Consider the following 144,179-nt stretch of genomic DNA (forward strand, 5'->3'; position numbering starts at 1 on the left):
TAGTTCAATAGATGATAAAAAAAAGTTAGTGTTTAGTTTCTTATAGTCCACTGTATAATTTTACATTAAATGTAATGTTTCCTTTCCTTTTTTTTTTTTTTTTTTTTGAGACGGGGTCTCACTTTGTCACTCAGGCTGGAGATCAGTGGTTTGCCCTTGGCTCACTGCAGGCTCAACCTCCCAAAGTTCAAGTGGTCTTCCTGTCTCAGCTCCCCCAAGTAACTGGGGCTACAGGCGCAGACCACCACACCAGCGAACTTTTGTATTTTTTGTAAAAATGGGGTTTCACTATGTTGCCCAGGCTGATCTTGAACTCTTGAGCTCAAGCAATCCACCCGCCTTGGCCTCCCAAAGTGATAGGATTACAGGCATGAGCCACCACACCCGGCCCAAATGTAATATTTTCATATGACAATTCATTTTACTATATCTTATAGTGATGATTAACTAATGATTAAAATAATTATAATTAATACTATTGATGCTTGGGAAAAAGTGATATCAGGCTGACCAATGAAAACATGTCCAAATTACCATGGCCTGGTCTGCAAGAAGCTTGAGCCCACTAAGTTGCATTCTAATGTAAACATATTTTTGCTGAGAGGCTTGAAAAATTCATTTTACCTAGCCCAAACCCTCTAAAAGGCCTAGAGAAAGATAGCTTATATCTCTTTATATGCCTCTTAGGCTCTTGGTGTGTGATAGGTACTATCTTTACCATAAATCTTGAAAAACTGATTATTTAAAACAAAATGAATGCACTTTATCTTGTTAAATAACATGTTATTTGATTGCATATTTAGGAATATGTTATGCTTCATTATAAATTATACCATAGTGTTGCTAGAATACTACAAGTAAATTTTTTTTTTTTTTTTTTTTTTTTTTTGAGACCGAGTCTTGCTCTGTCGTCCAGGCTGGAGTGCGGTAGTGCAATCTCAGCTCACTGCAATCTCTGCCTCCTGGGTTCAAGTGATTCTCCTGCCTCAGCCTCCTGAGTAGCTGGAACTACAGGCATGCACCACCACACCCAGCTAAATTTTGTATTTGTAGTAGAGATGGGGTTTTGTCATGTTGGCCACGCTGGTCTTGAACTCCTGACCTCAGGTGATCCGCCCACCCCGGTCTCCCAAAGTGCTAGGATTACAGGCATGAGCCACCATGCCCAGCCAGAAGTAAATTTTAAATAACAGAATACTACAGGTGTTACAATAATACTTGCATTTACTTTGAGCTACTTGGAGATCTATTTTGGTGGAGGGATTTTGCTTCTACAGAATGGAGTTACAGGTATCAAGTTAAGCAAGTGTGGGATAAATGTTGGCCCATTTTAAGAAAATCTTTAAAAGATACTACTTGTATTATAGAGCAGTGGAGTAGACATTGCTAGTGTTTGCCACACAAACATATCTGCCATTGGAAAAGGCTCTTTCTTTCCTACTCCAGTGTGATTTTTCAGTCCATTAATCACAGTTCTCTCATCCTCAAGAATCAAAGGATAGCATTTAGTCCTAGCTGAGCCATCCAAAGGCAGGAATCTAAAAGAGACAATCTGTGAATTTCTGCCACTTCATTTTCTCTGGCCCTGTTTCCTGTGGCCTGGTGTTTCACCTCTTCTGTGATTCCATGGATTGGATTAGTCTGTGTTCTTAAACGAATCTTCTTTCAGTACTTCCAGGTTTTCAAATGTTCCTACCCCTGGAAAATTAATGAGAGCCAGGACACCCAGAGGAGGCTGCTGCTCATAAAGCAGGAAGCCAGAACCAAGGAAAGGGTGAGAAGTTGCCTATGGCACAGAGGCTCACATATAACTTTGCTGAAGCCTCTTCCAAGCTACTTTGGGACTTGCTGTCTGGGTTGCTGGTGCCCAATTTATAGAGCCATTATGACATCTTGGCTTACATGATTCTGAGAAGGGTACACAGGAATATTTTTTTCTTTACAAAGAATTAGGCTTTCTATATTAAAGCAGGTGGTCTGTTATGCTGAGGTGACATTTTAACCTAAATATGTACAATTGCTATCATGAGTTTTATATAAATGTCGAATAAACCAACCTATTCTGAGATATAAACTTTACAATTGCCAGATACCATAAAAATCCTTGCTGGCTTACCTCCAATATGTTGTAAGTGAAGATTTAGAAACCAAACATCTTGATGAAGAAGAGTAGGTTTAACATCTCACAAGTCCACCATGGACATTGTTTCTTCTTACATAAAAGTCAGTAAAGTATAACCTCTGTTTCTGTGACTTTTCATTAGCTTTTCATCTCAAAGGCAAGAATTGTTTATGGGCCAGGCTCTATTATCTCAATATTGATTGCCACCTTTTAAGGCTTCTTCAGAGATTTATCAAAACACTTGCACAAGAATCAGAGTGGTCAGAAATTGCTTTCTGAGAGCAAATGTCTATTTTGAGTGCAAAGTTAAAAAAAAAAGGGGAGCTGTGACCTAACCACCTTGCTTTTTCACTTTTACTGGCACCATTAATTAATTACAGCTCTTAGATGTTTTCCTGCCTTAGTAAATAATAAAGTAAACATCTTTTTCTGTGTTTACCCTGTGGTCATCAGGAGCGAGTTAGAGGGCAAAGGGAAGCTAGATAAAACCTGCTGCTGAGGACTGTAATCTCAGGCTTGACTTCTGTAGCCATAACTTGCTTTCTATCAGTTGGCGTATTGACTCAGGAAACTGCAATAAAGCAGCTACAGGCCATGATTCTTAAATTTGACATACCTTGGCTAAGATAAGTAAGCTTATATGGGGTCTACAGCTTCTTCTTATCTTTAACATCTGTTTGTCCAAGAGAATTATGAACTCATCCATTGCATTTGCTTAAACTTCCCTTCTAAAGAAATTGGGTTCCAGACCCTGGACTCAGCAAGGCAGACATCCGCAAGCCACATAAGTCATGAGGGCTGTGAGACTGGTGGGTGAGATACAGGACAGGAAGTGTAGGGAAATTAAAAAGGCACCATCAAAGGCTGAACTAAGATTGAATGCTCAGTGAATAGTGCAGTATCAGGGCCTTTCTGAAGAGGAATGTCAGGGACACTGAAATACATCTCAGGATAGGGGACTGGAATCTGGAGATGCAATAATAGAGCAAACTGGTCTTCAGTCACTCAGACCTAGACTCTAATGCATCAGGGGATCTTTCCAGTGCCTGTAGATCTGGCTATCCTCTGCAGGGAGGCTGGTCAGATCCCCTGAAGCATTGGATCCTAGATCTGGGTAATTTTCACAAGGAACTGTGCAGCTTTTGGTTGGAGATACAGCTGATTAGGGCTGATTTACACAAAATCCTCCAGACCTTGCCTATGGGTGAATTAAGTGTGGGACTTCACCAGTCTAACCATTAGATTGTAATGTATTCAGGAGCATTGTAGAACTGGCAGTTAGACTTCTATGAACATTAGCTTCTCCAAGACAAATCCTTAGTGAACCAGATACTGAATCTGACCCTGACAATTTTATGAATTCTGAACATTCCTCAGCTCCGTTTCCAATATAAAACAGTAGGGCAGGTCCCTGAGGTCCAGGTAGAAGATGGATTTTCAGTGGCCTAAACATACTAGAGAGGAATAAAGTATAAAAGCCCAGGTGGATTCACATGAATGGTAGTAATTACCAACAAAAAGTCACCACACCAGCCAGGCATGGTGGCTCACACCTTTAATCCTAGCATTTTGGGAAGCTGAGGCAGGTGGATTGCTTGAGCTCAGTTCGAGATCAGCCTGGGAAACATGGTGAAACTCTATCTCTACTAAAATACAAAAAGTTAGCCAGGTGTGGTGGCACGTGCCTATAATCACCGCTACATGGGAACCTGAGGCAGGAGAACTGCTTGAACCCAGGAGGTGGAAGTTGCAGTGAGCCGAGATCATGCCACTGTGCTCCAGCCTAGGCGACAGAGCGAGACTCTGTCTCAAGAAAAACAAAACAAAACAAAACAAAAGACAAAAACAAAAAACAAACACCAAAAACCAAAAAACAAATAAAGTCACCAGACTGATGTCTTCTATGACTTTTATGAGCTTTAAGTACTTGTCTTCAAGCTCTTAGCATGAGTTGATGATGCTTACATATTATAAGGTGCATCACTTTTTTTGTGTGGTCTGTGTTTGATTTTTAAAAATGCATAAGGCAAAGAAGTAGTGAGAATGGGGACCATAGTTTCTCTAAAAAGTGAGTGAAGACATGCAATGCTGATTCTGTCATGACATTGAAGCTAAAATAGTCATACTGTCAATCAAACACAGATATAGCCCATCTAAAAAGAATTATTGGCCAGGCACAGTGTCTCATGCCTGTAATCCCAGCACTTTGGGAGGCCGAGGCGGGTGGATCACCTGAGGCAAGGCCAGCCTGGTGAACATAGCAAAACTCCATCTCTACTAAAAATACAAAAAATTAGGCATGATGGTAGGTGCCAGTAATCCCAGCAACTTGGGAGGCTGAGGCAGGAGAATTGCTTGAACCCGGGATGCGAAGGTTGCAGTGAGCTGAGATTGCGCCACTACACTCCATCCTGGGCAACAAGGGCAAAACTTGGTCTCCAAAAAAAAAAAAAAAAAAAAAAAGAATTATTTGAGCAAGTAATATTTTGCAAAGTGTGCTATTAATCTCATTTTTATTTTTCTCTCTTTGGGAAAGAGAAACTTGACTATAATATTTAGTATAGGATACAAGATTTACCAATTTTAGGCATTTTTATGGAAGTACTTGTGTAAATTCTTTAACTGCATGCTTTATAGCAACCAAAATACCTTTTAGACCAAAAGAATCTTGATTACAAAATGACAATTTAAATATGGATATTGACATTCATATATCTTAATAAATGTAGTTATAAATATATTTAGTTATCAACTCCAAAGATTATACCACGGATTTATGATACGTACTTTCATTTTTATAATTTAAAATTTTTAATTATTATGGGCAAATAATTGTGTATAACTATGGGCTACAGGTGATGTTTTGATACAGGTATACAATGTGTAATGATCAAATTAGGGTAATTGGAGTATTCATCATATTGAGCATTTATACTTTGGGTTAGAAATTTTCCATTTCTATTCTTTTCTATAGCTTTTATTTAAATCTATATAGTAAGTTATCTGGGAAGCTTTAGCCCTTATGACTAAGGTTTTGAATCATTTTTTCCTCACGTTTTAATGACTTTCTGTGTGTCTCATGGTTGCATTCCACTGGATTTGGTAGGAAAGGATCACTTTCAATAGATGGCACACATTGGTTTTGTGTCTAGTAGGTGTCAGCATTGTGATAAACATTGGGAGCATAAGTGAAGAAAAATGAGTCAGGTCTTGCACCCCTGGAGATTAAAATTTAATTTGAAAAGAACACATTATTTGGATAGTCTTTTAAACATCTCTGAAATTGACACTGTAAATAATGCTGTGGAAGGGAGTAATGAGATACTGTCAAGGGGTGACTTGACCTAGGTAAGGAGATTAGGGGCAGGCCTCCCTGAGAGACGAGGGGTCATTAAGGGAAGTGAATATTTCAGGCAGTAAGAAGAGAGCATGCAAAGCCTCATGGTTAAATTGTTTTAAAGGTGTTCCTGCTTCAGTCCTCTCTGCAAAGCGTAATTCTAACTATTCATTAGAGAGCAATGCTCTGTTTTGTGTGATGCTGTGGCTTTCCAATGTTAGCATTCCTGACTATATCTTTGTTGTCTATTGTAGTCAGCATTTTGTCCTCTCTACATAAATTATGTCAAATATTAAAGTCAAAACAAAATACAACAGAAATATCTCCTGCTTCTCCTTGAGGGGTTATAAAATAAACCATAAAATAAGTGTTGTTAAGGAAAGCGTCCTAGAACCAGTCCCCTGACACTTGGACAAATCTCTGACCCAGTTGTTTAAACCAGATACTGGCAATTCTGCTTTATAACCATGTTGTGTTTTGAAAGATAATTTGTAAAACTGTTCCGTAAAACCTGGAACTGATTTTTCCATAGAAATAAGCTTTTCAAACTTTAATGCAGTTTTCATACCAATTTGTCCACAACATTTAAGGCAAAGAGAGAAAAGGAGGAACAAAGTGTTTGCGAATGTTGTATCATTGTTACCATGTATTTGACAGAAAGCTATTTTATCATTTAACCCTCATAATCAAGTGAGGAGGTATTAGAATCCTTATGCTATAGGTTTTTATAGACTAATACTTTTCCAATTTACAACTTAAAATGTAGGAGTGCATCTTCCTTTCTTTAGCTGTATCAGTGACGTTAGGCAGGAAAATTTTTTCTTTTGAAGAGAGGGACTGGGGTGTTTGCTTACTCCTAGTTAAAATTGGTGGCATAACTAGGAAGAAGTGGTGAGAGAGGTGTAAACTGACAGGGGGAGTTTTTCAGGGCATCAGATCAATCACCATTATGCTCACAACCACCATCTCCCAAGAACACCTCCCAAGCCAACCCTATAAATACCTTCACCATTGCAATTACAACCACTTACTATTGCTAACCACACCACAGCTATCAGGAAAATACCAATACTGCTTCCTCTACCTTACTATTATCTCAACCATCCTCCAGATATTACTACGGCTTCCTCTACTGTTTACAGTCACCATCATCTTCCTGATGACCCCTATATAGCTAGGCAGCTCCTCACTCCTCTTTGTAAATATGCCTGGATTTAAACACAAAGAATTCTGATCATAGTTTTAAAGTTCTCTGCAGTCCACCCATAGCCCCTTGAATTAGAGAAGAAAACCATGAATGAGTAGGTGAAAAACTATACATGTGTTCCCTAGAGAAAAACACTTGACCATGGGAATAAAGAGGTAGATGAAGGTAATATTAACTGAATGAGAAAAAGCTACCACAGAAGAGATTAAAGATCAAATCAGTCAACAGTGTCAAAGGAGGCTGGTTATAACTAGAGAAATTGAAGGAGAAATAAATGAGAGAGCTTGGAGATACTTTAAAAGGGAGAAGAGATGAAAAATATCACTCTAATAAAAGCTCTTTCTTACCACTAGTGGTAAATTATTATTAATCAAAATTGAGGGGGGGAGGAAATTAGCAAAATTTGCCATTTTGTTTTAATGTGACTAGTAGAAATACATGGGATAATGTAGATAATAATCATTCAGAACAAAATATAAAATTAAAACTAAACAGTGATAGAAATAAGAAAACTACAGTGGTTCTGGGTAATCCCCTATCATGTTCTCCTCCTTCACTGTTAATGTATAGCAATATTGGTCAAACCCCATAATTTCTGCCTATTTATTGTTTCTCCTCTGGCTGGTAGGGAGAAGGGAAAAGCTCCTGGGTAGTCCTCTGATATTACTTGTCCCTGCCCGTATCTCATGCTGAATTGTAATCCCCAGTGTTGGAGGTAGGGACTAGTCGGGGGTGATGGGATCGTGGGGGTGGATTTCTCATGAATGGCTTAGCGCCACCCTCTTGATGCTGCCCTCACCATAGTGAGTGACTTTTCATGAGATCTGGCTGTTTAAAACTGTGTGGCCGGCCTCTCTCTCTCCATCTCCTGCTTTTGCCCATGTGAAGTGCAAGGTCCTGCTTTGCTTTTCACCATGACTGTGTTTCCAGAGGAGTCCCCAGAAGCAGATGCCGGCACTATGTTTCCTGTACAGCCTGCACACCTGTGATCCATCTAAATGCCGCCCCGTCCCCCTTTTTAAAAATAATTACCCAGTCTCAGGTATTTCTTTATATAAATGCAAGAACGGCCAAATGCACTCTCAAATAAGTTTCCTGGATCGATCATTTCTATTTGAAATGAAGCCTCAGAAACTCGCCCTTTTGAGAAACAAGGTAAAAAACATTTACCAGAAGAACAAATTGAACTACTGTTAGGCAGAGTGCATTCTGGCCCAGTTTCTTTAACAAATTCTAGGGAAAACACAAACAAACTTCAGGTCAAATGTATAATTGTGACTGCTTAAACGTAAGCCTCTGTTGACTAAGGAAAACAAACAAATACAGAGTCTCACTCTATTGCACCAGCAGGAGTGCAGTGGTGTAATCATGGCTCATTGTAACCTTCTCTCCCTCCTTTGCTCAAGTGATCCTCCCACCTCAGCCTCCTGAATAGCTGGAACTATAGGTAAGAGCCACCATGCTTAGCTCATTTTTATTTTTGTTTTTTGTAGAGAGAAAGTTTCACTATATTGCCCCAGCTTGTCTCAAACTCCTGGGATCAAGTGATCCTCCCGCCTCGGCCTCCCAAACTTCTAGGATTACAGGCATGAGCCTCTGCTACCAGCCAAAATCAACCTTTTTAAAGAATTAAAGTTGATTTTATTCAGAAATCTTACCAAGGACTATGGCCTGAGGTCTATTGCCCAGAAGCAGCCCTCTGGAAAGAGCCTACCAGACTGCTCTGGCACAGTATTTCAGTGTGTTGTTAGTGTATTGATTCTTCGAGCATTAGAAATACTTCTTAATATTAATATGTGTATATTGAATGTATATGCATGAATATTTATAGAAACATAGTTACAGTGCTCATAAAATTCAGCCTAATTAAGGGTAAAGGGAGCTTGGATACTTTTACAGATTGTAACCAATTTAATTCCCTTACATTTCTTATCTCTTTGCCATTCCTGTCTTTTGAAAATGTGTGTGCCCAATACGAACCAGTGAGCCAAATAAGCAGTGTAAGTATGTGCAAAACCTGCTTTCCGTTAAAGAAAGTCTACTTGAATTTTGATTGAAAAAGGTATTTTCTTCCCGTGGAGATGGTTGATCAAATATGTATGTAAGGGACACAGAAAAAACAATGTTTAAAATGAACCATCACAAGGAAAGAAAAATACAGTTAAAAAAAAGGAGTTAAAATAGAAAGAGCAAGAAAGAAGTAAGAAAACTTTATATTCAGAAAAATTGTCTTGCCATTTCAGATAATATTCTTTTTTTTTTTTGAAGTCATATTGAATTATTTATTAGTACAAGTAATTTAAAAAGAGTAAATTTAATATTATAACATAATGACACTTAAAAAGGGAAATTCTGACAAACTGGAAAATACTTTTCTTCACATTAATACCAGATCTGACACTATCACTTCTATAGGTAAACAATTCCTACTACACTACCTACTCCAAATTAAAATCCTAGCTAGGCAGTCTAGCCCTGGTATAATTACTGACCTTTATCTCATTTTTCCTATATAATCTCTATATTCAGAGCTTCCATTAGTCCCCCCCATGCTTTTTTTTTTAAGTTTTTGTTTTTATTATTATTATTATTATTATTATAATACTTTAAGTTCTAGGGTACATGTGCATAACGTGCAGGTTTGTTACATATGTATACTTGTGCCATGTTGATGTGCTGCACCCATCAACTCGTCAGCACCCATCAACTCGTCATTTACCTCAGGTATAACTCCCAGTGCAATCCCTCCCCAATTCCCCCTCCCCATGATAGGCCCCAGTGTGTGATGTTCCCCTTCCCGAGTCCAAGTGATCTCATTGTTCAGTTCCCACCTATGAGTGAGAACATGCGGTGTTTGGTTTTCTGTTCTTGCGATAGTTTGCTGAGAATGATGGTTTCCAGCTGCATCCATGTCCCTACAAAGGACACAAACTCATCCTTTTTTATGGCTGCATAGTATTCCATGGTGTATATGTGCCACATTTTCTTAATCCAGTCTGTCACTGATGGACATTTGGGTTGATTCAAATTTGCTGATGAATATGTTAAGGTAGGAAGGATTTTTTTAGTCTTACCAGAATATTATGAATGTGTATACTATTTTAAATAAACAGTACTTTGTTCTACATATTCTTTTATAACCTGTCTACTTTCGCAGCTTCCATTCATACTTCTCTTTCCCTTTGACTCTCTGATCTAGCCACAGTGAATTTCTAATAGTACCTTATTTGTACATATTATCTTACAAAGATCTTTCTACCTGGGATGTTTTCCCTCCATTCTTTCCCAGCTTAATATATATGACAACTTCATATGTCAGGTACATTGCCATTTTCTCAAAGAAACCTTTCTATCCCTTCGTTATAGACAAATTCCTCATAGTATATAGTCTTACAGCACTATCTCTCCTTCTTAGTAGCGAAATATGTAATGTTTCATTTTTCTTAGATTAAATAATGTTTTTCTCCAGGAAAAACAAGGTTTCCATGTGGGAAAGGTCACAACCTTTGCTTGCCATTTCCCAAATATTTATTAGTACTCATCTCTATTCTAATTCTGTGTTGTCTGCACAACAAAGATGCTGAAGCCTGAAAATTACATTTTCTAAACTCCCTTGCAGCTGGGTGTTGCAAGGATTGAATAGGTTCTGCCAATAGCATAAGCCTTGGTGGTAACCACAGGTGATTATGTGCCTGAGGCAGTAGCATCAGTAGTTTCAGTAATGAAAGCAGGAAAACTCCTGCCTGATCTCATCTTTGCCCTAATTCCATCACATGTGTAACAGATTTCCTGCATTGAATCCCTCACTGCCTTGCTTAGCTTGGTTTCTGATTTCCTAACTGGATCCTGACGAGTAAACCTAGTTCATAGTGTGTATTATGGATGAATAAATATACCTATTTTCCCACTCAATATGCCATACATATGTTTTATGCAATTAAATACAGGTCTAAATCAATATTGATTTTCCAAATCCATTTAAATTACTCCCTTCTAGCTAAGCTATAAAATAGAAATAGGATTCTTTTAAACCCTTTCTATCTTAGTGGAAGGTACACTTAATGTTTAATTTTCTGTTTATTTTATCAGGCCTTAGCCACAAATGATAAGGAGTTGTAATTAGGACTTTTGAATTAAATGGATTTACTGAGAATGCATATGGTTGTTTTTAAGTTTAATTTTTATTAATAATTTAGATTTATGAATACTAGTTAATTTGATCACAATGATAAAGTATCTTTCAAAATGTATTTTAATACATTCTATGTAAATAAAAAGATTGTTAAAAATAAACTGGTCATAAATAATAGCTGTATTTGTATTTGGTATCCTATTTGACTGATATTTTCCTTCTTTGTGATATTAGAAAAAAATTATCCCAGAGTTCTATATAGTCCTAATGACACTTCTAAAGCTTCAAGAGAGTAACAGAAATGTTTCAAACTTGAAGATTAGTGTATAATTGAACAGATTCTGGTTCACCCTAACTTTGAGTGGTTTTGGAGGCAGAATAATATATCCATTGGGAGAAGAATGTAACACATTAAAAATGCCACTCTCTTTAAATGATAAAATGAAAGCCATGAAACATTATCTTTGTATTAAAAATCATTTGTTATATTTTAAAAGGTGTCTCAGCATGTACAGAAATGAAAACAAAAATGACAGGCATTTGAACTAAACAAAGAACTGATTAATTTCCAATTGATTAATCAAAATGAAGTTAAAGTTTCTTGGAAGATATATTTTGACTTTCATTTTTTCTCTAGTGAAAAATGACAGATTTTTTTATTATGTATTCTTGCCAAACAATATAAGCAGTTAAGGCCTTTAGTTAAATATTTTAATGAAAGAACCTGTTTCTGTACATCCAAAGTTTTATATTTGAGTAGAAGTCCATGTAGTCTGTTTGAAATAATCGTGAAAAGTTGAAAAATGACTTTGGAAGGATATAAACTTATTTTTAAAGTAATTATTATATGAACTTTCTGAATTTTTAAACATTATTTTTTCACTCTAGATCTTTACTTTCCAAGAATTATTTAAAAAACTGGATAAGCTTATAGTTTGTGGGATAGATATTAAAATTGTTGTCTCTAATCCAAATAAATTTACAACAAACTTGCATTAACAAGTTATCAGACAATATCTAAACCTAAACGCATCAAGGATCTTATTTTATGCATCATTTTAATATCTGGTCCATGACTTACGAGAAGAAGCAGGTCTTTCCTTTGTAGTTGTGAAATCTTAAGTTTTTTAAGCTGTTGAAATTAAAAAAGAAATAACATGAGGACTCATACTTATTTCTCTTCTCCCAGATTATGTGCCAGATAAAAGGAAAGGGGAAAAAATTAAAATATGTTGTCTACAAAGATCCTTTGTAGATCCTTTTGGTGGGCAACTAAAAGAAAAACAAAGGGAGAATAGGGAGAAGAAAATATACAACAAAATTCTACTTAAAAATTTCTAATGTTTTCCTAAAATTTTACTAATCACTGAGCAGGAACAAGATAGACAGCCACACATACAGACACACATACACAATCACACCTTGGTAATTTTTAACTTTTTTATTTTGAAATGCTTATAGATTCATAGAAGGTTGGAAAGATAGGGATGGAGAGGTTCTGTGTATCAATTTCTTATTTATCTCCCAATGGATACATATTAAATAATTATAATGTCTAAACAAGGAAACCGACATTGATATCAATGTTATTTTACTGATGTATCATTGTTCTATGTCATTTAATCACAAGTGTAGATTTTTGTAATTATCCCTGCAATCAGGATACAGACCTACTTCATAAATACAAAAATCTGCCTCCTGTTAACTTTTAGTAATACACTCACCAGTCCCTCACACATCCCTGAACACTGGCAATTATTACTTTGAACTTTAAAGTGTAAATGCAAACTTCAAATCCTTCTAAAAATCAATAAAAAACAAACAAAACAGGCCACTTACAATGAGGTCACAGTCAGGCTGATAAAAAGCTTCTTATTAGTAACCTGGACCTCATCTCTGAAAAAAAGAGAAATTTTTCTTGAACAAAATACAGTTGAAATATTTATTTGAAGTAAAATAAGTGAGAAGACTATGTGTTTAGTGCTTCTTCTCTGAAGAGAAGCGCTGAACACTTTTGGTTAACTTATATCTTCTGAAAAATTTAGTTTTCAACCAAACAATAAATAGAAGAGGTAGGGTTTTTTACAAGAATATAAATAAAGTTTATGAAAGAGGTCCATCTAACATGTGACTTTTCTCTTTCCATTAAACTATTATGGAATTTTCACTGATAAAAATTTTCTTCAGACCAGGCATAGTGGCTCACACCTGGAATCCTAGCACTTTGCGAGGCCGAGGCGGGCAGATCACCTGAGGTCAGGAGTTTGAGACCAGCCTGACCAACATGGAGAAATCCCATCTGTACTAAAAAATACAAAATTTGCTGAGCGTGGTGGCACATGCCTGCAATCCCAGTTACTCCGGAGGCTAAGGCAGAACCGCTTGAACCCCGGAGGTGGAGGTTGCGGTGAGCCGAGATTGAGCCATTGCGCTCCAGCCTGGGCCACAAGAGTGAAACTCCATCTCAAAATAAATAAATAAATAAAATAAAATAAAGTTTCTTCAAAGTCTTTTAGAGTTTAGATTAATATGTAAATAAGTAGCTATATAATTATTTATTTGTATTTCCATAGGTTTATGGGGAACAGGTGGTGGTTGGTTACATGAGTAAATTCTTTAGTGGTGATTTGTGAGATTTTGGTGCACCTATCACCCGAGCAGCATACACTGTACTCAATTTGTAGTCTTTTAGCCCTCACCATCCTCCCATCCATTCTTGCAAGTCCCCAAAGTCCATTGTATAATTAAATATCTATACAATTCATTGAATCAGAGTAAGAATCATTTATATATATATAAAATATATATAGTGTATACATATACATGTAATGTGTTTTATATATATAATAGATAATGTATTCTCTTATTGAGAATTGAATACATACTATACTTAAGTATACATACACAGTTGATATATATACATATGGCCAGGCATGGTGGCTCATGCCTGTAATCCCAGCACTTTGGGAGGCTGAGATGGGTGGATCACACGAGGGTAGGAGTTCAAGACCAGTCTGACAAACTGAAACTCCATCTCTGCTAAAAATACAAAAATTAGCTGGATGTGATGGCACATGCTTGTAATCCCAGCTACTCAAGAGGCTGAGGCAGGAGAATTGCTGGTACCTGGGAGGCAGAGTTTGCAGTGAGCTGAGATCATGTCAGTGCACTCCAGTCTGGGTGACAGAGTGAGAGTCCATCTCAAAAAAAAAAAAAAAAAAAAAAAGTGTGTGTGTGTGTGTGTGTGTGTGTGTGTGTGTGTATGTTAATTGTATAGTATGTCTGCATTGTCTTAATTGAATACACATCTTACGATATTTTTCTCTCTCTTATTGGGGTAAAATTCATCTAACACAAAATTAACTACTTTAAGGTATACAATTGCTGGTATTTAGTACATTCATTCAGCTCCAAAACTTTTAGGACGTTTGCTTGAGCTGCAGAAAGCCCCACTGCAGAGCTTTCTGCTGGCCCCATATGATACCCACACGTTGGTATAATCTCCTTCCACATCAACTCTGGGCTTGTCGTTGTGACGTGCTTTGGCCGAAAGGACAGCAAAAACAATTCAAACAAAAGCTTGGTAAATGCTGGCACGTTGAGTCTTGCCCTCTTGAAATTCAGCCTCCATGTTAAGAAGTCTTGGTTATTCTCCTGGAAAAGTTATGCAGAAAACAGAAGCACCCTGGTCAAGAGTCCTCATGGAGGTCATAAGAAGGGAAGCCATCTGTGACGTGCCAACCACAAAATAACTTGCCAACTGACTGTGAATGCATGAGTAGCACTCACTTATTCCCACGTGGAACTGTGATTAGTTCCCCAGCTAAACCCTGGCTAAATACCAACACACAGTATTGTGGGCAAAGAAATAGTAGTTATTTTAAGCAAATAAATTTTGAATCACTTAGTTTTGCAACAAATAGAAAATTAAAACACTGCCTTTCAACTATTTTCTGCAGCTCTGCTGTCTACCCATCTAAATGCTACCTCTAATCACAGACTTCTAATATCGAAAAAATCCTGTGCTTGTTTTATGACAGAGTACAACACAAAAGGAGAGAGTAGAAAACGAAGGAGTGCTTGAACCATAATAGCTCTCAAAACATGAACTCAAAGAGCCCCTTGTATAAAACTACCTTTGAAATCCTATGGATCCAACTTTGTGGTAAGTTTCTTTTAAACAGGGACCAGAACAGTCTGGATTCTTTCTGGGTAAATTCTGACTTACTTTTTTCCTCCTAAGTCTCTCCTCCGTCATTTGGGGAAGATAGGAAGGGATTCTAATTATTAAGTTATGCATACGTATCTACCTGTGTTTCTTGTTTTCTCACATGCTATTAGTGGGGATAATAGCAAGTCATTAGGCATATATGTCATGGCACATACTGGCCCTCTCACCTGCTCCATCAATCTCTGCAAATACTAATGATGTTCTCTCTTCACAAATAGACTTAAAGAACAACAAAAAATTAACCTGGAGCTTCTTTCACAAGATAGTTTGTCATTTTTATAAAGTAACTGGTTTTTAAGGAATTCAATTTATCTTTTGTTGTCATTAGTTCATTTTCTGTGCCTCTCGCTTCAGTTTCACCCTACTATTGAGAAATTCAATTTTTATGATGGAGGAGTATTGGACTCATGTTTCAAGTACTTTTTTGGGGGACATAATGATATTAAAATAATGGGCTAGACACTGTGAGAGATGAAGAATAACATTATCCGTAACTGATATAAAATTAGAGTCAAGTTAATAGAATGCTTTGTGTATTCCATTTCATCTGAGATGTGGGTGAGAAGACACGTTGTTGTTGGTATTTTAAGCTTCTTAACAAATAAGCAATCATATTTTCCTTAAACATAAAAAAAGCTTATATATTTTCATTATTTTAAAAGTAATGTGTGTTATTTCAAAAAATGTGGAAAACAATGAAAAACAAATAAAAATGTTTAAAAGTTACCTGTATTTTAGACTACCTACTTATATCTTTTATATGTATAAATAAATCAATAGGTAGAATGCACAGAAGAGAGACACAGAGCCCAAGAGAGTCATCAGAATGATCAGAGTGAGAGTGAAAGCAAAGACAAGGAGATTATCCAGACTAGAGTATAAAGCTAGTTTTATTTCTTACTATGTACTTAAATTTATACTGTAGGCATTTACCTATGAATTTAATAGACTTTAAAAATTTAATTCTTGAAACTGCATAGCATTTTATTTTGTGGATATAACATAAAATACTTACCATTCCTCTACTGTTACATTTCCTTCTCTCATTTTATCATATAGGCAATATTTTAGTATATTAAAAATATTTCTGTTTCTTAAATGGAAAAAGTTCTTTAATAAATTTAGCCTATTATTTATGCTATTTTTAATGTCTTATATACTTCCCTGCCTCCTTGTGCTACCCATCTCTACTGAGTTTATCAATTTAATTCCTGCCCAGATATCTAATAACTGTGTAAGCAAAGCATTGTTACAATTGGAAGTCCACCTATGTCTAAATATTTAAAAGATGTATATCAAACTAACAGACTTTACATAAAATATGTTCTGTTGACTTACTCATACTAATATACTTTCATAAATACAAACTCAAAAAAGTATGATTTTTGTATTACTAAACACTGGCAAAAAAATTACGATAAAAAAAAGACTCGATATAATTAATATTGCCCATATCTGGCCGCCTTTGATGTGCTGAAGATACGTGGATTAAACACATCATTTACAAATTATTGATTTATAAAATTTATTTCCTTCATTTTGGCGAAATCACTAGTCATGTTGTTATAATAAATATTCTCACATAATTTGTATTCCAAACTAAGCAACTTCTCTTTAATCTTTATAGTCTTATATAGCATTTTGTGAATTTAAATTTGAGGGTATTTATCTTTGCCTACATAATAGCAGATGGAATTGTCAATAAATTTCTCAAAACAATATCTAAATTGGAAAAAGAAATACACATTTCAATATATAATTTCCAAATATCATGTGGTTGCATGTTATGAATTATCATTATAAAACTAGTGCAACATATTTAACATTATCATATAAATCATTATCATTTATAATCATAATATTCATAATGTAGTAAAATGTAGACCTATACATTTTTCCTCAAGTCCTTCTTTGAAATATTTTAATGCTGGAATGTTAGGAAATACAGTACCATATTTTAAAAAGCAGTATTATGTTTCTCAATATGTCATCTCTGTTTAATTAAGACTGTCTTGGTCTATAGTGACTAAGAAATAGACCATATGAAGTAGTTCCTTACGTTTTGTAAGTGAATCTTTTCCTTTAGGCAAACATTTTTGCTTCTGAGTTGTATTTTACTGGATTGCCACCATTTTTTTTTTTTTTTTTGCTAATTTCACATGAAGTTTATTTTAATAGAAAAATATGAAACTTCTTCATCCTTTTTTTTTTTTTAAAAGTCAAACAGATTTATCTAGTATTTTAAAGGATGTGTTAACATTAGTATTAGCAGAATAATTTCTTGTAGTATGTAGCTATTGACATACTCAAATGTAATTTTTTTTTTTGTTAGACCATGCTTTGCTCATTATGTGGGATTTTTTTTTTTTTTCATAACTCTTCTGATGATACATTGTATCTTGGCTAAATGAAACCTAATTTGTTAAGCAACATGTAGTTATATTTTCATTATGTGTTTGAGAGAGGTTGTTGAGTCAAAATTTGATATGTGTCTTATCAAGATATTTCTGGTGATCTACTGCACAGCATGTTGACTGTAGTTACAATAATATATATTTCAAAAAGCGTGGATTTTAAATGTTCTTACCACAAATAAATGATAAATATATGGGGTGATGGATGTATTCATTAGCCTGATTTGATCATTCTACAATAGATACACATATCAAGACATCACATTCTACCTTATAAATATATAAAATTATTATATATCAATTAAAAATAAAATAAAATTTTAAAAATTTCATCTTGGCAAGAGCTGGAAAATGTGAAATATTATGCCTAATTGTTCTGTATAATGTCATCAATCTCAGTATATTTGAGGCCATTTCTGCCGGTTACATGTATCATCACTGGCTAAGGAACGCTGATAGATTTTTCAGCCAGACTTTTGTCTTATATACTTCTACTTCACCATCAGTGTTAGCAGTGTAATCATAGACTTGTTCTCAGTATCATAAATCAGTTTACAATTGAAAGATTTTGTTTCTTCGTTTGTTACTTCTTAAGTAAAAACTTAAGTGTAACTTTTACAGTTGGTCTAAAACCAATAATTTTTTTTCTAATTGTCCAACAATACTCGTAACAAATATTAGTATTCAGCATGGTTTTTGTCTTTTATTATTATCACTACAAATTTTTAAACATATTATGGGTACTTAAACACATTATGGATGTTTTATTCTCTTTTTTTTTTTATTCCATTAATCTCATTTTGAAGTTACTAGTTTAGTTGTCATTTGTTGAATTATTTTTAAAATCTATTTTCATGTTTCATTATTCTACGGTTAGATTTTGAAATCATTTCTCTTACATCTAGAAAATGACCATTATCTTGTATAAAAATTATGAAGTTAGTGTCACAGAAAACATCTTATCTAAAATATACTTTTAACAATAAGAACCCTTTAAGAATATTATAAAATATTTAATTTCAGAGATCAGTTTTTTGTTAAAAACTATTGATTTGCTTTCTATTCACCTTTTTTAAAAAAATCAGTTCTAATAAATGCAAGCTTCCTTTTGGGTGCAAATTATTTTTTGAAGTGAACAATTAAATTTTCATTAATATGAAATTAATCTGTTCAAGTTGTGAAATTGTAATGTTCTATTCATAAATGTCATGTAGGTTATGCTTGACAGAATACTTTCATTATTTTTAGATTAAAAAATTTAAGCAGATTGAAAATTTTCAGTTTATTACATTTTTATTTTTCTGGTTTTAAGCTCTTATTTTTTGTTACAATCTCTACTTCCACTCACTTTTTAAAAAGACTAAAAAGTAAAATGTAGTTATATTCAAAGTGTACATATTCAAATATATTCTTACAAAAAGTGAAAGTTAATGTAAGTGGAAAATGTTAACATCTACAATTATTGTTAATGTTTTGAAAAATACATTTGAAGATTTCTTATAAAATTTTCCAAATCCATCTCCTAAAATTAAATAAGATAAAATTATAAATAATAAATATATAAATTGAAATAAAACTTATTTTAAAATATTATTTTAAAAGTTATTTAATTTTCGGCCATTTAATTAATTCTTACAGAAAAATTTTGACATAATAAAACTATCTTGCAATTCTAGCTTTCCATTTGCATCTAGTTGCCAATGTAATAAATTGGTATCACCTTTCAGGCATGTGAAATCCAGGTCCATATATATATATGTAAATGTAATAGTACTATGAATAGTTTTTATTTCAAAGTATTCTTCAGTTGTCAAGTACAACTCTTGCAAATACAGTGTTTATTGCTGAGTACCCCTGGGACCAGAAATTAGGACCCAAAAGAAGTAAGAAAGCAAGTGCTCGGGTGGCTAAGTAATGCTACTTTGTTATGCAAAAATCGATTGTGTAACATTCATGCTCTCTGATATAACTTTTTAAGTAAAGTGTTTCTCAAGTATATTAGTCTTTTCTCATACTTATGCACTGCTGTCACTCAAATTCTCTTTACACTGCAAAGGTGCCCACCTCCGACAATGACAAGCATACAACCCACATATATTCAAAGCATTTGGAAGCACATAAACTTGGCTTCAGAGACACAGAGCAACACACGTGTCCCCGAGGCTTGAATGCTGTTGTTTATGAGAGTGAGTGTTTAGGGTTGCAAGTCTCTTTGTGTCAAATCCCAAGTGACAGAGGAGTTCATGTGTTTTGTAACAGAAACATATGTTGATCTAAGGAACAGTGATCTAAGGAGCAGAGCCTAGTCAGGAACACCTTATGCCTGAGTCTGAGGCTAGTGGTATTTTATCAAACATCAAGTTTTGTTTTAAACATCATTTCCTCAGGAGCTTTCATTAGCCCTCAAATAGCTCAAATCCTTTATATGCTTTCATAGCACACTAATATTTCCTGTTTATTGCAACAGTTGTGCTCATAATTATTGGTTTAATGTTTATATTGGCTGCTAATGCAAAAACTTTATATCTATTCACTGCTGTACCACATTGCCTAACATGGTAGGTCCTCAAAAAGTATTTGTTGAGTTGTACTAAAATGGAATGATGTGTATTTCTTGTACACAACTATTAATGTGCATTTCTGATTACTGTTTTATTCTTTCTAGTTGAAATTACTGATTCAGAAAGCACAGTTAAAAGTTCTTGCTCAAGAAAACTTGTACCTATTTCCATTTAATCAGTATATATAATAGTGTCTATTTCATTGTACTTCTTACTCCTCTACTTTTTTTTTTTTTTTAGTTTTTGTCAATTTGATAGAAAAAGTGATTTTTTTTTTTGTTTTATTTATTTATTCTTTAGAGATGGGGTCTCCTTATGTTGCTTAGGCTGGTCTTCAAGTCCTGGACTCAAGGGATCCTCCCTCCTTAGCCTCCAGAAGTGCTGGGATTACAGGAGTGAACCACTGCACCTGGCTCCATGAAAAGTGTTTTTAAATTGCAGCTCTTGTTTGCATCTATTTGCCTAATGAGTCCATGAACTAAGAAGTTGGATATTTTTCATATAGCTTATTTTAATTATTTTTTATATCAATTATTTTTTAAATTGTATCCTTTCTGTATTTATCCTATTATGATTTTTTTTTCTGTAAAAAGTTAAATAATACAGGTTTATAAGAATTCTTTTTTTTTTTTTTTTTTTTTTGAGATGGAGTCTCCCTCTGTGGCCCAGGCTGGAGTGCAGTGGCGCGATCTCAGCTCACTGCAAGCTCCACCTGCCAGGTTCACACCATTCTCCTGCCTCAGCCTCCCAAGTAGCTGGGACTACAGGCCCCTGCCACAGCACCCGGCTAATTTTTTGTATTTTTTTTTAGTAGAGACGGGGTTTCACAGTGGTCTCGATCTCCTGACCTCGTGATCCACCCACCTCAGCCTCCCAAAGTGAGCCACCGCGCCCGGCCAAGAATTCTTTATACTATAAATAAGTAATATTTTCCTGTTAAATACTGTGAAAATATCTTTCCTACTTTATTTTTTGCTTTTCAACTTCTGATTTTGAGTTTTCGATGAGAATAAATTTTAAAATATGAATACTTCCTTTTCTTCATAGTTTTAAAGAGTTGTAAACATAGAATACTCAACTAAATCAGAAAAATCACCTTATTTTTTGTGCCTTTACTATATTTAACATTTTTCTCACTTTGAATTATTTTTACGTATACTGTGAGGATTATCAATATTTCCTTTTTTTCTCCAAAAAATGGTGCTTTTTTTTTTTTTTTTTTTTTTTTTTTTGAGACAGAGTTTCGCTCTTGTCACCCAGGCTGGTGTGCAATGGCATGATCTCAGCTCACTGCAACCTCCACCTCCCGGGTTCAAGCGATTCTCCTGCCTCAGCCTCCTGAGTAGCTGGTATTACAGATGCCCACCACCATGCCCTGCTAATTTTTGTAAAATGGTGCAATTTTCTTATCTCCAATTTGTAACTAATTCTTTCTTGACATCCTGTGTTTTGGAAGAAAGTCATAGTCTTTTTAATCATGACTTACAGGAAAGTTAGAATCAATTCAATATGACAAATTATATATTGCTTAGATTGTTAGAACCTTTTAATAAAAATATTTTTTATCTCATCCTATAATTATTTTAAAATTGAAATGTAGTTTCCAGATAATAACATCTTAATTATACAGTGAGTATTTGTGAATGCATATGACAGTTTAACCAATACCCAGATCAATGAATCTTTCCAGCCTTCTAGTCCCGTTGACCCTCTCAGTCATTACTGCTATCTCAAAAGAAATTTCTTTTCTCACCACAATCATCAGAGTTCAGCTTTTCCTGGTTTTGAACATTATGGAACCATGCAGTGTACTATTTTGTATCAAAGGTCTTTACTCAATTTTATGTCTAAAAATACATAGTTACCCTTTTTCTGTTGCTGGATAGCATTTTGTGGTATGATTCTACCAAAATCTATTATCCATTTTAATCTTTTCGTTGATGCATAATGGATGTACATAGTTTCAGGGCACATGTGGTAATTTAACACATTCATGTAGTTTGTGAAGATAAAATCAGTGTACTTGGGATATCCATCACTGTAAATATTTGTCTTTTCTTTTTTTTCTTTTTCTTTTTTTTTTTTTTGAGATGGAGTCTCGCTGTGTCGCCCAGGCTGGAGTGCAGTGGCCGGATCTCAGCTCACTGCAAGCTCTGCCTCCCGGGTTTTTACGCCATTCTCCTGCCTCAGCCTCCCGAGTAGCCGGGACTACAGGCGCCCGCCACCTCGCCCGGCTAGTTTTTTGTATTTTTTAGTAGAGACGGGGTTTCACCGTGTTAGCCAGGATGGTCTCGAACTCCTGACCTCGTGATCCGCCCGTCTCGGCCTCCCAAAGTGCTGGGATTACAGGCTTGAGCCACCGCGCCCGGCTGTCTTTTCTTTATTGTAGAGCATTTGAATTCTTCTCTTATAGTTATTTTGAAGTATATAAAGGATTATTGTAAACTATAGGTATCCTGCTAATCTATCTAACACTAGGTCTTATTTCTATCAACCATATATTTATACCCATTAATCAACTATCCTTTTTTATCCCAATCAATTTTATACTTTATGAACTTTTGGTCTGCTTTGAGCTTTAGGCTATTGTAAATAAAGCTGGTATTAATGTGCATATGTATGCTTTTTAGTGGGCATGTAGACATTTCTCTTGTGTATATATGCAGCACAAGAATTGGTGGTAACAGAGTACAAACATGTTTAGCTTTAGCAAAACTACCAAACTGCTTCCCAAACTGTTTGTACCAATTTACACCCACAAGCAGTTAATGAAAACAACTGCTTTTTCTTTACTTAGGCATTGTATTAGTCAGGGTTTTCCAGAGAAACACAGTCATTAGGATATACGGTAGATCCTCAAATAACATTGTTTCAGTCAACATTGATTTTTATCATGTTGATGAGAAAAAAATTAATTTCTGGCAGGGGCCTCTGTCTTCTATATGGAATTTGCATGTCTTTCCATGTCTGTGTAGGTTTTCTCTGGGTACTTTCATTTCCTTGCACATCCCAAAGATGTGCCCGTTATGTGAATTGGTGTGTCTAGATGGTCCCAGTGTGAAGCTGGTTATGTAGGTGAGGATGCGCTGCAATGGGATGGTGTCCTGTCCAGGACTGGTTTCTGCCCAGAGATTTAAGTTGCCAGGAAAGGCATGGGCCACCTACGACCCTGAACTGGAATAAGCATGTTAGAAAATGAATGAATGAATACAAATTATTGTAAAATAAAAATTTTTGAAGTACATGATCATCATACAAATGAACACAGTGCTTAGCATCCCCACTCTATTTGTGATTCTTGGTTTTTGAACAGTGTGGTGGTAAGAAGTGCTCCTGATAATTTTCACTTTGCAAATATTTATCCCTTGATTTAACCCACCAATACTATAACAAAAATCAATCACAGATTCACCAAACATTGGGTAAATAATTATCTTATTTTTAAGAATTAATCTCTCTTAAATGTCTGTATAGCTCACATTTATTTCATTATTTCCTATTAGAAGTGTTTTAGGTCTTTATTTAGAAATTTGGTGCTGTTTTTGTGACTAGAAATATGCCATAGGAACTTTACTCTTCTTTATCAATTAGCTTATGTTAAAATTGGTTTCATTATACATTGTTTTGCTTAAAGTTGTGAATGAAAACACATCTAAGTCTCAACTAATTTAGTTATTTTTCCAAGGTTAAGGATGCACCTGTCACACAGCCTCAGCAAGTCCTGATGACATGTGCCCAGGGTAATTGGGGCACAACTTGGTTTTGTACATTTTAAGGTACAAATGTACCTTAAAGACATCAATCAATACCAGTAAGATGTACATTGGTTCAGTTTGGAAAGGCAGTACAACTTGAAGTAGTGGGTCAGGGGCTTCCAGGTAGTAGGTAGATTTAAAGATTTTCTGATTGGCAATTGGTTGAAAGAGTAATTATCTAAAGATCTGGAATCAGTAGAAAGGAATGTCTAGGTTACAATAAGAGGTTGTGGAGACCAAGGTTTTATCATGCAGATGAAGCCTCCAGGTAGCAGGCTTCAGAGAGAATATAGTATAAATGTTTCTTATCAGACTTAGAGAGTCTGAGTCTGTTCTATCAGTCTTAAGTTCTGTGTTGATGTTAATGTTAATGAGGCATGTCCGACCCCCACTTTCCACCACGGTCTGGACTAGTTTTTCAGGTTAACTTTGGAATGTCCTTAGCCAAGAGGAGGGTCCATTTAGATGTTTTGGGGGCTTAGAATTCTATTTTTTGTTTATGAAGTCACAGTTTCTAAGAACTCATGGATGATGATAAGCAAGGACATACTGTATATACAGTTGAATAATTGGCTCATGTGATTTTGGTGGTTGAGAAGTCCCACAAACTGATCTGCTGTCTGCAAGCTGGAGACCCAGAAAAGCAGGTGGCATAATTCTGTCCAAGTCTGATGGCCTGAGAATCAGGAGAGCCAAGGATAAAAATCCCAGTCTGAGGAGGAAAGGAGATGAGATACTTCAGCTCAAGCAGTGAGGCAGGACCAAAAAAGGTCAAATTTCTCTTTACTTTGTCTTTTTATTCAGGTGTTTTATTCCACGCCACCTTGGGGTGGAAAATCTATATTGGAGTTGGCCAATAAAAATGTTAGTCTTATCCAGAAACTGTCATGAATACACCCAGAAATCCTCATAAACATATGCAGAAACAATGTTTAACCTGAGTACTCATTGATCCACTAAAGCAGTCACATAAAATTAAGCATCTCAGGTATACTCCTTTTAAAGGTAAAATGAAGACTATTTATTTAAAGTTCTTACTAGAAGTCATCCACAAAATTTATTTTCTTTTTAATAGTTTTAGGAGAGTGAAGTTCGTGCTTCTTAGGACAAACAGCATAATTGCTAAATGTATCAGCCTTGAAGTCATCAAATAATCAATTTCTAATTTGAGCTCTTTCACTTACTTCATATGTGACCTGGAGTAAGCTACTTAAATTATGTTTAGTTTCCTCATTTGTAAATCAATTTGCAAATACTCTGGAAAGTTTCATTGAAAAAATAATTTTTAAGCCCCAATGAGAAGTGAGATATCATATTAAATTAATGCAGTACTCAAAAGATAAGTAGCACTCAAAACATTGACTAGGAAGAATTTGTCCTGTTTTGCATAGCAACCCACAAGATCTTGAAAACATAGATGTTATATTAATCTGTTCTCATGCTGTTAATAAAGACATATTTAAGACTGGGTAATTTATAAAAGAAAGAGGCTTAATTGACTCACAGTTCTACATGACCAGGGAGGCCTCGCAATCATGCTGGAAGACATACTAGGAGCAAAGTCATGTCTTACATGGTGGCAGGCAAGAAAACTCGTGCAGGGGAACTCCCGTGTATAAAACCATCATATCTCATAAGACTTACTCACTGCCATAAGAACAGTATGTGGAAAAATGCCAGCATTATTCAATTATCTTCATATGGCCCTGCTCTTGACATGTGGAGATTATTACAATTCAAGATGAGATTTGGGTGGGGACGCAGAGCCAAAACATATCATTCCACTCATGGCCCCTCCCAAATCTCATGTCTTCACATTTCAAAACCAGTCATGCCTTCCCAACAGCCCCTGAAAATCTTAACTCACTTGAGCATTAACTCAAAAGTTCATAGTCTAAAGTCTCATCTGAGACAAGGCAAGTCCCTTCCATCTATGAGCCTGTAAAATCAAAAGCAAGTTAGTTACTTCCTGGGTACAATGGGGTGCAGGCATTGAGTAAATACACCCATCCTGAATAGGAGAAATTTGACAAAACAAAGATGCTGCAGGCCCCAAGCAAGTCTGAAATCTAGAGAGGCAGTTAAATGTTAAAGCTACAGAATGATCACTTTTGACTCCATGTCTCACATCCAGGTTGTGCTGATGCAAGATGTTGGCTCCCATGGCCTTGGACAACTCTGCCTCTGTGGCTTTGCAGGGTACACCCCTCTTCCAAGCTGCTTTCATGGACTGGCATTGAGTGTCTGCAGCTTTTCCAGGAGCAATGTGCAAGCTGTTAGTGGATCTACCATTTTGGGGTCTGGAGGATGATGGCCCTCTTCTCACAGCTCCACTAGGCAGCACCACAGTGGGGACTCTCTGTGGGGGCTCTGACCCCACATTTTCTTTCTGCACTGCCTTAGCAGAGGTTCTCTGGCTTTGCAGCAAATTTCTGCCTAAATATCCAGACATTTCCATACATCCTCTGAAATCTAGGCAGAAGTTCCCCAACCTCAATTCTTGACTTCTGTGCATCCACAAGCCCAACATCATGTGGAAGCCACCAAGGCTTGGGGCTTGCACCCTCTGAAGCAATGGCCTGAGCTTTAGTTTGGCCCCTTTTAGCCATGGTTGGGATGCAAAACACAAAGTCCTGAGACCGCACAAAGCAGCAAGACTTTGGGCTCAGCTCATGAAACCATTTTTTCTTCCTAGGCCTCCAGGCCGGTGATGGGAGGGGCTGCCTTGAAGACCTTTGACATGCCTTGGAGACATTTTCCTCATTGTCTTGGATATTAACATTTGGGTCTTTGTTATTTATGGAAATTTCTGTAGCCCTCTTGAATTTCTCTCCAGAAAATGGGTTTTTCATTTCTATTGCATCATTAGGCTGAAAATTTTCCAAACACCTATGCTCTACTTCCTCTTGAGTGCTTCGTCACCTAGAAATTTCTCACCTCAGATACCAAAATCATCTCTCTAAAGTTCAAAGTTTCACAAATCTCTAGGGTAGGGGCAAAATGCCACCAGTCCAGTTCCCAACAAGTTCTTCATCTCCATCTGAGATCACCTCAGCCTTGACCTTATTGTCCACATAGCTATCAGAATTTTGGTCAAAGCCATTCAATAAGTCTTTAGGAAGTTCCAAACTTTCACACATTTTCTTATCTTCTAAGCCCTCCAAACTGTTCCAACGTTTGTCTGTTACCCAGTTCCAAGATACTTCCACATTTACGGGTATCTTTACAGCAGCACCCCACTCCTGGTATCAGTTTACTGTAAAGATATACCCAAGACTGGGTAATTTATAAAGAAAAGAGGTTTAATTGACTAACAGTTCCACATGACTGGGGAGGCATCACAATCATGGTGGAAGACAAATTAGGAGCAAAGTCATGTCTTACATGGCGGCAGGCAGGATAATTTGTGGAAGTGAACTCACATTTGTAAAACCATTAGATCTTGTGAAACTTATTCACTACCACGAGTACAGTATGAGGGAAACTGCCCCCATGATTCAGTTATCGCCACCTGGCCCCACTCTAGACATACGGATAATATTACAATTCAAGGTGAGATTTGGGTGGGGACACAGCCAAACCATATCATCTGTCACCCAGGCGGAGTGCACTGGCACAATTTCAGCTCACTGTAACCTCTGCCTTGTGGGTTCAAGAAATTCTCCTGCTTCAACCTCCCAAGTAGCTGGGATTACAGGCTCATGTCACCACACCTGGTTAATTTTTTGTATTTTAGTACAGATAGGGTTTCACCATGTTGCCCAGGCTGGTCTTGAACTCCTGAGCTCAGGCAATCTGCCCACCTCAGCCTCCCAAAGTACTGGGATTACAGGGGTCAGCCACTGTGCCTGGCCTCTCTTTCTTTTTTTACCCTACAATTAACACTAAACAATAGTATGGTCTCCAAAACTTTTGACATTTAAGATAAGTTTGATTGGCTCCAAATTACTCAAACTGTTCACATGAGCATTGAAATATTATTTGATTTGGATTAACTATGAATAATTCATTACATTTAAAATAGCAATCCACAAGATCTTGAAAATGTACATGTTGAGTATTTTATCTAAAAAAGAACTGTGACCAAACGTTTAAATTTTGTTTGATTATTATGTTAAATTCTTATGTCAAGAGAACTTCTGCATACACAGGCCCTGTGAGTAGAGATAGATCTCAGAGGCAGAAGAAGAATACAAAACCAGGATAAATAAAGCCAACTAAAATATTGGGTTGGAGCCAGATACAGTGGTGTGCACCTGTAGTCCCACCTCCTCAAGAGGCTTAGACAGAAGGATTCTTTAAGCCCAGGAGCTCAAGGTTATAATATGCTATCATTGCATCTGTGAATAGCCAGTGCACTCCGGCTTGGGCAACATAATAAGACCCTATCTCTCTCTATATATACACACATACATATGTAAATACACATGTATATACACACACATGTATATATCTACACACATATGTATGTTTTAGGAATCAGTATTTTAGTAAACCATGCAAATCTAAGAAGGACACAGAATTCAGAGAGCACTACAAATCAAAGTGCAATAGTCAGGAACTAGATAATATATAGAATTCAACGAACTTGGCATCATTTCAAAAGCCAAGCAAAAAGTTAATAGTCTGGGAATAGCTAAACCTTTTCTTAGGCTATGGATAGACTGAGACAGAGCTGCTTCTCTTTGTTATTGCAAGTATAAGAACCAGAGGTTCTTGCCTAGGGTCAGAGATAAAATTATGAGAAGTTTATAGTAGAAAGGTGCCTGGAAATAACAGTACACATACTTCATGAGAAAAATTATAAATGAGTTCTATTTTTTCCTTCATTCATTTTTGATGTCATAGCTCAGCCAAACCAAGTTTTTCTTTTTGAAAATGGCCTCTATGAAATTTGCTGTTTTGATAAATATTGTTAACAATTTTATTAAGCCAATTAAAGTGAAGCCCCTTTACTTTGTCAAACATTTCAAGTTCAATAAGTGTAGCAGAAGCTGAAGAAATTTCTTACTCAGTGCTAAAAGACAGTTTTATAAATCAATGATTTGGGAATACTTTTCCTTTCATTTCATCTGTCTATAATCTACCTCTTCACAGGTCTATTTGACTTATAGAAAAATAAAATGAATCCATCCTCACAAGGTGCAAGAAGATAATTTTAGAACTTCTAGAACTCACTACCCCTGTTTCTATCCCCCCACTGCCCCATGAGTTGTATTGTTTAATTTCTCTTAATGGATAGATTTAGTAAATGAATACGAAACTGTGTCCGTTTACAGGACAATTAGGTTATACCAATATGTTTACTGACTTTTGTAATAGACAACTAGCCAAGACCTGCCAAACCCATATCCCCGCATATTTACTGACAGCCTTGGATATAAAATGTAGCAAAATTGATTCATTTACTTTTAACACCAAGGTTATCCATTTGAAGGAGTACATAAAGATTAAATGAAAGCAGAGTTAAGATTCTTTACATTTACATCTTGGTCTATTGATTTGCTGGCTTTATTTTTGAAGAATCACATTATTTCATAACTTTAATTGATTCTTTTAAAGTTGATGACTTATAAACAAGGATCTTGGATGAATTTTATTTCAAATATTATTGCAGTTTGGACAGCCATATGCTGCCACTTATTTATTATATGGGAAAAGAATAACATGGCAAAGTCAAATTATGGGCAGTGTGTATTGGGAAGAGCTGGAAACCAGAAAACCAGAAATCAATCAACTGCTATAACTAGTTAGAGAACCTTGAATAAATCATTTAACCTCCCTGAGTCTCAGTTTTCTTATTTATAAGAGGAGGGAATTTGTACTAGATAACCTTTGGACCCTTTCGGCTAGAAATTATTTTTTCTATTTACCATTATTCATTTCCAAGTCTCTTTAATCAATAGTTTCCTTGAGAATGGAGACCAAAACAAGACATTTATTTCAGGTAGGATTTTTGGTTTGTTTGCTTATTTTCCTCTCTTATTCTTATATAATGGCATATATAAACAATTTAATTCTCAACAGGTGAACAGCAAGGGTAAAAGAGAGGTAAAAACATGAATATTATTAAATTGTACAATACAAATTTATTAGAAGATAATTGTTCTTTCTAGACTCAACCGTTTATTCAAAAAAAAAAGTGTAAAATTCACTTTTAATACCTGTATTGAATAAAAATGTTTTATTTTCATAGTTGGAAGATCATCTCTAAAATTTTGAAGAAAATTCACATAGAAATACATTTATTTTGTCTCAGTACTATGCAATACATTCCTTGTCTCCTTCTTCCAAATTACATCACATGCTTAATATTAGAATGTTATTTATTCAAACTGCAGTTGATTGCATATGCTAGATTTTATTTTTAACCTTTTGACATTGTTTCAGAAGAATATATTGTTTTTGCATTTATTTGCAAGTAACTTACTATGCTGTAAAATTAGGAATATAATAGAAAGGCTATTGATGTTCATTTATTGTATTCAAGTTCATTGTATCTCACTTTCTTTTTTTTTTTTTTTTTTTAAATTTATTTATTATTATTATACTTTAAGTTGTAGGGTACATGTGCATAACGTGCAGGTTTGTTACATATAGTAGTTCAAAACTCTTTACATGAGATTTGAAAAACACACATACACCACCACCTGTGATTTGGATGATTAATAAACATGACGGAAACAAAAAAGGAATCAAGAAATTATAACTGCACATATTTTATTCAAATATTATTATAGCAAAAACTTTGGAAGAGCTATACTTGTTGAACTTTAGATGGAAGGATATGATTGTGCTGCTATTCCTGCTCTAGTCTCTGCTTAATCCCGAGGTCATTAAACAGGACTGTCCCTTTGTCCCCCATTTATGCAACCCAGGAACATGAACCATTTTAAGTCTCATAAATGCACATGATCCTTCATATTTCAGGATCTCTCTCCACGTTTTATCCTCTTCTTGTAAGCATCTTCTGCCTACTTTTCCCTGACCAATTCCTTCTTAGGCTTATAAGTTCCTCTCAGTGATCATTTCTACAAAAGACTCTTGCAACCTTCTTTCTTCGGTCTCAAGATATTTCCCTTGATAACAATCTCAATATTATCTTGGATAAATTTGTTCATGATGAAGTGAAAAGTTAAGTAATTAAATGTTTAATAGCTGTTTTTTTTTTTCTTCTGCAGAACATAAGCTTTAAAGGGGCAGGGACTCTTCTTTTCTTTCAATTTTCAATAACTAATACAGTATCAATATCTTATACTGAATAGGAATGAAACAAATATTTACTAAATGAATAAATGCAATGCAATTTTAACTTCCTACCATATTCAAAAATCATGATCCCATGTATTTAAACCTACAGATTTAAGTAGGTGACTCTCATTTTAGAGGGAAAAGCGCACTATTATTTTAAAGTTTCTATGTATATGTTTTATTTAAATGAGTTTTCTTTTTTGGCAGGGCCTTATCAGTTCATTTCTAATGTATAGGTATCTTTAAACATTTTCTTTTTTAATCTCAAATCAGATATATTGTAATTCTTTTAACTGAATTTTTCATTTTCTGAATATCATACTAATATAGGTATAGGCAATAAATAATTCCAGTTATCTAATTCATACTTTTCATTGAATTAAATAATGTATATGTCATTTTAATTATTAAACTTAGTGGCCTGTTAGCTAAGTTAGGGGCTCTATTAAAGTTAGGGGCCCAGCCAGGCATGGTGGTGGTGGCGCACGTCTGTAATCACAGCACTCTGGGAGGCACAGACAGGAGGGCTGAGTCCAGGAGTTCAAGACAAGTTAGGGCATCATATCTACAAAAATAAAAATAAGAAGGTTAGCCAGTCATGGAAGTTCTTGCCTCTAATCCTAGCTATTCAGGAGGCTAAGGTGGAGGATCACTCGCGCCCAGGAGTTTGAGGTTACAGTGAGCTAGAGCTGCATTGTCTCCATACAGCAAGACCCTATCTATAAAACAATAATAGTAATGATGATGATAATAAAAAATACAGTTAGAGGCCATTTGCCCCCATTTTTAGTATTCTTGTTTCATTATACCTTTACTTCTAAGAACTTATTAACACCAACACATGCTTTAAATTCTAAATAAAAACATCACTAAGAGAGAATTTTTCTAGAAAGAATGCTCAACTTCAAACATGATGAATTAGCACCTACTCTGAGCCACTTATGTTTTCTAAAGATATATACAGAATTTTTCAAATTTATTATTTAAAGAGCTATAGCCATAAGAGTTAAAATAAAAGCTATAGAAGAGGAACATAACAGCTTATTAGCCTATTAGCGGTAGAATTAAACATGATTTTGTAATATCCAGGCCTTGTTTAGAAGGGAAGATAGTATCTCAAAGCCAGAGGTCTGCTTAGAGACCATCTAATCCCAACCAGATGAAGGGTGCTTTCTCCACAATTATCTCTCATCTCATAAGTAGTGGAACAATTATAAGGATAAGTTTTTCACTATCTTATCAGCATCTCTTTACATTTTTGAACATCCAATATGATTAGAAAGTTTTCTTTTACATTGACATAGAATATGTGATGTTATAACTTCCACACATCCTTACCTGTTTGTTTTGGATTCAAACAAAAAACAACACATTCAGTCAACATTTATATTAAACATCTTGAAAGCACATTTTTATTATTGCACCAATATTGATGTTGGTAGTTCTGAGATCTCTGAAGTTTGACTTACTACTCCAGAGTGTAGTTAATTTAGACTAAGAGATCTAATCTCATTGGTAAAACTTAGGTTTACACTTTAGTTTCTCTTTACCATCTTGTCCTTTAATTTGTTCTTAACCAAGTTTAGCATATTCTTTCATATCTGAAAAGTATTCTCTCTCTCTCTCTCTCTCTCTCTCTCTCTCTCTCTCTCTCTCTCTCTTTTTGAGACAGGCTGGAGTGCAGTGGCGCAATATTGGCTCACTGTAACCTCCGCCTTCCGAGTTCAAGCGATTCTCCTGCCTCAGCTTCCCAAGCAGCTAGGATTACAGGCACCCGCCACAGTGCCTGGCCTATTTTTGTATTTTTATTAGAGATGGGATTTCATCATGTTGGCCAGGCTGGTCTCAAATTGCTGACCTCATGTGATCCACCCGCCTTGGACTCCCAAAGGACTGGGATTAGAGAAGTGAGCCGCCAGCCCCAGCTCATCTGAAGAGTATTCTCTTCGATAAAGACAGAAGCAAAATAGGAGAGGAGAGATATTACAATGTCATTCATTCTTATTGTGATAGCCATTGCTGGTCAATGCTCTGGAATGAAGAAATATATGGACAAGTCCAGTCTTCTTCCATGCTCAAAGTAAACTAAAAAAAATCCTTCATGTGACCTTATTATTAAATATAAATCTAAGTTTATTCAGAAATCATCTTTGATACTAGTGATATATTTGCAAACCCAGGCTGAATTTTATATTTCTTCTTGATTGTATGTTATACTAAAAACTGACAATTTGGACATGCACAACTGTTAGACTCTTCTTGGGTAAATATGACGAGTTTCCAATAATACAGTTGGGGAAGGTGACTGTTGTCACCTTGATGAAACTCTGACACATGTTCTGCTACTAACTGGCAAGTAAACATGAACGATTATATAACTTTTGTGATCTGGATGACTTCTGATACTCTGTCCTTTTGGTGCTTCAATAGCATATGTCACCCAGATCTAAAGGAAATGTAACATTGTTTTAGCAATAGGATTTCGCTGTGCATACTCAGATAGCAAACAATCCTCTGTATCAGTGTTCAGATATTAGTGCACTTAAAAATCAAGGATAAAATAAATGTAAATAAGGGAAACTATGTTTCTCACTGTCGGAGTAGGAAATTTCAAATTAGCAATAGGGAAGGGCAGAATGATCCATGCGGTATTGAGTTAGCATTAGTGGTATCAGTATGAACTAATGTTTTAAGTTAATATAGATAATGGTGATAGATACATAGATAATTATAGACATGTCTGTTTACAGAAATTATGTACATTTATTTCCTGGTTCTGTCTGCTCATAAGAGCTGGAAGCAATGACACTTTAATAGCAATGAAAACAGTTAATAATCACATCTTGGCTTTTAATGTATTCTCCAATTAAAGGAACCAGTGTTCTTTGGAGAAATGAGTAATTCTAGCACTGGGGCAGGAAATACACAAGATGAGCCTGGAGCATTTTTTAGAGTCATAAAAAAAGGAAGTGCTCATAAAACAAAACAATGGGTTATGTCAAGGAGACGCAGGTGACAAATGAAAGAGCTTCCAATGGTCAAAGTCCGAACAATTTGGGCAACAAAATAATGTTATAGTAATGTATTATAACCCAGATTATAAAATAACTATATATGAGTCCATGACAATATGTAACTGATTAAATTAAACAGCTAAATAGGAAAGCAAATACACATATATATGTGTATACACTTACTAGATTTTATACATTATTTATTCAAGAGAAGAAACATACCAGCCACTTCCTTTTTTAGAACCATTTATCTTTTTTTCTAGTCAATCAACAAATTTTGAAAGACAAGTTTTATTGGTAATTGGAAAGACAAATTGTATTGGTAAATACAATTTTTATTAATTATCATAATGCTAGTTACATAACTTGTTAAAGCTATCTCTAGAGGCATACATACCCTTGGAGTATGTATTTCCAATTATGTTTACTAAATGTCCCTTAAGTATGAATTAGGGCTGTGGACACACACACACACACACACACACACACACACACACACATACACACACAGATTGAGAGAGAGAGTCTATGTTGAAGTATTTTAGAGCAAATTATTGATATCATAATACTCTTTTTCCCACTTTTTTTTTTTTAACTTGTCTTTTTCATATATGAATTTTCCATAGGGCTTTCTATTCAGCCCTATCTATTTCTTTAGGCACAGTCCTCTTGTTATATTAGATGCAGTTACTCATGATTTTCAGTCAGGGCTTCATTGTGGGGACTTTCCTAACTGGTTTTCCATCTTTCTACTTCTGAATGCTGACTTTTGCTCACATTAGTCAGTTTGCTGTCATTAACTATAAGAAAACAAGGTGTTGCAGACTGAAGTTTCCTGTAATTACTTCTTTTCCAACTGGAACTTGCTGTCACATTCATGTTATGCCCAGAGAAGCAGCTGTGTCTGTTACTTTTCAATTTTTTTTCAGATATAATTTTCAGCCTGTCAAGTTTTTCAGATGTTTAATATTTATCCAAATACAATATTCTTCTAGGAATTATTTCATCAGAATTTTTGAGATACCTATATATGGCAAGCACAAACAAGATACATTCTCTGCTACCTAAATTTTGCGGTTTAGTTAATGTGTGGGATGCAACAGATAAACAGATAGTAATTATACTCTGTAAAAGCCTTTAGGAAAAAGGTGTGCACAGGTGTTTATTAAAACCCATTGAAGGAGTTTCTAAACCAGCCTTTTTGGGAGTATTTGGTTAGAGAAGGCTTCCTAGAGGAAGTGTCTTCTGAAATGAATCCTAAAACACAAAGGATGATGTATAGGGATGCAGAAATGAAGAAGACAGGGTGAGCTGAAGCTCAGTGTGGAGAAAGAGAAGTTCATATTTTTGGGATGCAAGTAGCTCAGGAGATGAAGGTGGAGATAATTGAGGAGTAGCAAAAGATGAGACTGCAGCAGTAAGCGGAGAATATATCACGATGGGTCTTCTGTGTCATGCTACAGAGTTTGAATATGTTAGGGACTTGACATAATCAGGTTTGCGTATTACAAAGATCACTCTAGGAATAATAAAGAGACAAGATTGAAAAGGCTATAATTAGAATCAGGCAGAACACAGCTGCTACTGCTAAGATTTAGCTGAAAAATTATGAGGTAATGAATTAAAACAGTGGAAATATGAATGATGAGGACATAAATCTCCAGCACCACTCACAGTACCTATCAAAATCAACATTTCATAAATATATTTGAATAAATGAATCAACAGATAAAATTAAGAAATTTAGGGTAGGATTTGAAGGGGTGTTCAGCTTGAGCAGCAAAATTGAAAACTCTAATAATGAGAGTTAGCATGAGGAAAACTTTGACTCAAAGACAGACAGAAATTGGAAATCCAGATGACAAGGGACTTAAAAGAGGCAAATTTCAAGTGAATAAGTATCTTTTTAATACATAAATCTTATATTTTTGACATCTGATTGGACCATTCACAATATACTGCCAAAACAACATGAATTTTATGTTTTCTGTGTTATCTGCACCAAAATGGGTATATCTTCTGATTTATACATTTTAATATAAACATTGTATTACTGCTTAACTACAGTGCCCCTCTGCTCTCTATCTAGTCTTTCTCTAGCTCTTTTCTTTTCTTACTTAAACCCATTCACATTTACCATGTGTTCTATGGTCTGTCTTGAACAAAACTTGCAGTATTTTAATCTGTGCCTATATCTTCTAACGTGTCGGGATTGTTGGGAAAGAAGAACCAGATCATTTTTTCAACTCTGTTCCCATTTTCTGAGCTGCCAAGCCAGTTATAGCATTTTACAATATTTGATGGTGTGGGTCAACACAGCCTGGAAACACCTGTACTCAGTAAGTACTACCCACGCCTGTGTTCGTAAGCATGCCTCACAAAAAGCAAATTCACCCAGAAAAATCCTCAAAGAACCTTGGTCTCACCCCTGGTTGGAAAGAGGATCCAATTGTGGATTTGTAAGCAATCAATCATGTTAAACCGCTGCAAGCTCAGCAGACATATTCAAAAGGAACATTAGGAAGATGAGTTCTTAGACTTCCCATAGTGTTCGTGTACTTCCTATTTTTACAAAATGTGCTTCTGGCTCTCTGGATTTATATCTGCTTTTTTTTTTTTTTTTTTTTTACCTTACTGATTTGGCTCACTCCAAAATTTTGTTTTCTGGTTTAAGGCTGATCTTCTCCATCATTTTTAGTTATGACCTGAACAGTCAGTTCCATTTCAAGTAACCCTGGCTTGATGTCATATCCTCCACAGATTAACTTCATCTCTCTTAGGCCAGCTTATATTTCTGCAGCTGCCCACTGGAGGACAATGTAGGACAGAGGCACCATGGAGTGATGAAGGGAGAGGTCCTTCACTTACAGGGACTGTTAACATATTCCATGCAGATGCCAATGATTGTCTGAAGAAGAATGAAAGCTGATGAAATAAAAATACCTATTCTTATAGGCATCAGACCACCCATATTTCATTTGAATTATCCAAATTTGAATCATATATTTGATGTTAATATAAGGCTCTAGAACTAGAAATACCATTTGATGCAGCAACCCCATCACTAGGTATATACCCAAAGGATTATAAATCATTCTATCATAAAGGCACATGCACATGTATGTTTATTGCGGCATTGTTCACAATAGCAAAGACTTGGAACCAACCCAAATGCCCATTCATGATAGACTGGATAAAGAAAATGTGGCACATATACACCATGGAATACTATGCACCCACAAAAAAGGATGAGTTCATGTCCTTTGCAGGGACATGGAAGAAGTTGGAAACCATCATTCTCAGCAAACTAACACAAGAACAGAAAACCAAACACCGCATGTTCTCATTCATCATAAGTGGGAGTTGAACAATGAGAACATATGGACACAAGGAGGGGAACATCACACACCAGGGCCTGTTGGGGAGCTGGGGGCCTAGGGGAGGGTTAGCATCAGGAGAAATACCTAATGTAGATGACGGGTCGATGGGTGCAGCAAACCACCATGGCACGTGTATACCTAGGTAACAAACCTGCACGTTCTGCACATGTACACCAAAATTTAAAGTATAATAAAAAACATATTAGCCGATTCATGGATTAATTTGAAAAAATATTTTCAATCATATAATTATTGTCGCATTGACATAGTCTGATCTGTATAGATTATATTTTTTAACATTCCCATTTATAAATTGGAAAATGATTCTTATGGTGATACCTATTTGATTAAATTTGTTCAATATATATGTGGTTTAGACTTCCCTAAATTGGGAATATATTGATATGAATCCAAGTTTCCAAATCACATACAATATTTTATCATGCTACTTAGGACTGCTTGGAAATACAATGTTAACTCTCAAATAGATTTTAATATTTAATAAATAATTTCTTAATTTGAAACTGATATATTTTAAACAAGTGAGTTATCTTATGGAAATATGTTTGATTAAATTTATTTCAAAACTCTAAAATCGTAAGTGGATTATAAATTTACTCTTAGCATTGCAAAGCCCAAAGCATAATGATTAAAAACAGCCGGGGAGAAGGCTGTTTTTAATAGGTGGGAACTGAACAATGAGATCACTTGGACACAGGAAGGGGAACATCACACACCAGGTCCTATTGTGGGGAGGGAGGAGGGGGGAGGTATAACATTAGGAGATATACCTAATGTAAATGATGAGTTAATGGGTGCAGCACACCAACATGGCACATGTAAACATATGTAACAAACCTGCACGTTGTGCACATGTACCCTAGAACTTAAAGTATAATTAAAAAAAAAAAAAAAAAAAGGCTGGAACCGAATTGCTTGGATCAGTTCTCAAGATTGCTACCTGCTAGCTGTTTGTCTGTGGGAAAGTTATGTAAACTCTGTGTGTCTAATTTTCTTCATCTATAAATTGGGAGTAATTGTAGTATCTTTCTTACAGGGTTGTGATAAATATGAAATGAGTTACAACCATCAAAAATCAAAGAACTGGTACAGATAATTATAACTACAATGTGTTTGTTAAATAACATTTTAAATGTTCTGTCAGTATAGTGTTGTATAAAATTAAGAAGTTCTAAATGTTGTATCATAGAATTTACTTAAACTTGGAATAATACCTTAGGTTTCTAGGATTCTCAGAGGCACAAAAACAAGGCATTTCAATAGAATAAGAATTTTAATGTTATTTTCTTTCTAAAGATATCAAATTTATATCTCGATTAAAATGAGTCTTTCTAATATTTTATTGTCTGTCTAAAAATGTATTGTGAATTTTTCAAAAACAAATAAAATGTTGATTATATGGTCAGCAAAATCAATAAGTTTGGCATTTCATATTCATAAAGTTTGATTTATAGTGATTATTACTGGTATTGTTCAATTTCCTATGTGCTGTCTTATCAACAAATAGTATGACTTCTGAAGGTCAAAAATGAAATAAAAAATATTTTGTGCATCTGTTACTTCAGTCTATTTTGAATGGCAAACTGGTTGGCAATTGCCTCATTGAAAATTTAATTTTCCTTTCATATCTTTCATCCTCTGTGGTTATATAAATGACTATATTTGCAATCATGCTTTCCACAGATAAAAGCCCTGTGGGTTCAGTCATTGGTTGAACTTTAAAAATAAATACAGATAAAAGAATTCTTTATATCGTATTTTCCTCATCTATTTATTCTACTTAAGACCAAATTCTTTATGCTATTTTAAACTTTATTTTCTCTATTAAGTTCTCTTATATTGCTGCTATTCAAAATTGTTTTCCCAACTTCATTGCTACACTAATTTTCTTTTCTTTTCTTTTTTTTTAACCATGGCATAAGAACTATAGACAAAATAAACATAAATGAGCTGTTTTTAATGGTGAAACAATGCTTATAACTTTAAAGTCTCTATTCCATGAACTTTCTTGATCAAAATATATTTTGTATGCTACATGGTAATTCAACCAGACATACTTCTACTTTTCTGGAATTATCACACAAAAGAGATAAAGTATTGAAAAGTAGTATGGAGATTTCTTAAAGAACTAAAAGTAGTTCTACCATTTGATCCAGTAATCCCAGTTCTGGGTATCTACACAAAGAAAAATAACTAATTATATCAAAAATACACCCACATATGGATATTTATGACTGCACAATTCACAATTGCAAAATATGGAATCAACATAAGTGCCCATCAATTGAAGTGAATAAAGAAATTTTGACACATATATGTATATGTGTATATGTATATAACATATATATGTGTGTGTGTATTATATATGTATATATGTGTGTGTATACATATATATACCATAAACACTACTTAACCATATAAAAGAGTGAAATAATGTTTTTTTGCTACAACTTGGGTGGAACTGGAGGCCACTATCTTGGGTGAAGTAACCAGGAGTGAAAAAAACAGATACCACATGCTCTCACTTATAAGTAGGAGCTAAGCTGTGGGTACGCAGAGGCATACAGAGTGGTAAAATGGGCATTGAAAACTCCGAAAGGAGGAGGATGCAATGGAAGTGAGGGATGAAATATTAGCTATTGGGTACAATGTACACTATTGGTTGATAGGTACAATAGAAGCCCAGACTTCACCGTTGTACAATTCATCCATGTAATCAGAAACCACTTTTTTTTTTTTTTTTCTTGAGACAGGGTCTTACTCTGTCGCACAGGCTGACATGCCATGGTGTGACCATGGCTCCACTGCAGCCTCAACCTCCCAGGCTCAAGCAATCCTCCCACTATAGCCTCCCAAGTAACTGGGGACACAGGCACACGTCACCAGGCCCACCTAATTTTTAAATTTTTTGTACAGATGGGGTCTCGCTATGTTGCCAGGGATGGTCTCAAACTCCTGGGCTAAATTGATCCTCCCATCTATGCCTCCCAAAGTGTTGGGATACAGTGCCCAGTCTCAAAGAACACTTGGTCCCCTAAAACTATTGAAATAAAAAAAATTAAATGAAAAAATAAATATATTCAAATACAAACCTATTAAGCATTTATTTTGTGTTAAAATAACATAAAATGAAATTTTCAGGTTTCACCATTTTTTTTGTTGTTAGCAATAATATTTATATATGTTTAAAAACATGTTCTCTATTGTTAAAAAGTGAATTTTTTTACCTGACATCCTGTTTTTTTTCACTATGATTACTCAAAATTCACTTGGATGATTTTTATTTTCATTTAAATCATACTGTGCCATGTAATTCACTCAAACAGAAAAGGATTCGTCCAGGAATCCTTTCATAGTTGGTGCTGTTACCTGGTTTGTACACTCCTAGACAAAAAATGTCATGGTCATTTTAATATTAGTTGATATGCCCATTTGTGGCCAAGTCACTTAGGCAAAAACCAGAGGGTGTAACTCAATATTTTAAAAAAGATCACTGAACACATACTATAGAAACATCCACTTCCTGTTTATTAAATTGAAAAATACATATACAAACACACAGATCAATCTGCGTTTCATATGTAGATCTTTGTACAGTAAGTTTCTAGCCTTATTTTAATTTCTTTTTCTTAAAGACCTTTGGAAGAGAAGTGGCTTGGTCCTCATTCTGTATGGGTAGTGTGGAGACTCTCCTTTTATTATCTCATTCTGAAGCATTCTCTTTTAAATATTCATTTATCCCAATATGGTTCATTTTGAAATACAAAATTTATTTTACTTTAAGGTTCACATGGTAATTATATAGACTTCTGAATCATTGCAGTTCCCCAAACTTTCATCTTCAAAGTACAGAGAAACATTTCCCAAACTTTGTTCAATAAAACATCAGAATCCTTCTGTTAAATTTGGAAACAATGAGATAGCTTGTCTTACTTTAGGAGACCAATAATGAATTAAACCGTCTTAAGGACTATAAAAATATCCTACCGTAAATAAACCAGCATAATTTTATGTAAAACAGTGCTTACACATTTTAAAGACTATAATCTCTTTATTTTTTTTTCTTAAAATTATTAGGTATGGTTATAAGTAGGTGCTGTAAAAAGTATAATTGGAAAATGTTGTGATTTCTTTGGTTCTACTAATGCTGTTATTAATACTCCCAATATACTTGCAACACCACAACCAAATGAGTTAAAGTTCTCTCCATGCCCACTTTTCAAAAAATGCCTGTTGCAGCTGCCTGAAAATGACTATCATTCCTTTCTTTTCAGCAATGGTGGGGAGTTATGTAAACCACCTTGACTTCAGAACAGAACGAATTTTAGAGTAAGTAATACTTCACAGACTCTTCTTTGGAGAAGTTGAATCCCTGAATAGACCAATAATAGGCTCACAAATTGAGGCAATAATTAATAGCCTACCAACCAAGAAAAGTCCAGGACCAAATGGATTCATAGCTGAATTCTACCAGAGGTACAAGGAGGAGCTGATACCATTCCTTCTGAAACTATTCCAATCAACACAAAAAGAGGGAATCCTCCTTAACTCATCTTATGAGGCCAGCATCAGCCTGATACCAAAGCCTTGCAGGGAGACAACAAAAGAGGATTTTAGATCAGTATCTCTGATGAACATCGATGCAAAAATCCTCAATAAAATACTGGCAAACCGAACCCAGAAGCACATCAAAAAGCTTATGCAACATGATCAAGTGGGATTCATCCCTAGGATCCATGGCTGGTTGAACATACGCAAATCAGTAAATGTAAGCCAGCATATAAACAGAACCAAAGACAAAAACCACATGATTATCTCAATAGAGGCAGAAAAGGCCTTTGACAAAATTCAACAGCCCTTCATGCTAAAAACTCTCAATAAATTTGGTATTGATGGCACGTGTCTCAAAATAATAAGAGCTATTCATGACAAACTCACAGCCAATATCATACTGAATGGGAAAAAATAACCTGGAAGAATTCACTTTGAAAACTGGCACAAGACAGGGATGTCCTCTCTCACCACTCCTATTCAACATAGTGTTGAAAGTTCTGGCTAGGGCAATCAGGCAGGAGAAAGAAATAAAGGGTATTCAGTCAGGAAAAGAAGAAGTCAAATCGTCCCGGTTTGCAGATGACGTGATTGTATATTTAGAAAACCCCATTGTCTTAGCCCAAAATCTCCTTAAGCTGATAAGCAACTTCAGAGAAGTCTCAGGATACAAAATCAATGTGCAAAAAATCACAAGCATTCTTATACACCAATAACAGACAAACAGAGAGCCAAATCATGAGGGAACTCCCATTCACAATTGCTTCACAGAGAATAAAATACCTAGGAATCCAATTTACAAGGGATGTGAAGGAACTCTTCAAGGAGAACTACAAACCACTGCTCAATGAAATAAAAGAGGACACAAACAAATGGAAGAACATTCCATTCTCATGGATAGGAAGAATCAAGATTGTGAAAACGGCCATACTGCTCAAGGTAATTTATAGATTCAATGCCATCCCCATCAAGCTACAAATGACTTTCTTCACCGAATTGGAAAAAACTACTTTAAAGTTCATATGGAACCAAAAAAGAGCCCGCATTGCCAAGACAATCCTAAGCCAAAAGAACAAAGCTGGAGGCATCATGCTACCTGACTTCAAACTATTCTACGAGGCTACAGTAACCAAAAACCACATGGTACTGTACCAAAACAGAGATATAGACCAATGGAACAGAACAGAGTCCTCAGAAATAATACCACACATCTACAGCCATCTGATCTTTGACAAACCTGACAAACACAAGAAATGGGGAAAGATTCCCTGTTTAATAAATAGTGCTGCAAAAACTGGCTAGCCATATGTAGAAAGCTGAAACTGGATCCCTTCTTTACACCTTATACCAAAATTAATTCAAGATGGATTAAAGACTTAAATGTTAGACCTAAAACCATAAAAACCCCAGACGAAAACCTAGGCAACACCATTCAGGACATAGGCGTGGGCAAGGACTTCATGTCCAAAACACCAAAAGCAATGGCAACAAAAGCCAAAATTGACAAATGGGATCTAATTAAACTAAAGAGCTTCTGCACAGCAAAAGAAACTACCATCAGAGTGAACAGGCAACCTACAGAATGGGAGAAAATTTTTGCAATCTACTCATCTGACAAAAGGCTAATATCCAGAATCTGCAAGGAACTCAAACAAATTTACAAGAAAAAAACAAGCAACCCCATCAAAAAGTGGGTGAAGGATACGAACAGACACTTCTCAAAAGAAGACATTTACACAGCCAACAGACACATGAAAAAATGCTCATCATCACTGCCCATCGGAGAAATGCAAATAAAAACCACGATGAGATACCATCTCACACCAGTTAGAATGGCAATGATTAAAAAGTCAGGAAACAACAGGTGCTGGAGAGGATGTGGAGAAATAGGAACCCTTCTACACTGTTGGTGGGACTGTAAACTAGTTCAACCATTGTGGAAGACAGTGTGACGATTCCTCAAGGATCTGGAACTAGAAATACCATTTGACCCAGCCATCCCATTACTGGGTATATACCCAAAGGATTATAAATCATGCTGCTATAAAGACACATGCACACGTATGTTTACTGCGGCACTATTCATAATAGCAAAGACTTGGAACCAACCCAAGTGTCCATCAATGATAGACTGGATTAAGAAAATGTGGCACATATACACCATGGAATACTGTGCAGACATAAAAAAGGATGAGTTCATGTCCTTTGTAGGGACATGGATGAAGCTGGAATCCATCATTCTCAGCAAACTATCACAAAGACCAAAAAACCAAACCCCCCATGTTTTCACTCATAGATGGGAATTGAACAATGAGAACACTTGGACACAGGAAGGGGAACATCACACACCAGGGCCTGTCATGGGTTGAGACGAGTGGGGAGGGATAGGCTTGGGAGATATACCTAATGTAAATGACGTGTTAATGGGTGCAGCACACCAACATGGCACATATATACGTACGTAACAAATCTGCATGTTGTGCACATGTACCCTAGAACTTAAAGTATAATTAAAAAAAGAATTATTTTGGTTACTTTAGTCCATACTTAATTTGTGTTACTTTATGGATACTACAAGCAGGGTATTGTCATTTAATTATGACATGCTAAGCTTTTCTATTTGAAATTACTGAATTGTGTGGTTGATTAAAATTATATGTCAATATTTACATCTGTACATTTATGTCTACATACATGCAAACATGTAATAATAGTGATTACAAAATATCTACTAAGTGCCAGGCAAGACAGGCAAACCAGGTCATTGTCTTCAAGGGTTTTAGAATCTAGTATGTAATCAGTATGTGCCTACTTGTCTCCAGATTGTGTTTCCACACAAACTTCCATATATATTTTTTAACTAGGATAGGAGTGGATTCTCACCTAGATATTGAAGGAAAGTACTAGGACTAACATTTTAGCATAAAGACTAGCCCAGTAGAAACCCACTCATAAAAGTAATTGGTCAAAAAGGACTCAAACTTCTTTTTTGCTGCCAGCAGCTAAGGTGAGACAGGTGATACTCTTGTGGCTGTGCCATCCTCTCATTATACCTAACTAAGGAGTTGAAGGACCTCTACAAGGAAAACTACAAAACTGCTGAAAGAAATCATAGGTGACACAAAAAAATGGAAACACATCCCATGCTCGTGGATGAGTAGAATCAATATTGTGAAAATGATCATAACACCAAAAGCAATCTACAAATTTAATGCAGTTTCCCTCAAAATACCACCATCATTCTTCACAGAACTAGAAAAAACAATCCTAAAATTCATATGGAACCAAAGAAAGGGCCCAGGTAGCCAAAGCGAGACTAAGCAAAAAGAACAAATCTAGAGACATCACATTACCCAACTTCAAACTGTACTACAGTCGCCAAAAAAACATAGTACTGGTGTAAAAATAGGCATATAGACCAATGGAACAGAATAGAGAACCCAGAAATAAAGCCAAATACTTATATCCAACTGATCTTCAACAAAGCAAACCAAAACATAAAGTGGGGAAAGGACACACTATTCAACAAATGGTGCTGGGGTACTTGACAAGCCACATGTAGAGGAATGAAACTGGATCCTCATCTCTCACCATATACAAAATCAACTCAAGATGGATCAAAGACTTAAATCTAAGACGTGAAACCATAAACATTCAAAAGATAACTTCTGAAAATCCCTTCTAGACATTGGTTTAGGCAAAGAGTTCAGGACCAAGAACCTCAAAGCAAATGCAACAAAAAAGTAAATAGATGGGACTGAATTAAGCTAAAAAGCATCTGCAAAAGAATTAATGAGTAGAGTTAACAGACAACCCACAAAGTTGTAGAAAATCTTCAAAATCTATACATCGAGAAAGGACTAATATCCAGAATTTACAAGGACCTCAAACAAATTAACAAAACCCCCCAAAGATCTCATCAAGAAGTGAGCTAAGGACGTGAATAGGCAATTCTCAAAAGAAGATATACAAATGGCTAACAAGCATATGGAAAAATGTTCAATGTCACTAATTATCAGGGAAATGCAAATCAAAACCACAATGGGGTACCATCTCACTCCTGCAAGAATGGCCATAATAGAAAAATAAAAAAAAAATTAGATGTTGGCATGGATGTGGTGAAAAGGGAACACTTTTACACTTGGTGGGAAAGTAAACTGGTACAACCACTGTGGGAAACAGTGTGGAGATTCCTTAATGAACTAAAACTAGATCTATCATTTGATCCAGCAATCCCACTCCTTGGTATCTACCCAGAAGAAGTCATTATATGAAAAATATAGTTGCACACACATGTTTATGGCAGCACAATTTGCAATTGCAAAAATATAGGACCAGCCCAAATGCCCATCAATGAGTGGATAAAGAAAATGTGGTATGTATATACCATGAAATACTATTCAACTATAAAAAGGAATGAAATAATAGCATTTGCAGCAACCCGGACGGTATTGAAGACTATTATTCTAAGTAACTCAAGAATGAAAAACCAAACATCATATGTTCTCAATCATAATTGGGAGCTAAGTTATGAGGACAGAAAGGTACAAGAATGATACAGTGGACTTTGGGCCTCAAAGGAAAGGGTTGGGGTGGGGAGGGATAAAAGACTACTTCGTGGATACCTTATACACTTCTTGGGTGATGATGCACCAAGATCTCAGAAATCGCCACTGCAGAACTTATTCATGTAATCAAATACCACCTGTTCCCCAAAAAACTATTGAAACAAATTTAAAAAAAGAACTTAGGATCATGGTGCAGTATGCAGAGCAGTAGAGTTCAGTGGTGATGCCCAATGCAGGATCCTAGACTGACTCTTTTTTTAGTAAGAATTAGGGATGTACTTTCTGCTGCCTAGTTACCACCCTCCCATCACCACCTTTGTTCCCACCCAGTTCCTGAACCCGTTCACTGACTATTCAATTCTGCCACATACATTGTATCCTTAACATGATTCTTAAACTAGAATTGCTTGTGTATCTTCCAATAAAGAAGCCTGGTTGATATACCTATTGTGAAAAGCCTAGAGTAGAGGGAAAAATGACTAAAATAAATGTGCCCAGAAGGGAACATCTCACTAGCTGCAAGAATTAAAACCTCAAGACTATACCCCCAGCTACCAAGAGGGATTTGAATTACAGTATTGAAATGAAGTAAAATATTTAGTTTCTGTATTTTCTCCTCTAAGAGGGATTGAAAACCATATGTACATACAAAATACACATACTCATTATACTAATTCTCTTGGAATTCTCTGACATTGATAAGAACAAGGAAGGTGGTAAAATTTCATATTTATAATACCTAGGTAGGTTAATTTTATTCTCATAGCTATATATAATCAAATTCAATTAAGTAAAACTACAATAAAATTATTCTATTACTATATCTGATACTTCTTAAAAGGGAACATTTTAATTTTATATTTTATTTTCTCTATACTTAACAATGTTTTTTACTATCTCTGTGTGTAGAGACAATTCTGTTAGACTATATCAGCCTCTCTTTTCTTGAATGTTTTGGTTGAGTAAAGAGGCCAAAGGTGTATTGTAGAAGGTGAACTGTAATTTTGGAATGCATTCTGCCCCTTCTGTCTTCTCTTACCAATCCCAGCATCCCCTCCCCATTATGTTTGTGTTATTACATAAAATGTCTTCATTCTCATAGTAATGCTAGCTTTGAAACTTCAAGTCCCTTCTGAATCTTCCAACTCCTTGGCCCCTATTTTTAGTTAGTTGCAAAATGATAAAGATACAAGCCTTCACTGTAGCTTGACTGGTCCTCTCTTGTTCTAACTGGCCTTTATAATTTTCTTAGTAGGCATCTACAATAAGTACATGGCTTTTCCTCTTTATTTTATCCTATAGCTTACATTTGTAGTTTGTCACTTCAATTCCTTGAAAACAAGCTCCCTATTTTAGCATCTATGGTCTTTCACCATATGACTTAAACCATATTTCCAGGTTGACAACCCTTAGTAATTTCTCTATGATTTTCATGTCCAATATTGAAAGTAGCCCTTGAATTTAAGCACATTTTAAAGTTACTACTTCTGTGATTTTTTTCTCATGCTGCTCCTCCTGCCGGAGTTCAGAATGACCAATATGTATAAATTGCTTACTACGTTTCAGGCTCGCCATGAGCTTTTGGCATGTTTTATCTCAATCTTCATAAAAATCCTATGAAATAGAAATGGAAATGATGCTTATTTTACAACTAAAGGAACTGAGACACAAATCACATAAGTCACACGCTCAGAGCTGCATAGCTAATAAGTGAAAAAAAATCCAGAATCTGACCATAGAGAGTCTAAACCAGCAACAATACTTAATTAATGAAAATATGTTAAGTAGATAAACGTATTTAAGAGATCATGTTCTTTGATTTGTCATGGTTGCCATTCAAAATGAATAGTAAGATATCATGTTATTATTGACAATAATAAAGAAAATAAGAAAAAAGGCCTTATCTTTCATTTACACAAGTTTTACTTGTTCCCTAAAGTCTATGCCTGCCAAGTGATTCTCCTTCACAATTTCCTGTCCTTTTTCTCTCTGGATGAAATCCACCCCCTTTTGGAACTCTTATAATTCTTACTGCATGTTTCTCTGATCCACTGTGGTTTATTCTTGCCTGGATTAGAGCTCTTCTAGAGGCTCATATCCTTGTGTTGTGTTTCTGCTAGGCTGTCAGCTTCTCAAGCATGACTTTTCATTTTGTCGTTCTCTTGAATAGAGTAGGTGCCCCCAAAATACTTATTGTTCGCATCAACACAGAATTACAAACAAAAATGGCTAAACTTAAATTATCTGTGATATCTTTGATGTCTAAAATTGAAGCATTGTTGTTTTTAAAGAAATTCTCACACTACAAATGTATATTTTATTTTTTATTTACATGTTGAAAAAAATATTCTGCATGTTCTTTACTTATGTTCGTGGTTAAAATATGGAGTTGCTAATTCAGTTTTCAAAAAGGTTATTGCTTTTATGTATCCAGCTGTAATTTTTATCTCAGGTTGCAGTTATAATCTGCAGGAAGACATTAAGGCCAGTTTTCATATGATCAAATAATCAGGAAGAGTGCAAAATTATCCATGTGCAGGGGGCTGAAAAAACCCATGAAAACTTGGGGGTCCTGACTTGATGGTTTCAGATAGTGGCTGTTTTTCAAGGCGCTTTCTGAAACTGCCTTGAAATTTCAATAAAAAGCAGCAACATTTAAATAAAAAATAGCAACACAGTCAAACAGGCATTAATCAATGGGGGACTAGAAGCAGGAAAGCAGCTATAACTCTATTTAGACAATAAGTATGCTAAAATGAGGATCAGGTAGCTGGGTGAATGCCTTTTATTTATTTATTTTTTTTCTGTTTATGATCAATTGGTGCAGAGCAAGGGTACCATGGAGTGTAACTTTGAAGCTAATTTCCACTCTTTCTGATAATGTGTGGTTTCTCAAATGGATCTGACAAATCTGAATTAACAAAAGAGTGTATTTATTTTACAGTGTTATAGTAGGAAAAGTGTTATCCACAGGATAATGGATAAATACACATTATTTCTACTATCTAGTTTCATTGTGTTCCTGGCATCTGCTGAAGGGTAAGAATACACTGGGCCATTTCTTTCTTTGATGTTATACTATATTGAAAAAAACAAAGAAAACTAAATGCTAACACAAGTTACCACAATAGAGTTATACTTTAAGTTGTATGACATTTGTTTTTGTGAAGCCCTTATGGTGTCCTGTTTCTTTCCCAAGCCTTCTCCTTAGTACTCCCAGGATTAGAAACTTCCCAATGGCAGGAATATTTTGCTTTTTAAAATAAGATATTGAACAACATATTTTATTTCCTTCTTACATGTCATATGTCTTTGCAAAGTTATTTAAACATCAAGGTTTTGTAGAAAGAAAAGGAGAGAATTAAGAGAAGTGAAAAGAAGGAAAGAGGAAGATCAAAAAGAGTTCCCTGATAAAAACCAAACACCGCATGTTCTCACTCATAGGTGGGAACTGAACAATGAGATCACTTGGACTCGGGAAGGGGAACATCACACACCGGGGCCTATCATGGGAAGGGGGGAGGGGGGAGGGGGGAGGGATTGCATTGGGACTTATACCTGATGTAAATGACGAGTTGATGGGTGCTGACGAGTTGACGGGTGCAGCACAGCAACATGGCACAAGTATACATATGTAACAAACCTGCACGTTATGCACATGTACCCTAGAACTTAAAGTATAATAATAATAAATAATAATAATAAAAAAAATCACCTTGACATTTCCAAAGTGTTGAGAACAGGGCTCAACAAATAGGACACATTCTGGAAATGGGTCTAACCAGCCACATCTTAGAGAGAACAATGGAGCCCCCTCATTATTGGGCAATTTATGGTAACCTTGAAGAGCTATACTCCCTTGGAAAGTTCCTCCTGTTGTCAGACCTTGAGGAGCAGAGGTGCAGTGGGAAATCACAGCAGCAATATTGTGGGATACTGGGCTGTTTGGCACCAGGGACAGGTTTGGTGGAAGACAATTTTTCCATGGACTACAGCAGGGAGGGATGTTTTGGGGATTCAAGCACATTGCATTTATTGTGCACTTTATATTTATTAATATTACATTGTAAAATACAATACAATGAAATAATTATACAACTCACCATAATGTAGAATCAGTGGGAACCCTGAGTTTGTTTTCCTGCAACTAGATGGTCCCATCTTGGGGAGATAAGAGAGACAGTGACAGATCACCAGGCATTAGATTCTCATAAGGAGTGTACTACTCAGATCCCTCACAAGCACAATTTACATAGGGTTTGTGCTTCCATGAGAGTCTAATGCCACCACTGATCTGACAGGAGGCAGAGTTTAGGCGGTAATGTGAGTGATGGGGAGTGGCTGTAAATACAGATGAAACTTTGCTTACAGCCTGTAGCTCACTTCCTGCTGTGTGGCCCAGTTGCTAATAGGACACAGACCAATACTGGTCCATGGCCCAGGGATTGGGGATCCATGCTGTAGATTGATGTCAGCATCTTATGCTAGGCAGACCAGAGATGCACTGAGAGGTTGAGTTATCAGTGATCATCAGATGGCAGAATTTGAACTGAAATGTTATTTCAGTTTACTTGTTCACCTGATATCTCCAAAGTGTTGGTCTTGGAAAGCAAGAATTAAACTCATTCTTATACTTTTAATGGTTTGTCCTATACATTTTCCTAAAACATGCCATTACTTTGATGCATTAAGTAATTCAAAGCTTGAGTTCGAATATTAAAAAGTGAGGTTGCCAGTGCAATATTAAAAAATAGAAAGTATTTAAGAGACAGCTCCTACAAATAGGTGACCAACTGTCCTGCTTTCCTAGGAACTGTCCAAGTTTTTGCACAGCAAATCCCACATTCCAAGAAACAGCACAGTCTCTGGCAAAGTAGGACTAAAGAGATGCTTGAAGATTAAAATGCCTGTAGCTTCAGAGGTAGTTTTTTTTCCCCCCTCAAGAAGCCTTTTATCTTAAGCATCCTCTAACATAGGTAGTGTTTTCTCAATTTCAAGGCACTACTGCAGGTCCATCTGTTTAGACAGCTTTTCCTCCATTGATAGGTGAGATAAACTACTGTTATTCCTCCTTTGCATTTATGAGGCTCTTTTCTCTGTATGCATAAAATGCTTTCTAGATATCTCATTAATCCTAACAACATTCCCGTTGGTAGGGGAGCAAGCATTATAACTTCAGGTAGTGAAGATTCTTGTCACTCTAATAATGGCATTTTATTACTTAGCTTAATGTGATTTTATTGCAGATGCCTGGAAGTTTGAAACAGAGTAGTTTTTGCAAATGGAAATAGTAAATAAAAAACATCATCCTGGACATAATGCTTTAGGTTAAATGTTAAAGTTTGACATTGAAGTTTGAGATATGAGAACACATAGTGCCTTCTTTTCCATTTTTGATTTACATTCAACTTTTCTATTTTGTTAGTTTAGTTAAATAGCTTAACATTGCTTGTTTTCTATGGAAATGCTTATGACTTCTCACATCTTTAGTATGCTTTAATGTGGAAACATGCAATTTTAGAGCTGGAAGGGATTCCAGAGATCATCCAACTGTCTATATTAATAATTCAAATTGTCAATTCCTTTTTCAAGTTAGGAGGGGTAATATGCTACAGTGGGAAGACTTCTGGAGTGAGTTTCCACATTGTTTATGCCCCTGCCAGGCTGTGGGACTGTCGAAAGTCCCTTACTCACTCTCAGACTAGGATTTTACATCTTGAAGATGAAGGAGTTGAACAAAGCAATTCCTGGGTTTGTCTCTAGTTCTGAAATGATAAAGACCAGATGCTTTGGTAGTTTGTAACTCACCTGAGGTCACAGAGTCAAGACCCTCATCCACGTCTCTGAATCCCTGGTCTAATCCACCTCCCACAAACAATCTATTCTTGTGATTTTTAAAATTATTTACATAATAATCCTTCTATTTCACCTCCCCTGGAATAAAATCATATTGAATATTTTCCCTATTTTTTTTTTTTTTTTTGCTGGTATCTCCTGAGATCAGAAACACAACGAAACTTGCTTAGTAGGCCATCTGTGTTCATAGACCACCTGCCTAAACAAATTTTCCAAGCACCAATTATATTTCCTAGAGGTGCACTGCATCTGGTGGCCACCTGCTTTATGGGTCTGTGAGCAGCTCATCAAGTGCATTAGGTGGGAAAGTCAGAATTTTTGGGAGGAGAGTAATAAAAACCACAATCCCCCAAATTTGTAGAAAATTAAACCTTTAAAATGACAAATATTTGTTGATTGCAAAAAATTCACTTAGCATAACTTGTAGCATCAGAAATTCACAAATCAAATTCTAAATAGTAATTTTGACCTATTTATACTGAATTTTCCCCTTTTATTTGTATTGCAATAAACTTTTCCTTCCAAGTAGCAAAAATTGCTATACATTTTGATTGTTTTATTTACATGTTATTTCATAGAGATTGAAAACATAATTATGTCCATTTTACAGCTGAAGGAGTGTTGGTTGTGTGAAGAAATAATGAAGATACATTAAACAGAAATGGTTTCTGGAGTCCCCCCTTAATGTTTTATCCATTAATGTGGTTCTCACTTCAGTATTTCATCTCCTTCTCTGGCAGGTTTTACAGCAAGCATTCCATCTTGGGCAGTGGTACCATTTCATTCTGCTATATAATTAAGATAGAATGGTCACACAAGTGATTTGCAGTGGTTCTTGAAATAGTAATTAAGGTTTCTACCTTCACACTGTCAGGCATTTATTTTTTTCCCCTCAAACATTAAATGAAACAAACTGTTTAATTACTTGAGCAGCTATACCTGTCTCTTGGGAATTAAAGTGTGCATCCAAGTAGAGGTGAAAAGAACCATTTTAAACATTACTGGGCAAGTGCATAGCTCACTGGGGAATGATTGCACCACTGATCATATGGCTGACAATCCTGTATAATAACTTCATGATTCTCATCAGAATTTATTCATTTTTTGGTACTCTGTATTAAAATTCTTCTTTGGGTCACACATTCCAAAATACGTTGGGGATTTATTGCTAGATATTATCAGTCTTACTGTATTTCCTCAAATCTATGACAGACTGTATTTGGTGAACAACTAACAAGGCAAAAACACTTCCATTCATGAATTCAGAGATTTCAAAGTGTGAAAAAGTGCATGCTACAATGGATGCAATATGATTGTTTTTAAAATTTTATTATCTATTGACCCAGGTCTGTGCCAGGACTGTGGGGGCTTATAAATAGTGAATAAAGCTACGACCTTTTAGTTTTGACAAGATCCACTATGAAGTACCCTTTAAAAGGCCTGTTTCAGAGAGAAAAGTGGGAGATACAATATTAGAGATAGTAATTTTTATTTTCTAATACTATAAGACTAGAAAGTCATTTTCCACAAACAGTTCAAACAGCTTCTAAGGGATTTACTTTCTTTTGAATAACTCATTTTAGACCTGAAAATACTTTATAATATTCCAAGGGAGACAACATCACTATTATAAACAGGCCTTAAACAGTGACTGAAACTAATGCAAAAAAAATCTTTCATTCCTATTTTTTTCCTGGTTCACAGAAGTTGTGGGTAGAGAATATACAAAGCATTGCTGTATTATTTGGTGCTGACATTTGTATGTGAATAACAGGAACATTTGTTATTTTCTTCAAACATCAACCAAATGCTTTCTGACATTGTACTCTAATTTTGCAGGATACGGAATCAAGTGTCATAAATGACAGAGGAGGTGAGCTGCAAGACTCAGTTTAATGTCTCATTTTTCTCATTATTCAGAGGTTGAGATAGAAATATTGTGAAAAAGTCACTTCTATGCATATGAATCTTCATAAATGTAAATTCTATTGACTTTAACATTCAATTTGGTAGCAAGCTCAAAGGGTTTGAAATTGTACTTAAAATGTTTTCTTTTTGGTAGTCAACAACAAATATTTTCTGAGCAGTTGATGACATTAAGATTAAGTCACAGTAAAACCACAATTCAATGCATAAACATTAAAATGTAGATTTCTATTTGCAGTTGGCAATGTCATCATCTTTCTTATGTGGCAGATAAGGAAATTTTGACATCATTTTTACTGCCTGTCTCTAGCACAAAGCTCAATTCCTAACACATTGCGTGCACTATATATTCATTGAACTAAACTTATTGTCATGCAGTAAATTACTAATTCGTTCAATCAATAAATATCTTTTGATCAACTTATTTTTGCCAGTTCCCTGAGAAAACATTACAGCTGCTTTCTACTTTTTAGTCCCTGTTCTTTCACTTTCCTCTGTGCTTTTTTCTTACTTGAAAATAGACTCAATTATCTTTAGCTCGGCTGCTAGTACTTCATTTTCACTTGATTTTCCATTTTCAGGATAGAGTACATTTCATCTGTCTAGCTATTATTGTCAAAGCTGCATTCTTCATCTGTCACACTGACCCATCTTTCCCTACCTGAAGTCCTTTATCAATTTTCCATTGCATTGAACAACAAGTCTGCAATATTCTCATTATTCCCTAAAGCCTATCACCAGGAAGATCAAAATACTTCTTCTTTTTCCAGTCACCATCTCTCCTAATTTCTTTTGTTTACCTGGAATTTGTCTCCTTGGGTGTGGTTCATTTAAACTGTCAGCATTTTTTAAATTGTTGCATATTAATTGTACATATTTATGGAGTATAATGTGATATTTTAATGCCTACATTTTATAGTGCTCAAATCAGTGTAATTAGCATATCCATCCCCTCAAACCTTTATCATTTCTTGTATTAGGAGTATTCAAAATTCTCTCTTCTAGCTGTTTGAAAATAGATAATAAATTATTGTTAACTATAGTTAGGCTAAAGTGCTATAGAACACCAGAACTCATACCTCCTATCTAGCTGTAATTTTGTGTTTTTTAGACAAAGTTATATCTGTCCTATTCCTACCACTCACACTTTTCCCAGCCTTTAGTAACTACTACTCTACTCTCTTCTTCTGTGAGATCGACATTTTTATTATCCTTCTTTCACCCTCCAACCTCAAGCAGACCACTGTGCCCATTGTTTTCTTCTTTGTGTCCTTGTGTACTCAATGTTTAGCTCCCACTTATAAGTGAGAACATATCATATTTGGTTTTCTTTTCCTGGTTAGTTTACTTGGGATAATGACCTTCGGCTCCATCCATGCTGCTGCAAGGTACATGATCTCATTCTCCTTTAGGGTTGTGTAGTTCCATGGTGTATATGTACTACATTTTCAATATCCAGTCCACCATGGATGGGCATTTAGGTTGATTCCTTGTCTTTACTATTGTGAATAGTGCTGTGATAAACATACATGTACATGTGTCTTTATAATGGTAGAATGATTTGTATACTTTGGGTATTATATACAGTAATGGGGATGTTGGTTAGAATGGTAGTACTATTTTAAGTTCTTTGAGATATCTTCAGATTGTTTTCACAGTTGCTTAATTAATTTACATTCCCACCAACAACATATAAGCCTTCTCTTTTCTCCCTAACCTTTCTAGTGTCTCTTTTTTTAAATTTTTTAGTAATAACAGTTCTGACTCTATGAGATGGTATCTCATTGTGGTTTTGATTTGCATTTCTCTGATGATTACAAATATTGAGCATTTTTATATGCTTGTCGACTGTGTGCATGTCTTCTTTTGAGAAGTGTCTGTTCTTGTTCTTTTCCCATTTTTTAATGAGGTTGTATGTTTATCTGTTGGCTGTTTAAGTTCCTTATAGATTCTGGATATTAGAACTTTGTTGTTTGAAAATATTTTCTCACATTCTGTAGGTTGTCTGTTTACTCTATTAATAGTTTCTTTTGCCGTGTACAAGCTCTTTAATTTAGTTAGGTCCCAATGATCAATTTTTGTTTTTGTTGCAATTGCTTTTGGAGTCTTTGTCATGAAATCTTTGCCAGGACTTATGGTCAGAATGATATTTCCTAGGTTATCTTCCTGGGTTTTTATAGTTTTATGTTTTACATTTACGTCTTTAATCCATCTTGAGTTGATTTTTGCATATGGTAATACAAATGGATTCAGTTTTAATCTTCTGTATATAGCTAGCCAGTTATCCCAGGACCATTTATTGAATAGAAAGTCCTTTTCCCATTGCTTTTTTTGGTCTGCTTTGTCAAAGACGAGGTGATTGTAGGTGTGTGGCTTTATTTCTGGAGTCTCTAACCAATTCCATTGGTCTATGTGTCTATTTTTGTATGAGTACCATGCTGTATTGGTTACTGTAGCCTTGTAGTACAGTCTGAAATCAAGTAGTGTAATGATTTCAACTTTGTTCTTTTTGTTTAGAATTGCCTTGGCTATCTGGGCTCTTTTTTGGCTTCATATGAATTCTAAGATACTTTTTTGCTAATTCTGTGAAAAATGTCATTGATAGTTTGATAGGAATGGCATACAATCTGTAAATTGCTTTGGGCAATGTGGACATTTTAACAATATTGATTTTTCCTATTCATGAGCATGAAATGTTCTTTTATTTCTTTGCATCATTTCTGATTCCTTTCAGCAGTGTAATTCTCATTTTAGATATCGTTCATCTCTTTAATTAGTCATATTCCTAAGTATTTCATTCACTTTGTGATGATTGTGAATGAGATTGTGTTCTTGATTTGGCTGTCAGCTTGGATGTTATTGGTGTATAGAAATGCTACTGACTGGTTTTAGATTGATTTTGTATGCTGAAACTTTACTGAAGTTATCAGATCCAGGAGTCTTTCTGCAGAGACTATGGGGTTTTCTAGGTATAGAATCACATCATCTGCAAGAGAGGAAGTAGTTTGACTTCCTCTTTTTCTATGTGGATGACTTTTATTTGTTTCTCTTTCTTTATTGCTCTGGCTAGGACTTCTCTATTTTCAGTTTTTTGAGTAACTTTCATACTCTTCTCCATAATGGCTGTGCTGGTTTACATTATCACCAACAATCTGTAAGAGTTTCTTTTTTTTGCATCCTCACCAGCACTGTTTTTTTTTTTTTTTTTTTTTTGGCCTTTAGGTAATAGTCATTGTAACTGGGGTGAGATGATAGCTTATTTGGTTTTGATTTTCAAGTTATTGACAATTAGTCATAGTGAGCATTTTTTCATATACTGTTGGCCATTTGTATGTCATCTTTCAAGAAATATCTGTACAGGTCATTTGCCCACTTTAAAATGGGATCATTTTGTTTTTGCTGTTGAGTTGTTTGGGTACCTTATATATTCTGGATATTAATACCCTGTTGGATGAATGGTTTGCAAATATTTTCTTCAGTTCTCCCATTTTGCCTTCGTTGCCTGGGCTTTTAAGGTCTTATTCATGAAATCTTTTTCCAAACCAATGTCTTGAAGCATTTCCTCTGTTTTCTTCTAGTAGTTTTATAGTTCCAGGTCTTACAGTTAACTTATTTTGAATTTATTTTTGTATATGGCAAGAGATATGGGCCTAGTTTCATTCTTCTGGATATGAATATCAATTTAATTTAAATTTTAATGATGTTGTACCCCATAAAAATTGTCAACATTTTCATTCTTTTGCAAACCACAGTTTATCTTGGTATACCCTCGTATTCTAACATGCAAAACATTATTTAAGTAATTAAAACAGCTTCTGAAATGTCATTGTGTCCACTAAATCTTCCTAGACTATTCAAATTAGTATAAGCTTATAGTCATCCTAACTAATAAAGATAATGAGATTTCCTTGTATTATGCCCATATCTCTCCTGTAGTAATGGAGGGTAATGTTTGTCTTTGAAACACTTCTTAAATTTATTCACCCGAAATTATGTACATAGAGTATCTTACATTTTATTCAGTTCTTGATGTATGAGTTTGTTTCACTGTTGGTATATCTTATAAATGTTTTCACATGTCTGTGCTACCTCTTTGATGTCAGGAACTGTTTAAATAATTTTCTCTGAAAATATAAAAAAAGTACTCTATGTCCAATTAAGTGCTTAATTTTTGGCTGCTTCTATTATTTGTTAGTTATTCTTAGAACAAAGAATATGATATGCAGATACCCAAAATGTACTGAAAAGAAATATAAACTAGTGTGATGAGAATTTATTAAAAAAAGAAATGGCCTTTGAGGGGGAGGGGAGGAAATCCTATATTTTATACATAAACAGTAAATTTAATTTTATTACACTTGAGAGTTTTTATTTTTACCCCGGGAAGTCATGGTTCTCATACTTCAATATGCATGATAAAAATCTAGATAAAGTTATTAAAATTATAAACTATGAGATCCTAGCAGTAGCAATTTAAATTTATCCTAGAATGAGTTCCAGGAGTCCACAATTTCAGATTTTAAAATGTAGCTTCTTACTATGCTTCTTGAGAATTTTGTATTTTCATTGTATTAGGCCATGTCAGCAGGTTGATTTATCCCATTATATGCCTGGAAAAAAGATTCCTTGAAATTAGAATTGTTATGCCTATTTCTTATTACCTTACATTACTATTGCCATTTGAATAGCAAATTCATATAATATCGTTTTACATTTTTATTGGAATTTTTGTCAAAAATATAAGGCATTCAAATTTTCTGCTTCATATACTCTGTGGGAGACATTGGTCACCTGTAATAGAGTGCATTGCTCTGACCTTTTGCAATTTTGCAATGCAATTGACTGTTAATAATACTGTATCATTTTATAGATTCCAAATAGTCTTTGAAAAGGAGTTATCAGGGCCACTTGTGACAAGAATGTGATGTGCAACACATAAAAACTTCAGAAGTAACTAGTTTTCTTGATATTGGACAGCAGACAGGGGTGTAAAGCTATGTAGAAAATAAACATTGTTTCAGTAGGAAGATAACACCAGAGGAAGGAGGAAGGAGAGTTCTTTAAAAAAATTGAACATAGTTTATGGAAACATTCTCTCCTCCTCCTCTGACTCTTTTTTCCCTTTTATACCTAACACATGAGCCAACTGACTTGTTCAGTTTCCTGTAAGGTAATATCCCTTTCTTAACAATAGCACTGTACCATTTGCCCACTGTACCATTTACAATAACGTGTACACTACTCCTTTCTATTTCAATTCCCATAATTTTATCCATTTCCTAGTACCAGAGGATTGTAGTATAAACACATGGTTATCAGAATTAAGTCTTGCTTTCTACTTAGAACTTTTTTCCTTCTTTTTAAGTTTCTAATACTTTTATATATTCGATACTTTTTTTTATTACACTTTAAGTTATGGGATACATGTGCACAATGTGCAGGTTCATTACATAGATATACATGTGCCATAGTGGTTTGCTGCACCCATCAAGCCGTCATCTACTTTAGGTATTTCTCCTAATGCTATCCCTCCCCTAGTCCCCCCACCCCCGACAGACACTGGTGTGTGATGTTCCCCTCTCTGTGTTCATGTGATCTCATTGTCCAACCCTCACTTATGAGTGAGAACATGCGGTATTTGGTTTTCCATTCTTTAACACAGGAACTAACATGTTTGCTGAGAATGATGGTTTCCATCTTCATCCATGTCCCTGCAAAGGACATGAACTCATCCTTTTTATGGCTGCATACTATTCCGTGGTGTATATGTGCCACATTTTCTTTATCCAGAATGTCACTGATGGGCATTTGGGTTGGTTCCAAGTCTTCACTATTGTGAACAGTGCTGCTGCAATAAACATAAATGTTCATGTATCTTTATAGTAGAATGATTTATAATCGTTTGGGTATATACCCAATAATGGGGTTGCTGGGTCAAATGGTGTTTCTGATTCTAGATCCTTGAGGAATTGTCTTCCACAATGGTTGAACTAATTTACACTCCCACCAACAGTGTAAAATTATTCCTATCTCTCCACATCCTCTCCACATCTGTTAAAACCTGACTTTTTTTTTTTTTTTTTGAGATGGACCCTCACTCTATCACCATGCTGGAGTGCAGTGGCACCATCTTGGCTCACTGCAACCTCTGCTTACCGGGTTCAAGCACTTCTACTGCCTCAGTTTCCAGAGTAGCTGGTACTACAGGCACACATTGCCATGCCCAGCTATTTAAAAAATTTATTTATTTTTGTATTTTCGTAGAGACGGAGTTTCACCATGTTCCCATGCTGGTCTCCAACTCCTGAGCTCAGACAATCCACCTGCCTTGGCCTCCCAAAGTACTAGGATTACAGGCATGAGCCACCACGCCCAGCCGTTTCTCACTTTTTAATTATCGTCGTTCTAATTGACATGAGATGGTATCTCATTGTGGTTTTGATTTGCATTTCTCTAATGACCAGTGACAATGAGCTTTTTTTCATATGTTTGTTGGCCGCATAAATGTCTTCTTTTGAGAAGTGTCTGTTCACATCCTTTGCCCACTTTTTGCTGGGATTGTTTTTTTTTTTTTTTCTTGTAAACTTGTTTGAGTTTTCTGTAGGTTCTGGATATTAGCCCTTTGTCAGATGGATGGATTGCAAAAACCTTCTCCCATTCTGTAGGTTGCCTGTTCACTCTGATGATACTTTCTTTTTCTGTGCAGAAGCTCTTTAATTTAATTGGATCCAATTTATCAATTTTGGCTTTTATTGCCATTACTTTTGGTGTTTTAGTCATGAAGTCTTTGCCCATGTCTATGTCTTGAATGGTATTATCTATGTTTTCTTCTGGGTTTTTATGGTTTTAGGTCTTACATTTAAGTCTTTAATCCATCTTGAGTTAATTTTTGTATAAAGTGTAAGGAAGGGGTCCAGTTTTAACTTTCTACATATGGCTAGTCAGTTTGCCCAACATCATTTATTAAATAGGAAATCCTTTCCTCGTTGCTTGTTTTTGTCAGGTTTGTCAAAGATCAGGTGGTTGTAGATGTGTGTGGCATTATTTCTGAGGCTTCTGTTCTTTTCCATTGGTCTATATATCTCTTTTGGTACCAGTACCATGTTGTTTGGTTACTCTAGCCTTGTAGCATATTTTGAAGTCAGGTAGTGTGATGCCTCCAGCTTTGTTCTTTTTGGTTAAGATTGTCTTGGCTATAAGGCTCTTTTTTGGTTCCATATGAAACTTAAAGTAGTTTTTTCCTAACTCTGAAGAAAGTCGGTGGTAGCTCTCTGGGGATAGCATTGAATCTATAAATTACTTTGGGCAGTATGGCCATTTTCATGTTATTGCTTCTTCCTATCTATGAGCATGGAATATTTTTCCATTTGTGTGTGTCCTGTCTTATTTCTTTGAGCAGCGGTTTGTAGTTCTCCTTGAAGACAGAACTTTTTTCTTTATACTGGATTTATACATGTGTTCATATAAACTTATATTTATATGGGTATATTTTTACAAGGAAAATGTAATAAATTTGTATTTGGCTCTATACAGCATTTATTTATAAAAATATTTAGTGAGAACAAAAATGACTATTTTCTTTTGTTTATAATGTTATCTTTGCTTAAATACCACCTTACCTGTTTTGGTTTTATATAGCACACTTAAGAAGGAAGAAGCCTTATTAAGTCACAGATCTTGCTTAATAAGGAACTAAGAGAGAGCTAGTTTGTGTAGGTAGAACTGAGGTTTCAGAAATTTTGTCACCAGTAGTCATCTGGAGACACTGGCCATATATCTATTGTAACTTGAAAGTACTGAAAGGGTTTTATACATGACTTGAGAAAGAAAACATAAATGGAGAAAACAAGTGAATGGACATTGCTATGGTTTTACTCTGTGTCCCCACCCAAATCTCATCTTGAATTGTACTCCCATAATTCCCACGTGTTATGGGAAAGTCCTGCTGGGAGATAATTTGAATCATCGTGGGGGAGGGGGGCTCCCCCATACTGTTCTCATGGTAGTGAATAAGTCTCATGAGATCTGATGGTTTTATCAGGAGTTTCTCCCTCTGTATTTTCCCCATTTTCTCTTGCTGTAGATATGTAAGAAGTGCCTTTTGCCTCCTGCCATAATTCTGAGGCCTCCCCGGCCATGTGGAAATGTAAGTCCAATCGAACCTCTTTTTCTTCCCTGTCTTGGGTATGTCTTTATCAGCAGCATGAAAACAGACATAATACAGCATGAATACAGACATAAAATTACATGTAGTTTTCCTAAAAATTACATGTAGTTTTCATAAAGTTAACTATACTTACTTACATGCAACAAACTAAACAGTTCAGTGGAATTCTGATGTTGTCAATTCCAGCTTCTTGTACACTGGTAAAAACTCGTAGCCAACTAGGTCTTGGAAAGTATGTTAGTGTGATTTGGTTCCAGTATAACTTTATCTGCATTTCTATAGAAAGATTCTGCAGAACTTTTATAGGTAGGTATTACACTAAATGAACAGACTAGCAAGTTTGGCAGCAGGGAAACCTGGCCTTCACTGTATTCTGCGTTATACTATTCATCCCCTTCTGACTCACCATTTCTTTGAATATTTAATGCTACTAAGGCTAATTTATAGAGGGATGAGATTTACATAAAATGGTATAACATATAAAGTAATTTTTGAAATGCCTGATGCATAGCTGGTTCTTAGCAAATGATAGCTGGTACTATAATGAAATTAGTGATGATGACCTATAATTACAAAAATGTTTGTTTCTTTAAATCAAGTCTTAACCTCAGAAAAATTATTGTATCTTAAATTGAAGGGTTTATTTTTAATCTTTATCAACTGTTTTAAAGAGATTTTTACCCTCTAATGTTCTCTGCTAAATAACCATTACACAGTCTTATTACTAACGGTATCATTTCTTTGTTCCTAATACCTTTGTGACTCAACTTTTGGCTCAATAATTGGGGAAGGTGAATTACCCTGTGTGGGGAAAAGAAAGAGAGATCAGCCTGTTACTGTGTCTATATAGAAAGAAGTAGACATAAGAGACTCCATTTTGTTCTGTATTTGAGATGCTGTTAATCTGTGACCCTACCCCCAACCTTGTCCTTGCAAGAGACATGTGCTGCGGTGACTCAAGGTTTTTTTTTTTTTTTTTTCTTTTGAATATTTTATGTTTTATTTTTATTTTATTTTTTTTTTATTTTTTTGAGACAGTTGATGATTTTTTTAATTACGGTTATACTGACATATAATTCACATACCATAAGATTCCCCTTTTAAGCACACAATTCAATAGTTTTTTAGCACATTCACTGAGTTGTACAACCATTACCACTATCAAATTTCACATCACTTTTTAAATAAACTTTTAGGTTCAAGGGTACATGTGCAGGTTTGTTACATAGGTAAACTTATGCCACAGAGGTTTGTTGCATAGATTATTTCCTCACTTAGTACTAATCTTAGTACTCAATAGTAATTTTTTCTGCTTCTGTCCCTCCTTCCATCCTTCACCGTCAGGTAGGCCCCAGCATCTGTTCCCCTCGTGTCCATTTGTTCTCATCCTTTAGCTCCCTCCCATTCATGAGTGAGAACATATGGTATTTGGTTTTCTGTTCATATGTTAAAGAAAATGTGGTACATATACATAGAATCCTATGCAGCCATTAAAAAGAATGAGATAATGTCCTTTACAGGGGTATGGATGGAGCTTGAGGTGACTCAAGGTTTAATGGATTTTGGGCTGTGCAGGATGTGTCTTTGTTAAACAAGTGCCTGAAGGCAGCTTGCTGGTTAAAAGTCATCACCATTCTCTTAATTTCAACTACCCAGGGACACGTACACGGCCAAAGGTCACAGGGACCTCTGCCTAGGAAAGCTAGGTATTGTCCAAGGTTTCTCCCCATGTGATAGGCTGAAGTAATGCTAAAAGGTTTATGGAGATGTTTGCATATGCATCTCAAGACACAGCATTTTCCTTTAAACTTATTCATGTCACAGAGGTTTTTGTTCATATGTCTTACTGCCGATTTCCTCCCTACAATGATCCTATTGTCCTGCCACTCCCTTATCTTTAAGATGGTAAAGATAATTATCAATAAATACTAAGGGAACTCAGAGACCGGTGCCGGCGTGGGTCCGGTCCCCTGGGCCCCCGCTTTTCTTTCTCTATACTTTTTCTCTGTGTCTCATTTCTTTTCTCAAGTCTCTCGTTTCACCTAACGAGAAACACCCACAGGTGTGGAGGGGCAGGCCACCCCTTCAACCCTGCTCTGATTTTTATGAAAAACATCTTCCTCTGGTTGGGACTGAGATGAAAAATGTGCTGTATATATACAAACGTGGCTCCCATGACATTTCCTAGGTTGCTTGATTTAATACAATGTGAGTGCAGCCACCACTATTAATGACAGACTGTAGAAGAGGCAGCGAAGGAAAGATCAACTTGCTCTGGAGGGATATCATTAAGTTTCAACTCTTTAGTAATGTTTGTTGCTGTTGTTGTCATCTTTTAATCAGGCATTGAGAGGGTCTGAGCTGATTTTGGTGAGTCAATTTCAGAGACAGAACTCTGGCCTGTGAATAACTTACTTTTAAATGGGTCATGTGTATTCCTTCTTTACAAAGACTGGAAAAACCACAAAATATTATTCAGGTGAAATGAGCTAATCTTCCTTTAGTTAGGATATTGTTTTTTAAATAATATTCTCCAATTCAAAGTTTCATTCCTCTTTAGAAATACCTACTACTTGTTTCCAAAAGTCTAAGTGCCTGTTAAAACTCCCATTGCAATTTATAAACCAAGTTTCTAAGCAATGCAAGTCATTTTACATATTTATCTCTCTTTGGCAGTTCTAACAGCTGAAGACTTAGTATTAGCTATGAATTTCATTACTGTAATTTTACTCCCATTCCAAATCATTAATATTGATGCTAAATAAATGACAGTGTTAGCCAAACTCAATAATATTATTCTAAACTGCTTAGAAAAGGAAGTACACTCTCAGAATTTTTCTCATTGCCTTTGCAAATTGAGGATGAACTGAAATATGACAGCAGAGCTTTATCCAGAAGTTGTAATGTTGCCATTCTGGTTCCCTACATTCCTCATACATGTCACATTTATAAAAACTGGAAAACTATGGTCTTATCATTGGAGGCTCATTTTATTCAAAAATAGTTAAGCCAGAATAGCATTGATCTTCATGCTTTTCTGGCCACTTGAAGTAAATTTTATATATTGGGAGAAATTTGATCTGATATGCTATTAGACAATGTAGTATATACATTTGATTTTAAAAAATGTATACATATTCAAACCAAAGACTCGAATTAAAACATCTTACCTGCATCTTTCCTTGACACTATTTACCCTACATCATACATAATTTTTATCTATGTTCTAAACATTTTCTTAGATGTTTTTAGTTTGAACCACAGCGAAAATATATGAAGAGATTCAGTTGGTAGGAGAATGACTTACCATGAAGTGTAACGTTATGATTCTCTCTTTCTCTCTATACACACACACACACACACACACACACACTGCTTCTTGGTTTTTTATGATGTACATATTTTACTTCTTTGCTTCTTTGCCCTCAGAATCTTTACTGACTGACTTCTTGTTTTAACATTGTGATTAATTTCTTTTGAGCAAGGTAATTTAGAAAGAATTTGGACTTTGTGACAGTTATTCTTACATTCTCATTCTAGTTCTGTGACATACTAGGTAAGAGAGTTTGAACAATTTGAAGATTATTTGCTTTCTTTGGATTTTATTCATTTTATACAATAGAAATATATAATAATTACTGTACCATGGAAAATTTTTGGCAAATGATAGGTTTGCTACAATATTAGTTCATCACCTTACTTTCATATTTTCTTTTTGCTGAAATGTGAGTCATTTGTCTTATTTATTTGTATGTATGTATGGCCTAGTCCAATATATGAGACATTATTGCTGCCCACTAAATGTCTGTTAAATATAAGTGGTACCCTACTCCACTGTGAGTCACTTTTATACCCCAAATTCCAAGAGTTTCCTCAGATTAGTTCCTATTAACTGCTGTTGGGTCCTTGTTAAACAATCACAGGCCTATGCAGGCATGTTTCCTGGGAATGTTAGATATGACTCACACTTACTTCATTAGGCTTGTAGAGACAACTGTTAAAGTGATGAAGATTCTAAGATAAATCTAGAATGAAATTATGGCAAGTTATAGATGTAGTTTTGTAGGCAAAAAGAGAACGTTTTAAGATGAAAATAACAATTATTATAGTGTCTTAATGCAAAGGACTGAGAAAATATCATGAAGAAAAGAGAGTGGTCAATAATATCTAATGTTGGAAGGATGGCATGTGAACTAAAAGAATGCCCTTAAATTTATTAATTTGGAGTTGATTAATTATAACAAGGGAATACTAAATATCATACCTATAAAAATAATTATGGTATAAATAAAAACATACTGCTTTGTGTAGATGGTAAGAAATGTATGAAACTTTTTAGGAAGTGATACAGAATATCAATATGGATCTAAGTATTTAAAGTATTGCATGATATAGCCATATCAAATATTTTAACATGTGACCCTACTACAAAAACATTTTTAAAATAATTTAGTTTTTATAAATAGTTTTTAATACTGAGAAAAGAAAAATCCTCTCAGCCTTCCTTAATGCCCAAAAGGAAAATCCCTTTTATAAAATTCAAATTTAAAACACAAATTATTTGGGCTGTCTGAATCTTCAAATTTTTTTAATCTTCAAATTTTTAATATTTTTTTGAAGATTAATCTTCAAATTTTTTATTAAAATCTTCAAATTTTTATTAAAATTACTTTATTTTAAAGGACTACTTAAGAGTGAGAGACTATGTGTTTAAACTTTCCCATTAACAGATTTCTCTGTAACTAAGCATTATAGTTACATAATTTATTTCTTAATTAACCTATTTCTTTGTTTTCTCCAGATTGAACTTTACACTCTATTTAAAGCAAATTTATTTGCTGTTTCCTGACACATCATTTTTTTCTGCCCCCACTCCCTTGCTGTATATTCTTTTCATTCTCTGAACATTAGTTTTGTTCTAGACTCATCTTCTTCAAGATTCATTCTACACTAATACAGGATAATTAGATTACGTCTAACTCTGTCTACAAACTATGCAGACACAAAGAGATGCATGGGATAGAAACCCATGGTTGTCAATTATACCTTACATTTAAGTAGAGACAGATAGAATTTGCAATTCGTGACTCAAATCTGTAACTGCTCATCTTCATTCACATTATTGCAATTGATAACTTTTCAGTCTTTCAAAAATATCGAACTCTTCTATTGTCCAATTTCTGTTGAACCCATATGTTGTCAAAGAAAAAATGCACTAGACAGAATTAAACAGGCAGGAAATAATTCATTCAAGATTATTTTGATAGGGGAGATTCAACTCAACTCCAATGAAATAAAACATGGAAGAGTTTCCACTTGATGGGGTAGCTAGTAAAAAAGTGCTGAAAAAGTTAGTGGGGAGGTTAGACAATGGGATTAGGCCATCTGTATTTACTAGTTGGTGCTTACAGAAGTTAGGAGTTAGGCTCCTACCCTCTCACACAGCCTGAAAGATAGGGCACAATCTCCTTAACTGATCACATTTGGAAGAGATGGCTCCCAAGTCCTTGAGAAAGGGTTGTGAAACTAACTAGAGGCTGGGAGAAGATTTCTGTACATTTCAGAGGGGCAGAGAAAGAATTTGCAGTTATAGATTCTCTAAAGTAAATAAAATGGAAGTCAAGAGCTTATAGTCAGGAATAAGCCAGTCTAGAATTTGGTCAAACAGAAGGGAATAGTAAGGTCGTTAGGCCATCTTTGTTAAGGCCATGATGGTCCTCCATTGTAAAACTCCTTTAGTATAGTGACAATAACATAATTCTGATAGTATGTAGCGCTATGTCTCACAAAAGGAGAGGAGAAGTAAATATTTATCAAGTACAATTGTTCATTATGTCTTTTTCTGTTATATGCACAGATTGATTATAAGTAGCTCTTCCCCACCTCCCCAAAGAATCATAAATTCTGGGACAGGTTTTTGAAAGTTGTTATTGTGCATTATATATTATGATTTGGGATATTATGATTTTTCTGAAAGATTTAAAGCTGATAGGCATTAAGCTTATTTTCCCTTATGACTAGACAGAAGCACAATGTCTATGGGTCAAAAGTTCAGACCATGCAGGACCCAGTGCTTAATTATGCTCTACTCTTACCTTGGGTGTTTTTGCTTTGGTTTACTCTCACCTGGGAAAATCTGCTTAACTGCTTAGAATCTCACTTTTCATACCTCTTGGCAGATTAATAGCTTCTTCTGTTTTCCCGAAAGTGGCTTGTTGGGACTTAGTCATGGTTATAGAATGCTTCAGGCTTTTAGGAGAAAGATGCCACATTAATGCTACATTACCAAAGGAAATCTGTAGGAACCTTTGTTTTTAGGCTGTATTGATCCATCTATATATGAATCATTTTTACACACTTCTGAAATTTAATATAATTTGTTACTACTCCTTTTATATTTCTGCTTTTAATATTATTTGTGAAGGTTGACATTCCCATGACTCCTGCTCAGGAATACTATTTGATATCCCCCCTGAACTATATGGAGTATGGGAATGGAGGGATGAGAGAAAAACCAACAGAAAACAATTAAACTTTGTGTTATTGTTGCTGGGTAAAATCTATGTATTTGAGAAAAATATATTTCAAAGCCTTTTCATCTTTAAATGTTATTCAGTAGTTGAAGGCTAGCCATGAAACTCTGCAATTTCAGTAGCAACTGAAAAATCCATCTCAGACCTTTGCTTTTTTTTCATGCAAAAAAACAGCTGCAGGCACAAAAAGCAATCCCAAGGATGCAATTACACTGAATTGCTTTCTAATGTATTCTTCACTCTTTACAACTATTACATTTCCACAGTAATATATTACTTAAAGTAACAATTATCCTGTGATTTGGATTGTTTTACACAGAATTTTACAATAGCAAGAATACTATTTACATACAAACTATAAGATATGACTGTTCAGATGAAAAGTTTAGAAAATTAAGTTTGGCTTTGCTTTAGCTACAATTTTAGGAAGAAACTTAACTTTCACTTTTTAGAATGGGAAAAATATGCCAGTTCTTTCCAAGGACATCGTATTAAGTGAAACAGAAGATACAGGAAAGCATTCTGCTACTTGGACAGGTTATGGACAACTCTGTGTTGTGTGTGCTGGAGAATGTTCTGGAGCTTTTATCTTTGCAGCTCTATAGCAAGTAACTGCAGACATTTTTCCTTGTTGATAAATGAGTGAAGGGCCAGGGGAAGGAAGTTAGAACAAAAATTACTTTTAGAATTCTTCTACTTTAAGAACAATAATACCTAACACGTAGATCTTGCTATGTCCTTGGTTTTACAAACATTTAATTCTCAGCACGACCTTGTTATTTAGGGATATCCATACCCTATTTACAGTTGTGGAAATCTAGGCTCTAAGAGGTGAGCATTCATCCCAAGATCATGTAGTCAATAATTTATAGCTGGAGGTCAAATGCAGACCTTTCTGGTTCCAAAACCTATGTTCAAATTTGTTGGCCTCTACTCTGTTTTAAAATCCAGAGTCCAGTTTCACGTAGATGCATTCTGTAAGATTTTTGTGTGTGTCTGTTTTCGTTGCTATTGGTATCATAGGTCAACATATTTTTGTTTGTTTAAAAATTCACTCAATATAAAATTTAAAAACCACACATGAATGTAATTGTATTAGTAACAAAATTAATATGCAGGACACCACAATAGTACATGTTTTGAAAAACATATATCAAAAAATCCCATGGCTTTGAAGTTCCTGGATTGATTTTATAAGTTTAAAAAGAAAAACAATAAGAAAACTAATTATTAATAGATTTTATGTATTAGAATATCACCCTAAAAACCCAGAAAACTCTTCTAGTGCCATACTTTACTCAAACACAATTTTGTTCAAATGAAACCTAACCTGCAGTAGGGTTTGTTTAGAGGTGGCAAATTTAACTTCTAGTGAGAATTATCATGAGGAAGTGAATCTCATCAGTGGAACCTTGCCATTTGTGATGCAAGGAAAGACATATTAAAATCAAGGGAGCTCAGAAGGGTTGAGTCCAGCTCCAGAAATACAGCATCTCAGGTCCCATTTCAAACCTGTTGAAATATAATCCACATTTTAGGAAGATCTCAGCCATTCTTATTCGTATTAAAAGTTGAGAACCACGGTTGTAAAACAAGAGGTGCAGGGGAACTTTTAATTTATTCTTATAAAATAATGTTTTGGTCCTCAATATATGTTGTTTATTAAAATCAACTATGGAAAAAAAAATGAAGTAGCTGTTGGGCTTATTGCAGACCTATTGAATCACAAAATCCATTGTGTGGGACACTGGCACATGGCATAGATAATTTGAGAAAAATTAATACAGTACCCCCAAGACATATGCATAAACACATAGACACTTAAAGTGCTCTCTCCGCTCCCCAACATAAATACATTAAAACATATGTGGGTGATTCTAACATGACCACAATTTGGAAAAACTGAGCTAAGTCTCTTTGATGCAGAGCAAGCCATCTTCAAATCATCTTTGTGGAAAAAGGAGCATTTTGTACTAACATTTACCCTATTCCTGTTGATTCTAAATGCATTGGATCTTTACAATTTGGTACAATGCTACATTATCCTTAAAGTATATTTTCAATGCCCATTTCATCCAAAGGAGTTTTTCTTTTGTAAATCCAAATTCCTCTTTATCTGTATCTCTCAAAAGAAAAACCTCAGATCCTATTTTGTATTATTTACTTGTGTGTATTGTTGTTAATAGTATACATTTTTATTATCATTATATTTCCCACATTACCTAAAAAGTTACTTCAAATATCACACTATTGGCATTCATTTTGTTGAGGAAACAAATGAATGAATAAATGAATGATCACTCAAAGGATAATAATGATGTAAAACTAGTGTAATGTATTAGAATACTCACTGAACCAGGAGTTAAGAGATTTAGCTCAAGCCTCTTCCCTGCTGTTAAATCAAGCATGACCTTGAATTAATTTCTCCTTTATACCAACTATTTTTGTATGATTATTAGGTGAGATATTTTAAGACTGTTTCTATACACATAAAGTTTGAAACAAAATAATTAGCTATTTTTTGACTAAATTATCTAATAGCTTAGAACAGTATTTTCTGTGTCTCAGGATCCATTTCTACCTAATTAATCAAGTCTTGATGTTGTAGATAGTTCTTATCAATAATTGTTGGTATCTTAATACGAAGATATCACGGGGCATTTAATATGCACATTCTCTATATGTGGCTGAATTTTATTACATGACTATACCTGCTATCTATGCTGCATCAAAATTTTCAAAAAATTTACCGATTTAAAATACTGACAGATTTATTATCTCACAGTTGCTATAGGATAGAAATCTGGGCACAGTTTAGCTAGATTCTCTTCTTTAGGGTGCAAGCCTCAATTCAGATGTTGGCTTGTGCTTCAGTCACAGCAGGGTTTTGAATGGGAAAAGGTCTGCTTCCAAGTATCCTCAGATTTTTGGGGCAGAGTGTTGGCAGAGTCCATCTTTTGTCGTTGTAGAATAGAGGTTCATGTTACCTAGTGAACTGTTGGCTGGAGATGGCTCTCAGCACCCAGAAACTACCCAGAATCCGGAATTTCTTACTATGTGGCCATTTTTCATAAGTCCTTATCAAACACGGCAGCTTACTCCTTCAAAGTCAGAAATGGAGGGTTTCCTAATATGCTAAGAGAGTCTTATATAACAACGTAATCGTGGAAATGACATCCCATCACCTTTGCTATCATCTACTGGTGAGAGACAAGTCATGGTTCTCAGTCACATTTAAGAAGAGGGAATTATGCAAGGGTATGGATTGTTGGGGCTCACTTCCATAGTTCACCTTCTGGTTTCCATGAATTCATGTCCTTCTCTCCAGAAAAATATATCTTCTCCCACTTCAAGGTCCCTCAAATGTTTGTGAGTCTTCCAAGGGTTTTATGAAGATTTACTTACTAGATAAAATACAAATCCATAGAGATTTTGGAGAATATCTCTTCTCAACTTTTGGTTCCTCCCAAAATAGCTGAGGACCTACACCCTTCAGTTTCTAAAGGTCTATCAGTATGGTTAAGAAGATCCGTGAGGCACTCCTTTAATCTTTTGAAAAAGGCCATGGCATGACTTTTAATTTTTCTGAAGTTTTCACAAAAGATTACACAATTTACAACCTCAGCTTTTTCTCTAGAATATAGATTACTGTCTGTGAATCTCATAAATTTAAGCTTGTTTTTCATTTAGAGTCTGAGAATTTTCAAAACAAATTCTGGTTCCTTTTGTTTAACTGTTCTTTCCTCAACTTATCTCTTTCCTCCTGCATTGTACTATAAGCAGCAAGATTGCACTTCCAAAACATTGCCTGGGAATATACTGGGCATACAGTTGGCCCTTGAACAACATAGGTTTGAACTGTGTGGTTCCACTTTCATGAGGATTTATTTTTTAACTAAATGAGATTCTATAGGGCCAACTATAGAAATTGAGTATGCGTGGATTTTAATATACTGGGGTCCTGGAACCAATCTCCAAGGACACCGTACACTCAATTTCATCACTTACTGGTTGTACTTTCCACATAACTGGAGACAATTTCACGTGGGTTTCTCTTACTACATTACTGGAATCTCATTTCCTCAATTTCCCAATATCACATTCCTCACTTCCTCTGAGCTCTAACTGTCAGCTTTCTCATCTATATTTCTCTAACAGCATGTTCAAGGTGACTTAGGCTCTATTGTGCTCATTAAAATTCTTCCAGCTTCTTCTAACTTCCTGATTCAAAAAGCACTCTCACATTTTAGCCATTTATTAAATGATCACCCACTTATGATCTGAAATTTGTATTAATTTTCTATTGCACAAACTTAGAAGTTTAAAAAACACACTTTTTATCTTATAATTTCTGTGGGTCAGGATCCCAGGCATGTCCTAACTGGATCCTCTACTCAGGATTTCACAAGCCCGCAATCAGTTCATCAGTTGGACTGCATTCTTACATCCACTTCCAAGCTCATTCTCTTGCAACTGTATGGCTGAAAGCATTATTATTTTTTTTTTTCTGGCTATGAAGAGGGCTAGGTGGCAGAGGACTGTGGTCAGCTTCTAGAGGCTTACAAGCCCCAAATGACAGCCAGGAATAAAATGGAGGCCTCAGTCCTATGGTCACAAGGAGATGAGTTCTGCCAATAGTCTGAGGAAGCCTAAAAAGAAACAATGCCTCATTTGAGCTTTTGATGAGAGCTTAGATGTGGCTAATACCTGGACCAGCCTGATTTGTCTAAAAGAATGGTGTAATTTCCTTTCACTATTACATCACCTCTAATTTCCTACATGAGCATAAATCAGTCATTAATTCTTCATTTTTTTAATCTTCTAATACATACAATGATGTAACATGTGAGTTAACCGCACAGATCTTATAACCAGGATCCCTGGGTTCACATCCCAGCTTTGTTCTGTATTAGTTATCAACATCTCTAAGCCTCAGTTCCTTTACTATTATATATAATGCTGCTGTATCATGGGATTGTTGTGAGGGTTAAATGAGATACATGTGTAAAGCCTTTAACTAGGCATCTGGTACATGTAAAATGTTTAAATGTCTGTATATTTTTAAAATGGAGACAATTTTGTGATACTTCTTACCTAGGTAAAAGTAACTAGGTGTAAAGTACTTTCCAGGAACCAACATTATAAATGACAATATTTGACATATTACTAAATTTCACAAATATCTGTCCAACCTGAGGATACAATTATTTGTCTTAATGTCAAGGAAGCAGGTGATTTTTCAATATTTTGGTGAATGGGTTACATCAATTTCAGAAGCTAAATTAAATTACAAACTCTATGAATTCCATAGATCTTAAGATTGATACCCTGTCAGAATGACAGTTTCTTAAATGAGTTTTAATTCACAATCTATTTATTATTTTCACAATATAAATCCTAAAAATTGAAGTCCTTAGGAAATGAGAAAAAAGGACAGTCAGCAGGGTTTGCCATACTTATGCATCAGCTAAAAGTATAATCCTTAGTAGCATCTTGCTGGCACTATCTTTTTATCAACTTCTTTGTTAATGTGATTTTTTATTTTTTATTTTTTTGAGACAGAGTCTCACTCTGTCGCCCAGGCTGGAATGCAGTGATGCGATCTCGGCTCACTGCAACCTCTGCCTCCTAGGCTCAAGCAATTCTCCTGTCTCAGCCTCCCAAGTAGCTGGAACTACAAGCACATGCCACCACACCCAGCTAGCTAATCTTTGTATTTTTGGTAGAGACAGGGTTTCACCATGTTGGTCAGGCTGGTCTCAAACTCCTGACCTCAGGTGATCCACCCACCTCAGCCTTTCAAAGTGCTGGGATTACAGACATGAGCATCCGCACCTGGCTATTAATGTGATTTTTATTCCAATCACTATAGTGGCTATAATTTCAGTAACGCTCTCTTTTTCATATATCTTTCTTAATCCTTCTCTGTGTCACTTTTTAAATAAGTATCTCAACATTTGTCTTCCATCCATTTGGACTTCCAAAAAAATTGCAAACAAGTCAGTAAAATCCCTTATATGGGAAGGCTTTTAAGAACCACATTTCTCATTTTGAGGTAATAATATGAACCTTAAACTAGGAATCAGAAGATAAGGGGTCCCGACTAATATCTTTCTATGTTAAGAAATATTTAAGACCTTTGGTTCCTTCGTCTTGTGTGGAAATTGAGTTGGAGACTAATTTCCTTTAAACCACCAAAATTACATTTCTGTATATTTTAGTGTATATTTAGTAGTTGAAAATAATTGTTGGAGCCAGAAATAAAGATGGGATGAGAATACTTTTTTGGATGACATTAAGTGACTTTATTATCTGGTGGCCTTTGGAACTTCATGAGGCAGCTTAGAATAAATTTCTTCAGAATGGCAGAGACTCTCTCACTCTCCAGCTCTCTTCTGGAGTTAATACCCTGTTCTTCAATTAGGATATGAAGATTGGAAATGATGGCTATTCTCCATTCAGCAATTTGGGAAAGAAGTTTTTCAAGTCAGACTCTGGATAACCGAATTTTTGAGACATCTGTTAAAAGCAGGTAATCTTCAAATTCTTGTTATTTTAAATATATAAATCCCTTATTTCATGCCTAGATTCTCATCAATATTAAAGAAAAGGATTTTTTTTTCCTTAGTCTTTATTTAAGGCATAGACAATATATGTTTAAGGCTGCATTATTTCATGATTATGCAAAGTTAATTCCTCCCTATTATCTGTAGACTTAAAAAAATGAAGCACACTTGGGTCTTATTTTTAACCACTGACTTTTAAAATTTTATAAACACATAAAATGTCATTATGCAAGGCTTCACAGTGTAAGTTAATAACTTCCAATATGAAACAATTAGATGGTCCAAATTTGAATCACACCATCTTTCATTATCCTTGATGAAAAAGGCAGTAGAAATCAAGAGTAACAGTGATGAGAAATAAAAGAAACATTCATTTTGAAGTTTTCCCACCTAGTGAATTACAGTGCTCAAGGTAGAATCCATTTCCAGAATGCCAATATTCAAAGAGGATTGACAATACTTTAGAACCAAAAAGAGAGCTTCCAATGAAAGAACAACTTCAGTTGGGAGAGAAATATAAAATCAAGACTTTGCTCCCTCAATGTTATTTATTTTCTAAAGAGTTGAGAAAGAAGATTTAGAGTTAAGAAAAGGAAATTGTATTGGAAAATAGGCACATTGTCATTTGATAATTATGATGACTGATTTAAGTTGAAATACATGGTTGATTACTTATAACATTTCTGAGATCTCAGTATATTTTTATGCTGGAATTTAAAAAAATTTGAAATGCCTTCAAAATATATATTAGATAAAGAGGAAAAAAAACTTGAATTTCCTCTTGTCATTTTTAATGAGTAAACAATTATTTATTATCATATTTATCAGGTTGCTGGAAATCATGTACTTTATATAGATATTATGACAGAAAAGCTATTTTCATCTATAATTTAAAAAATATTTTAATATTCTCATATGTTCTCATATTCCTTACATTTTCTGCTGTTTCTCTTCACTTTTCTACAGAGAGAGTCTCTATCCATGCTCTGCTTGCTCTGTCAGTAGTAGACTACTTTTGCATGTTATTTCTTTCTAGGCTTATGGTAAAGTCTTTTGCACAAGACTTCTATTGTTCTTGTCCACCTAAATCTGACACAAAACTCGTGCTCCAGGATATTAGGGTAAGGCTATCTCAGAAAAAGTGTTCTTCTTTTCTATCTTAGGTAGTAGAGAGTTTACTAACTCTTCTCCTGTGGTTATAAACCTCAGCTCGAAATCAGCTTAGAATCCTATGCCTAGGATGCTTTCCTGACCCTCTATCCAGGCAGTTTCTGCATCTGCTCTGATGCCAGCATGAATGTATTATTGCTTGTGTCTAGGACATGAGTAGTTTCTCTACATTTTCCCCAGAAGCAGATATCTTCTTCTACTCTCTTTACATAAGAAATCATTGTTGCCTGTGCCCTTGTGGCGAGAGTATTTGTTGCTCTTTCCTCAAGAGCTAAATGTTTTTGCTTCATAGGAAACAAAGGTCTTGGGAAAAGGGGAGGTATTTGTGCCTGTCCTCAAGAAACTAATTATGTAGTGAACATTTTGACTACCAAGGTGTGTTCTTTCCAGTGTCCTGCCTTCTCCTAATCTTCCTCATGATTATACCATAAAATCTTGCAGAAAAGACTAAATGAGTGCTAATTACCTTTGTGTAGGATCCCTAGTTCTTACCAACTGATATGGTAGCCCATATTTAGCCTTCAAGAACGTATAAACACTTTAGCTCATTTTATCTTATGTGCTTGTATGGTAGCCATCTCTATTCTGTGTTCTGGCAAAAGAGAAATAGTTCATGTGTCCCTTCTTTTGGTGGGCAGGGTAGCTACTCTTTGGAATTCACTTGCAGTGATGCCCTTGAGACCTCAGCTCTCTAATGAGTTCAAGAAAAGTTTTGATTATAGATTACCTTGTATTATTCTAATTATTATAGTAGAGGAAACATTTTCCTGTTAGTTCTGGAATTAGAAGACCATAACACTTCCTTCAGATAATTTGTACAAACAATTAAGAACAATAAAAACATATGTTGCTATTCAACATAACAAGAAGGAAAAGATCAGTGAATATGATCTTTTAGAATATGAACATTCTAAGGAATGTTAATTCCTTAACATGTAATCTACATACATAAAATCACTTTATAAATTAATGTTTTATCTTGTAAAAATGCCTTTAACTGCTCTGTTTTCATAATGGACATAGTAGACATGTGCTACTGAGTGTCTTGCAGTAGGTTTCGGCTCGATAATGCAGCGCGTCCTTAGAATAGCACACTCTGCCACTCATTAATATCAATGATATGTCGGTGGTTTTCTTTCAGGAATTTTGCCATTTCATCAAAGTTGCTGTATTTATTGGCATAAAGTATTCTACTATAAGCTCTTATCCCTGAACAGACATTGTTTTTAGGCCTGTGGTAAAGACCTTTACCTCAATGTCCATTTGTGTCCATTTGCTCTAACCTGCTATGTTCTCTTTATATTCCTGATACTGGTATTTTGTGTTTTCTCTCTCTCTCTCTTTTTTTTTTTTTTTTTTTTTGGCATAAGCTTTGCTAGGGGATTACAAGTTTTAAAAGAATAAGAAGTAGAAAGTCTAAATAGCATATATATCCATCTGTTTTTATATCAAACTGTCAATTACAGATAGATGAATAACTATAGATCCTGAGATATATCTCTTTGTCTCTCTCTCTCCATACACACACACACACACACACATATATACACATACACACCCCCCCCACACACACATATACACACACACACACACACACACACACACACATGCACACACAGATTTTTGTCAACTTGTGATGGGGTTATATAATAAGTTGGGAGTATCAAAAGTCAAAAATTCATTTAATAACCTAACCTACTGAACATCAAATTAACCTAGCTTACCTCAAATGTTCTCCAAACACATATATTAGCTTTGAGTTGTGAAAAATCATCTAACACAAAATCTATTTTATAATAAAGTGTTGAATAGCTCATGTAATTTACTACTCAGAAAATACAGGAAGAAAGAATACTTTCAAACTCATTATTGAGGCCAGCATAGCCCTGATAACAAAATTGACAAAGATTTAGAAGAATGAAAGTTTACAGAGAAAAAATCTCTCTTGAGCATAGCCACCAAAATCATTAATATATTAAATTCTAAAATATATATAAAAGGGTATAATACACCCTTATAAAGTAGGGTTTATCCCAGAAATGCATGGTTTCTTTAACTTGTTTTTTAAAAAGCAATGAAGGTAGTATATCAGATGAGACTGGGTGCATTCAGGGTGGTATGGCCACAGACAAACTAGTATATCAACCTAACAGAATAAAGCCTAAAAATCCTATAATTATCTCAATAGATTCAGAAAACCAATTTGATAAATACTTATTGATCATAGAAAAATCTCAACAAACTGAGAATTAAAGGAGCATCTTTAATCTGATAAAGGGTACCTACTAAGAAATTATAAATAGCATCTTTATGTATGGAAAGCCTAAACTTTTTCCCCTAACAATTATAAAATGCCAGTATCTGATCTTACCACCTCTTTTGAAAAATCTACTAGAAGTGATATTAATTGCAGAAAGAAAAGAAAAAAAGCCAACATGATTATAAAGGAAACAGTAAAACCCTCTTTATTTGTCAATGACATTTTGTGTATCTAGAAACTGCTGGTGTAATTAATAAGTAATCTGAACAAGATTGCAGAATAGAAAATTGGTATGCAGAGATAAGTTATATTTTTCTAAACTGATAATGGAATGTTGGACACTAAAAGAAAAATACCAATTATCATAGTATCAGAGCATCAAAAAGAAATATATATTATAAAAATGTTCATCGTGTCTATACTGCAAATGACAAAGCTATGCAGAGAAAAATTAAGGATTTAAATACGTGGAGAAATATACAATGTTTATTGACTGAATAATTCAATTTTTTAAATGTTAGTTATTCCTAAATTAGTCTATAGATCAGACAAAAATCCTAATTAAAATGGAGCAGATTTTTAAAGAAACTGAGAAACTAGTTCTTCAGGCTTGAAAAGACATAAAGAAGGTGAAGCATTATTGAATAATGCTACGAACTAAATGTTTGTGTCCCTTCAAAATTGTGTTGAAATCCAAATTCCCAATATGATGGTATTTGGAGGTGGAGCTTTGGGGAGGTAATTAGGATGAGGCCCTTCTGGTGGGATTCATCGCCTTATGAAAGGAGGAAAAAAATAAAATATCTGTCTGTCTCTGCCATCTGAGGATACAGCTAAAAGGCAGCCTTCTGTAAATGAGGATAATGACAATAACACAGACTGTACTCATTGACACTACCAAATGCTGGCAATATTTTGAAATACTGAAAATATTCACATGTGGCTGATGTAAAGGTAAAATGGTACAATCCATATGAAGAATTGCTCAGATGTTTCTTATAAAACTAGTTGTGTATTTATCCTATGGTCTAGAAGTTTTACTCCTAGGTAATTATCTAAGAGATATAAGTCTACAAACTAACTTCTACAAGAATATTTATACAAGTCTTTTTTCATAAAACCTCAATAATGAGGATAACAGAAATATTCATTAAAAATGGATGCATAAATTTTGCTATATTCACTCAGAAAGAGAGAGGAATGAGCTACTGATACATTCAAGGAACATGCATGAATCTTAAAAAGTATTTATGTTGTGGAAAATAACACGTAAAATACATGGTATGATCTCATTTATTGGAAGTCCAAGTAGAAGCAAAACTAACTCATGGTGTTAGAAATCAGGAAGTGGTTGTCTCTGGTAAAGTTGGGACTGATTGGAGAAAGGGACAGGGGGAATTTTTTAGAAAGTGGATATATTCTATATCTTACTTTGGATGGTCATTTTATGAACATATGTAATTCTCAAACCTTATCAAATTAATCACATACTTTGTTTCTTATAATGTCTTATACATTTTATCTCAACTGAAAACTAAGATTAAAGAGATTTTGTAAAAGTGCATCTTCATGATTTATTATTACATAAAATCAGATTAAAAATTAGTTATTGAATAGTGGCAGTGCAGCAGGATGGCAGATAAGCTCCACTTATCATACACTCACCTCCCCTTCCCTGACAAGGTCACCAAGTTAACAACTATCCACACAGAAAAAAACACCTTTAAAAGCACCAAAAAACCAGGTGAGCACTTACAGCACCTGGTTTTACCTTTATATCACTGAAAGAGACACTGAAGAGATAGAAAACACAGTCTTCAATCATGGAAGTCCCCCACAACACCACCCTCAGCATGCTGCCAAGAGCATCTCTGGGTGCTGGGAACAGGAGAACACAGTGGTTGTGAGGCATTAAACTCATTGTTGTCCTGTTAGAGCAGAAAGGAAAACCAGATAGAACTCATCTGACTCCCACAGAGGGAGCATTTAAAGCAGTCCTAGCCAGAGGGGAATCTCTGATCCCAGCTGTCTGAACTTGAGTGGCTGTTACAGTACTCTGTTTCTTCAAATAAACTTGAAAGGCAGTCAAGGCCATAAGGACTGCAGCTCTTAGGCAAGTCCTGGTGCTGAACTAGGTCAAGAGACAGTAAACTTGGGGTTGGTTGGGGGCAGGGGACATTATGAGACACCAGCTGGAGCAGACAAGAGCATGCCGTCATCATCCCTTCCCTAACCTCAAATTGTATAACTCACAGTTACAAAAGACATCCCTTCTTTCCTTTTAAAAAGAGGAGAGGGAAGAGTGGGAAAGACTTTGTCTTGAATCTAGATACCATCTTCCTCAGCAGGATAAGACATCTGTCTGAGTCATGAGGCCCCCATTCCAGGCCGTAGCTCCCAGATGACATTTCTAGACACACCATGGGCCAGAAGGAAACCCGCTGCCTTGAAGGAAAGAACCCATTCCTAGCATTATTCATCACCTGCTAACTGAAGAACTCCTGGGCCCTGAATAATCCGCAGCTATACCCAGGTACTATATCAAAAACCTTGGGTTAGCCTCTGAGGCATGCTGGCTTCAGGTACCAGCCTGGTCACAGGGGACCAGAGCACCCAGAGGGTTCTTGGAGTCTCTGATTCCAGGACTTGACTCTTGGATGGCATTTCTGGACCTACCCTGGGCCAGAAGGGAGCCCACTTCCGTGAAGGGTGAGTCCCAGGCCAAGTAGTATTCATGACAAGCTTACTTAACAGACCTTGGAGCTTAAGGTAACATCGGTGATAATCTGGCAGTATTTCTCATGGCTTGGGATGGCAGTGAATATGGGGTGAGACTCCTCCACCTTTGGAAAGAGGAGGGAAGAATAGGAAATACTATGCACTGTGACTTGAGTGCCAGTTCAGCCACAGTACAATAGAAACCAGGTAAACTCCTAGTTTTTGACTCTATTACCTGACTTCCAGATGGCACTTCTGGACCCAAGTCTGGGAGACCTTGCTGCTCTGAAGGGAAAAACACAGGCTTGGCTGTGTAGAGCCCCTGGACTTTGAGTGTACGTAGGCTGCAGCCAGGGAGTGGTTACAGCAGGCTTTGTGTGAGACCCAGCACCGTGTGCTGGCTTCAGGTTCAACCTGGCACAATCATAATGATGGTGGTGACAGGGGTGCTCTTGACACTTTATCTTCAGCTTTAGGTGGATCAGAACAGAGAGAGAGAGACTCTGTATGCTTGGGAAAAAGTAAGGAGAAAGAACAAAAGTTTCCGCCTAGTAATCCAGAGAATTCTACCGAATCTTGTCCAAGATTATCAAAGCAGAGCCTCTATGAGTAATCTGCAAGAACCACAGCATAGCTGTGCTTGGGGTGCCCCTTAAAGCAGATATAGCTTAGATTACAACACCTAAGTTCTTTCAAATGTCTGGAAAGCCTTCCCAAGAAGAATGGCTATAATCCCAGTCAGTGAAGACTATAATAAATACATAATTTTTCAATGCCCAAATACCAAAGAAGATCTACTAGCATCAACACCATCTAGGAAAACATGACCTCACCAAATGAACTAAATTAGGCACCAGGGACCAGTCCTGGAGAAACAGAGACATGTCTTCTCCAACATAGAATTCAAAATAGCTGTGTTGAGGAAATGCAAAGAAATTTAAGATAACACAGAGAAGGAATTCAGAATTATATTAGATAAATGTAATAATGAGATTGAAATAATTAAAAAGAATCAAGCAGAAAATCTGGAACTAAAAAAATGCATTTATCATACTGAAAATGCATCAGAGTACTTTCACAGCATAATGAATCACACAGAAGAAAGAATTAGTAAACAGGAAGACAGGATATTTGAAAATACACAATTGGAGGAGACAAAAGACAAAAGAATAAAAAACAATAAAGCATGCCAATGGGATCTAGAAAAATAGCTTCTAATGGGAAAATCTAAGAGTTATTGGCCTTAGAGAGGAGATAGATAAATAAGTAGGAGTAGAAAATTTATTCAAGGGGATAATAGCAGAGAACTTCCCAAACCTAGAGAAAGGTATCAATCTTTCTTATCTTCAAGTACAAGAAGGTTATAGAACACCAAGCAGATTGAGCCCAAGGAAGACAACCTCAAGGCATTTAATAATCAGACTCTCAAAGGTCAAGGATAAATAAAAGATTCTAAAAGCAGTGACAGAAAAGAAACAAATAACATACAATGGAGCTCCAAAACATTTGGCAGAAGATTTATCAGTCAAAACCTTACAGGCCAGGCCAGGAGAGTGTGGCATGATATATTTAATATGCTGAAGAAGAAAACAAAACAAAACAAAATAGTACCCTAGAATAGTATATCCATCAAAAATATTCTTCAAACATGAAAGTGAAATGAAAACTTCCAGATTTCATCAACATGACCTGTCCTATAAGAAATGGTAAAGGGAGTACTTCAATCAGAAGGAAAACGACATTAATGAGCAACAAATAATTACCTCAAGGTACAAAACTCACTGGTAATTATTAGTATACAGAAAAACACAGAATATTAGGCCAGGTACAGTGGCTGATGCCTGTAATCCCAGCACTCTGGGAGGCCAAGTTGGCTGGATCACTTGAGTCCAGGAGTTTGAGACCAGCCTGGGCAACATGGCAAAACTCCATCTCTACAAAAAGTACAAGAATTAGCCAGGCATGGTGGTGTGTGCTTGGGGTCCTAGCTACTTTGGGGGGCTGAGGTGGGAGGATTGTTTGAGCCTAGGAGGTCGAGGCTCCAGTGAGTTGTGATTATGCCACTGCATTCCAGCTTATGTGACAGAGTGAGGCCATGTGTCAAAAAAAAAAAAAAAAAAAAAAAAAAAAAAAAAAAAAAAAAGAAAGAAAAGAAAAGAAAAATGAACTAATCAAAAATGTTAATTATAATGACTTTCCAAGACATAATTCATACAATAAGATATAAATAGAAAAACAACAAAAAGTTAAAAAGCAGGGTGATGGAGTAGAGTTTTTATTAGTTTTATTTTTGCTTGTTTATTTACTCAAATAGCACTGAGTTTTTATTAGATTAAAATAATGGGTTATTAAATTGTTAGGCTAAAATAATGGATTATAAGATAGGACAGCATTTGCAAACCTCATGGTAATCTCAAACTAAACAACATAAAATGAATACACAAAAATAGAAAGTAAGCAACAAAATCATACTACCAGCGAAAGTCATCTTCACTAGAGGAACAGAAATAAAAGAAAGAAGAACACAAAACAACCAGAAAACAAATAACAACATGGAAGGAGTAAGTCCTTTCTTATCAGTAATAACATTGGATGTAAATGGACTAAACTCTCAAATCAAAAGACACAGATTGGTAAAATGGATGAAAAACCAAGACCCAATAATCTGTTGCCTACAAGAAACACACTTCACCTATAAAGACACTCACAGACTGAAAATAAAGGGATGGAAAAAGATATTCCAGCCAATGGAAAAAAGATCAGAAGTTGCTACACTTATATCAGACAAAACAGTTTTAAGACCAAAGCTATAAGAAGATGCAAAGAAAGTCACTACATAATGATAAAGGGGTCAATTCAGGAAGAGGATATAATAATTTTAATATATAGGCACCCAACACTGGAGCACCCAGATATATAGAGGCAATATAATTAGAGCTCAAGAGGCCCCAGTACAATATTAACACCCCACTTTCAGCATTGAACAGATCTTCCAGACAGAAAACCAACAAAGAAATATCAGATAGTCTGCATCAAAGACCAAATGGTTCTAATAGATATTTACAGAACATTTTATCAAAGAGCTGCAGAATACACATTCTTTTCTTAGGACATAAATTATTCTTAAAGATGGACCATATTTTAGGTCACAAAACAAGTCTTAAAACATTTAAAAAATAAAATAAGCATCTTCTCTGACCACAATGAAATAAAACTAGAAATTAATAACAAGAGCAATTTTGGAAACTATACAAATACATGGAAATTAAACAATATGCTTCTGAATGACCAGTGAGTTAGTGAATAAATTAAGAAAGAAACTGAAAAAAAAAAATTCTTGAAACAAATCATAATGGAAACATAACACCAAAACTGTGGGATACAGCCAAGGCAGTACTATGAGGCAAGTTTATAGCAGTAAGTGTGTACATCAAAAAAGAGGAAACACTTCAAATGAACAATCTAATGGTACATCTTAAAGAACTAGAAAAGCAAGAGGAAACCTAATGCAAAATTAGTAGAAGAAAAGATATAAATATTAGAGCAGAAATAAATGGAATTGAAATGAAGAAAACAATACAAATGATCAATGAAACAAAAAGTGCTTTTTTGAAAAGTTAAAGTTGACAAACCTTTAACCAGACTAGGAAAAAAAGAGAGAAGATCCAAATAAACAAAATCAGAAATGAAAAAGGAGACATTACAACAGATACTTCAGAAATTTGAAGGATAATTAATGACTACTATGAGCAACTATATGCCAATAAATTGGAATCTCTGGAAGAAATGGACAAATTTCTAGAGACATACAACCTATCAAGATTGAACCAGGAAGAAATCCAATACCTGAGCAGTCCTATAAAAAATAATGACATCAATGCCATAATAAAAAATCTCCCAGTAAGGAAAAGCTCCAAGGACCTCAACAGATTAAAGGATAAAACTATATTATTTCAGTTGAAGATGAAAAGCTTTTGATCAAATTCAGCATCCTTTCATGATAAAAACCCTCAAAAAATTGGGAATAGAAGGAACATACCTCAACATTATTAAAGGAATATACGACAGACCCACAGCTAGTATCGTACTGAATAATGAAAAACTAGAAGCCCTTTCTCTAAGATCGGGAACATAACAAGAATGCCCACTGTCACCACTGTTATTCAACATAGTACTGGAAGTTCTATCAAGAACAATCAGACAAAGGAAAGACATGAAAGACATCCAAATTAGAAAGAAAGAAGTCAAATTATTCTTGTTTGCAGAAGATATTATCTTATATTTGAAAAAACTGAAAGACTCAACAAAAAACTATTAAACAATAAATAAATTCAGTAAAATTGCAGAATACAAAATCAACATACCAAAATCAGTAGCATTTCTTCTATATGCCAACAGTGAACAATGTGAAAAAGAAATTTAAAAAGTAATCTCAGTTACAATAGCTATACATAAAATATCTAGGAATAAGCTTAACCAAAGAAGAGAAATATAATGAAAACTATGAAATATTGATGAAAGAAATCGAAAAGAACACACACACACACACAATATTCCATGTTCATGTATTGAAAAAATCAATATTGTTAAACTGTCTACACCCAAATCAATCTACAGATTCAGTGCAACTCTGATCAAAATATTGATGACATTCTTCACAGAAATAGTAAAAACAACCCTAAAATTTATATGGAACCACAAAAGACCAAGAATAGTAAAAGATATCCTAAGTAAAAATAATAATACCGGAGAAATCATATTACTTGACTTCAAATTATACTACAGAGCTATTGTAACCAAAACAGCATGGTGCTGGAGTTAAAACAGATACATAGGCTGGGTGCAGTGGCTCATGTCTGTTATCCCAGCACTTTGGGAGGCCAAGGTGGGCAGATCACCTGAGGTCAGGAGTTTGAGACCAGCCTGGCCAATGGGGTGAAACCTCATCTCTACTGAAAATACAAAAATCAGGCAGTCATGGGGGAACACACTTGTGATCCCAGCTACTCAGGAGGTTGAGGCAGGAGAATCGCTTGAACCCAGAAGGTAAAAGTTGCAGTGAGCCGAGATCACGCCATTGCACTCCAGCGTGGGTGACAAGAGCAAAACTCCGTCTCAAAAACAAACAAACAAACAAAATGCAGACACATAGATTAATGGAATAGAATAGAGAAACCGGAAATAAATTCATACACCTATAGTGAACTCATTTTTGGCAAAGGTATCAAGAACTTACACTGGGGAAAAGACAGTTTCTTCAATAAATGTTGCTGGGAAAACTGGATGTTCCTATGCAGAAGAATGAAACTAGATGGCTATCACTCACCATACACAAAAATCAAATAAAAATTGATTAAATACTTAAATCTAAGACCTTAAACTATGAAACTACTACAAGAAAACCTCCAAGAATATTTCCAGGACATTAGTCTGGGCAAAGATTTCTTGAGCAATACTCTATAAGCACAGACAACCAAAACAAACATAGATAAATAGAATCACATCAAGTTAAAAATCTTCACAGAAAATAATACAATCAACAAAATAAAGAGACAACTTACAGTATTTATTTCTCCCTACAGTATGAGAGAAAATATTTGCAAACTAGTTTGACGGGATTAATGAGAATACATAAGGAGCTCAAACACCTCTATAGGAAAAAATCTAAAAATCTAATCAAAAAATGGGCAAAAGATATGAATAGGCATTTCTCAAAAGAAGACATAGAAATGGCAAACAGGCATATGAAAAGGTATTCAATATCACTCATCATCAGAAAAATGCCAATCAAAACTACCATGAGATATCATCTCACCACAGTTTAATTGGCTTATATCCAATCAACAGGCAATAACAAACGCTGGTGAGGATGTGGAGAAAAGGAAACCCTTCTATGCTCTTGGTAGGAACATAAATCAGTACAACCATTATGAAAAACAATTTGATGTTTTCTCAAAAAAGTGAAAATTTAGCTATGATATGATCCAGTAATCCCAATACTGGGTATATACCCCTAAAAAAGGAAATTGGCATATCAAAGAGCTATCTGCATTCCTATGTTTGCTGCAGCACTATTTACAATAGCTAACATTTGGAAACAATCTATATGTCTATCAACAGATACATGCACGAAGAAAATGTGGTACATATACACAATGGAGTACTATTCAGCCATTAAAAAAGAATGAGATCCAGTCATTTGCAACAACATGGATGGAAGTGGAATTATGTTAAGTGGAATAAGCCAGGCACAGAAAGACAAAAACATTACATGTTCTGAGTTATTCGTGGAACCTAAAAATGAAAACAATGAAACTCATGGACATAGAGAGTAGCGGGATGGTTACCAGAGACTGGAAAGTGTCATAGGGGGTGGATGCAGAGATTGTTGTTGGATAAAAAATATATAAAAAATAAATCAGACTTATTATTTGACAGTATAATAGCATGACTATAGTCAACAGTGACTTAATTGTACATTTTATACTTAACTTAAAAACTGTAATTGGATTATTTGTAACTCAAAGGATAAATGCTTGAGGGGATAGATACCCCATTCTCCAGGATGCACTCATTTCACACTGCATGCCTGTACCAAAACATTTCATGTACCCCATAAATAAATATATTTATTGTGTACCCACAAAAATTTAAATAATAAAAAAATTAAAAAAGAATTCCTATATATTTAAGTAACAGTTACAGGTTATGAATGACCCTCTAAACATACATCGTCAATCCCAATAGGATTGTTATTTCAGTCATATGCCCCTTATCTCTGCAGATGTGGCTTTGTGTGGAAAAAATAGAATCATTTCATATTCTTCCTGCTAAAATTTTTTTAACAAAAAGAAAATTAGTACATTTATTAATACCCCCATATTTGTAAATAAAATATATCCATGTACATAATCATAGAAAAATTATAAAGGGATAAACTATAAATAAAGGTGTGAATAATCTTGGAATAGTGAGATTAAGACAATTTCATATTATCTTCTTGCTTACTTAAAATTTTAATCTTTTCTGTACTATAAAAACCTTGATTTTGCTTTTGACTTAGTCTGATTTTCTCCTTAATTTGTGAGAATTTGGGGTACACAAATGGAGAATGCTTCCCTTTGGAAAGAATTTGCATTTGTTTCTTCTTACATGAAAATGCAGCTACTAAACTAGTAGCTCTTTAGCCTCTCTGTAAGTCCTGGCTTTGAAAAGAAGTTTTAAATTGAGTATCCTCATCTACTGCTGGCTAAAATCTTTGCTTCATTTACTGACTTGCTTGTTAATGAAGTAGAAACACAGGGATTTTTCCCATGGACCATAATACCTGTGAGAACAATTTAATGACTCAACAAATGATGGAAGTCTCCTAACACTCTATTATAAACTTTCCCTGGATCAAGTATGGTGGCTGACCATAGTCTCCACTCACTGTGGTCTGAATCCATTAAACCCTCACTGTAGCAGAGTTCCACTAGATAAGAAATAATCTATAAGTATCCTTCTAAATAGATTAGGGAGGCAGAGCAATTGAAAAAATTTCAGAAAAATTTTCAAAAAAGTGGAACTTTAATCATGACCTTTGCTTATCCTTTATGTATATTTTTCCAATTGTAGTATGTGGCCAACCTTAAAAGAAAATGGTGGCATTGACTTTGCCTTCTCTGATTAAAAGCAAGAATCATAATCTATAAATCTCACATATTCTGACAAAAAAGAAAAATAAATAGATGTTACAGTGTCAGGGGACTTTCAGGCCCCATTTATACATTTTTCAAATTTCCTTACCAGATTGTAGACGCGAACATACACATCTCTCTCAATATTTCATTTGAAAAATTACACATGTAATACAGGAAGAAAGTTTTCATGCAAAACATTAAAAATATGGTCAGGCATGGTGGCTCACTCCTGTAATCCTAGCTCTTTGGGAGGCTGAGAAGGGCAGATCACCTGAGGTCAGGAGTTTGAGACCAGTCTGACCAACATGGTGAAACCTTATCTCTACTAAAAATACAAAATTAGCCAGGCATGGTGGCACATACCTGTGATTCCAGCTACTTGGGAGGCTGAGGAAGGAGAATCACTTGAGCCTGGGAGGCGGATGTTGCAGTGAGTTGAGATCGTGCCATTGCACTTCAATCTGGGTGACAGAGAAACTTCGTTTCAAAGAAAAAAAAAATAAAAAAAAAAAAAAACAAAAAAAACATAGATACCTCTGACTTTACCATTATCTAATCTCATGCGTCTCATGAGGAGGGCTACTGTTTTGAAATTAGAAGGTAAACCTCAGCCATCGCTTTTTTCTTTCCCTTTATATTTGCTATAATTTCCTTGAGTTATACTTACCTTGTCATTCACCATAGTTTCCCTGTAGATGCTTAATTTTCAATAGAAATAACATTATATTGAAAAATCATATTTTTACTAAAGTTCCCTTTGGCTCTCTCTTCTGAGTCACCAATTTATTCTTTAATAGCAACTATTTTGCTTTATCATCTAGCTCTTCGTTGGATTCCTTATTTAAAATATTTTTCTAAACTTTCTATTCTTCATAGATAAATATCCTTTTGCTTTTGTATAAAAATTTTGAATACATACAGGCTTGCCTTGACTAGCAACACATTCTTAGTCATTATAAATTCTCTGATGGATATGGGCCAATCTGGGGGCAGTCTCCTTTTGACATATATGTTGTTCCATATTGTATATTGGTGTACAAATGAGATATGTTTAAAAATCTACTATTAATGAAGGGGAAATAGCTTCTGAAATCCTTGCAAATACATAAATAGACTCAGTACAATTAAATATTTTCATTCAAAATTTATTCATTAAGTACCTACTAAGGTTAGTAACTGTGTTAAGTATGAGTGTACTAAAAAATTATAGTAAATGCCACTAATTCTCCAATTCATTAATTTATTCATTTAACAAATATTTACTGAAAGCTACTACATGCCAAACCTGATCTATGTGTCAAGGTTAGATCTTGATGTTGATCACAAGATCACCAGGGCACTATGGATAATTGTCCCCTGAATGATTTTGTAACTTATCAGGCATTGTGGAGCAATGAAAGTAATGTGTGTAAGGTGATTGAGCAATACTGAATCTTTGAGTTAGATGGTGAAATCTGATAACTTTCTGGAAAGGTAACAATTGAGGTAAACCTTAATAACGTAAAGGAGACAACCAGTCAAAGACCTGGGAAAATAGCATTTCATTCAGAGGAAACCTTAGGGAAAGTCTTCATGGGAAAAACGAGTTTAGGGTGCTTAGCGAGTAGGAATAGGACATTGTGATTAAAATACAATGAGCAAGTGGGAGATACATGTAATGAACTCCTAGATCAGGTGCATGTGGTAGACTATAGTGAGGAGTTTGTCTTCTTTTTCTTTTCTTTTTTTAAAGTTCAATAAGAAGCTATTAGAGGGTGATGCAGAGCAAAATGTATGGCCTGAAATCATATTTTAAAGCTTACTCTTTGCTTATATGGAGAATGAACTATAGAACTACCAAGAGGGGAAATAGAAAGTCTCTTGAAGTAGTGCTGGTGATACATGATAGTGGCTTGGAGTAAGGAGATGGAAAAATGGATGAATACATTTAAAAATTAGGATCAAAAGCACTATAGATATTTTAGATACAAAAGAAGAAATAGATGACTCAAAGATGAATTCACCATAGCAGTGATAGCTAATACATTTCAAGATTCTCACAGGAAGAGCTATTTAGCTGGAGTACTAAAGGATGAGTTAGAGCTAGCCCAATGTTACCAGAAGGTAGGAGAATATCGACAGCCATGTAAAATGCTTTATCTTTATCCTGAGAATAAAGGGGAATAAATGAAAATTTTTACTGAGGTAGCAATCATATTTTTCAGATCAGAATGATGTATTATAAAAATCACCTGGATCCCATCTCTGTAATTTCAGACATTTTGTGGGACAGGTGCAACTTAAGATATTTCGCTTATTCCAAATTTGGATGAAATTATATAAATTTTCAATTTCTTGAAATTCCGGTGGTGTATAAGACACTGAGGAAGGGTTTTATGCCCAGAATGGAGACTCTCTAAAATCTCAGAAATTTGGCATGAAGAAAAATTGATGTCTATATTCTCCATCCTGAACCATCTTGAATATTTTGCAAGGAATTTTGCAGAGGCTGTTAGAAAAGCTGTAAAAGGAATAGATACTTGTGAGAATGCAAAGTGAGAAATAAATCTTCCAATCTGTACATAGATGATTTAAATACCCTGTGAATCACTGTAACTCATTTTATAAAGTAACGAAATCCTCTTCTTTCTAATTGGATGTTTGATACGTGAGGAAATCTGAAGCAATACTAAAAGTGCTACATTATTTCAAAACAATATTTTTTACATTGCTTGCTTTTCAATATTTTTATTGTTAAGATTTCCAAAAGCTGGAAGTGGAGATTTAAAAAAAAAAATCCATTAAGAAACTGCTTTTCTCAGAATGAAGCCATAATCTTTGTGTGTAGTGAACAGTTCTAATTTTTTACACTATTTGGCAGCACAGATGGTTCAAAAAATACTACAACCACTGACATTCTTCAGCTTTTTCTTCCTAGTCATGTTATGGCAAACACAGAATTAGCAAGTGCCTTGCAACCTAATTATGGTGATGAGGATATGTTCTTTGTTGTACATCAGGAAAGGAGAGTTTTACAAAGTTGGATATTGATTTCAGGGAATTATCAAACATTGTATTTTTTAGATTGTAAAATAATTTCAGGATTTGTATCTTTGATTACATTTTCTTTTTTTTTTAAATTTATTTATTATTATTATACTTTAAGTTGTAGGGTACATGTGCATAACGTGCAGGTTTGTTACATATGTATACTTGTGCCATGTTGGTGTGCTGCACCCATCAACTCGTCATTTACATCAGGTATAACTCCCAGTGCAATCCCTCCCCCCTCCCCCCTCCCCACGATAGGCCCCGGTGTGTGATGTTCCCCTTTGATTACATTTTCTTTTCCTCCTTCTATTGCCAACCAGTTTCCTAGAAATGCAAGAAAAATAAATTTGGCAAAGCAGGTGATAAGATCAAGTTTTGATTGGTAACACTGTTACTCTGTTGTATCAGACATCATGCTTAATTACTACAAAGAGATAAACTATACTTTTGGGGTATACGCTAATGTATGCAATTCTTAACTGCTGATCTACACTCACAGTTTACATTTTTAGTAAGATCCCTGTAATATCAAACTTCAAACCTACATAATTAAATTATGACACTGAATCATGAAAGCCAAACATATTCTATCATGGGGATCAAGGACTTGAGGAAATTTTTACCAGTAAGCCTTGGGTTGCTTTTCTCCTTATTTCCTAGTGTTTCTGTTATCTTTGAACTGATGCTTCTTATACTGGAATTTTATTTTCTAACATGGATTAGGAGTACTTATAAATGTTATCTTAGTAACTCACATCTTTACTGGTAGTAATCTTACATTATTTATATTATTTCAAGCTCATTGGCGCTTCCCTGTCTGTTCAGACTCTCCTTCCTGGAATTTCTTACCTGTCTCTTTCTATCACTATGCAAAGGCAAAATTAGAGAAACAACAAAAATGTAAATAAAAACAACAAAAGCTTGATTTGGAAATCATAAGAGAAGATAATAGACTGTTGTAGGTTGTTCTTGGACACAAAGATTTCCTTTCTACGTAAATATTGTCCTATGTAAGTCTCAACCAAAGACAACAAATGAGTGTATCTCAAGTAAGTTTTTTTCTAAGCAATTATTATTTTGAAAATACTTCCAAATTTTTTTAAAGTAACCAGAATGTTATCTTAGAAATATAAAATCATTGGCTATGCTTAACAATTATCAGTGGTATTTTGGTTTGAGTTCTCCCAAGTTAGAGTCTGATACAATGATTTTGGTCTGAGTAATTTATTTGGGATGTGCTCTCAGGAAGTGCTGTAGGAGAGTGGCAGCAAAATGAATGAAGAGAATGAAGAGTGGGCAGCTGACAGTCAATCTTTCATACATAAAATGTATGAAAAGTACCTCCAAACTGTCTCAATTGGGGATGACCAACTGACATACAAGACTTACATCCCTTACTGTGTGAGGCTTGTTTTGGGGCATAGCTTTTTAGTATGTCTGACCTGTTTCACTAACAAGACTGCTTTTGAATCCAGAGAACAGGCTATTGTCTCTGTTTGACATTTGAGAGTATGCAAGGAGATATGAGCAGGGTACCAGCACCATCTGTTTCACAGGGCACAGGCCTGTGTTTCAGACCATGGCAATAAAGCGAATATTGAGATAAAACAAGTCACAATTGTTGTGGCTTTCTAGTGTGGATAAAAGTTATGTTTACACTATACTATAGCCTATTAAGTGTGCGGTAGCATTATGTCTAAAAAAATCATACATCACTTAACTAAGAGCTTATAGCTAAAAAATGCTAATGATTATCTGAACCTGCTGTGAGTCATAATATTTTTGCTGGTGGAGGCTCCTGGTTGATGGCTGCTGCCTAATCATGATGGTAGTTGCTGAAGTTTGGGATGCCTCTGGCAATTTCTTAAAATTAGACAGCAATGTATTATGTCACCTTTATTGACTCTTTCCTTCACAAAAGGTTTCTCTGTAGCAAAAAAATACTGTTGGATACCATTTTTTTTTTTTTTTTTTTTTTTTTTTTTTGAGACGGAGTCTCGCTCTGTCGCCCAGGCTGGAGTGCAGTGGCGCGATCTCGGCTCACTGCAAGCTCCGCCTCCCGGGTTCACGCCATTCTCCTGCCTCAGCCTCCCGAGTAGCTGGGACTACAGGCGCCCACAACCGCGCCCGGCTAATTTTTTGTATTTTTAGTAGAGACGGGGTTTCACCGTGGTCTCGATCTCCTGACCTTGTGATCCGCCCGCCTCGGCCTCCCAAAGTGCTGGGATTACAGGCGTGAGCCGCCGCGCCCGGCTGTTGGATACCATTTTACCCACAATAGTACTTTCAAAATACAAGTAAGTCCTCTCAACCCCTGAAGTTGCTTTATCAGCTAAGTTTATGTGTTATTTTAAATACTTCGTTGTTATGTCAACAATGTTCACTGTATCTTCACCACGAGTGGATTCCACCTTGACAAACCACTTTCTTTGCTCATCCATAAAAACCAGCTCTTTAATTATTGAAGTTTTATCATGAGATTGCATCAATTCAGTCACATCTTACGGTTCCACTTCTAATTCCAGTTCTCTTGCTATTTCCAACCCATATACAGTTCCTTTCTCCACTGAAGTCTTGAGCCCCTGAAGGGCATTTGTGAGAGCTGGAATCAACTTCTTCTAAACTCTTATTCATGTTATTTTGACCTCCTACCATGAATCATGAATGTTCTTAATGACATCTAGAATGATGCATCCTTTTTGGAAGGTTTTCAATTTACTTTGCCCAAATCCATCAGAGGAATAGTGATCTGTGGCAGCCATGGACATGCAAAATATATTTTTTAAATAATAAGACTTAAAAGTTGACATTGCTCCTTGACACATGGACTGCAGAATGGATATGGGGCTAGCAGGCATGAAAACAACATTAATGACGTCTCCATCAGACCTCTTGTCTTGCATTACTAGGTGTATTGCCAATAAGCAGTAATATTTTGAAAGAAATCTTTTTTCCTAAGCAGCAGGTTTCAACAATGAGCTCAAAATATTCAGCAAACCATGCTTTAAACAAATATACTGTTATCCAGACTTTGTTTTTTCACTTATCAAGCACAAGCAGAGTAGATTTATTATAATTGTTAAGGCTCCTAGGATTTTGAGAATGATAAATGAGCATTGGCTTCAATCTATACTGATTAGCTGCATTAGCCCCTAGGAAGACAGCCGGTCTGACCTTTGAAACTTTTAAGCCAAACACTGACTTCTCCCTACTTATGAAATTCCTAGGTGACATCATTTTATCATAGAAGACTTCCCCCATTGAAAATCTGTTGTTTAGTGAAACCAGCTTTATCAATGTTCTTAGCTACATCTTCTTGATAACTTGCTGTAGCTTCTACATCAGCACTTGCTGCTTTACCTTGCACTTTCACGTTATGGAGACAGCTTCTTCCTTTAAACCTTATAAACTAACCTCTGCTAGCTTCTAACTTTTCTTCCACATATTCTTTACTCTCTCAGCCTTCATAAAATTGAAGAAGTTAGGGTCTTCCTTCAGATGAGACTTCGGTTTCAGAGAACGTTGTAGTTGATTTGACCCATCCAGTCTAAACTTTTCCATATCAGCAATAAGGTTGTTTCATTTGTCATTTGTGTGTTCACTGGAGTAATACTTTGAATTTCCTTCAAAAACTTGTCCTTTGCATTCACAACTTGGTTATTTGGCACAAGAGGTCTAACTTTCAAGCAATTTTTGCTTTTGACAGGCCTTCCTGATTAGGCTTAATCATTTCTAGCTTTCTATTTAAAGTTGGAGATGTGCAACTCTTTCTTTCACGTGAACACCTAGAGTCCATTGAATTGCTATTAAGTGACATAATTTTACTGTTGTTGTGTCTCTGGAATTAGAAAGGCCTGAGATGGAGAGAGATGAGGGAATAGCTGGTTGGTGAAGCTGTCAGAACACATACAACGTTTATCAATTAAGTTCACTGTCTTGTATGGACACAGATCGTGGAATCTCAAACCATTGCAATAGTAACATCAAAGATCACTGATCACAGATCACCATAAGAGATATAATAATGAAAAAGTCTAACATATTGTGAGAATTACCAAAATGTGACCTAGAGACACAAAGTGAACACATGTTGATGAAAAAAATGGTGCAGATAGATTTGCTCTGGGCAGCTTTGCCACAAAACTTCTATTTGTAAAAAAAATGCAGTATCTACAAAGTGCAATAAAACAAAGTGCAATAAAATGAGGTATGCTTGTGTAAGCAAGAAACATTTTGCATCTAAGTGCTCCCTTTCCTCCCATGGAAAACAAAAACTTGTAATCTTTTAAAATTAGTAGACAAAGCTAAACTGATTTTTTTCAAAAATGCCCATTCTGATATTAATTTAGCTGCCGTATTGAGGTATTATCTGTCTGTAATATTATTGCACAGCCTTGTTTCAATATCTTTTTTTCCACGAGAAAAAAATCACTAGAATGGTGGCTCTTTTAGTATGATACCCCTTAAGGAAAGTGCTTTGAGACATCTCTATAGAAATATGCAAGCAATGATAAGTCCTAAGTGATCAGACATAAAAGGCTTTATTGAAATATTGTCAAGAAAGAAAAGAGCGTCTATACAGCTCACTGTTACTGTTTCTAACTCTAGATGAATGCTTATGCAGCTTTGGAATACCTAGAAGCAAACTGACTCTCTTTTTCCAAGTTTTGTATAATTCTGTGGCTATAGCGAAAAAATGGAAAGACTTGGACTTAGCTGGGGGAATATCATCTTTGAAAATACAGTACACCTGCTAAATTGGTTGATTCTTGCTACATCAAAATATTTCTGAAACTCGCCTTACTTTTTCAACTTGTTTTAGACAGAGAAAGGAAACAGCCTTTCTAACTATTTCCTCTGGGTTATGGACAGTGGCCAGGTTTGGTCAAAAAAAGAGAAAAAAGAAAAATCCCTCAGCAAGCATTTATGAATCATTGGTAAAACTTTAAATAGCACTGGATTTTCTGACTTGGCTCTGTACTTCATTATTTACAAAAAAAAAAAAAATGAAATGATTGTGCTTAAGTAGAACAAAAACCACAGTTGCCTCTTTTGCCTTTGCTCTCAGACTCATTTCTGGGAAAAAATCCAAATTTCTACCATCTGTGGTTTCTTAGCAATATGTAAAAGAAAAGAGTTTGATTATTAATTGAGCTGAGTTAGCTATCCCCCAGAGATTTACACTTTGATAAGTCCCTACTTGACCAGTTGGCTTGCTTCTTTCATCTCTGATGAAGCAGGAGCCTGAAGTATTCAACCATTTCAAAATATCCACATGTTTCTCCTCCAGCAATAACAGTAGCTATAAACTCAGAGTGTAGCATAGGATCTTACTACTATCGGATTACAAAGTTATGAGCATTCTCCCCCACAACATACAGTCAGCTTACAGTTGAACATCTAACAGACAAGAAAATAAGAACATAAATTTTTACTCAGACAGCTGCATTAATAATGTGTTACATTCATCTGCTTGCTAGCCATTAAGAAAGAAAAATGTGTAGATAAAAATAAAATGATCCATTCTCAGGAAACATCTGACCTAAATTGACTATCATTCCCATAGTCTTCAGTGAATATAAAGACATTTTCAAATCTTTCTTTTGAATAGTTTATTTGAAATTTTGAGGCACCTTAAATAATTATTTCTTTATTTTTCAAATTATTCGTAAGACTTTTATCTAATACATTTTCTATTAATGTAAAGGTTAGAATAAGAAAGATAAGCCTAGGCATGAAGGATAACTTCATTATTATTGCAGTTGTGAAAATAGAAGATATTGCCAAAACTTTCTAAATATTTATGTATTATCTATCATTTATAACATGTAATGTCTATTAATTTTATTTCTTACCATCTAAACCTGCAAATGTTTTTTATGTTTTCTGATGTGATATAGTCTCATAAGTAAATTACTTTTTGGAAGAAATTCTCTTCCTTTTTAAATACTGCAAAGCTACTCTCTCATCTTTTGGTGTCTTCCATTTATTCAAAGACCTTCATGATCCTGTTTTGGCATTATCTACCGACTTGCCCTTCCCTTCTTACCTTGCTGCTGGGACTTCTTGCAAGCTTTGAATACAACGTGTTCCTTTTTGCTGCTGAGTTCTGTATTCTGTCTGAAATGTTCTTTCTCTAGTTAAATATTAATTTATCTAGTTAAATATTATGAATTCTGTAAGTGTCTTCTTCAACATATTCTTCCTTGAGGCCTACATGACTCTCTAAAGTAAGGTCAATGCACTTACTATACATTCCCATAGAATGGACCACTTTCCTTTGCTAGTTTTTAATGCTTGTCTTGCTGCTAATGCCTTTTTGTTGTTTGTGTTTCACCGCTAGATGCTGAGTTTCACAGGGCAAAAATCATGTTTTTCTTATTTACTGATACATTACTAGTGTCTAGCAAATATTCTCTGGCACATAGTAGGTGCTGAATAAAAATTTATTGAATATTTATTTTATGTTTTTTACGGACAGTAGGAAGCATTTTATCCTGGGAGAAAAATATTTATGGACAGTTCAAAAAATGAGAAAAAGATAACTCTCTTACATTGGTAGTAAAATGTAGTAAAGCATGCACACATTATTAATAGTTTGTAGATAAATACATATAAACAAATAGACTAACACATATCAATGTCTAGCTGTTAAGTTATATTTAACCAGTCTTTGGACCACCCAGTAAATGTGGAAGTGGGCTGAACAAGTGTGTTTTTTGTTAGTAGAAAAGAGGCTAAAAAGAATCTACTTTCAAATAATTATAATTAAACTACATGCAAGGTGTAGTTCAAATTCAAGTCATTTTAATATGAAATGCAATTGGAATGCTTTGTATATGTATACATTTCCATGTTTAGAGATGCCTGTGCTTTGCATTCTTTATAATGACCTCTAAAATTTCAGGGTCTCATCTCTTATCGAACATTTCATTCAGATATTACAGAATTCTCTGAATGTTTGAAAGCTTAATGAAGTAAATGGGCTTTTCACTTTCTTCCAAATATGGTCACTAACATTCAATGTATCATTTGCTGCTCAAAAATCTATGTTTGTGATACCACCGAAGGAGAGCATGTCAAAGAAAGTAAGGGTTGGATACAAATAAAGGAAGGTAGGTGACTTTTATGCATTTTTAGAATATTAAATCATACCAAATCCATTTACTTATTATTTAAAAAGGTGTAACTTTGGGAAATTTGATGTAATGTTCTCAAAAATATGTTGGCAAATTATTTAAACAAGTCTAATTGCTCTAGTATATAGATTGCCCCCAGAGAGCAAATGAGATGTTTCTACAACTATGCTAATTCTTTAAAATTAGACAGAATGCACTAGAGCAGTTATTCATCAATGTTCTTCTAATGTTAAAAAATGACTTTTAAGGATTCCCTCAAAAATGTTTCAGAAGTAGAGCACAGTAACAACATATTTGATTATCTGTAAGTTTTTCTTAGACACTCAGTAATAGGTGAAACCTCTTAAAGATTTTTAAGTGATAACATACTAAAAATTATTGCTATTTACTGATTTCTCTGGACAAATTGTTCTTATTGCATAGCCATATTACATCAATTTATTTTATCCTTTTGTCGTTTCAATATTTAATATGAGTGATAGGGTTCATCAGTGCCTTAGCTCAGAGGTCTATTTCTCACCATTTGGAAAACAAGCCTGCCATTTATTGAAACAATCCCATGCACAAACTGTTTAATCAATCTCTGTTTTGGGGTCTTATGAGTGCTCAGATTCATAAGCAAAATCTAAATTTAATCATTTAGTTTGAATACTTTAAGTAAAAAGTAAGCCTGGACTAAATTTGGGGAGTTATGTAGCACTGAAGGGTTTGTCAAAGAGTATGGAATGGAACCCATTCTCTTAGATTCAGTCTATTTTACTTCCACTGCAGTATGCTGGATTTGTAATATGCATTCATTCTCTTTACAAATATTTCTTCCATATCTATAGCATAAAGGCCCTTGGGAATACCTTGGTAAATGGTCAGAAAATAGTGTGCACCCTCACAGATAATAAATCCTAGTTGGAAATTATGATGTTCAATGGATTTTACATTTTCTACCTTCTGTCTCCATATATTACATCGTATTTATTTTATATTATTTGATTGTGTAAAAATGATACATTCTTTGTAAATAATTCAATCTTTATACAACAGTTGATACTAGTATCTCTTGCATAATTACTGTGATGAACATCCTCCCAGATATCTTCTGTATCTGTGGGCGCCATCTTTCCATAAATACAATCATACCATTTGTCGTCATTTTTCTTCTCATGAAATTACTTTTTAAAGACATTGCTTATGATATGTAAGCACTCTGCACCATTGTTTCCTAATAATTCTATATCCTAATCCCCCAATATTTCATTAGAATTTGATGAATGGCAGGTTAAAATGGAAATATTAAAAACTTATAAACATAAAATATATTCTATATAAACTTACAAAATATTAAAAAACACATAGAACTTATGGTGCCTTCTTTATGGAAGGGTGGAGATAAATCATATAGTGATCTCAGATAAGTGGACCAGGCAGGTAACAGCAAGGAAATTAATGAAGACAGCTGGATACAAATGTATTTGTGTGCTTGTCTGCCACAACAAAATAGTGGGTGGCTTAAACAAGAGACATTTTAAACAACACGCATAGTTGGATCGCTTAAACAATAGGCATATTCGGGTAGCTTAAACAATAGACATTTATTTTCTCACAGTTCTGGAGTTTAGAAGCTCATGATCAAAGTGCTGGCAGAGTTGGTTTCTGGTGAGGCCTCTCTTCTTGGCTAGCAGACATCCAGCCACCTTCTTGCGAAGTCCGTACAAGGCCTTTCCTCTATGTTTTGCAAACAAAGAGAGATCTCTGGTATCTCTCACTCTTCTTATAAGGACACCAGCGCAATAAGATTAGGGCCCCACTCTCATGACCTCATTTTATCTTTACCTTCTTAAAGACTCCATCTATAAACATAATTATATTGGGGGTTAGGTATTCAACATATGAATTTGAAGACACAATTCAGTCCATAACAATAAGTAAGAACAGACTCTCAAGCGTATCTCTTCCAACATCAGTGAAAGGGTGGTAGAAGGAATTGGGGAAACTGTTTTGAAGCCATGCCCTAAGTAAGGGGCATAACCACTGCTAAGCTCCATTTGGTTGTTGACAAAGAGAAATGCCAACTTTTTTCATTTGTATGTAAAATCACTGGCTTTTTACAAGTTTGGCAAATAATTCTAAATTGTAGTTATGTAGGCCAAAGAAAGCTGTCTGTGGATCATACTTGGCCCTCAGGCTGTCAAATTATGATTGCTGGTGGTGTCAAAAGAGCATATTTTTAGTACCATATAGAGCTGGATTCAAATATTGGTCCAGCCACTTATTCACCATATAATGTAGCAGATATTCACTCCCAAACCCCACCCCTTATACTTTAGATTCTCAATCTCCAAAATGAGAATAATAAAAAATCTAATGACCAATATAATATTTAAATTACATTAAATTATTAAAGTACTTGGGACATGGTTGTACACACCCCCAAACACTGAGGTGCCTTGAATTCACTGACGGGAATTTTCTAATAGACTGAACAATTTAGAGGTTAATAGGAAGAGAGTTGCTTCTCTTTCCTTTTCTGAAACATATAGCTATGTAAATATATGAAAAGAAGTCATCCTCTCTTACTGTCTGTTGTTATCTTGTGTAGTTTTACACCTGTACCCTTGGAAGTTAAGCAGGAAATAGCATTTCTTTTCCCTAATTCTGCATTACCTTTGCTGTCTTGTACTCAAAAGACATAACAAACCATTACCTAGAAATCAAGCTGCTTCCAGTCTTCAGAGCTAAAGGATGAGATTCAAGCTCTGCAGGAATCCAAGGACCTCGACATTTGCTTTCCCATCATCTTTCAGGGACATTTGAGTTTTGGTGAAGACTATGAATTTATTCTGTACATGAACAACTAAGAAGCTGCTCCTTGAGCATAGATCTTCAATTTGGTGAAAGTTCAATGACATTTGGATGAAAGCTTCTGTAACATTTTAAGTCTCATGTGAAATTTAACATGCATATACTTGTAATAATTCACTAAGCTCTACTGCTCAAACTTGCTGTAAATTTGAATTTCTATTTCAAAGTTATTGGGTACTGAGGAATTAGCATAGTTGATGTCATGGGTCTAGTGACTTTCTGTTTACATTAAAATTAAGCCAGTTAGTTGTGAGAAAATAATTCAGAAACAATGTTTCAAAAGCAGAAAAATTCTGTGCACATTTTTTTTCTTTATCAGTAATACATTTCATTTGCTTAATGTAGTGTTAGTATAATTGTTGCCATTATATTCAAAGTAGAGATAATTTACATGAAAAAATCTGTTTATATTTTTGAAATATTGAAGAGTAAGAACTCATTAGATTAACAGAGGACTGCACAGCCTTTTGAAATGGTAAATATTCTGATTTCAAAGTGTGGTTTTAAAGACAGCAGTATAGTATTGGAAAATATTCAATATAATTCAAAATAGGCTTGAATATTTATAAAATAAAACACACCAGGTACATATTTAAAAAATAAATACATTCACTTACAAGTGGTATTATGCAGTTGATAATATGTTGTGTTTCTACATTATAGATAAATAAAACGTTTCTGTAATAGGAAAATAGTTCTTGATAACCTTACTTAACCTTTCCTCTTCTCGAAGTTAACTCATGAAATGGAAATATACATTTTAAATAATTATAGTATACATTGATAAGATTTTCTATGACTAGAGAAAGGGGGCAGAAGACTTAATTTTGTGTTTATTTTCTTTAAAGCTTCTTAGAGCTCAATCATTAGCTTGTAGTAGACTCTCTGGTGTGGCATTCAGACTTTGCCATTATTCCAGAGCTAAGTCACCCATTCCTTTATCTTTTAGCAATGTTAATGGCTTAAGGCTTACAGCCGAGTTTGTCTTCAGGAATTGTCCTCAGCAGGAGGGAGCTGTCTCACACAAGATTATGCTTCCTTTAGAGCAGGAATTTCCAATCTTTTGGCTTTCCTGGGTCACACTGAAAGAAGAATTGTCTTGGGCCATACATAAAATACACTAACACTAAGGATAGCTGATGAGCAAAAAAAAAAAGAAACTGCAAAAGAATCTAATGTTTTAAGAAACTTTACAAATTTGTGTTGGGCTGCATTCAAAGTCATCCTGGTCCACATGCAGCCTGCAAGCTGTGGATTGGACAGACAAGCTTGCTTTAGAGGATCAGCCTGTATCTAGTGATTGGTCAATCTTACTAAAGTAAGTAATCAGGGACATCTCTGAAAACCACCTCAGCTTCTGAGTTTGCTGTGTAATGAGCTGAGGCCTCTATGGCAATCAATCCATTTCAGTTCAAATTCTTCCTCTACACAATTCTACTTTTCTCACGCTCTCACAAGTGTTATTTTAACAGTACTTTCCAACAAACTCTCTGAACGCAAATCTTCATCTCAGACTTTCCAGACTTCCTAGACTTCCATCCTAAAACAACAACTTGGAGAATTTCAAAGGCATTATTATGTCGAGTTAAAAATACCAATCTCAAACGGTTATCTGTGGTGATATTCCATTTATATACCATACTGAAAATGACAGTTACAGAGATGGAGAACAGTTGGGTGGTTGATGAGGGTCAGGGATAGTGGGTGAAAGGAGGTTGGTGTGACAATCCAGAAACAACTCAAGGGAGATCTTTGTGCTGAAAGAATAGTTTTGTATCGTGTTTCCAGTATTGATTAGTCTATACATATGAAAAAAAATGGCATAGAACTATTCACAAATATTGTACTAATGTCACTTTCCTGATTTTGAAATTGTTACTATAATTATGTAGGGTGTTGTTAGTGGAGGAAATTGAGTGAAACTTATGGACTTCGAACCTCTCTAAACTATATTTTTGTTTATATTTATTTTAGAATAAAAGTTTTAAAAACCTCCAAACAATTGAATGTAGTGAGTGGATTAAAAAGTAGGAGAGTAAGAGAACAACTACAGGACTAAGTTGAGAAAAAATGTAGTCTAAGGGAATAGTAGAACACATGAAGCTTGCTTTATTTATTGTTTGCTGTTTTTATAGGTTGAAGGATACCAGTAGTCATCTTTCTCTTTATTAAGAATATAACTATGAAAAGGGAGTTTAAACTACAATTAAGAAGGTTTGGGCAAACAATTGGGAGACTTTCAGGGATAAAAGTTAATAATAGACTAAAAGTTTCAGTCAATATTAAAAGATTGTAATTTTTGTACCTAGTGAACTTATAAAATTAAAATTTCCAGAAGAGTTTGGAGACAGAAGACAGCATAATTAGATAATAGATAATACTCTAACAGATCATGTGTAATTATATTTTATGGTCCTCTAAGATTATCCAATCCAAGGGCATGTTATTTTCTGAAATGTAGCTGGTAAATCAACTGATAACTTTTATTCTATTTTTTTCTTTCTCTTTTTTCTCTTTATACCCTATGGGTATACCCCCAGATTACCATTTTTTTTCTTTTCTTTATTCATGTCACAACATTTTTAAATTAAAAAAACAAATGCAGACTCTTTTCTATTGCAATAAATATTAAAATAATAACAATGGCAAAGAAAAATATTTCATTCATTGGTCAATCAGTTAATGTGATTTTCAATATGCTGTTAGAAACTTGTGCTAATTCATTAAGAACTAGTAGTCTACCAGAGATGTGACACATGAGGATTATTTTTAATATTTGAGAAGTTCACAATGGTGACCCTAGAATCCAATAGGAAAAAAAATGGCAAAGAACATTAGCAACTCACAGCAGAGGAGCTACAAGTAAATTCTAAACATGCAAAAATGCAAACTTTCATTAGTAACAAAATAAATGCAAGCTAAAACACTGATGTGATAACATTTCTCTCTTGTCATATTAGCAAAGAGTCAAAGACCTTTTGTCTGTTTTAGCAGAGCCACTACCTCATAATTATGCTGAGTTCTGGAAAGGTCCAGACATCCAGAGCTCTTCTGTGAGTACAGGATTGATGGTTCACCCAACTGCTCAATCTCCAACAACTTCTTGGGGAGATTCATATTTAAGAATCATGACAAGTTAGTGTCTTTGTCTACTTTGTATTGCTATTAAATAATACCTAAGGTTGGGTTATTTGGATCACGTTTTCCAGGCTATGCAAGAAGGATGGTACTGGTATTTGCTTGGCTTCTGGTGAAGGTTTTTGTGCTGCATCAAAACGTAGTTTATAAAGTCAAAGGGAAGGGGGCACATGTAAAGAGGGACCAAATCTGTGTGGTGTCCTGGCTTTATAACAACCTACTTTGGGGGAAGCCAACCCATTGCCCTGAGAACCAATCTATTCTTGGAAGAGCAAGAACACATTACTATGAGAATAGCATCAAGCCATTAATGAAAGATCCATCCCCATGAGCCACACATTTCCCACTAGGATCCACCTCCCAACACCATCACACTAGGGTTTAAATTTCAACATAAGAAATTTAATATTGGTGGGGACAAACAAGAAAAATCCAAATCATAGCAGTAAAGAAAGCTGTAATCAAGGTCAGTGCCAGGGAAAGATAGAAAGGTAGAAATAAAGAGAAGAGAGAAATAAAGAGAGAGGAAAAGAAAGAAGAAAGTAAGAAGGGAAGGAAGGAAAGAAAGAAAGAAAGAAAGAAGGAAAGAAAGAAAGAAAGAAAGAAGAAAGAAAGAAAGAAAGAAAGAAAGAAAGAAAGAAAGAAAGAGAAAGAAAGAAAGAAAAGAAAGAAGAAGAAGAGGAAGAAGAAGAAGGAAGAGGTGGAGGAGGAGAGAAAGAGGAGGAGGAGGAAGAAGGAGGGAGGGAGAGAGGGAGGGAGGGAAAGAAGGAAGGAAGGGAAGGAAGGAAGGAAAGGAAGGAAGGAAGGAAGGAAGGAAGGAAGGAAGGAAGGAAGGAAGGAAGGAAGGAAGGAAGGAAGGAAAGAAGACAGGAGCAGTGGGTTTGCCTTTATCCTTGAGACAGGAGGGAGGGAAAGAGAGAAAAAAGTATGTGGAGATCTATGTGGCAGCTGATTGTGAAAATGGTCCTGATGTAGCCCTCTATTCCTGGCGTCTTTGTTTCTCTACAACTGTCATTCAAACATAATCTTGTCGTACAAGAAGAGTTTTATTTAAGCATGAAGGAAGGGTGGCTTATCTATTGCAGTTTATATTTCTTTCTCATCACTTGCCTTGTGAGTCCTTTGATCTTATCTTGAGAGTGTCACTTTTAAGGAAGTTGACAATGATGTAGAAATGACTAGAAGATAGAAATCAAAGAATTTTGACCCAAAGGCTCTTTAACAATTTGACGAGGACTTTCTTTTCTAAGCAAACACTTGGAACTGGAATATCTTAGCTTAAAACATTGCTACAAAATAGATAGTAGCTACTTAAGCATGTGATTTATGCCAAACACTGTGTTTTAGACATTACGTATAGTGACCAGTTCTCTATTATAGTTGTGCAAACTCAGCCATAAACTCTTCATAAAATAGACTCAAACATAATTGGACACCTTTTCTCCTTGGACCCAAGTAACCACAAGAGAATCTGTAGACCAACAGGGATAAGCCTTGAGGCCTTGACTGAAAAGAGCATCAGTGCTATGGCCAATAATTTTCCATTTGTGCCCTAATCTATTTACAGAAAGAGACATCCCAGTTACATTTTCTACACTGTTTTACAACGATCAGTGAATTATACTGGGTTTCAGCCTCACACTAACAAGCTTTCAGTGTCAGTACTTCACATTTCTTTCTGTGATTAAAAAGGTATCCACATTACCTGAAAGCAGGAGATTAAACACAAAAAATATTATTGTCTATTATATAGGCCATGCAAATGAAGTATTACAATTCAGTATATTGGAGGAAAACCCAATAGAGTGGGTGATCTATAATCAGTCTTTGAGCAGTAACTGTGAGAAACAAATTATTTCTGTGAGCGAAGAAATAAAAATTCTTCCACAAAAAATTATAGAACTAATAAATGAATTCAGAAATGTTACAGGATATAAAATCAACACACAAAAATAAATTGCTTTGTTATATACAATGAACAATCTGAAACAGAAATTCAGAAAGAATCTTATTTACAATAATATCAAAAACAATGAAATAGTTTAGAATAAACTTAATCAAGGAGGTCAAAGACTTGAACATTGAAAACTATAAAATATCTACCCTCCCCCACCCCTCCCCATGCCAAAAAAAGAGAAATAAAACTATAAAATATTGCCAAATGAAATTAAAGACACAAATAAGTGACAAGGCATCCCACATTTACAGATTCAGAGGCAATATTATTTAAAAGTCCATATTACTCAAAGCAAATCTGGTGTAATACCTATCAAAATTCCAGTAGCATTGCTTGCAGAAATAGAAAAATAGCACTATAATTAATATGGAATATCAAAGGAAACATAATATTCAAAACAATCATGAAAAAGAAGAATAAATTTGTGGGCCATACACATATTCCAGATTTCAAAACATATTACAAAGCTATAGTAAACAAGTATAGTATACACTGTTATAGTATACTGGTATAATATGGTACTGGCATAAAGACAGGCATATAGACCACTAAAACATAACAGATTCCAGTAATAAACCATTGCATAAATGGTCAAAAAATCTTCAATAAGAATGCCAAGATCACACAATGGAAAAAGAACAACCTCTTAAACAAAATTTTTTGAGAAAATTGGATATCCATATGCAAAAGAAAAAGACTGGGTTCTTTACATTTACCTCAATTAGAGGTAAATTATCTCAAAATAGATTAAGATCATATTTAAGACCTAAAACTGTAAAACATCCAGAATACAATAGGGGAAAAGATTTATGACATTGAATTTGGCAATTATTTCTTTGATATTACATTCAAAGCACAGGCAATAAAAATAGACAAACAGGATTAAAACAAAGTTAGAAAACATACTAATAGCAAAGGAAACAATCAACAGTGAAAACCTACAGAATGGGAGAGAATATTTGCAAATCATGTATCTGATAAGGGATCACTATGCAGAATACATAAAGAACTCCTACAACTCAACAACAAAGAAATATAATCATACAAAATATACAAAGAACTCTTAAAACTCAATAATAAGAAAACAATAGAATTTAAAAATGAGCCAGAGACCTCCACAGACCCCTCACAAAAAAAAGATATACAGATGGCAGATAAGTGGGTGATAAGTAGTTACACATTGCATGCCATCAGGGAAATGAAAATTAAAACAAGGTACAACTACATATGTATTAGATGACGAAAATCCAGAATACTGACCAAAGCAGGCAGGAGAAGATGGAACAGCAGACTTGCTGAGTCCTCTAGCCATCATCTTTCTCCTGTTCTGCATGCTTCCTGCCCTCCAACATCAGACTCCAAGTTTTTCATATGGGAATTTCTGTACCTTCTGCTCAACTTTTTTGTGGACCTAAATGTGCTCTAAATTATTTGTACACATATTCAACAGAATATTTATTCAGCTTTACAAAAGAAAATCCTGACACATAATACAACGTGAATGAACCTTGAGGACATTATGCAAAATGAAATAACCCAGTCATAGGATGTTAAATACTGTAGGCTTCTACTTTTATAAGATATTTAAAGTAACACAACTAATAGATAGAAAAAGTAGAAGGATGGTTGCCACAGGCCAGAGAGAAAGAAAAATGTGGGTTTATTGTTCAATGAATAGAGTTTTAGTTTGATAAGATGAAAAAGTTCTAGATATTGGTTGCACAAAATTGTGAATATAGTTAATGCCACTGAACTATATACTTATAAATGTCAAAGAGAGTTTTATGTTATTTTTCTTTAACCATAATTAAATGATAATGATTGGAGTAAGAGCAAGAGACAAGTGGACACAAATTTAATTAGCTGATATTTTACTTTTTTTTAATTTCAAGGTTAATGTTTGAATATTAGTTTTACTGAGAATGTTTCAAAGTTACTCTGGAAGAAAGAAAAGGAAGTAAAGAAGAACGGAGAGAAGAATGGAGGGAAAGGAAAAGTTTAAATAGAGTCTTCTTTTAAAGTATGTTCCAATTCATTTCTTTTTCTTTCTTTTTTTTTTTTTTTTTTTTTAATACTTTAAGTTCTAGGGTACAATGTGCACAACGTGCAGGTGTGTTACATATGTATACCTGTGCCATGTTGGTGTGCTGCACCCATCAACTTGTCAGCACCCATCAACTCGTCATTTATATCAGGTATAACTCCCAATGCAATCCCTCCTCTCTCCCCACTCCCCATAATAGGCTCTGGTGTGTGATGTTCCCCTTCCAGAGTCCAAGTGATCTCATTACTCAAATCCCACCTATGAGTGAGAACACGCGGTGTTTGGTTTTCTGTTCTTGTGATAGTTTGCTGAGAATGATGATTTCCAGCTACATCCATGTCCCTACAAAGGACACAAACTCATCCTTTTTTATGGCTGCATAGTATTCCATGGGGTATATGTGCCACGTTTTCTTAATCCAGTCTGTCAGTGATGGACATTTGGGTTGATTCCAAGTCTTTGCTATTGTGAATAGTGCTGCAATAAACATACGTGTGCATGTGTCTTTATAGCAGCATGATTTATAATCCTTTGGGTATATACCCAGTAATGGGATGGCTGGGTCATATGGTATTTCTAGTTCTAGATCCTTGAGGAATCACCATACTGTTTTCCACAATGGTTGAACCAGTTTACAATCCCACCAACAGTGTAAAAGTGTTCCTATTTCTCCACATCCTCTCCAGCACCTGTTGTTTCCTGACTTTTTAATGATCGCCATTCTAACGGGTGTGAGATGATATCTCATTGTGGTTTTGATTTGCATTTCTCTGATGGCCAGTGGCGATGAGCATTTTTTCATGTGCCTGTTGGCTGTATGCATGTCTTCTTTTGAGAAATGTCTATTCATATCCTTTGCCCACTTTGTGATGGGGTTGTTTATTTTTTTCTTGTGAATTTGTTTGAGTTCTTTGTAGGTTCTAGATATTAGCCCTTTGTCAGATGAGTAGATTGCAAAAATTTTCTCCCATTCTGTAGGTTGCCTGTTCACTCTGATGGTAGTTTCTTTTGCTGTGCAGAAGCTCTTTAGTTTAATGAGATCCCATTTGTCAATTTTGGCTTTTGCTGCCATTGCTTTTGGTGTTTTAGACATGAAGTCTTTGCCCATGCCTATGTCCTGAATGGTACTACCTAGGTTTTCCTCTAGGATTTTTATGGTATTAGGTCTAACATTTAAGTCTCTAATCCATCTTGAATTAATTTTCGTATAAGGAGTAAGGAAAGGATCCAGTTTCAGCTTTCTACTTATGGCTAGCCAATTTTCCCAGCACATTTATTAAATAGGGAATCCTTTCCCCCATTTCTTACTTTTGTCAGGTTTGTCAAAGATCAGATGGCTGTAGATGTGTGGTATTATTTCTGAGGACTCTGTTCTGTTCCATTGGTCTATATCTTTGTTTTGGTACCAGTACCATGCTGTTTTGGTTACTGTAGTGTTGTAATACAGTTTGAAGTCAGGTAGCGTGATGCCTCCAGCTTTATTCTTTTGACTTAGGATTGTCTTGGCAATGCAGGGTCTTTTTTGGTTCCATATGAACTTTAAAGCAGTTTTTTCCAATTCTGTGAAGAAACTCATTGGTAACTTGATGGGGATGGCATTGAATCTATAAATTACCTTGGGCAGTATGGCCATTTTCACGATATTGATTCTTCCTTTCCATGAGAATGGAATGGTCTTCCATTTGTTTGTGTCTTCTTTTATTTCACTGAGCAGTGGTTTGTAGTTCTCCTTGAAGAGGTCCTTTACATCCCTTGTAAGTTGGATTCCTAGGTATTTCATTCTCTTTGAAGCAATTGTGAATGGAAGTTCATTCATGATTTGGCTCTCTGTTTGTCTGTTCCTGGTGTATAAGAATGCTTGTGATTTTTGCACATTAATTTTGTATCCTGAGAGTTTGCTGAAGTTTCTTATCAGCTTAAGGAGATTTTGGGCTGAGATGATGGGGTTTTCTAAATATACAATCATGTCATCTACAAACAGGGACAATTTGACTTCTTCTTTTCCTAACTGAATACCCTTGATTTCTTTCTCTTGACTGATTGCCCTAGCCAGAACTTCCAACACAATGTTGGATAGGAGTGGTGAGAGAGGGCATCACTGTCTTGTGCCAGTTTTCAAAGGGAATACTTCCAGTTTTTGCCCATTCAGTATGATATTGGCTGTGGGTTTGTCATGAATAGCTCTTATTATTTTGAGATACGTTCCATCAATACCAAAATTATTGAGAGTTTTTAGCATGAAGGGCTATTGAATTTTGTCAAAGGCCTTTTCTGCATCTATTGAGATAATCATGTGGTTTTTGTCTTTGGTTCTGTTTATATGCTGGATTATGTTTATTGATTTGCATATGTTGAACTAGCCTTGCATCCCAGGGATGAAGCCCACTTGATCATGGTGGATAAGATTTTTGATGTGCTGCTGGATTCAGTTTGCCAGTATTTTATTGAGGATTTTTGCATCGAGTGGGGGCCAATATTCAACATTCTTAAGGAAAAGAATTTTCAACCCAGAATTTCATATCCAGCTAAACTAAGTTTCGTCAGTGAAGGAGAAATAAAATCCTTTACAGTCAAGCAAATGCTTAGAGATTCTGTCACCACCAAGACTGCCCTACAAGAGATCCTGAAGGAAGCACTAAAGATGGAAAGGAACAACTGGTACCAGCCATTGCAAAAACATGCCAAAATGTAAAGACCATCAATGCTAGGAAGAAACTGCATCAACTAACAAGCAAAATAACCAACTAATATCACAATGACAGGATCAAGTTCACACATAACAATATTAACCTTAAGTGTAAATGGACTAAATGGTCCAATTAAAAGACACAGACTGACAAATTGGATAAAGAGTCAAGACCCATCAGTTTGCTGTATTCAGAGACCCATCTCACATGCAGAGAAACACACAGACTCAAAATAAAGGTATGGAGGAAGATCTACCAAGCAAATGGAGAACAAAAAAAAGCAGGGATTGCAATACTAGTCTCTGATAAAACAGACTTTAAACCATCAAAGATCAAAAGAGACAAAGAAGGCCATTACATAATAGTAACGGGATCAATTCAACAGGAAGAGCTAATTATCCTAAATATATATGCACCCAATACAGGAGCACCCAGATTCATAAAGCAAGTCCTCAGAGACTTACAAAGAGACTTAGCCTCCCATACAATAATAATGGGAGACTTCAACACCCCACTGTCAACATTAGACAGATCAAGGAGACAGAAAGTTAACGAGGATATCTAGGAATTGACCTCAACTCTGCACCAAGCAGACCTAATAGACATCTATAGAACTCTCCACCCCAAATCAACAGAATATACATTCTTCTCAGCAGCACATCGCACTTATTCAATATTCCAAAATTGACCACATAGTTGGAAGTAAAGCACTCCTCAGCAAATGTAAAAGAACAGAAATTATAACAAACTGTCTCTCAGACCACAGTGCAATCAAACTAGAACTCAGGGCTAAGAAAATCAATCAAAACCGCTCAACTACATGGAAACTGAACAACCTGCTCCTGAATGACCACTGGGTACATAACGAAATGAAGGCAGAAATAAAGATGTTCTTTGAAACCAATGAGAACAGAGATACAACATATCAGAATCCCTGGGACACATTTAAAGCAGTGTGTAGAGGGAAATTTATAGCACTAAATGCCCACAAGAGAAAGCAGGAAAGATCTAAAATTGATACCCTGATATCACAATTAAAAGAACTAGAGAAGCAAAAGCAAACACATTCAAAAGCTAGCAGAAGGCCAGAAATAACTAAGATCAGAGCAGAACTGAAGGAGACAGAGACACAAAAAACCCTCCAAAAATTCAGTGAATCCAGGAGCTGGTTTTTTGAAAGATCAACAAAATTAGTAGACCGCTAGCAAGACTAATAAAGAAGAAAAGAGAGAAGAATCAAATAGAAGCAATAAAAAATGATAAAGGGGATATCACCACCGACCCCACAGAAATACAAACTACCATCAGAGAATACTATAAACACCTCTACGCAAATAAACTAGAAAATCTAGAAGAAATGGATAATTTCCTGGACACTTACACTCTTCCAAGACTAAACCAGGAAGAAGTTGAATCCCTGAATAGACCAATAGTAGGCTCTGAAATTGAGGCAATAATTAATAGCCTACCAACCAAAAAAATTCCAGGACCGGATGGATTCACAGCTGAATTCTACCAGAGGTACAAGGAGGAGCTGGTACCATTCCTTCTGAAACTATTCCAATCAATAGAAAAAGAGGGAATCCTCCCTAACTCATTTTATGAGGCCAACATCATCCCGATACCAAAGCCTGGCAGAGACACAACAAAAAAAGTGAATCTTAGTTCCACTTCATTTCATGAGCCAAGAAAAAATTTTGGATTAAAAAATTGGAAATTATTCACTTTGATATATTTTATAATAAACTGTTTATTGAAACAAAGAAAATAACCATAATTAATCAGATTTGAGAAGAAATGTACATATAGACCTTGTAGAATAAGTATAAATTTAATACTTATGTTCAGATGTTCTTTTCCATTTTAAGTCAGAAAGGAATTTTCATGGCTAGTTCAAAGCTATCTGTAACAGAAGGTTTTAATCAACCAACTGTAAAAATAAATAGCCAGCATAAAAATAGTTACAATTGCTTTGAGTTGTGCTATTTACAGTACAGACCTTAAAATGTTCAGTTAATTAAAGTGATTGCACACCCATTTATGTAAAGTACTTTGTATACATTATGTGCCTGTGAGTTTTTCCTTGGCATCCACTAAGAAATGGCTACTATTTGGTAGGCATAGCTAGAAAGGGAGAATTGTAATGTGAGGGCAGATTCACTGACAGCCTCGTGCACTTTTCCAAAGATGAACACCTTTCCTGCTTGGTCAAGGGATCAGAAACAAAACTGCTGATCTAATAATATATTAAATTTATATTTATAGCTTATCTGTTTTCAATATTGTTATGGTTTTGTAAGTAAAGAGCATGACATAAATTTGGTTCAAACCTCTAGAAAAAGTTAGGTTGCCTTCACTGAATTTCAACATCAGAAAATAATTTAATAAATTACTCATGTAACACTCATCATACTAATTATTTATCATAACACTAATTATTTCACCTTATGGTTTTACCATGTTTGCTAGTTGAAACAACTGTTCCTTGTGTGACTTTTTTCAAGAAAATTGTCTATTCATCTAAATTAACAAAGGTATTGGAAAACTGTTGCTAATAGTATCTTTAAAGTCTTTGCCATTTATGTACCTATGTTCTCCTTCTCTCTGCTTTATTTGTTTATTTTCTCTGTTTTCTTTTATTGGTTTTTCTAGAAGTTTATCTTTTTAAGTTTTCCAAAATAATTAGTTTGCTTGTAATTCTTAAAAATAATTTAGTTTTCTAATAAATTTTAAACATTTTCATTTGTCTTCATTATTGTCTTTTTATGTTTTTCTTTTTATACAATTATTAGTTGCTTTTTGCCTTCTTGAAATTCATTTGTGGATGTCCTATCCCAGTACTTCAAAATATGACTATACTTGGAGACAGGGTCCTTAAAGAGGTCACAAAGATAAAGAGTAGAAGGGTGGTTACCAACCAAAGACTGGGAAGGTGGGGAGGGTAGTGGCAGGGGGATTGAGGGGAAGTGGGGATGGTTAATGGGTACAAAAAAATAAAAAGAATGAACAACACCTGGTATTCGCTAGCACAGCAGAGTGATTATAGTAAAAAAAAAATTATCATACATTTTAAAATAACTAAAAGAGGATAACTGGATTATCTATAACACAAATCATAAATGCTCGAGGTGATGGATACTCCATTTATCCTGATGTCACTACTACTCATTGCATGCCCGTATCAAGATATCTCATGTAATCCATAAATATATACATCTACTATGCGTCTATACAATTTAAAAATTAAAATAAAGTAATGGAATTAACAAAAGTTAAATGAGCTCATTAGGTTGGACCCTAATTGAATAAGACTGTGTCCTTGTAAGAAGGGATTAGAACACAGACATAAACTGAGGAAAGACCATGTGAAGAAACAGGGAGAAGACTGCTATTCACAATCCCAGAATGTGGCCTCAGAAGAAATCAACTTTGTGGACATCTTGATCTCACAATTCTAGTCTCCATAACTATGAAAAAATAAATTTATGTTGTTTAAGCTACCTATATTTGATGCCTTTGTTAAGAAAGCTGTAGTAAACAAATACATTAATGCAATGTTTAACTGGGGAGGGGGATGGTTGGGTGGTTGATGGGGCAAACATTCTGAACAATGTGTTGTCAGGTAATTTTGTCATTGTGTGTTTACTTACACACACTTAGATAGTATAGCCTACTATAAACCTAGGCTATACCGTATAGCCCATTGCTCCCAGGCTATAACCTTGTATAGAATGTGACTGTGCTAAATACTGTAGGAAATTGCAACACAACAGTAAGTTGTGTATGTAAACATATCTAAACAGTTATGTATCTAAACATATCTAAACATAGAAAAGGAAATATATTACATTATCATATTACCACCACTATAAAATATCTTGGCAAGAGAAATGTTTCAACTCAATTGTAATCTTAATCACCATTATAATCACCAATTGTAATCACAGATCACCATTCTGTATGTGTTCGATCGTTGACCAAAATGTCATTGTGCAGTGCATGACTACATATTTTAACTTGTTGATTAAAGTTTATTGTACACATCATGGCTTATAATATATGATGAATTTTCATAAACAGAACACAATCATGTAACTAAATATGCTCAGCAACTAATTGATCAGTACCAGCATCCCAGACACCTGTTTTATGTCCTATTCTAGGCTTAATGCTCTCTCCTCACCAGTCCTGACCAAGGATAGAGTTCAACCTAATTTTAACAACATAACCTAGTTTTGTCTGTTTTTGGCCTATTACAAATAAAAAAAAATACATTATACGTTCTTTTGTGTGTTTTCATTTGAGATTATGTCTGTTAGACTCATTTTATGTTGTTCCATGCAGTCGTAGATTGCTCATTCTCATTTCTGCATAGTATACCATTGGGCAAATATATCATAAACTCTCTTCTATTGTTGTATTTAAGTTTTGTCTATTGTGGATATATTTGTAATATATACTCTAGATACCTTTTGATAAACATGTGCATACATTTCTCTTGAATGTAACTTAGAGTTGAATATTTGGGCTACAATGTATACATATATTTAGTTTTAGTAGATTTTGCTAGACCATTTTTCAAATGGGTTCACCAATTTACAATCTACCAGCAGTGCATGACTTGGTCAACATTCTCACCAACTCAGTATTTTTCATCCTTTCATTGACTCTTTCTGGTGCATATATATAGTAGTCTTTTATGGAGCATTGTGTTTGCATTTCCCTGATAATTAGTGAAATTGAGCACATTATTGTGTGCTATTGGGCACTTGAATATTCTCTTCCTTGAATTGCCTGTTGATGTCTTTTGCACACTTTTCAACTGAGTTTTCAGTCTTTTTCTTGGCCCACTTCTATTCTTTCTCTGGTCCTTAAAGGTCAGTTATGGTTGTTTATTTATTTTTAGTCTATCTTTATGCACTGTATTTCTCTTTCAAAATGTTATATATTATATATTGTGTCTGGTAGTTTTGCTATAACATGTTCCAACTGTATCTGGAAGTATTTTTTTAAATTTCTTATTGCCTCAAAGATAGGCAATCATACCTCTGTACTTAGAAAATATAGGATCTAAATTCATAAGAATGGGATAATTATTTCCAAAAAGTTTTATAATATGTATTTATTTATCTTAAGCCAATTTCATTTTATCAGAAATTTAAATGGAGAGTATGATGATAATATTTTTAGTATTTACCTGAAAAGATTAAATTATGGATATATTTTCTGTGTACTAAAAATGATTTTATAGATTTTTATACACTTTTTATGTTAAAAAAACACACAGTAAAATAACCAATCATTACAAAATGGATGATTATGTATTTGTCTATTATTCAAAACTAATATCTAACATACTGCCAATGAAAAATCTGTGTTAATGTAAACTAAATATCATTGGTTTATATTGTTAACCCACTCATTCCCATGCAATGAATGTTACTAAGGCAATGTGAATAAATAAGTTAATTCAATCATCTAGAAAATGTAGGAGATAAGGAAAATGGAGTTGAATGTACCAATTTTATAAGATAATGAGTATATTTAGGAAATTCAGTAAATAGTAAAGTCAAAACATATTGTTAGATCTCCTGAGGAAGAGATTTGGAAACGGATTTAGCCTACGCTTTGTAGATTGCCTATTCCAGTAATCCCTAACCTTCCTGCACATTTTAATAAATTATATATTTTCAATAATGCATCCTTACAAACAAAAATTACCTTGATTATTCAATGTCAAAATAAAAAGTAAAAGCATAAATGATACTTGTCTGGTTTTCTACTTAACAGTTCTTCATTCTGTGCCTTAGAATGAAAAATTATTATAGTCTAGGATAAAATTCTCTTATAAAGACTGTTCCCCATATGCACACATTTCTCTTGAGTATAACTTAGAGTTGAATATTTGGGTTATTGGCTTGGTTGTATGGATCCCAGTCTTTCCCAGCATGGAAAAATGCAGAGTTATGCAATAATAAATAATCAAAATAGTTATCTCCTAATAAGATGTTATAGGGGATCCTCAACTCTTTTTTTGGAAAGATAAATTAATATTTTAAAATAAATTTCTGGCTAGGTAATGCTGATTGCTAGAAAATTAACTTTGGTACTCAAGTCAAAACAAATCACTATGTAAACTCTAAATATTAATATTCCTTATTTTCCAAATGAAATAAAAATATAGAATGTATGCCAGAGACTTATCTCAGAGACTTAACTCCAGGATACTTCAAACCTTTACTTTCATAGTTTTTTGGGGGGCCACAATGTATACACATATTCAGTTTTAGTAGTTTTTGCTAGACCATTTTTCAAATGGGTTCACCAATTTACAACCTACCCGCAGTGCATGACTTGGTCAACATTCTCACCAACTCAGTATTTTTCATCCTTTTGCTTCTATTTGCTAAATCACACTTGTTTTTTCCTTTTCTTACATTTTTCAATTAATGCTATAGTTGGACAGTTGGCTTGATTTATTATTTCACTTTCTTTCCAGATCTTTCCTCACTCACCCTCTGTACTAAATCCTGTTCATAAGACATCCAGGGTTCTGCCAAATCTCCCAGACTACTATTCTAGTCTAGGCCCAGCATGCCAGTCTTCCTTTTTCCTATATGGGGAAATTTATCAGCAAATTCGAAAAACATGACATGGATGAGATTAGCCCCTGAGGTGTGAAGAAATTATTATGAGGTTAAAAAATGTGGAAAATTCTCTATATAATTAAGAAGATTAGACCATAAACTTTGGGAAACCAACTCTTACGAGTAACTTGTTTTTGAGCAATGAGTGAAAGGTCACAACTGTGTTGTAGCTTAGCAGAGAGAGGATTTATTAAGAGAAGGGAGATAGCCTGTGGAATCCAATGAAAAAGAGGGGGACTTAAAATTAGAAATTTGACAAACTTTGAGGAAAGAGATCTTAGCTCTCAAGGGCATATTTATATTAATAGTTAGAGATTTGTATAATACTTCCCTTTAAGCAGAAAATGTTATAAATCTTTTACATAGTTTGAACAATTCTGATTCTTTAACTTACAGTCTGTCTCCTTTTAGCTGCTCCTAGACAAGAAAGGCAGGTTAGTGCTTGCCGGCAGGAGGAAGTTTCTAAAATGTCAGGGACAAGTGTGGGGAGAGGGGTGGTGGGGATTGATTTCAGGCCAACTGCTGTGTGTGGCACCATCAGGACTTCTAAAGGACGCTGAATGACTACCTCAGAGAAGCAGCACGATCATAGAGCCAGGCTGAGAGAGATGATTTCAGGACAGAGGAAAACAAAAGACAAAGTATGAGGTAGAGAGTGGGAGACAGAAGCACAACTTAATTTTCATAGCTAGGAGAATGTGGCATCAGAGTTTTTTATTTGTTTACTTTCGGTTGGTATCTTCTATCTGCTATAGAGGTCAGAAAGGAACCTATCAAGGAAACTTGAGACTTCTAACTGAACATTCCAGGTACATGGCTCAGGAAGGCAATGCCCTGAGAAGAAGGAAAGCGAACTCAAAATACTAGAAAATGTATTCATCAACAAATTTAAATTTTTATCTTTTTTATTTTTTTATTTTATTTTATTTTATTTATTATTATTATTATACTTTAAGTTCTAGGGTACATGTGCATAACGTGCAGGTTTGTTACATATGTATACTTGTGCCATGTTGGTGTGCTGCACCCATCAACTCGTCAGCACCCATCAACTCGTCATTTACATCAGGTATAACTCCCAGTGCAATCCCTCCCCTCTCCCCACTCCCCATTATAGGCCCCGGTGTGTGATGTTCCCCTTCCCGAGTCCAAGTGATCTCATTGTTCAGTTCCCACCTATGAGTGAGAACATGCGGTGTTTGGTTTTCTGTTCTTGTGATAGTTTGCTAAGAATGATGGTTTCCAGCTGCATCCATGTCCCTACAAAGGACACAAACTCATCCTTTTTTATGGCTGCATAGTATTCTTGGTTATTTTGATTGCCCTGATTCAACACATGAGAATTTGGTAGAAATGGATATAATTATGAAGTTGAAATGCTGGACTATAAAAGCTGAGGGTAAGGTTATAGAACATGGCAATTATTTTAATCACAGACCATTCTATAAGTCTTCACTTGAGTGTGTAAGGGAGTAGGGGGCATCTTTTGTTTTCCTTTTATAATACATTTTAGGCCATTGCTCTTTAACTGCACAAGCATATGAATTAAGAAATTGTAAGAGACAGCAATTATTTGCAGCAGAACTGCTTTAATCTAACCACATCCTATATCTAGAAAAGAAAATCAATGTAGATATTGGTATTCAAATTGTGTGTAAAGGTGTTTATGTGCATGCATATGCTTAATTTAATGTTACGTTGTGGGTTAATAATAGTCAGTTTCCTTAGTATGGATGTTTTCAACTTTTTTTTCCAATGTGAATTAATATAATCACGTTGTAACTATTTACGAACAGCTGCCTCATTACAAAAGTGCTGACATACTGTTTACTGTATTGCTGTTGATTAGTGGATAGAAACCAGCTCGCTACATTCCAGATTATAGAAGGTTTATGCTTCTTAGAAGTATTTTTATAACCCATGGAAACTTGATTTTTTTAAATGAGGGATAAAACTACTAACATATCATCTTTATCAGACTTTGTAATTTTTATTCTCAAGGCTTCAAATTTTAAAAGAATATACTTTGAATTTGTTCATAAGAATGAATCTCACATTAAAAAACTGCTGTTAATTTCAACCCCATTTATGGAAATACATTAATCAGTTTCTGTATTCTATATATAAACCAATTGTTATGCATGATTCTGGTTCAGGCACTCTGTTGTGGGTTGAAGACATAATGAAATATATAGTATTTTCCCTCAATACTTGTAGCAAGCACAGTTGTAAACAGATTGTTAAAAATAAGTATTAGGATATTCAATGATAGATATACACGAGATGTAAAATTAGTAATGAGAAGAGGGTAATCATTATGTTGTGTATTTAGAGAGAAATGAAAGACTTTCTAGAAGAGGTGCCATGTGAACAAAGTTTCAAAGAATGAATAAACATATGCCAAATAGGGAAGGAAGAACATTCCCACCAGTACATAGTGCCCCTGTGTTCCGTTCCTACAGCAGCACTACAGGCATGGGTAACTAAAAATAATTCAAAATTGTTGGATTAAGAATCTAAAAGGAAAACATTGTGGGAAGTAAGACTGAAGTTACAAGAACTTACCAGCTTATAAAGGGTGTTTTCTGCCTTGCTGAGGAAGTTCGACTTTCATCCTATAATTAATGGGAAACCACTAATTGTTGTGAAGCAGAGTAATGATGTCTTTATGTTTATGTAGTGCCAAAATCACTCTAATGGCAAATCTAGGGGTGGGCAAGGGACAGAAAGCTTGGAATCAGGAAGCAATACTCCATGCATATGAAGACATGGAGGTATATTTATACAGAAGCAGTGGGAAAGAAGATAATTTAAAATTGAAAGTTATTTCAGAGCAAAATTATGCAGGCAACCACAGGCATGAATAAAACTGCCAAGGTCAAATGTACAGTGTATTGTGAAAGAAAAAAGTGCTACAAACAGAATTTCACAGAACATCCACATATACGCTGTGGAGAAAAAGAAATAACCAGCATAAGAGATTGAGACAAGAGTGAAGCAGGAAAAGAACCTTGGGAAGTATAAGGTGATTGTATTAGTCCATTCTTGCACAGCTATAAAGAACTGCCTGAGACTGGGTAATTCATAAGAAAAGAAGTTTAATCAGCTCACAGTTCTGTAGGTTGTACAGGACGCATGGCTGGGAAGGTCTTAGGAAACTTACAATCATGGTGGAAGGCAAAAGAGAAGTAAGCATATCTACATGGCAAGAGCAGGAGGAAGAGAAAGCAATGGGAAGTGCTACACACTTTTAAACAAGCAAGTCTCAGGAGAACTCTATCACAAGACAACACCAGGTGGATGGTGCTAAACCATTAGAAACCACCCTCATTATCCAATCACCTCCTACCAGGCCACTTCTCTAACAATGGGGATTACAATTTGACATGAGATTTGGGTGGGGACACAGAGCTAAAGCATATTATTCTACTCCTGGCCCCTCTCAAATCTCTTGTCTTTCTCATGTTGCAAAATACAATCATCCCTTCCAAATAGTTCTTGAAAGTCTTAACTCATTTCAGCATTAACTCAAAAGTCCAGAGTCAAAAGTCTCATCTGAGACAAGGCAAGTCTCTTCCACATTTTAGCCTGTAAAATAAAAGGCGAGTTAGTTACTTCCAGATACAATGCAGGGATATGCATTGGGTAAATGCTCCCATTTCAAAGGAGGAACTTGTCCAAAACAAAGGAGCTACAGGCCCCATGCATATCCCAAATCCAGCAGAGCAGTCATTAAATCTCAAAGTTCCACAATAATCTCACTTGACTCCATGTCTTACATCCAGGCCACACTCATGCAAAGGATGAGCTCCCATGGACTTGGGCAGCTCCAACCCTGTGGCTCTGCAGAGTACAGCTCTCATGGCTGCTTTCACAGACTGGCATTGAATGCCTGTGGCTCTTCCAGTGCATGGTACAAGTTGTTGGTGGATCTACCTTTCTGGGATCTTCTCCCATCTCTACGAGGCTATTCCCCAGTGGGCACTCTGTGTGAGGGTTCCAACCCCACATTTCTCCTCCGCGCTGCCCTAGTAGAGCTTCTCCATGAGGGCTCTGACCCTGCAGCAGACTTCTGCCTGGAAATCCCAGGTGTTTCCATACATCCTCTGAAATCTAGGTGCAGCCTCCCAAGCTTCAACTGTTTCCCTCTGTGCATACACAGACAACAGTATGTGGAAGCTGCCAAGCCTTGACTTGGGGTTTGCACCCTCTGAAGCAACAGCTCAAGCTGTACACTGGCTCATTTTAGCCATGGCTAGAGCTGCAGTGGCCACAATGCAGGCGTCAAGTCCTGAGGCTGCACAGAGCAGCGGGGCCATGGAAATGGCTCATAAAACCATTTTCCCCTCCTAGGCCACCAGGTCTGTAATGAGAGAGACTGCTGTAAAGGTTTCTGAAATGTCTTGGAGGCATTTTTTTCCCATTGTCTTGGCTACTAACGCTGGGCTCCTTTTTACTTATGCAAATTTCTGCAGCCAGGTTGAATTGTTCCACAGAAAATAGGTTTTTCTTTTGTACCACATGGTCAGGCTGCAAAGTTTCCTAACTGATGCTCTGCTTCCCTTCTAAATGTAAGATTCAGTTTCAGATAATGTCTTTGTGCATGCATAGGAGTGTATGTTGTTAGAAGCTGCCAGACAACATCTTGAATACCTTGCTGCTTAGCATTCAATTTGAAATTTAAACCATTTGTAGAAATTTATTCCACGAGATATCTCCCTCAAGTTCAAAAGTTCCACAGATCCCTAGAGAAGGGGCACAATGCTGCCAGTCTCTTTGTTAAAGCATAGCAAGAGTGACCTTACTCCAGTTTCCAGGAAGTTAATCATCTTCATGTGAGACCACCTCAGCCTGGAGTTGATTGTTTATATCAGTATCAGCATTTTGGTCACAACAATTTAACAAATATCTAGAAAGTTTTAAACTTTCCCCCATCTTCCTGTCTTCTTCTGAGCCTTCCAAACTGCCCCAACCTCTGCCTGTTACCCAATTCCAAAGTTGCTTCCACATTTTCAAGTAACTTTATAGCAATGCCCCACTTCTCTGGTACCAATTTTTTTGTATTAATTTGTTCTTTCACTGCTATAAAGAACTACCTGAGACTGGGTAATTTATAAGAAAAGAGTTTTAATCAGCTCATGGTTCTGTGGGCTGTACAGGAAGCATGGTTGGGGAGTTCTTATGAAACTTACAATCATGGTGGAAGGCAAAGGGGAAGCAAGCATGTCTACATGGCAGGAGCACAAGGAAGAGAGAGGAATGGGTGGTGCTACACACTTTTAAACAAGCAGGCATCAGAAGAATTCTATCATAAGATAGCACCAGGGGGATGTTGTCAAACCATTTTTGTTTGTTTGTTTGTTTTGTATTTTAAGAAGGATTTAATGAAAAGTCAACCAGCAGTTATGGACAGGGTTTTTTTTTTATTATTATACTTTAAGTTATGGGATACACGTGCAGAACGTGCAGGTTTGCTACACAGGTATAAATGTGCCGTGGTGGTTTGCTACACCCATCAACTCATCATCAATATTAAACCATGATCCGATCACCTCCCTCCAGACCCCTTCTCCAGCACTGAAGATTACAATTCAACATGAGTGTGGAAAAAATTCAGTTCTATTCTGCTGAGAGGGTTGTCAAAGGGGATTAATTTTCCTTAATGTATTAAAAAGATTCTCACTATAGGATTCCTTAACTTCATTTTTTGCTCTTTTGTCAGTGTCCTTATAGTGTGGAAGTCCTGGTGAATTATCACACACTCCTAATGTGCTGATAAATATCACTTTTAGGACACTGAGATATTAAACCACTTAAAACTAAGTACTCTTTTTTTCAAATAAACAAGGAACTTTTAAAACCAATAATAGAACCAGTATTCTTAAGAGTAGTCCCTTATAGCATTGACATGTTTTATTTGCAGACAATTTTAGAAGAAGTGCTTCATAAATGTTGGAGACTGCTGTTATCTCAAATGTATATCAAACATGGTTGGAAGGCATGTTTTTGCCATAAGCATATATAGTCTCAGTCATTTTTTTTTAAGGATATAATCTGAACTTACAGCATTTTGGCACTCACACTTTGAACTGACCCTGTAAACCCTGCCTCATGGTGTTGAGGTTTTTGTGGGATCTGTTACTTGATTATGACCAATGAAACATCAAATGAAAGGGATAGATTTGTTGTGATTACAAGTACTTGAATAAATAAGAGTGTAGAGCTGATCTTGGTACAATCTTCTTCTCAGTTCCAGGCTTTGAAGGAGGAAGGATTCATGAATTCTGTAACCATAAGATAATGAGTTCTGCCAAAAATCTAAGGGAGCTTGAAAGCATATCTTTTCTTAGTTCAGCCTCTGCATGAGAACCCAGCTTTACCTAATATCTTGATCGTAGCCTTGATAAGACCACGAGAAAACCCAAGCAGATGTGCCTAGACTCCTTACCCACAACTGTGATATAACAAATGTGTCTTGCTTTAAGCTACTAAATTTGTGATTTTTTTTTTTACATAGCAATAGAAAATCACTACAGTACCATTCACTCATGTGGACAGTGAAGTTGTTTTACTTTGTTCAAAATTAAGAAATAATAGTAAAATCTACATATCTTAAGTATTAATCTCAATGGATTTTTATATACACATTCCCTTGATAAAGATACAAATAATTTTGTTAAACAGTTTTTAATATTGCTATTGTTTTCTTCCTAACATTTTTATAATAATTTATCATGAAAGCCCTATGAACCTAGAGTGTTCTTTGTGGGGAAGTTTTGAATTACGTGTTAATTTTAATAAACAAATATAAGGCTATTTAGATTTTCTACTTCTTGTTTTGTCCATTACAGTACATTGTGTTTTTCAACCATTTTAAAATCTAGATTTAAAAATGTAATGGTATAAAGTAATTAATAATATCCTGTCATTAAAAGAATGTCTTGTGATCTATAGTTATCTCCCTTGTTCTTTTTAGGAATTTATAATTTGTGTTTCTTCCATTTTGTTTCTTGCTCTGTATTGCTAAATATTTATTGATTCTAATAGTCTATGAAAAACCTATTTTTGGCTTTATGGAGTTTTTCTATTATATATGTTTTAAATTTCATTAATTTTTTGCCCTATATTATTTGTTTCTTGATGGTATTTTCTATAGCTTTTAGCAATGGAAGCTTAGAAAATTGACCTTCAAACTTTTATTTGGCATATGTGCTTAGAGTTAAATTTCCTTCTAATTACTCTGTGGTGTCTATGTTAGGGTGAGTCTTCAGATTTGCTGTTGCTTCTTGAATGTAGCCTTAATTTCTTACCTTTGGGTATGGTTTTTGGGGGTATCGCTTAACCCTGAAATACTTATCTATGTCTAACTTCTCTGACTACCAATGAAATCAAATGTTTATTTAGAACTGAGAAGGCCTCTGAAATCTCTACTCAGTAGGTATCTAAGTAATTATCCTCTCCTAGTCCTTCCGGAGGACCTGCAGACCGGCAGCTTAAGCATTGAACTAAGAGAAATCTAACACAATTTCTTCTTAGTGGCTTCTCCATAGCATTATTCCCCTGGTTCCACACTCGAGCAACTTTGACAACCCTAAACTTTGATCTCTGTTTCTTTCACTCAGTATGATTTCCAAACTCTGTGTGGCCTCTATATCCTCACACTGTATTTTCACTATAGTTTACTGTGATACCCACTTTTTGTATGAGAATGATATCAGCTACCCATTTATGTCAAGTTATCACATGCTTGTTTTGGTTGCTGTCCAATGCCCAAAGAGAGTTGTTTTATATTTGTTGTCAGATTTTTACAGTTATTTATGGTAAGAGAGCAGTCTGATTCAAGTTACTTTGCTATAACTGTAAATGGAAGTCTTCATATTGTTTTGAATTCTAATAAGATATGTTTTATTGATTCTTCATTTTTTTAAGATCTAACTTTTACTGCATAGCAAGCCACCCCAAATTTAGTGGATTAAAATAATAATATCTTGTTATTTTTCATGTTTCTATGAGTTAAGTGGACTCAGGCCGATGGTTCTTGCCAGGAATCTCTCAGGCAGTTGGAATAACATGTTGGGTTGGACTGCTGGGTTCTGAAGGTTCAAATAGATAGGACATCAAAGATGGCTCACTTACATGGCTGGCAGGTGATGTTAGCTGTTAGCTGGGAGTCCAGCTGGGGCCATAGACCTAAATGCCTTCTCCATGTGGCTTGATATTTTCACCACATGACATCTAGGTTTGTAAAGGAAGCATTGTAACTGTGAACAATTTAAGAGGTCAAGGCAGAAGCTACACGACCTGTTTTTTTTTTTTTTTTTTTTTTTTAATGTCTTTGCCTTGGAAGTCCAGAATATCACTTGTGCCATATTCTATTCATGAAGCAGGTCAAAAAGGCCAGCAGAGAATGAAAGGGAGGTGAATTCAGCCTATTACATAATAGGAGAACAGTCAAAGATTATGTAGCCATCTTTGATTATCTTCCCTCTGGCCATTTATTATTTACATAATTCTCACATGCAAAAGACACTCTTTCCTTTCAAGACCCTGGAAATATTTATCCCTTTAAAATGTTACACTCAGAAATGAGGCCCAGGATCTTGTTATTTAAAGTAGTTATAGATGGATATAAGGGAGGTTCCTTAGGTACCATTGCTTGAACAAGTGAAGCTGAAGACTTATGATCTAAAAATAAATATTCTCTAAAATTCAACATACATGGCAAAAAGAGATAGGATATTCACAATACTTACTCCTAATCATAAAGGGAGGAAAAGAAGGGAAAGTATGGAACTGTTCCTGGTCCGGAGCAATTTTAAATCCAGATAGGCATATCAGCTCCTTGATTAAATCGTAGTTCTGCTGTCTGGAAATTATTTCTTGTGATTTAATTTTTTTTCTTTTAAGTTGACAGGTAATAATTATACACATTTAAGAGATACAGAGCGATATTTTAATAGATGTATAAAATGTGTAATGATCAAATCAGAGAAAAAATAACATATTCATCACTTCAAACATGTATCATTTTTTTGTGTTGTGAACACTCAAAATCCTCTCTTCTAGCTGCTTCAAAATACACCATCACCTATAGTTAACCACTGTAGGGTGCTATAACCAGAACTCACCCCTCCTATCTAGCTGTAATTTCATGCGCATTAACCAGCCTGTTCCCATACTCCCCTTCTCCCACCTTTTCCAGCCTCTAGTAACCACAATTCTACTCTCTACTTCCAAGAGTTTGAAGTTTTTTCTTAGCTCTTATATATGAATAAGAACATGTGATATGTATCTTTATGTGCTTGACTTCTTTTGCTTAACTTAACGTTGTCCACACTCATCCATGTTGCTGCAAATTACAGGATGTCATTCTTTTTGATGACTGATTAGTATTTTCTTTATTCATTTGCTGATGGATATTTAGGTGGATACCGTATTTTAGGTATTGTGAATAGTGCTGCAATAAACATGGGAAACAAGTACCCTATTGATACGCAAATTCCATATACTTTGAATTAATACCCAGTGGTGGGATTGCTGGATCATATGGTAGTTCTATGTGTAGTTTTTGGGAAACCACCATACTGTTTAACAAAATAGCTACACTAGTTTACATTCCCAACAACAGTATACGAGTTCCCTTTTCTCTTTATCTTGGCCAGCATTTGAAATTTTTTGTCTTCTTCATAATAGCCATTCTAGATGGAGTGACATAATATCTCATTACGGTTTTGATTTGCATCTCCCTGATGATTAGTGATGTTGAGCATTTTTTCATATATTGTAGGCCATTTGTATGCCTTCTTTTGGGAAATATCTGTTCAGGACCTTTGCCCACTTTTTAATTGAATTATTTGTGGGTTTTTCATTGTTTTTCGATTAAAAAGGGAAGGTCAAGGTTTGCAACTGAGAAACTTCTTAGCCTATTGTCTGAGCATGGAAGGTTGGAGACTTCAGGCATTTTAAAATTTGTACCACTTTGTCTCTTTCCATCTGCACTGTTATTATTTCATTAAAAAGATAGTGAGCTTCAGTGTATCAATTATATTTGGCAAAAGCCATACCCACATTTCCTTGTTAAACAGTGTGCTAAGAAACAGTGTCACTCAGAATTCTGAAAATATTTTGTTTAAGGAAAGTTTATATGGGGCATACATTTGAGATTCTTAGAGACCCTTTTCTTTTCTGACTAAGCAGGTTTCACATCACTGACATTCTTTGAAACCTATTAATTATGCTGTTAAATCTTAATAAGGACATACAAAGGATCTTATAATTACACCATTGTGATGTATACCCTGGAGCTCTAATTTCCTGGTATCACCAGACCCCATATTTGCTCTGAGGTCATTTTTTTTTTTTTCCTTTAAGTCTTTTGCAGGAAAAGAGTGTGGAGAAGAAGCTGTTTTATTTTTAAACCTAGCAATTTCTGTCTCTTTTTTATTTCCTCCAAATGGTGCTCAAAAACTAAGTAATTATCTCTTTAGTTTCTTTCTACCTTTTCATAAGTCAATTGGCACTTTTAATATCTGCCTGGAGATCTCTATAACCAGATCATGGAGAACATTATGTACTCATTCTCTGTTCCTTATTACATAAATCAACAGTTTTACTAACTCTTCTCTCATTATATAACTTGGGTGACTTTTTTTCTAGTCACAGATAATCTTTTCCTTACTAGCAATTTCCTCAAGTAATAATCTTCAAGTCCTTACTAGCAATTTCCTCAAGGCTCTTCTAGCTTCTGCCTCTCATGTGGTCCCAAAACCAATATCATAAATTTTAAATTTTTGTCATGATAACATCACATTTCTAGGTCACCCATTTTGACCTGTTTACCTTTACCCATGTAACAAACCACGTCAAAGTCTCATGATTCTGTGAGTTGATTGGCTCTGTTGAGTAATTTTTATTTGGAATTTCTCATGCAGTTGAAGTCAGTTGTTGGTTGCACCTGGAGTTATTAGAAGGCTTGGCTGACTTAAATGAATGTTCAAGATGACTTGTTGCATGACCATTGGTTAATGCTGGCTGTTGTCTTGGAGTTCAGCTAGGGCTATCTAACAAAGTGCCTGTACTTGGTTGATTCTCATGGGTTGAGTTTCTTACAGTGTAGTTTCTAGTCTCTGATAGGAATCATTCACAAATATTCAGGTAGAATTTGCAAGGATTTTTATGACACAGACTCAGAAAAGTCTTCTGATATATTCTATTAGCAAAGCAATTCACAAAAGACAGTCTATGTCCAAAGAGAGAAAAATTAAACTCTTCTCTCCTTGACATGTACGTCAAAGAATCTGTGGCCATCTTTGCTATGCTAATTCAGTGAAAGACCAGACTTTCAGAAGTTCATGTGATTGTTTTAAAAACTCTTTTATACAAACTCTTATTTATTTTTAATATTCATATGTAATTTGTACCAAAATCATGTTTGTATCAACAAGTAGTCAGTTCACAATAAGCTTTAAAGAACAGTTCTAACCAGGAATGAAGAATGCCAAGTAATATATTTAGAATATTTCTATTATACACAATAAGTAAATAAGTAAAATTCTTCAAGTCAGAATTGAAATCACTGTTGAATCAAATTATTTGATAAAATTATCCAGGACTTATTAAAATAACATTTCCTCTTACTGTTGCCTAACTTAGCAATTTTCATTTTAATTTCAAATACTAAATACACATCACCTTCCTTGTTTCCATGTTCAGAAGGCTGTTCACACTCTATGAATCCTATATTAATAACACATCATTTAATGTTCCAATTATAAAACTGAATTTATTGCAAAAAAGGAGATTAAAAAATGCCTTAAAGTAAACTTTAGGCAATATGCCAATTCAATGCCTTTAATTGAATTAACAAAAAATGTTAGTTAAAATGCAGAAAAAAATACATAAGCATGTTGCTAACCCACATAACAGAAAAAAATTGGTGGAGCCCATAATGGAGTGAACAATGTATATCAGTTCATTCTCCTTCTGCTATAAAGAACTGCCCGAGACTAGACAATTTATAAAGAAAAGAATTTAATTGCCTCACAGTCAAGGACAGTACAGAAGAATGGCTGGGGAGACCTCAGGAAACTTACAATCATGGTGTAAGAAAAAGGGAAGCAGACACATCTTACATGGCCAGAGAAGGGGGAAGAGAGTGAAGGGGCAGGGAGGTGCTGCGCATTTTCAAACAACCAGGTCTCATGAGAAATCACTATCATGAGAAAAGCAAGGGGAAAAATCTGACCCCACCTCCCACCAGACCCCTCCGCCAACATTGAAGATTATAATTTTACATGAGATTTGGGTGGGGACACAGAGTCAAACTGTATCTTCTGCCCTAGTCCCTTCCAAAGATTGTGTCATTCTCACATTGCAAAAAGCAATCATCCCTTCTCAATAGTCCTCCAAGCTTTGCTACTTCGAAATTTCTCCCACCATATACGCTAAATAATCACTCTCAAGTTCAAAAAGTTCCACAGATCCCTAAAGCAGGGGCACAATGTTGCCAATCTCTTTGCTAAAGCATAGCAAGAGTGACCTTTGCTCCAGTTCTCAATAAATTCCATATCTCCATCAGAGACCTCCTCAGCCTAGACTTTATTGTCCATTATCACTATTAGCATTTTGGTCACAACAATTTAGAAAGTCTCTAGGAAGTTCCAAACTTTCCTATATCTTCCTGTCTTCTTCTGAGCCATCCAAACTGTTCCCACCTCTGCTCGTTACCCAGTTCCAAGATCGCTTCCACATTTTCAGATATCTTTATAGCAATGCCCCATTCCTGGTACCAACTTTGTGTATTAGTCCACTCTGACATTGCTATAAAGAACTACCTATAACTGAGTAATGTATAAAGAAAAGAGGTTTAATTGACACATACTTCCACAGGCTGTACAAAAAGTATGACTGGGGAGGTTTCAGGAAACTTATAATTATGGCAAAGAGCAAAGGAGAAGCAGGTGTGTCTTGCACAGCCCTAGAAGGAGGAAGAGAGTGAAAGGAGACAAGCTACACATATTTAAACAATCGTATGACATGAGAACTCCCTCACTATCACAAGAACAGCAAGTGGGACTTATGCCCCCATTATTCAATCACCTCTCACCAAGCCCCTCCTCCAACATTAGGGATTAAAATTCAATATGAGATTTGGGTGGGGACACAAATACAATTCATATCTCATATCAGTATGGGAGATGAGTATATAAGCTAGGTACTGACCCTGAGTTAAGAATGAAAAAAGAATAGGAAACTTGCCTGTTTTGATATTGGTATTAGGCAAAGAGGGCAGGGTGAAGAAAATATTTGAAAGGACAATCACTTAGAATTTTACCATATTTTTGATAAACAATAACTTTGATGTTCTAGAAGCCTAATGAAACCTAAATAGAATACATAAATTCAATCTTCACCTAGACATATCATAGTTGAAATGTAAACTGTGAAACAAAAAGAGAAACATTTTAAAAGAAGCCAGAAAAGAAACACATATTAGATAAAAGAATGTTAATTGATAATCAATTTATGTATAACAACAATTAATATTAAGAAACAGGCCAGGCGCGGTGGCTCATGCCTGTAATCCCAGCACTTTGGGAGGCCGAGGCAGGCGGATCATGAGGTGAGGAGATAGAGACCATTCTGGCCAACATGGTGAAACCCCATCTCCACCAAAATACAAAAAATTAGCCAGGCATGGGGGTGTGTGCCTATAGTCCCAGCTACTCGGGAGGCTGAGGCAGGGGATCACTTGAACCCAGGAAGTGGAGACTGCAGTGAACCGAGATTGCACCGCTGCACTCCAGCCTGACAACAGAGCAAGACTCCATCCAAAAAAAAAAAAAAAAGAGAAAAAGGAATAATTTCTTTAATGTGTTGAGATAATGTGACTGTCAACTTAGAGATTAATACTTGAAACAAAAATTTTCCAGTTGTGAAGGAAAAATAAAAATATCTTCAGAAAAACAAAAAACTGGGGTTTACTGTCCACAGACAAAGACTAAAAGAAACTGTAAAAAGAACCGGCCTGGCCAATATGGTGAAAGCCCGTCTCTACTAAAAATACAAAAATTAGCTGGGCGTGGTGGCGTGCACCTGTACTCCCAGCTACCTGGGAGGCTGAGGCAGAAGAATCGCTTGAGCCCGGGAGGCGGGGCTGCAATGAGCCGAGATCTACTGCACTCCAGCCTGGGCGACAAAGTGAGACTCCGTCTCGAAACAAAACAAAACAAAACAAAACAAAAACAAACAAGAAAATAAACTGTAAAAAGAATACATTGAACAAGGATAATTAGGAGGAGATGGCCAAGATGGCTGACTGAAAGCAGCTACTAAAGTGACAAGTAAATACAGCACCTTCACCTGAAACATCCAGATACTACACTTATCAAGGACACTTATCAAGGAAACAACTTGATTCACAGAGAATGAAGAAAAGCAAAACAGGATGATGGCCTTGTGAGATTTCCATGGAGCCAGGGAAATCTCACAGGGCCCACCTAGGGAAATGGTGAGTGAATGTGCTACCCCAGGAAACCAAGTTTCTTCCATAGATCTTTGTAACCTTTGGGTCAGGAGATCTCCTTGTGAACCCATTCCGCCACGGCCTTCAGTCTGACACAGGGATACATGGAGTCTCAGCAGAGCAGCTGCTCAGGCATGCAGGGAAACCCACAAGCTTTAGGTCCTCAGGCTCTTCAGGTGTCCCAGCCAAAGAAGCTTCAACTTCCACAAAGCAGGAGGTTAGACCCTCATATATACCCCTAGGGAAGAGGCTGAATCCAGGGGCTGAGCAGCAACAGGGCCCAATTTCATGGCAGCTCACACAATATGACCCACTGGCTTGGAATTCCAGCCAGCCACCAGTAGTAGTGTTGAATCTCCCTGTGACAGAGTTCTAAAAGGGAGGAGCAGGTACCATCTTTGCTGTTTCACAGCCTTCACTGGTAATATCTCCAGGTACTGGAAAATTTGAGTTGACTAGGCAATGGAGTGGGCCTCCAGCATACTGCAGCAGCCCTATGGAGAAGTGGGCAGACTGCTACATGGATGCCAGTTTCCATATCTCCTCAATGGGCAGATCCTCCAGGCCTGGGCCTCCAGGAACCCCCTACCAGATCTATCTAGCAGTAGCAATTCAGCAACCCTCTAAAGAGAGCCTCCAGAAGCAACTAAAAGCCTCTCTGCCACTACTTCTGCAGTGGAACTGCCCTTGCGCCCCTCAGACTAATGAAGGAGCAAAGACCCTAAGTGCCTTATCCACACCTCCAACAAGTTGCAACCCAAGGAGAGGAGGCAGTCCATCTCCCACAGGTCCCACACACATCTCACTGCTCATCACCAGACAGGGAACCCCTGGCTTGGGCCCACAGCATAGACCCTCCATCCTGGGCTGACTGTACTGAGAGAATGCTGACCTGCATCTCTCTGGGGTGGAGCCAACAAGAGATAAGAAAATGAACCTTGGTCACAGCTACTATTAAGATTCTTTCCTCTGCTTCCTCCAAGGTGAGAAAAGAACATAAACCATGAGATCACTCCAGAGCTGCAGTGGACAACCCAGGAGTGACAAGTTATGATCTACAGCCAGCACTTAAAGAGGAGAGGAACCCACACTTTCAGGGCATTAAGAGTGAACACAACTGCCACTGTGAGGAAACACAGGGGAAACATACAACCAAATACAAGTCTACCAACTGACAAGTAAGCCTAAGTGCCATCTGCTGGATCACATCCCAAAGCTTCAACATCAAAAATATCTCACTAACCCACTCCCTTCTGAAGCCAAAGACAAGCAGTCAGCTTAAAATAAAGTCCCTGCACAAAGCCTTGGCGTGGTGAAAATACCCAGGAAGGAAATCTATTGACTATACTCAATCTACATTGTAGTTAAAGGAACACCCATAAACAGAATGAGAAAGAACCAATATAAAAACACTGGCAACTAAAATGGCCAGAGTGTCAAATGTCCTCCAGACAACCACACCAGTTCTCCAACAAGAGTTCTTAACCAAGCTGAACTGGCTGGAATGACAGGAATAGAATTTAGAATACAAAGAGAAAAAAGATCATTGAGATTCAGGAGGAAAGCAAGACCCAATTCAAGTAAAATAAGAATCACAATAAAGTGATACAGAAGTTGAAGAATAAAATAGCTGGTATTAGAATATCTAATGGGTCTGACAGAGTGGAATAACATAATACAAGGATTTCACAATGCAATCACAAGTATTAACAGCAGAATAAACCAAACTGAGGAAAGAATCTCAGAACTCAAAGACTGGTTCTCTGAAATAAGACAGTCGGATAAAAATAAAGAAAGAAAATACAAATGAAAGAACAAAAGTTCTGAGAAATATGGGATTATGTAAACAGGTCAAATCTAAGACTCACTGGCATCCCTGAAAGGGAGGGGGAGAAAGAAAGCAAACAAATTGGAAAACATATTTCAGGATATTGTCCATGAAAACTTCCTCAACCTTGCTAGAGAGGCCAACACTCAAATTCAGGAAATACGGAGAACTCCTGCAAGATTCTGTACAAGAAGATTATCCCCAAGTCATATAATTATCAGATTTTCCAAGATCGAAATGAAATAAAGAATATTAAAAGCAGCTACAGAGAAAGGGCAGGTGACCCCATCAGGTTAATAACAGACCTATCAGTGGAAACCTTATAAGCCCAGAAGAGATCGGGGGCTTATCTTTAACATTTTTAAAGAAAAAAAATACTACTTAACCAAATATTTCATATTAAGTCAAACTAAGCTTCCTAAGGGAAGAAGAAATAAAATCATTTTCAGCAAATGTTGAGGAAATTCATCACCACCAGACCTGTTTTCCAAGAGATCTTAAAAGGAGCACTAAATATAGAAAGGGAAGACCACTACCAGCTAACATAAAAAGCATACTTAAACACACAAACCAGTGCCACTTTAAGGGAACCACACATGTAAGCCAACATAGTAACTAGCTAACAGCACAATGACAGGATCAAATTTATACATATCAATAATAAACTTCAATGTAAATGGGCAAAATACACTACTTGAAAGACACAGCGTGGTAAGATACATAAAAAAGCAAGACCCAATGGTATGCTGTCTTCAAAAGATGCATCTCACATGTAGTGACACCCACAGAGTCAAAATAAAGGAATGTAGGAAAATCTAACAAGCAAATGGAAAACAGAAAAAATCAGAAAAAATCCTAATTTCAGACAAAACAGATTTAAAACCAATAAAAATCAATAAAGATGAAGAACGGCATTACATAATGGTAAGAGGTTCAATTCAACAAGCTAACTACCATATATATATATGCATCCAACATAGGAGCACCAAGATTCATAAAGCAAGTTCTCAGAGGCTTTCAAAGAGACATAGACTCCCACACAAAAATAGTGGGAGACTTCAAAACTCCACTGACAGTATTAGACATATTGAGGTAGAAAATTAACAAAGCTATTAAAGACCTGAACTCAACATTGGACCAAATGGATCTGATAGACCTTTATGGAACTCCCCACCATAAGCAACAGAATATACGTTCTTCTCATGTCCACATGGCACATACTTTAAAATTAACCACATAATTGAACATAAAACAATCCTTAATAAATACAAAAGAACCAAAATCACACCAAACACACTTTTGGACCATAGCAAAATAAAAATAAAAGTTAAGACTGCGCAAATCTCTCAAAATTATGCAATTACATGGAAATTAAAAATTAACCCGTCATGTTAAACATTCAATAAACTAGATTTTGGAGGAATGCATCTCAAAATAATGAGTCGTCTATGACAGACCCACAGCCAACATCATACTGAATGGACCAGAGCAATCGGACAAGAGAAAGAAAAAAAGGGCATCTAAATAGGATATATCTCTGTTTGCAGATGACATGATTCTATATCTAGAAAACCTCAGTCTTGGTCCAAAAGCTCCTTCAGCTAATAAACAACTTCAATAAAGTTTCAGGATACAAAATCAATGTATAAAAATCAATAACATTCCTACACACCAAGAATACTCAAACCAAGGTCCAAATAAGAAAAACAATTCTATTTACAATAGACACAAAAAGAACAAAATACCTAGATACACAGGTAAACAGGGAAGTGAAAGATCTCTACAACAAGAATTAAAAAACATTGTTCAAATAAATCATGACACAAACTAATGAAAACACATCTCATACGCATGGATAGGAAGAATCAGTATAATTAAAGTGACCATGCTGCCCAAAGCAATTTACAGATTAAATGCTATTCCTATCAAACTATCAACAATATTCTTCACATAATTAGAAAAAAAAAACTATTTTAAAATTCATATGGAACCAAAAAGTAGCTCAAATAGCCAAAGCAATCCTAAGCATAGAGCAAAGCAGGAAGCATCATGCTACCTGACTTCAACCTATATTCCAGGACTACAGTAACCAAAACAGCATAGTTCTGGTACAAAAACAGGCACATAGGCCAATGAAACAGAATGGAGAGCCCAGAAATAAGGCTGCACAACTATGATCATCTGATCTTCGACAGAGCAGACAAAAGCAAGCAATGGGGAAAAGACTTCCTATTGAATAAACGATTCTGTGATAACTGGCTAGCCATATTCAGAAGATTGAAACTAGATCCCTTTCTTATACCATACGCAAACATCAACTCAAGATGTTTTAAAGACTTAAATATAAAACCCAAAACCATAAAACACCTGGAAGACAACCTAGGCTTTGTCATGCTGGACATAGGAAAGGGCAAAGATATAATGACAAAGACAACAAAAGCAATTGCAACACAAGCAACCATTGGCAAAAGGAATCTAATCAAACTTAGGAGCTAATGCAAAACAAAAGGAACTATCAACAGAGTAAACAGAAAACCTACTGAATGGGAGGAAATTTTGCAAACTATGAATCTGACAAAGGTCTAATATCTGGTATTTATAAGGAACTTCAACACCTTTACAAGAGTAAAATAATTCCATTAAAAATTGGGCAAAAGGCATGAAAGACACTTTTCAAAAGAAGACATACATGTGACCGGCCAGGTGCTGTGGCTCATGCCTGTAATCCCAGCACTTTGGGAGGCCAAGGTGGGCGAATTACAAGGTCAGGAGATTGAGACCATTATTGCTAACATGGTGAAACCTTGTCTCTATTAAAAATACAAAAAATTAGCCAGGCGTTGTGGCGGGCTCCTGTAGTCCCAGATACTCTGGAGGCTGAGGCAGGAGAATGGTGTGAACCTGGGAGGCGGAGCTTGCAGTGATCAAAGATCACACCACCACACTCCAGTCTGGGTGACACAGTGAGACTCCACACCCTGCCCCCCCCAAAAAAAAAAAGAAGACATACATGTGACCAAAAAGCATATGGAAAAAAGCTCAATATCACTGATCATTAGAGAAATGTAAATCAAAACCACAATGTGATACCATCTCACGCCAGTCAGAATGGCTATTACTGAAAAGTCTAAAAATAACAGACGCTGGAGAAGTTGTTGGGAAAAGGGAACACTTATACACTGTTGGTGGAAGTGTAAATTAGTTCAAACACTGTAGAAAGCAGTATGGGAATTTCTCACAGAGCTGAAAGCAGAACTACCATTCTTCCCAGCAATCCCATTACTGGGTATAAACCCAGAGGAGTATATATCATAGCAAAATAATAAGTTAGCAAAAGAATAAAGTCAAATAAAAGAGAAAGAAATCATATAGTTAGAGGTAAAATAAAAGAAGTAAAAAGCTAATGTACAATAATGTAGAGGCTTGCTTGAATCCAGGAGTTGAAGACCAGCCTGGGCAACATGGAAAAACCCCTGCTCTACAAAAAATACACAAATAAGATGTGCCTGTAAAACCACCTGCAGAGAGCTGTAATTGTGCCACTGCACTTCAGCCTGGATGACAAATGAGACCCTGTTAAAAAAAAAAAAATATATATATATATATATATAAAGGAAGAATACAACTGTTATTAACTGCTACAAATTGTACTTAATTGTTTCTACTTCACATGTCATTTTAGTTTATAGTTGTTTTTCAGTTAACATTATTTCAAGAATGTTACGTTTGCAGAGTTAATATATTTTTTGTTTTTATGTGACAAAAATTATGCCATCATATTAGTATTCCATATCAGTCCTTTATTTGTGTTTCTGTAAGTCTGTTTTATATAATCAGATCACACAGAATTCTATTCCTATTCTTAAGTTTTGCTCACATAATCCAAACAAGTTTACTAAGGCAGTTATTCAACAAGCATCAGATGGGAACATATCCCAGACGAATTCAATTTTAGCTATCGTATATGAATATGATTGCCTTTCTCATTGTCAAGTCCTTGATTATGATTAGAAATTTATAATTTGTTAGTTTCCTTGATCTTAAGTTTTTTTCTTCGCTTTTTAAAGCTTCACTGGATGCAATAAGACGCCTATGCCAACATCTAAGAGCTGTTTCATTATCTATATAATGCATAAGGATGCCTTGGGTACTTCATAGGGTTGTTCAAAAATTCAAATAAAATTATGGATGCAAAGTTTTACTCAAATTGCAAGCAAAATCACAGTTTACAATTTGGTCTCAGATAACAAAGTAAAAATGCAAATATAAATGTTCAAAAAATTCACAAAACTTGAATGAGCAAAAACAAATTTAGAAGTAGAAATCTCAATACTGGCAGAGCCTGTGTTAGAGAGATTGAGCTGTCAAGAGCAGTAGATGTTGGCTGAAAGCTTTCACTACAAGGCTGTTATTGTAAGGCTAGCTGAACACATATGACATCAGTTCATTCCTGTCACTTGTATGATGTCCTTTGAAGCTTCACTATAGTGAAACTGTGAGCCCAGCTCATTCTAATGACTGTGGGTTGGGTTGAACTTTTCTATATCATTTTTCTCAGTGCATTAGCTAATGATAAAGAAAATAGGTAGAGATTCTCCAGCATATCATAAAAGACTGGTGCTCAACATAATGGTGATTTCTTATTTGATGCCGGTAGTTCTTAACCACATCCATGGCTTTGACTACCATTTTTATGCTGATATTATTGACATAATAAACAGCTAACATTCAGCTAATGTGCATCAGCAAGGATAAACACTTTGGTGAAATATTTAAATGATCACCTTCCCCCAGTGCTATGATCAGGATGTGCTGTGGTTAGCTGTGTGTGTGTGTGTGTGTGTGTGTGTGTGTTCATCTGAAATATCTGAAATTTGTCTCCTGAGCTTCAGATCCATTTACCCAACTGTCTACTGGACATATCTGTCTGATTATACAACGTATTACACACATAGACATTTGTTTTCAACAAAACTTCCTTTTCATTTTGTATACACAATTCGTGCTGAATGGCTCTGATATTAACTTGGTTGTCTAAGCTACAACTTGAAGGCCATACTTGACCCTTTCTTTTTCTTCACCTCTGTCACCTAATCAATGATAACATTTCCCTGTCCCTTCACTTTAGTAACTCCCAAACTCACTCATTTCCTTATAATATCTCCATTGCAATTGTTTCAGTTACCATTACCTCTCACCTGGGTTAATGGAGCAGACTCTTGATAGGTACTCCTGCCTCCTATACTCTTCCCACCCCATCTATCACAGCGCATTTTATTCTTGAAAAAATTCTTGAAAAAAAATAATTTAAAAAATGGCAAATAGTCTAAGCTTCACCTTCCAAATGCTCTCCATGCCTCCACCTTTGACCTCTCCTATTCAGCAGGAATAGTGGTCTTGATCATTTTTAAAAATAAGTTAAATCATGAGCAAATTGTTCAATGGCTTTCCATTTTTATTAGGATAACATGCTAACTCTTGCTTTCTGATGAAATTTTGCAGTATTTTGATCTACTCTCCCCCTGCAGCCTCCTCTTACATTACACCATTTGCTATACTTCATACATTCTGGCATTATTTCTCTTCTTCATATAAGCCACCGTCTCTCCAGCCTCAATTCTTTTTATTTTTCTTGCTGTTTCAATTCTGTTTCTTTACCCATCTTTACTTACAGCTTATGTGGGCACTGGAGGTTAATGCTGTGGCTCAGGTTAAGAAATTGTGTGATTTCAAAAGTAACTATCTGCACTTGGAGCATGCAGGGTTTTCAGCAGTCCTGAAAGATAATATACATATTATTACCCATTGCTCTAGTTTTCTTCTTTATGCTAAAGAAGACAGTATCATGATAATGAAATAAATATAGAAATGTGTGATGTTTGTTTGTATACTGTTATGGAAATATTAATGTTACAGCTCATGCAGAGTATTTAACTATAACTGTGAATACATATGCCACATCCTCTTGCTTTCCAGTAAATAAAATAACAGGTGACAGTTTAATTTCCTAGTCAATCTTTATATTCTGTTTTATTGTGTCTTTACATATAAAAGAGAAAGGCGAACTTTTTGCTTTGTTGAAAGTATCAATCTTTAGATACTATTATCCTTCTTATTTGTCTTTTAGTGTCCTATGGTGATCATAACCTCCGACTGTGAACCCTCGCCAAAATTACTGTGTGCAGGCACTCAATGTAAATGAAAAAAAATCTGAAGAAAGACTTCCACATTGTTATTAATCCTTCCTGCTCCAGGCATTTGCCTATACCTTCCCTATTCCTTGAGATGGCCTTTTCTACTTGTTTCGCCTTTTATGGGCCAATTGTCTTTCAGCTCTCACATCCAAAGTTGGGTTGAGTGCCCTTGTATGAGCCTCCCTCCACTCTCTATCCCTTTGTGGTCTCTGTGGTGGCACTTACTGTAGTGCATTACAGTCTTCTACAATAGAACTCTGAGAAACACAACTGTGTCTATTATATTGGTGAAGTCCAAGGACACAATACAGAACTGCATATTAAATAGGCAATACATAACCATTTGATAACTTAATAAATAAATGGTGCCAGAATATTTACAGAGGAGGAGAGTGTCATCTCCAATAATTAGAATTTGATTGACTGAAAAGGTAGAGGCTGAAGTGAGCTTGATTAAATGTGAAAACATCTGGAAGTAACAGATACAGAATTAATACCCAAACCACTGCATTTAGCAAATTAAAAGGGCAAATTTAAAATAAAATAGTACAATAGCCAATTATTATTTGACAGCATTATCAATACAAATCTTCATAAAAGTAGTAACTCCCATTTATTAAATACTTATCCAACACTGTGGTAAGTATTGTTTTGAATTCTCTACACAATCTGAAATACCAATTCACAACTTCCTTCCAACAGATACCCTCAAATTTCCAAAAAAAAAAAAAAGTGTGTCTAAAGACGGAGGGAATTGGAATCAAAGGCAAGGGCTGGTAATCAGAATGGAAAAAGTTAAATATGTGGCATTTCTGAGTACAGAGAGTGATTTCATCTTGATTTGTCTTTTATATATGAAATATAATAAATGCATCAATTTACTGATAATGGTAAAGTCTCAAGAGGAGAGGTAGTTTTCAGTAAAAAAAAAAAACAGTGAAGATGTGAGATTTCTTAAAAATAGCTTTTCATTTATTAGTTTTTAAAAATTAAACCACAATGTTTTTAGAACACCTTCATTTTATTTATTTTCATTGCTTGCTAATTGTTAGTATTCATTAAAATGCTAAGAATGTTTAGGTTCATTAATGATATGACAAACCTCACATATAACATGTAAATAGTCATGTAGTACAATTTGAGCATGCTTCACTCATGGAGCACACACATTCAGTGTGCTACAACACATTTTGTTTTTTCCTTCAAGAAATAACTCTGATTTCACTTAGTCCCATGTACTTAACTAAGAGTCAAATTTGTTCGGCTAGTAACTTGGACATAGTGAACTAATAAATCAGAACTGTAATTAACGGAGACAGATAAAACCAAGGAGAGAAAGTAATGTGTAAATTTGCCATCTGCGGAGAAATAAGTTGTGCTTTTCCTTGGAAAAGTCAAGCACCATTAGTTTGAGGAAAAGAATTAGAAAAATGTCTTTAATTAGAAAGCTCACATGCACAAAGCATGTAAAGGCATTTTCCCTCGGCCTGATGATGTTCATAAGGGTAAAGAATCAGGTTATTTATTCACCTCCTCTTAAATGTTGATCTAGAGTCAAAGCTGTCATCCATTTGATGAGTAGCATCTACAGCTTTTCAGTTTGTGTGACAGACCTCTGTGCAGCCAGGAGACATGCATAAATCCTAATAGAGAGGGTGGATGGTAGACTGGTTCTTAAAGCAGTCAGTGGCTGAAAAATTACCATCCTTGGATGAAAAATGAGGTCATGAAGATTTAAATGTGGCAAGGAAGAAGAAGGTCCTGTCTGTGCAGGAAAGATACTTACTGAGAACCCATCTGTGGTAATAGATTAATTGCCTCCATTAGCAAAGATGTATATCTCACACCAACCATCAATAAATGTTTCAGATCCACTCTTGAGTGATTGCTATGTTGATAGAGAAGATAAAATTTACTCCCAAAGAAAAGTAAATGTTTTTCCAAAATCTCCCATAATCTGAAACATAATTCCATAATAAAGAATGTATATCAAGTAAAGAAATATAGATGAGAAAAGAGTTGTTTTAATAAACTAAATTACCTCTAATGAATAGTTTTTATAAACGTTACAATAGTCTGAGAAATAGTTCTGCTGGAGGAAATGAAAACTATTTTAACTGGGCTTGCTTTTGCTCCAGTCTTTACAAGAATCAGACTTTAAAGAAAAATGATTTATTTAAGTAAAGCACTATCGTAACTCATAGTTTTCCCATCCTCAGTTCAAAGAGATGACTCCTGCACTTCATTCTTCCATTAAATATCATTATTATGTGTGATATTCAGTGGAGAACAATACTCTGGCTCAAAAAGATTTTCACTTTTCCTTAAAGGATACCAGGGTAGGTGGATTAAGAAACCAATTAGGGAATAATATCTACATAGTTCATGAAATATTTCAGGTAACTTATAGGTTTAAACATAATGGAAAATGAGACAATTATTGATATATAATGACATTCAATTTAAAGCAGTCAGAGGGAGAAGGCTATCAGGTTAACAGTAATTGGATATTGGGCATAACTTTAGGTTGCTTAATATATAAGTAGAAGAAGAAAATAATAAGTTTTACTTTATATCAAATGAAAACACCCAGTTTTTGTAAAAACAACTGATAGGACAAGATAAAACATGAGAACTTTCAAATGAGTCTCTACCTATCTAAGGGGCATTAGCTAAAAATATTTAACAGCTTTCATGGAGATCACACAAAAGA

General features: G+C 35.3%; 1 long non-coding RNA gene across 1 annotated transcript; it reads right to left on the bottom strand.

Annotated features, from left to right (window-relative positions):
* Positions 1–30,483: 30,483 nt before the first annotated feature.
* On the bottom strand, positions 30,484–98,548 carry LOC144341240 (uncharacterized). Its single transcript, XR_013418118.1, has 3 exons — positions 98,502–98,548; positions 89,786–89,883; positions 30,484–31,575 (listed from the first exon to the last, which is right to left on the bottom strand). It is a non-coding gene; the product is annotated as an uncharacterized LOC144341240 (long non-coding RNA).
* Between the last annotated feature and the right edge of the window lie 45,631 nt (positions 98,549–144,179).

Source organism: Macaca mulatta, chromosome 6, assembly GCF_049350105.2.
Source record: "Macaca mulatta isolate MMU2019108-1 chromosome 6, T2T-MMU8v2.0, whole genome shotgun sequence".
In the NCBI taxonomy this organism is placed as follows: Eukaryota; Metazoa; Chordata; class Mammalia; order Primates; family Cercopithecidae; genus Macaca; species Macaca mulatta.